Raw genomic sequence first — 143,782 nt, 5'->3', positions numbered from 1 at the left:
GACATCCCGGGGCAAGTTCTGGATTTTATTCTGTCAATGCATTGGCACCAGTCTTCACCACTCGAGGGCAGAGGCCCCAGGGTTTCCTAGCAGGGTTTTTAATTACCTTAATACATTCTCAGCTGATGACAGGCAACTGCAGCACACAACATATTGCTCTTCTATAGCTCCTCTGGCATTTTCTGGTGGTATTGTGTGGTTGGAGCTGGTGGAAATGATTCAATTGCAAAACAAAATGTGCAAATACATTGAATATTTAAAAAAAAAAAAATCCAGACTTCCATGAAAATGTAGCTATCTCTTTATTTATTTGTTTTAAATAGCTCTTTCATGTGTTGGGACAAAGGGACATTGTATTAATCGTGAAGTGTGAAATGTTTTTCTTGTTTGCTTGGGACAACAACTGGGAATACATGGATTTGCCTATTCACGCTTTATTGTTATGACAACATTTTTTTCACAAAGTATTTGAAAGCCAGTGCTATGAAAGGAATAAAGTTGGCTATAAAGCTGGAGGAGTTTCATGCTTTTGTTTTAAGCTTGTGTGTGTGAGCTTTGTCAAAACTGTGAGTCTTTCATCTGTGGTGTCTGCCTGATTCAAGGGTTCTTTTCTTGTTCAAATATCCTTTAGTAAAACCCATTTGACTGAAAGGCTGTGCAAACACGAGCTGGCCATGATAAGAGTTCTACATGAAATCTTTAACATGCTTTGTCAGCATGAGGTTTTTTCAGCTGTGGTGCCCTAGTAAATATTCCTCCTCCTGCCTAAAATAAGTTCATTTTCTCGAAGTGCATTTCTCATTTATAATTGCTATAATTTTGTGATGGATTTATGACAATAAGCCTTTATGCCTTAGGTGAAATGTTAATCCACTCTGAATTAGAAAAATAGTGCCTTATTTCAGTAGTTACTTGAAAAACAGTGCCCTAGTCCAAGCTGTGCTACTAAAACAAGCAGCACCAGAACAGTCAGATCCCAGCCATGCCTAAGTTTGCACTGGATCTATTTTCTGTGTTTCTCTTTCCTAAATGAGCTGCCTGTCAAGCTGTCTTTAGCACCACTAAAAGGCATTGTAAGGAGCCTCACCTTGTGGCTTTGCTAGAGGAGGACACATAAATGGCATTATCAAAGTCAAAATGTATGATTTTTCTTTCAAATGGGATTGTCACATCATGGCCTGGGCAGGAGCTGAGGACAGGAGGATTCATCTAAACCCTGTCCCACCTCTCTAACATCCAAGAGAATTTGTGAATAAAGAGCTGTTTGTTCTGTAAGAAACTGTTCATATCATGTACCACACAACCTGTTTTCTCTATCTGGTTTGGTTCTGAAATGGGTTTATAGGAGGAACAAGGAGCAAAACTTGTCCTTGAAATGCTCTTTGTTTCAGTGCTGTTCATTCCTCTGTTGCTGTTTTAAAGTCTGAGCTTTTCCAGCTCCTATTCATCCCCACTCACCTTTGCTTTTCTTGGTAAAAGTCTACATTGGCACTCAGCTCTCAGACAGGAAAATGGAGACATTTTACCACATGCCTCTGCTGAACACAACTAATAACACGCTGGATATTTTCCACTCCACCCAAGCTGCATAATTGCACCCCGTATGAAATGAAGTTGAATCTGTGTAATGATTTGATGAGTAATTTTAATCAGGGCTGTGAAGAAACTGCTCTCAGGTCTGGAAATGTAAGTGCTTCCTGTAGTAAACAAATCTTGTGGTTTTAGCATTTCACTTCATTTGGTTTTTCAGATGACAGAACATGTTCCTTCTCTTTCCCTATGGTCTCCAAGGCTTAAAAACAATTTTGTAGCCCAAGTTAATTTGTTCCACCCTTAAACCAGTTAAAGGGGAGGGAGAAAATGTCATTCTCACCTTTTCCTTTGACAAGGACAGTCTTGACCTTGACTTCTTTGCTTTCACCTGTCCTTCAGACAGCAAGAGTGTGACTCTGCTGTGGTGGCCCCTGACAATGAGCAGCTTCTTTGCAGGGTGACCACTGGACCAGTGTCCTGTTGGAAGAGCACACGGGAGATGGGCAAGTATGAGTGGATTTGACACATTTCAGCACATAGCAGTGGCTGCAGGTACCTGGAGCCAAATGGATCCACCAAGGAAATCTCCTCACTTGTGGCAGGAGCTGCCAGGATTAATTTGGTCTATGGGTCTTGAACAATCTTTATTGCATGTCCTAAGCTCCTGGGGGCTTTCAAGGCTCCTAAATACACAAGGTTTGCTCCAGTCTAACCTTTGAAAGCAGAAAGAAGCTGCAAAAGGAGTGGTAAAAATAATTTATTTTTGTATTGTAGCGCACAAAGAATTGTCTGTCCTTGGGATGGAAGAGGCTGATCTGATTCCTGGGTTGTCCCAAACAATCCGTGGCTACAAAGGCCAAGGTACTTAGTTGTCCAGAGCAAGTACAAAGCAGAAATGAAAAACTGAACTTTTCAGTTGCTATGTATGCTATCCACAGGCAAATTAAATATATCATAACCTTTGCAAGAATATGTAAAGGAAGATAAATCCCTAGATTGGCTGGCTGTTTATTTATTACAGCAATCTTACACTTCCCTGCAGGCTCCTGTCTGCTGCCAGGCAATGGATCACTGTGGATATATCGTGTATTTGTGTGAGCACCCAACACTGTCACAAAGGCAACTCCTGGGAGCAGATTTCCTGAGAAAGTGGGAATGCTTGTGAGCCAGGAATTCACAGTTAAAAATGCCCTCCGATATTTCCATGTGATTCCTCGGTTTTTATGAATTTTCCATTAATAATCTTGTTTCCCCAGAATGTTTCCAGCAAGAAAGCACAAACAGGGAAGCCGTGGTCATTTTAATATATATGTAAATAGGAGGACAGTGGTGTGATGCAGAGGATATTAACATTGAGCAGTACTCCACCATTTGCTATTGGTAAGCACCATTTCACACTGCAGTTGGAAGTTTAAACTAATGGTCCCATGAGCTATCCTGTCTCCCTCTTTTATTAAATTCTTTGTCATGGATTTGTCCTTTGCCAAACACATCACCTGCTCTTTCAAAACTGAGAATCTCCAGATGTTAATTTTTTACTAAAGCAGATTCAATGTTCCCCCTGAAAAATACCATGGCAAACAAAAGATGCATGCTGTTACAGAAATGATAGGCTTCTTTTTTTGGCAGGTGTTCAGCAGGCTGAGAGTGCAGGGAGTGCCTGCTGAAGTTCACGATTCCTGAAGTGCAAGAAATGTCTTTTAATTCCACTCTGCAGAGAACAGGGATGTGAAGCTCTGGCTGCTCTGCAGCATCTGTGGGGCAGGCTCTACCCTGATGAGGGCAATGGGTGAGAAACTGTCCTACCCTCTCTACAGACAGTTCTAGAAGGTATTGCATTAAATTTCCTCAAGTTTTAAGTGTATCTCAGCCTTCATCTGGTAAGAAAATTTTAAAGGACCACAACTTAAAGCACTTCTCTGTAGCAATCATTGTCCCCATTTGTGCAACATCTGCCACGTGGTGATGACCTGGCTGTTGCATCTCCATTTGGGAGAAAGAATCCCACTGCTCCTCCTTTACAAAGAAGACCTGAAAAGCAGAATTAAATGCCTTGTGCAGTGTCTCAATGGGGCAGAGATGAATTCTGAACTTTGGTCTTACCAGACCCTCACCAGCATCCCAATTCCTTTCCCTTGTTCCAAAGGTTTCAGTTAAATAAGCCCAAATGGGCAGCATCACCCTGAGAGTGTGCAGTTGCTTCTGCTTGGTGCAGGAAATGCTCCTGCCTGGTTGGGGAAGGTTTCCCAGCACTGCCCATGCAGTGCTGGGTAGGGATTTATGTCACATCCAAAGCACTTGTGAAATTCTCATCATGAGAACTTGGGATATGGAGATTTCAAAAGGAGTGATTGGTCTGAAAGGGAGCCCAAGGCAGGGATGCTGCCAAGGTGAGTTGTGTGATCAACTTGTATTTAACAGAAGAAAAAAGTATTGATTTTTTTGTGTCCTGCCTGATTTCAAAAATAATTTTGGCATTGTATTTTGTTCCCTAAGGTGTTTAAGGAGATACTGCACATCCATGTAAAAAAAACCTCGTAGCTCAGCCTCTCCTTGTCCTTCACTGCAGAAGCACACCTGAGCTGTATCCACCTCCTCTCAAAAGCATTGTCCAATATTGCCCTTCCCTGGGTGTTAACCTGATTTATTTGCTGCTCTTTGAAAGACTGGTTTCTTCATTCACCCTATGTCTTTTATCACCTTCTTCTTGGCTCTGTTGATAACACAGTTACAGCAAAACAGAGGATTTGATAATATTTTGATATATTGAGTTTTTAAACATTAAATACCTAAATTCCCTGCAGTCAGAGCAGATTTTGATTCCGGCTGCACGGAGGGGTTTTGGGTTTGGTGAAGATTCGGAATGGACACAAACTGAAACCTTTTAGCTTCTTTTCCTTTGTAAGTAACCTTCAGAGCCAGTCTGGCTGGAGGACGTAAGTCTGGCTGCTTCCTTTCTGTGCAGAGACACTGGATCCACACCTGTGACACACAGCTAGGGATGGATTCCGCATATTGCAGCACTCCCTCCCCTGCCGACGCAGGGACAGAGCAGATTGTCAGCTTCTGCTGCAGCCATCTAATAACCCACCATCTGTTTTCCATTTTTAGTTTAGACACAAGCAATAGACCTGAATCAAAACCGTGGTTCCAGACCCCGTGAGGATTGCTAGAAATTCTTCTGAGCTTAATAATTAAATAAATAACAACAACAACAACAAAAATAGTTTAATCTCGCAGCAGAATTGCACGGTGCTGTGCACGTGCCTGCAGACTCATTACCTCATTCACTCCAGCCCCCGTGCTGTCAGGGCTTGTTCCTTGTCACATCTCAAGTCTCTACCAAAATTTCTGCAGGGCAGGGACTGTGTGTGTTTGCCTGGTCATGTATCTATGGGAATAACATGAGGTACTAATGGTATTAACAGCAAGTGTGAAAGGCAATTTGGAAACCGGAGTTAATTTTGAAATTTGGCTCTTTAGTTCACCGTGAGTAACCAGGGAGAAAGCAGGGAGAAAGAAGAAGCCTGTCATTAACTGTAATTAAAATTAGGGATTTGAAATGAGAATTGTCATCCAAATCATAATGGCTATCGAGGAAATGGCCAGTGAAATCATCAGCCATGGGCCAGCCCAGTGCCACCCCAATGTGGCCACCGGGACACCCTTCCCTTTGGGCTACAAGCAAAGGTGATGTGACCACGTGGGCATGGCCCCGGGGTGTGGCACAGGGCTTGGGCACAGAAGGAGGGGCTGCAGCGTTGTCTTTGGAGCCAGGTTTGGGATAAATCCATCCTGCCAGGGGAAGCAGTGACTCAGAGGGACCCCTCCTCCTCCTGATTCCTGTCCTGACGTGGTTCTCTCCCCACAGCCTCAGTCATCGCCTTCTCCTCTCCAGCTCTGATGATGCATTCCCAGCCTGCTGGCAGGAGTCTACCTGGAAAACTGAAGGAGCATTGATATAAGAGAATAATATTATCAAAATGCAGGATTTGAGGGTGAGGCTTTCCAGGGACTGTCTCAAGCTCCTGAGGGTCATCAGGATTAAATTCTAAAAAGAAGTTAGTTCCCAAAAGACCTTGGCCTTTGTCTGAAGTGGTGATGTTAACAGGAGAAAGAGAAAAGGGAAAAGTCTCTTCTACTGGTGTTCATCACTTGGAGACAAAAATGACTGCCCATGGCAGGGGTCTGGAACTGTGTGGGAACTTTAATTTCCCTCCCAGTACAAACCACTCTGGTTCTATGAATACCTGAGAGCTTCATTTGTGATGTCAGAGGGTTGGAAAGCTTTTATGGAGTGAGCAGCTGAATCTCCACAGGGAGGGCAGTGACTCCCCAAACATTCGGCATTTCCTGCCTGTGCTGGGTCTGTGGCACCCAGATTTCATTGTTCTTTTTCAAATCTGGGGAGCCAAATGCTACCTTGGGATTTTCAGCAGCATCTTATTTCTTAATGGAGCAGACCTTGAAGAGGACTTTGTCCCCTCCATGGCTGCAGGGATCTCTGCCAGGTGCTCCCAATCTCCTTGGGAGAGCACACAGGGAGCAGCCCCATTCCCATGGAATTACAGGGCTGAGGCACAGCTGGATTTGCTGCACTGGAGGCTGCTGGTGGGAGAAGTCTGGTGGAGCTGCATGGCTGGCTGCTGGCAAAGGGATGAGAGATGTTTCCTCTCCTTTCGGCAGAATGAATAGTTTGATCTGGTTTGGTTTCCCCTGACATGGTAAACAAGCTGACAGCACTGGTGAGTGCCAGCAGAGGAGGGGAGAGGAGCAGCAGAGCTGCTGAGAGTCACAAAAATATTATGTGGGACTGGGGCAGGCTTCCCTCTAGGTCTTACTTATGTTTTAAAACCTGGATGTGGCCTTGGAGTTGGTTAGAGAGAGCTTCTACCTTCCTTCACCTCCAGCCCTGCCCATGAGACAATATCTGAGCTGCTGAGCTAAGGAACCACTGCCATTCCAGAGCCTCTGGTGTTATCCCCTCCCAAGAAAACAAGCCTGTGGCTCTCTGCAGGGTGAGAGAGGATTTGGGCACTGCACTCAGGCCTGGCCCTGTGAATGGAAAGACTGAGCTCTGCACAGCACTGAGCAAAGCTCCTCACAGCTTTCTGCCCAGAAGCTGTCTCTCCTCTGCCAACCTTCAGCTGTGCCCAGCCTTCCCAGAACGTTGTCCAAAGCCATCCTGATTTCTGCTCCCCACTGCAAGGAGCTCAGGATTAGGATAGGCAGTGTTGTCCTGGCCCAGTTTTGGAAAGGCTGGTTAACAGGAGTTCAGCACTGAAAATACCTGCTATGGACATGACCCTGCAGAGCTCATCCAATGTGAAGGGAACAGCTTTTGTCTGAGTCTCCCAAGCCAGGAAGAAAAAGTGACTTCATAATTCTTTTTTTAAAAAAATGTTTCAGCTTCTGCCTGACTGTTGCAACCTTCCTGTTATTTGCTGCATCATTGTTCATCCTCACTGGGGAGGGACAGGGAGGGCAGCCCTGCTGTTTAATCACTTGCCTTCATTGCTCACTTGTGGTTAATCCTTGCTCCTCTGCACAGCAAGTGGAATGCAGTAGTGCTGCTTTGCATTACCGCCCTGGAGCTGAGAACCAGGCCAATATCATCAAAATTCAAGGCATTCCTTTCCCAAACCCACTTTACATGGAAAAGTACCCTTAACTCTCTCTAGCCCCGAATACCAGGCTTGAGGGCCTCTTTACCTGCCAATGATGCTGGGCAAGCTTTCAGCCCAGATAAATCACAGGCAGCTGGGGAATGGGTGGAGGCTCTCGTTTCACCACTTGAAAGGCAACTTTTAAAAGTTGGTTGGAATTCAGCCTTTAATTTTGCACCCACAGATTTGAGCCTGTAATCAGATGTGAGCTGGGATCTGCAGATCCCATCTGCTGCAGCACCACCAGCACCTCTTGCTCACTGCCTGCCTAATCCAAGAGAACAGTTAGGTAATTAAAGGTCTGCATGTGTTTCGCTTTTCCCACCGTTGGTTATGGGCAGAGCATTAAAAGGCTTTGGGTCCTCTGCACAGATCCTGGGTGAGCAGATTCCTGTGCTCCTTATCTCCTGGTCATTCCTTTGGGATCTCTAAGTGCTCCCTGGAGTTCTCCCATTTATCACAGGCTGCTTTTCTAAATTAAGTGCTCTGATATGCTGCTCCAAATGAAATTATTCTCACTCTTATTGTTGTTATTATCACTACACAAAACCCCTATACCCACACACTTCCAAAAATGAAACTTCATGTATTGAGGATTCTTTAAAATATATTTATTTTATTTTCCAAATCCAAACTTCAGGGAAATTTTGTATGCAGCATCCATGGCTCAGGGCCTTGCCTGTGGGCAGCCAGAGCCTCAACATTGCTTCCAAGGGAATACTGCTCCACACAGCCCAGCAGAAAATTGTTATTTTTACTGGCATTTGTGCTGCAGCAGAATTTGGAAGAAGACATGGAGGAGCTTTATGGCATGGTCTGCTTGCTCTTGTTGTCACTGGTAAAAAAAAAAGATAAATTTTAAAACTGCAGCCCCTGTTCTCTGCATAATGATGGAGGAAATGGTGCTCTGGTCTGTTGCCTTACCTGAAATGTCTCTGCACATCTCAAAGAAAAAGTCAGGGAAGTAAAATGAAAAAAGATATGGGTGTTTTTTTCCTTTCTTTCTGAATTGTATGTAACAAATATGGAAGGAGAATATTTTTGCTGGGATACTCCTTGAAGAAATCACTGATGTTTGTGTTTACTGCTGGATCCCAACATATCAGACCTGCTTCATTCATAGAATGATGGATTTAACTCACAGGACGAAGTGCAATGGAGCAAAATAATTGGACTTACTTTGCAGTACATGACTCTCACAGGTGCTGTCTTATTTTATTAAGAAAAAATCAAGTCTCTGCACAGAAGCAACTGATGCTTCATCAGGCTTTGGATGTGCTCTCCCCTGTCCTGTGGGACTGTGATCTCGGTGATCTGACTGATTCCCAGCTGGAAGTGGATGTTGTCTGAGGGTGATCCTACTGCCCATACACACCAACCATGGCTGGGGGCAGGAGACTTCCCCAGAGAAGCCAACCCATGCCAGGAAAGCATCACTTGCAGTCAGGTGTGGGAGGGGAGATGCATTTTGCTCTGGGGCTGTGCTCTCAGCAGCAGTTCTCAGTCTAGATCATGATAATGCTGTGTCCAGTCTACAAATTTAGATTTTTTTTATATAACTGGCCATTGAGCTTGCTTTTGTTTGTTTGTTTGTTTGTTTGGGGTTTTTTGTTTGTTTTTGTTGGGTTTGTTTTTGGGGTTTTTTTTTGGTTTTTTTGTCTGATGTGTTCAAATGAGTGAGGAAACAGTCTTTTTCCTCTCCTGGGAAGACTCTGTAAATCTCTTCTCATGATTCCATCTTCGTACGCTTCTGGTTCTCCTCTCCATCTTCCCCTTTGGTTAGGAACCTGCATCATGTGTACATTTGATATGATCACATTTGTATTTCTATGTCTTGATATTAATTTTCTTCTTTCCATTCTTTTGCTTTCATTACCTTGCCTTGTTGCAATTTAGACTGTAAAACCTGTGGGGCAGAAATTTTCCTTCTACAAAAACACACCCAGGGTGATAAGCAAGCCACAGGGCAGAAAGCACATTGTGTGTTCTCATGGGCTGCTGGGGTGTTCACAGGGAAAAGCTCTTTATTGCAGATGAATGCAGAGCTTGGAAAGGGAGTGGAATTTGTATTTCACAGAATCATTTAGGTTGGAAAATGCCTTGTTAAACACCATGTAATATTTATTCCACATTTGCTGGCCTGAGCCACTAAGCAACGTTGCTGAGGGCTGTTACCTCTCCCAGCAGTGGCTGTGGTGGGGGGTTTGTGAGGCTGTGCCGGCTCCTTCAAGATCCAAGACCCTGTCTTAGGAATATCCTGTTTTATTATTTATTTAAAGGATGTTTTCATGACACTGCAATTTCTAACCCAGCATGGTGAGACCATAAAATAATAGCGGGTCTGTTTGGGAGGACGTGTTTTATTTGGCACATTTTGGGGAAGAGCAGTACAAAGGAAGAAAATAAAGTTGCAATGAGCTGGGCTCTCTGTCCATTGGTAACCACTCACCACAAATAACTGCTTGCTGCTGCCCACACATGATATTTTAAGGCCTGAGCTCTTAAAAAGAAGGTCTTAAACATCAGCAATATTTAGTGCTGTGCAGCCTCCTGGCCACACATAATGACTGCAGTGTTTTTTATGAAAATGAAACTCATCACATTCTGGGCTTTGCTTTAAGACCTCACATCAATCACTCAACCCCAAGCCGTGCCTCACACCTTTTCAATTCCCAGAGTCTTGCTCTTTCCGTTATGTTGCTCTTTATGTCTCTTTTTTCTGCCTTCTTCCTTGCTGCCTACTCCTTGAGGAAATATCCTCTTTCCAAAGCTGTTTGCTGAACAGTACTCCTACTGATCTGGAGGAGAGAGGAAAACCTGATCAGGTCCATGAGGCAAATGCAATTAGAGCACAGTTATTGACTCTTACAATAAAAACAAACATAAGTAGTACAAAGATCAAGCAGCACATAAGGCAAGTAAAGGAAAAAATAGTTTTGCCTGCCACAAAATTAATGGTGGGACTCACTTCCACAGGATATTGTGAAGGGCAGAATTAGAAATTATTTTTTTAAAACTAACAAAGAAAATGAATGAAGGCTAGATTCATCATCACTTGTTGTGAAATGCAATGACTCAGGTGAAAAAAGCTGCTGAGAAAGCTCCCAGGCAGTTGGTAGGAGCTGGGAGGACTCCAGTGCTGGTCCTGTGGGATGGATGTGACTCAGCCACTCTTACGTGCTTTTCAATCAAGCCACCTGTCAGGAATAAAACAATTACAAAACATAATTACAAACTGCTACAGACTGCATAAATGCACTTAATTCAAGGTATGGATTTGCCTTACTGATGAGACGACCCAGTTCTTCAACCTTTTCATCTCTCAGTTTCTTCCTTTCTGCCTAATACTGTCTTTCTCCTGCTCTGGTAATGGCAAGTTTTGTTTTGCTGCTCCTCAGGGCTGTGCCTGTGGCTTTCTGTCTGTAAAGTTGTCTCATACATCTAAAAGTAAAGCATTCATTAATTTGCTTTTGCTTTCTCCCATTCCTGACAACCCCAAACACTCTGGCTCTCCTTGACCCTTGGTCTCTTCCTCTCTACACAGTGGAGAATAAACACTGCAGAAAACCTTTCCACCAAGCAGGAAAGGTTGGTAGGACATTTCCAAAGTGCTTGGTCCCTTATCACAGACCCTCGTGGTGAAACTGGGGCTCAACCAGCACCAAGGCCACTGCTGAGTTTCTAAAAACTCTTCCCACCACTCTGTTTTCATTTGACCCCCCCAGCCTCTGGTTGTTTTGAATTAGGGTTTTGGCCTGGGATCACTGCATTACACAGTGTGATGTGAGAATATATATAATATATATTGCAAACAGAGCCCAGCACTGCTGGCTGGCTGAGCATCACTTTATCTCTTGTGGCTGGGGGAGTGCAGGATGCAGGCAGCTGAATTTCTTACACTGACACAGCTCCTTCCTCTCTAAGGTTATGGTATCATGAAGGAAATGCAAGATAAGGCAAGGCTTCAGCAACCTCCTTTCTCTTGTCCCTCCCCATCCGAGCTGCTGGTGCACACAGACACTGCTGAGCTTTGTTTGGTGCCCTGCTGGGCAGCAGGACAATGCCCAGTGCCACAAGCCACCAGCTGTCCCACAGCAAATGCACCCACGGTAAACAACCAGGGACAATGGGGACTCTGGAGAGGGGGAGTGGGGTTGTACCAGGGCTGGTGACTGTACCTGAGGTGACAAAGGGACAATTCAGCCCTTTGGGACAGCGGCACAGCGCAGAGAGAATGAGTGAGGAGAGATTAGCAAGGCTTGGCTTGTGCAAGCTGGCACATGATAACATTATTGGTTCTGTCATTTGATGCCGGGTGAAGAATGCAGGAAAAAAGTGCTTTTAGCCAGCCAAGTCAGCATATGGTTGGTAAGGTTATTTTATGGCATTTTCTGCTCCCTTTTTCTGTCCCCTGCAGTCTGGTGGAAGACCACTCAACTCCTTTCATCTGCTGATATTTCTGGTTATCAGGCAGCCCCAGGATGGTGGAATTCCTGCCACATCAGCACCAGTGCTGGCCCAGTTGACAACTGCCCAGGGATCAATACACCCAGAATTTTTCAGGGTGACTCATCTCGGGCAGGCTTTGAAGGTATCAAAAACTGAATGCCTGGCTTAAAGCATGCAGAATGGAGGAAAGGTAACTCACACCTGTATCAAAAATGGTCTGATGAGGATTTATACTCTGAGGAACTGGATAGTTCTGCCCAGCACACAACGAGAAACCCAGCAGCAGGCACCTGGGCTCGAAGGTGTTGGTTTGTGCTCTCCATGACTTTGTAAAACCAAAATCTGAGTGTAAATAGCAGATAAAGAATTTTTTTTTAATGGCCCGTTGCCATGAAGGAATGGAGCTGGGCAAGCAAACAAGCAAAGGCAGCTGAGAGAATGAAGGTCCCATAACTCACAGTGCGCTTGTTTACTTTCTTTGGCATGAGATGCAGGTGTGAGCTGGGTCTTTGTTTCTTGCTGCAGGCTGGAAGGAAGCCTGCCTGCTCCTTGCCATGCAGGTAGCATAACTCCAGTACCAAAGAATATTCTTTAGCCACCTTTTTAATGTAGGCACAAATGCCTTTTGGAAAAAAAAAGAAGTCCAAGGACGAGCTAAAGTTGAATAAATAAAACCTGCAAATAGTTTCATGTAAGGCTCTAAGGATGGTTTTAATTTATTCACCTCACCTCCCCCTGAAATAACCTAAACTGAATGTTCATGGATTACTCTCCCCAGTTTTGCTTCCTGGCCTAGATCTTTGCACATTTTCACCTCTCAGGTGTTGCAAATCCCCACGGACTCCTCCTGAGCGCAGACTCTGTACATGCTCTCTTCTTAGTTCTGTTAGTCTTTTGTGTTTTAAACTTTGTAAGGATTTTTTTTATAAGCACTTTTTGGTTTAGACCCTTTTAGTGCAAGTTTAATGGAATCACAGAGAATTTGGGGGAGGGCAAAGTGTAAGGGCAGTAGTGAGGATGACTGAGTGAGCCTAGGTCAGAGCTGCTGGATACAGTGCAACAGTTTTTGAGGAATAGTGGCCACATCCAACCTTAGGAACTGGAGTTCAGTTTTCAGAACTAAATAAGCTGTGAGGAAGCCCCTCCTGGAGCTCCAGGTGGAGGAGGTGTATGTGCAGGAGCAGGAGGCAGACACCCAGGCCAGCTGTGTAACCTGAACACCTTTCCTGTGGGATGGAGAACAGGCAGGAAAGCAGCACCTGGAGAAAGCAACCTGGGTGGACTGGCAGCATTATCTCGTGTGTGAGGATGCAGAGGCTGCAGAGCAGGGAGAGGAAGAGAGGGAGAAAGAGGAAGAGCGGGCAGCTGCTCTGTGGATGCTCCGTGTATTTGGCTAATGATGGTAATAAAACAGGATTAGCTGCCAGCCCTGGATTGATGGCCGTGGCAATTGCCAGACACTCTGCTTCCCTTCTAGGAGCAAAGGAAGGTGGCTGCATGTGGGAATTACTTTTAAAAGCTCATTAGCTGGGTGTTAAGTCTCGTCAAACAGTTAACATTTCAAACAAGTACAACCTGGGTATAATTGCAGCCTCTCTAAATTTGTTTGCCCCAATTAATACCTGCCACTATCAATTATTTAATTCCTCCTCAGCTGTTTGAATGCTCCTTTCAAACTGAGCCTTACATGGATTTATTTGGTTTTTTCTGACCAGAAAATAGCAGTTTTTTTAACCCAAAGATGTGTTTTCTGCTCCATGAGCCCTGTAATCTGAAGGTAAGAGATTAAGTGGGAGACAATGAGGATGGTGAGCTTTGGTTTCATGCTGTAAAATCCATGGGAAATTTCTAGGCAGAGGGTAAGCCCGGGTTTGAGAAGATTGGGGTTTGGAGGACCTGGTTTGGGTCTCCCAGATGTGCCAAGGAGTTCCCACCTAAGCAAATGGAGCCTGAGTCATGCAGGAGACTTCAGCTTGTGTTTATTCCAGCAACGGGAGAACCATAGCAGCAGGAAAACAAACTTTGGGACAGAGGACAGATAAATGAGACATTTCTGGGCAGTGAGTTCCACAGGGATGCCAGAGGGGAGAGAGGGTCCCCTGCCCTGGAGCACTGGGAGAGTGTAAGAGGGGTGAATTGTTCCTGCCAGACTGATAAGGAAAATAATAACCAGAAAAAATCTTTATTAGTGCTGACCCAAACATTTTTGCCATTTCTTACCTAGGAATGTTTGTTTTTATTGCTGTTGATTCTCTTTTTGTCTGGCTGCTGTGTCTCTGCTGAAAGTTTTGTGGCACAGATGGCTCCCTGGTAATTTCTGTGTATGTCCTCCAGGACAGCTATTTAAATTTTATATTTTTTTAAGGTGACACCTGTTGTATGTGGGTATTAACTGGAGAGGGCAACAAAGTGGGCTGGCAGGTGAAAGCCCTCCTCTTGATCTCCCTGTGCTTATCTTTAATGCTTTTAAGCACAGAGAATCAAAATAATTAATTAGAGCAGCATTTCTGCGGTCAAAGGGAGAGCTTTGCTTTGGCTCCCAGCTCCCCACAGCTGCTCAGCTGCCACGTGAGCAGGCATTTCTGTGCAGTGCATATGTGGCACTCTGTGCTCCTGGTGACTGAGAAAAGGGGTTTATTTTGGAAACTGCTAATGGCTTTGTTTGCACGTTTATTCCCTTTGCTGAGAGAGGCTGCAGACTTGTTACTGTGATCTTTTGTGTTGCTGTGATGAGAAGCTGTTTTGGAGGAAAGCAGGTCTGATGCTTTGGGCATCCAGGGGCCTTTGGAAAGGCCTCCAAACCATCCAGGCAGAGGGAGGCAGGATGCTGATTGCAGCTGGAGTCCATAGGCTGGGCAATGTTTGCTAGGGTAAATATTTGGAATGTAGGCGTAGGAATTTAGAAGGAAAGAGGTTAATGTATATACTTCTTCAAGGCACTGGGTTGCTGGTTTTGAGACAGAAGTTCTGGATGCATCTCCAGCCATGCCAGGGCTGCTTCCAGTTTATTTCCTCTACAGCAGAGGGATGCACATGGAGGGGAATGTGCCTTCCTCTCATCTTCAGTCAGAAACCCTGCAAAGCTGTCAAGCACCAGCTGAAAAGGGGCTTTTGCTTCCTGAAAAGAGAAATTGCAAACCCTGAAGACTGAACAGCAGCATTCTCAGTGTTGTCACATCTCCAGACCATCTCTTAAATATAGCAGTAAAATAATTCAAGTTTGAATGTTAATTTTTATTTAAGAAGCAAACTATAAATTGTTCTTGCTCTTTATTTTGACACTAGAGCTGCAAACGACAAGGCATGTCCTATTGCCTTTATAAATTAACCCCCCAAAAGTGGCTCTAATTGACTTTCAAGTTTTGATAATATTGGTTTCCATACACGCTCCCAGTTTCTAGTAGTAAAAAAAGTCTACTTACATGAATCATAATTTATGAGAGAGAAAACTGAATTATGAAGACATCCATGCTGAAAGTACAACATGATTTTTTAAAAAATTATTATTCTTAGTTAGATAAGTAGCTTGGAACTGGTCATTTAAAGAAGAAAAACAATGCTGGTTGCTTTTTCAGTGGCCTTTTCAGCTCGTGCATGCAATAATATATAAAATGAGGCATATTTCCATAGCTGCCATTCTGGAGAGAACAAAGCTTGTTATTAGCTTGTCTAGCCTGGTTTGTTTGATTTGAACTTCAGTCAGGGGATGAGTGCATGCTTGACATTTCTTCTGTACTAAAATGTCTAAAGCAATGCCAGCCTGGGCTCCATTATGGGAAACAAGTAAAATCCATTCAGTATGTTCATGAGCAACTATTCTGACTTTTAATATACTTACAAAGTATATAACCACTCTTGGCTGCTTATGCAGCCAAATGTTTTTGATGTTTAAAAGAAACAAAAAAAAAACCAAGTGTAGGTTTTCTTAGATATGGGAAAAGTACCAGCAAAATCCATATTTGTTTTATGTGGCTGAACCTGTTTATATTGCCCATGCTGAGGATCATATGCCCTTAAACAGGAGAGGAATTTTGTCTACAGCTGTTGTGGGTAGCCTTTATTATAAAAGATGACACAGAAAGAGTGAAGAATTTTCTTAATGAGTGCATTAATCATGAGAATAAAAGATAGATCTGGGATTTTAGCTCATTTCATCGAACTCTGGAAATGTTTCAAGTACATCCCTGATCCCTGTTGAACAAATATATTGAGTATATCTTTGAGGTTATTGGTTTCAATGGGGCTTACACATGTGTTCAATAACTATGTACAATAAAAGCTCTGCTGAGTTCAGGCTCCAGGTTTGCTTTTTAGGTCAAGAACAATGGCATTTGTCCTAAGAGCTACAGATAAAACCATTGTGGGTGTTCAAAGTACTGTTCTCCAGGCTTAAAAATGTCAAAGAAGTAGACAGAGTGTGTTTCTTCATCTCAGATTCCCTGGAGATGTCTGATTTGGCTGATGGCTTGCCATCAATATCATCATCAGATAATCCCAGAATGAAAACATCATTAAGGCTGGAAAAAGCCTCCAGTGAGCCCCCTATTAACTGAGCACGGCCAAGGCCACCACTAACCCATGTCCCCAAGTGCCACATCCAGGTGTTAAAATCTCCCAGGGATGATGACTCCACCACTGCCCTGGGCAGCCTGTGCCAGTGCTTGACCACCCTTTAGAGAAGAAACTTTTCCTGATATCCAAACTTCTCTGGCACAACTTGAGATCATTTCTTCTTGTCCTGTTGTTTGTTACTTGGGAGAAGAGACTGATCCCCAGTGATGTTCATCACTTTAGATATTGCTGTGCAAGCTCCAGGCATCTCTTTTAATTAATGGCTGTCTTTATACCTCTCTGAGTATGCCAAACTTTTTTTTTTCCTTTTGCCACAGCAGTTAATTAACCTAAAGGCTGATCTAAATGGCAGTGAGTATGACCAGAAATCAGTGTGCAGAAGCAACCTCTCCCACCCACCTTCATGCTGGCTCTGCTGGAACCCTGCTAGGGCTCCTTCCCACAAGATGTGTCTGAGCAGGCATCCAGGCTCTGCCCTTTTCCAGCAGTAGCAGCAGGAAGTGGTTTCAGAGTTCCTCCTTTGGGTTCAGGCCACCCAAACATGGATAATTTTTTGGTAAATACAGCGTGCATGCAGCCTGCTTGACCTCAGCAAATACTGAGTGAGCTTGTGTGTAAACTTGAGGCCAGCACACCGTTGGTGATTTGGAGAGGCTGCTCTGGCAGCAGGGACCTGCCATCAATCACAACCTGCTTTTAGGGTCAGCCCTTGCAAGAAGAGCTGGCTCTGTCAGTCAGTAAAAACTCCAGATGAGGAGGAGCTGAGTGGTGACAAAGTAGCACTGCTGTGTGAGGAAACTCAGCTGCGGCACTGCAATGTGTGCACAGTAACAGCAAATCCATATCTTTCCCCAAATTAGTCACTGTCAGGTTTTTTCCTGGTTGCTAGCAGGTGTCACTTGAATCTTCCTAACCAGACTGAGTCCCACACAGTTCCAAACTGCCCCCTGGTCAACATGTTATAGAAAAAAGAGTGAATTCTTCATTCACAAACTCTGTAAATTTGTGTTTCCTCCATGAAATCCCTGCTTTGGGATGTCCATGATGTCTTTAAACTCTGTCTTCAAGTCTTCATATAAAGGTCAAGGTTGGCACCTGGTAGTCACTGTTTTTCTTGGCACTTCACATCAGACAGTGTAACTGACGTCCTACTATCTATTGTTTTGCTCTCTAGGGAATACTCGATTTTTTTTCTTTTTTCTGAAGATTAACCCAGTCGCCCAAACCAGATGTTTTTGTGTTGGTTCCTGTCAGAACATTTTCAGTAGTGGCCCAGTAGTGTTAAAAATGGAGATGAAGCAGGACAATATGGCTCCAACAAAGCTAATAGGAAAAACTCCCATGAACTTCAGCAGAATCAGGATTTAATCCCTGCTATTGTAGAGTTAAGAAAAGTTCCATGAGAGAGAAGTCTAAAAAAATTATTAGAGAACAGTTATGATCTCGCATGTCAAATGTATTTAATTAGAAGAATTTTTCCAGTACCTCTAGAGATTTAGGGACATGCAGTGGGACCTTTTCTGTTTGGAAAATACTTTGCCCATTGTGGGCACTAGGAGAGGAAAAAAATTGAAATAATCTGTATCCAATTGCAGTTAGAAATGTAATACAATGGGATAGGGCTGAGACCCACAGGGAAGCAGTGGCAGCACTCCCACTGACCTTAATGGGAGCTGGACCACATCCCACACGGCCTCAGAGACGTTTGTGGGGGAAAAAAAGTCTACTCCAAAGCTGAAAGATGAGAACGAAGAAACGCATGGATTTCAAAACTCTGTGGCTCAACTGGGGCCAGAGCCAGAACCTGCTGAAGCAAGCACAGAGTCAACGGTCAGGCAGGCTTGGTTTGACTCGTTCTGTTGGCTCTTTTGTTTTGCAGAAAGTTTTGTGAGTTTGTTTGTTCCCACTCAGAAAATACCTGTTCATCAGCAGATAATGCACATTAGTAACTCCCCTGTGCAACTGATACACTGGGTTTTCTCCAAAATCATGGGTTTTATCCAAAACCACAGTGTGTTTTCACTAATGAATCCAGCAGGAGCTGGTGACCTCCACTCTCATCAGTTCCACTCCCAGAGGGGGATGTCTCCCATGGGATCACCTGTGAGCAAGAGCTGGGAAAAGGCTGGCAAAAAGGGGTCTCACAGTGGTGGGGTTTTTGTTGCTGCAAGTTGAGGCAGATTATGGTGGTTAAAATGCTGCTGTCTCACTAGCTTTGAAGACAGCAGAAAAAATGATGACGGGGTAAAATTTTCTAGAGGTAAAATATTTTCTGGGTTTGAAATGCAGCTGAGAAAAGGCTTAATGGTGAAAAGGCATTTCCTTCAAGTAGAAGAAAAGGAAAATCCAAAGAAAGAGAATTAAAATACCCTGAACCTTAACAGGGCCAGCAAAGGCCAGAGTGCTCCCAAGCTGCTGTTGCTGCCTCACCATTTTGTGAACATAAGGAAAGAGGTCTCCACCATGGTTCAGTTCACAGAGACTGGGTTTCTGATGTCCAAATGTGAGGAGCTAAAGACAGGACAAACACAAAGCCTTTTCTGGATACCAGGATGAGCTTTGCCTTGTGTCTCTCCAAGTGCATCAGTTCTCCAAACTACATGGAAAAGTTTCCAGAACTTTCAGCAAAGCAGGGCTCACCAACACCAGCTTCATAGTAAATTAGGAGGGTCTTCACCCCCAAAGAGCTCTCAGAGAGACAACACAGGAGCAGCCCAGCTCCTAAACAAGAGCTGCCTGTGCTTCCAGAAGAACTTGCTAGAAGCCACAATGCATCTTGGAAGGAGCGGGGATCATATTTCAGCCCTGGATTTTAGGCACACGTTGTGACAGCCGGCGGCAGACATGCCAGGAACTTCATTCCATAAATCACATTTCTTGCAAAGGAGGCCTCTGTGCTCAGTAGTAGTAGCGTTTGTTTCTTCTTTTTCTTGGCTGCTTTGCTTGGAAGTAGTGTAAAGACTTAACCCTGGTGAGAAGGACCTGCAGAGAAATAATGGAGTATGTGAGAGCTCCGGCTTTTGCCTTGTTAAATGAAACTTTGTCTATATAAACACCCTTGAAAAAACCTACTGGTAATGCTGCAAACATGGGATTCAGCAGTGGGCTGTTTTCATTTAGCCTCTTGGCAGCATTTTTAACAAGAATATGTTTTTTTGCAACTTTCAAACCAGACACATCATCTTGGATGAACTATAATGGTAATAAAAGCATTGCAAATATCTCTATTTCTAACCCAGGTTTTGCTGGAAACATCTCACTGCTCAGAGGAGAAATAGAGCCTTCATGTACTGAGTGCAAATTGCTGAGAATTGAATATATTCCTGTCTTTACCTACACCCCAGCTCTACTCTTAGTGTTCTTTGGTTGGCTCAGTATCACCCCCTTGCTAAGGGTGGTTCTTACTTTCATCCAGCTGCGCTGCAGAAACTTCAGAAGCTGCTGACCTGATGTACTTTGCCTTTTCCCTCTGAAGTGTGTGATGTGTTTAATGCAGCAGTGTTTTGTATACACAAAGGCTATCATCACCCCAAATTACCTGTTTGTAGACAAATGTTTCCTCAGTCAGTTGCTGAGGGTGAGGAAGATCTCTGCTGTCAAGTAAGAAAAGGCCTCAGTCTGGAGCCAGGCATGCTTTGAACATTTCTGAATGAATATTTTGCAAAGAAATGTATATATGGGGACATGGTGTTCAGCTTGATTATAGTGGTGACCCTAAAAAATGTAAATGGAAGTGGAGATAGTAATCACAAAAAGGGTTTAATTAGCAAAGCACCCACTGATTTGTAGAGCAGACAGGAACAGCTTCAATTTGAAGTTCCTGCTCCTACCTGGGTTGCTGAACCCCATCATCAGCTCATCATCAGCTTGTGTAGTCCTCTGTGTATCACAGCCTAAGGTTAGGCAGGAATTTGCCCTCACTACTCTCTAGAAAGTTACTCCAGAATCTCTCTCAATAGCTCAAAACTTTCTAACTTCCATGTGTTCTACATTTTCTTGTCATTGCCAGCTGGTAAAGTTTGGCATAACTGTCACTGTTAATCCTGAGCAGCACAACTCTATTGATTGTACCAGTGAATTCAGACTTTCTTTTTATTCTTGTCTGATCTGATCCCATTCTCCCTGAATAGACATTCCCATCTTCCTGTGTTTGACAGTCCTTGCCAGTCTGGTGCTATCAACAAAATTCAACGTGATCCTATTTCCTGTGCCAAGAATATGAATGAAAATATCTAATATTGATCTAATACCTAATATTATTATTAAGCTAATTATCTAATAACCCAACACTCAGTGTCTGGGAACTCTCCTGTTCAACTCTCTTTAGGTTGATGTCCTGTCAGTTTGAGATGACACTTCCAGCTTCCCTAAGAATTCCTTTCTGGCTCTCTGCTGAAAGAGTTGCTGGAAATGCTGGGCTCTGCCCATTCCTCTGCTCAAAAGTTGGATGAAGACCAAAAAGCACACTTCTTTAAAATGTACTGGTCATAGAATCACAGAATGCTTTGGGTTGGACAGGATCTTAAAGCTCATCCCTGGGCAGGGACACCTGCCACTGTCCCAGGTTGCTCCAAGCCCTGTGCAGCCTGGCCTGGAACTCACCGGGATGGGACAGCCACAGCTTCTCTGGGCACCCTGTGCCAGGGCCTCACCAACCTCATAGTAAATAATTTCTTCCTAATATCTCATCTAAACCTGCCCTCTGTCAATTTGAAGCCATTCCCTCTTGTCTTGTCACTACGTGCTTTTGTAAAATGAAAAAAAAGCCCAAAACCAGCAGAACTCTTGAAGCTGGGGCCAAAACACATCTTAATAGTAAAAAGTTAAGTGAGAAAATGAATTGTGTCTTCTGCAAAATCACTGGGTTTATACCAATCATAGGTAATGGGATGTTTATCACCAAGAGCCCCCAGTACCTCACTGACTGAACCATCCATGAAGGTTTAGGTTGGGTGTGTTGTCCCACAGCTGCTGTTTGCTGGCGCAGTTTAATTCCTTGAAGACGTGGCCTCAGCACTGAGGAGGACCTGCTTTGGAGCAGAGCTTCCTCTGGGGACACCAATGGCAGCTGCAGCACCACCACCACTGACCAGAGCAGAAATCATCACCTCCAAACACATTCACGTGGAACAAACACCATGTGGAAACCCAGAGCTCTCGCTTTTCTCTTTCACCTGCGTCCTCCCTCACGCAGCGAAGCGGCCATCAGCGCACCGCAGCCCTCTGAGGCCTGTTGAGCCTCACCGGGGGAAGCAGCGAGGCGGCAGCACCATTGTGGTGCAGGTCATCCTTCCAGCCCGTGTGGTGCTCAGGGAGGCAGGCATGGAGTTAACTTTGTGCTCTGCCATGGCTTGGAGCTGCCAGCCAGCTCTGAGGAGGAGCGGGGCCCACGCGCCGGAGCCGTCAAGCCGCGACACGCCGCGGCCATGGCGGCGCTCCCGGCACGGCTGGGCCTCGCCCCGCTGCTCCTTCTGCAGCCTCCCAAAGGCCAGTGGAAAATAACAATCGGCTGCTGCATTGTTTGCCTTCAAATCTCCCGTGCCAAACACAACAGAAATTCCCTGAGCTGTGAGGTGCAGACAGGCGCAGGAGCGGCCCCTTGGCGGTGCGTGCTCCTGCTGGTTTGTGACTCTGAAACTCGGGGCTTTTTGTGCTTTGGGGTGTGGGGACAGCGCAGCCGTGGTGCTTCAGGTTTGGGTTGGTATTGTCATTTCATGGAAGGGATCCACCAGGACCATCAAATCCAGCTCCTGACCCTTTGTAGGACATGCCAGCTATCCCATCCTGCGCTCAACAGTATTGTCCAAACACTTCCTGAGCTCTGTCAGGCTTGGTGCTCTGATCACTGCTCCTCTTCCAGTGCTCAGCCATCCTCTGGGTGAAAAATATTTCACCTAAACCTTTCCATAAATATCTAATTTTAATGATGTTTGATGCAGTGCTGTCCCTGCTGTTGGTGCATGCTTTATTTTTTTTTTTCCAAATGTTTAATTGGCCTAAATAAAAGACTGGATAACTGGCATTGATTTAGGTTACTCAGGAAATTCCTGTAAATGTAGCAAATGTGCACAGTTTACTGGCTATTGCGTGCAGTCTCTCCCTGACAGTATGTGCATCACCCCATGCTTCTCTGTGTGACAAACCATTAGTGCCAAAGGGTTCTGGTGTGGGGAAAGGGCTCTTTAATGAAGCAAAATTATAATGAGGTTTTGTGGCTGAAAGCTGAAGCTGAAGAATTCAGACCAGTAATAAGGTGTGCATTCTTGGCCACTGGAGAATTTAATATCTGAAACAATTTGCCTAGGGATATGACAAATTCTCTCTTTGAAAACTTAAATTAAGATGGGGTTATTTTTTTTTTCTAAACAATCTGGTTCAACCAGAAGTTATGGTCTTAATGCTGGATGTTCTGGTAGCAAGTGCCTGACCCAGGCAATGCAGGAGTTCAGACGAGACGCTGCAAGTCTCCACTTGGGTGAAATAAATGTTTTAAATACTGTACTAAAGCATTGCTTACCTTCATGCTTTAAGTCTTAACTCAATCTTTCCTGCATGGAGAAGTGGAGGAAAAGTGAGAACAAATGGCATTTTCTGAATTTTTCTGTGATGTGCTTTTACTTCTGTATCTATTCCTCCAATAACTTCTCCCTGACATTAAATATGACTTGGCTGAAAGGGAATTGTCTCACCTCTAGAGAGCCTCCTGATCCCTTTTGTTGTCCTGGGGAATGGGTTACTGCTTGCCTGATGAAACACCAGTGCTAAGGGATAATTCACCAGGAAATACCCCAGGCCAAGCAATGAACTGCACAGCAGCCCTCTTTCTACTCATTTTCCTGCAAAAACAATCCTTGTGTGCTTAGATATTTAAGGAATGCAAAATACAGTGGTGGTAGTCACTTTTGGAGTTGCTAAGTATATTTTTCTTCTCTTCTCTTAGCATAGAAGGGAATTTTACAAAAGCCCCTATGGTGGGCAGGGTACAGACCTCCCTGGCTGAAGCAGGATTTCTCCTCCTCTTCCTCTTGGGCTCTTGTGGAGGAGCTGTGGCTGAACTGCAGTGACACCCAAAGCACTGCTACCTGCCCAAGGGGCTCCTGAGCCTCTGCAGATGAGCTGGGGAGGGTATGGGCATGGAGAATTTCTACATCACTGGGAATACCTGGGCTGGCAGGAGTTGCCAGGGCTGTCACCACAGCAGGGCTGAACATCAGCAACAGGCTTGTGATGAGAAGGGGAAAAGAAGGCAAGCAAGAAGCTTGAAACAATCCCAGAGAAACCACCCCTACAACCCAAGAGTACCCTACAAACTCTTCCAGCATTGTATAAATCTATTAAGTTAATCCAGTGCTCATGATCTAGATGAACCCTTGTACTGGTTTCAGCTGTTTCTGTACAAGGACCTTGAAGGAAAATGAAGATAAAGGCCTGTATGTGAGGTCTACTTGACTTTTCTCTGTCTCTATGATAGTGGTGAATGAATGTCTACAGGGAATGCCAAACTTAATTATGTTGTCTGTGAATAATGAGTCTTAATACTCTGGAATTAGTAGGTAAACAAGAAAGTGTTTTTTTGGGATATAGACGTAGTGACTCCAGTATTTGCCATGATTTTACACTTAGATTTATTCAGTTAGTGGGTCTGATGAAGCCTCAGACCATGTCCCCAAAATGACATCAGTCAGACTCCCTCTCTTGTGCTTTAGGAGCTCATTCTAATAATTTTTTTTTTTTTAACCTGTGAGCAAAGCAGGGTTGGAGGAGAACTGAAATACCAATTTGCCTCATGTGAAAAGCCAGCAATATCCAAGGGATAAAATACTGGAAAATTATTCTTTCATTTGTCAGCATGCTAAAGCCAGGATCCATCCTTTTGCCAGTGCTAAATTATTCTTCATTGTGTACAACACAGCTTCACAAATTATTGCTTTTTCAACCTTACTGCCCAGTAGTTTTTGAAATGAACAGAAAAATTCACACTTTCATTTAGAAAGCTGCTCACTTTGGAGAAACAAATTTATTTACCAGCAAGAATTTTACTTTTTGAAGCAAAACCAGTACTTTGCTGGAGAGTGTTTTGGTGAAAACTGCATATGTTTATCTCTCTGTGTTTACTGAAAATAGACAGAAAAATCTTCCTTACAGAGGTTCTCTTTACTGCTGGTGAGGCACAGACCTGAAAAGCTCTGGTGAGTTGTGAGCTGGCGGCTGTGAAAGTTCCTGTGTTCCTCTGCCTTTGTGGCTCTCATCAGCAGAGATGCACAGGGTGGCATTTGAAGATTGTAGCTCACCAGGAGAGTGGGAATAAAACCCTCTGGACAGGCAAGGAGATGAGATTTATACAAGGAATTTCAAAGCCTGCAATTGAGGACTACATGCAGGTAAATTTTGCTGGGCAGATGTTTCTTTATTGGCCTGAGACACACACACTTTACACTGCTTTGGGTTTGGCCAGTAAATTATTTAATGGAACAAACAGTTAATCTTCAGTCCCAGCCTTGACTCTGGCTCTGCTCTTCAAGCTCATACTCACTCCAGAGCAAATGTTCCTGCTGACAAATTCACAGTGATTTTTCATGTTGTTGGCATGGTCTGGCACATTTCTTCAAGGAAAATAAATCTTGATATCAAATAGGGAATATTCACCTAAGGAGGAGCTGAGTAAAGGTTGGCTATTGGTTATTTGGGTGTACCTTCCTTCAGGGGAAGAAACTCATCCTACTGTTTAACTCTTGAAAGATATTATTGACTTTAAATAGAAAGAAAAAACATTGAGAGCAGACCACAATCTCCTGACAAATATGTAAAATCCTGTCTATGTGTATTCATAGAGCAGAGCTGGAACCAAACAATGAATAAATACCATCAGAAAACTTGCAGTAGATGAGGCAATGTGCAATGGCCCAGAATGGTTGGGATGAGTTTTTTAGCAGGGCTGGCTGTGATCAGATAAGAGGGGGTGGTTTCAAACTAAAAGAAGGTTGATATAAGGAATTTATTTTTTTTAATGAGTGTGTGAAACACTGGCCCAGGTAGCCCAGAGAAGCTGCCCCATCCCTGTTCAAGGCCAGGTTGGTTGGAGTTGGGGCAATCTGGTCAAGTGGAAGCTGTCCCTGCCCATGGCTGGGGGTTGGAATGAAATTATCTTTAATATCCTTTCCAACCCAAATATTTTAGGACTCTGTAATTCTAGAAAGAATAAAAGAAGATGTGGCCCTGGGGTACTCTATAGCAATAATAAATTCAGTTATAACTTCCTAGGACTGGACAGGTGTATAACTGAGCCTTACCCAGCACAATGACACCCTGGATGGAAAACTGCTCTAAGAGAGATTTGTCATATGGAAGTGGTACCCAGTCCTCACAAGGAAATAATTTCTCCTGCTTATCTACAAGCTCTTCTGCAGTGTTGGGTGAACTGAAGTCAAATATTCCACTCTAAAAGACAATTACGTGTCTTTCACTTCCTCAAGTCCCTCGAAAGCCAAATAGTGCTATCTAATCTAAACCACCCCAGCTCTTCTCCATCCCCTCAGACACATGCTGTGCATTACATTTCTGCAGAAATCCACTGCAGTCTGCTTCAGCAATCCCTTTGAAGTCCTTGAAAGCTTATCTGTACTCCAGCAAGCAAGGGTGTGTCTCCAGGCCAGCTTGCGGGCGACCATAAAGCAGAAATTTATCCCAGAGGCCACAGGTGGCTCCCTGGGGATTTTTTTTTTTCTCTGAGTATAAAGAGATCTCCAGAAGTTACCCCAGAATAAAGGGTTTCTGAGGCTGTCAGTGCTGCTGAGTGTGAGTGGGAATGTAGTGTGGGCATGGCCCACCAGGACTTAAACAAAAACCTTCAAGAAAGCAGTGAAAATGCTCACAGCTGCCTTGTGACAAAACTCAGCAGGCAAAAACAAAGAGGGGTTGGCAGGAGGCATCTGCCTGTCTCCCCTCCAAACCCCAGCAAATCCCCCAGGTGCACCCACCAGCACCAGACTTCACCTGCCCAGCTCCATTCCCACTCTCCAGAGGAGGTACAGACCCCACTGCCCCTGCCTCATCACCTTTCTCATCCCCCTTTCCAAGGAACCACAAATACTTTGCCAAAAAAGTAAAGCTGGAAAATGGTTTTAATGTCATGAGAGAAAAGAACAACAACAACAAAAAAATCTGACATTAATGCTGAGATGAAAATGGTTGAGCAAGTATTTATGTTGATTTAGGGCTGTTCTTGTTAAATTCTTGAAACTACTGAGGTTATCTTGTAATCCATCTGAATTGCAGCTTGAGGCATTTTGAGCTAATTTTCAATTGTGCTGCATTTAACTATTCTTTACCTCCTTTTGCCTCCCAGTATTTGTGGAAAAACATTCAACAGACTTAGGAAACCTAAGCCTAGAGCCTCTGAGGTGTCTCTGCATCAGAAAATGGAGACAGAGCATTTCTTAAAAAGACAAATTTCAGTGTTTGAAGAGATTTTGTATTCTGTTGAGAGATGACACTTTTGCAGGGCTGGCTTTTGAGCAGCTCCCTTTCTGTTTATTTTCTGAATGTTTGGAGTGAATGCATGTCTCTATAGATGTTTAGAAAGCAGCAGCACTGGAGATGAGGTTTATTTATTCCCAAGTTATGTATCATGCAAACAGCTGTGCACTGCTTCTCCTCACTGCTCTGGTGATGAGATTCAGCTCCCAGCCCACAGATCCCATGGGGAGAGGCAGCACAATCCCCCAGGAGTGGGATCTGCAGTGCCTGGAGGCTCCTGCCTCTCCTCCAGCATCAGGCCAGTGGGCTTATTCCTTCCTGCAGCTGGAGCTCCAGGAAAACTGGACATGACCCAGCACTCACAGGGCACCCAGAGAATCTGGCTGCCCTGTCCCTGAAGTGTCCAAGGCCAGGCTGGACAGGCTTTGGAGCAACATGGGACAGTGGAAGGTGCCCATGGCAGGGGAAGTTGGACTAGCTGACCTTTAAAGGTTCTTCCAACACAAACCATTCCATGATTATAACATGGATATGAGGATTTTGGAGGAGTTTTTCCCTCTGGTGAGGTTGATTCCCTTCTCCCACTATTCTCTCTGTTAACAGAAGAGCTCCAAATGGGTGGCAAATTTGCCAGAGTTTTGGATGCAAGGGCATTAAGAGGTTTTTTCTGCTGGGCCAGTTTGGTGATTTTCTCAGCATCCAAGAAAAGGAAGTCTCAGTAGTAAACCCAGCATTTAACATATCCAATGACCAGCCAGATTTTCCTGGAGTACAAGCAGCTGTCTGTCTCTAAGCACACGGGATCATAGCATGATTTTCCTCTGGGATCTTTTGCAAGCTGCTCCCTAAGGAAAGTGGGGGTTAACCCCATTTTTCACAAGCCTCTGGAAAACACTCCTGGTCTGCTCCTTACCCCTTAAGCAATCAGAAACCTGGTTATTCAAGGCTGCAATGAAGAAAGAAAAGAAACCCTGTATTCCCCAAAGAAACTTTGTATTTCCCCATCGTGTCCTGGCGCCATGACAGTTTTAGTGAGAGCACATACGAGCACCCTCCTTTCCTCCTTCAGCTTCTTTTCCCTTTCGTCCCTTCTCTTGACCCCTGGCCAGCCCTGTGGCATGGAAAGAGACCCATTGCCAAAAAGGGTTTGTTTGTTTGCAGAGGCAGGGTTAAACCTGCACTATTTCTTATCTGCAAATGATGTTTTTCTTGTTGAACACAAATACAAATGCAGCTCCCTTGCTTTTAGCTCAATTTTTCACTGCTTGTTCCTCCCCCCCTACCCCCCTTGGTTGTACTCTGGCGATCACAGAAGTTTCTGTTTAAAATGTTTCAGTTTCTCTGTTTTCTAGAATTAACCAGGAGCTTGTTGCTACATGTGGAGCAGGGTGGGACTGCTGATATCTATTTTTTCTTTTTTTTTTTCCCTCAGAAAGTAGATTGCTGAATGTAAGGCTGCAGGGAATAAAATTTACAGGAGAGAAATTGCCTTGCATGTTTTTAAGGCAGAGCTACATTGCTGGCCAACACAGGATTTCACCCTTTGCATGCCATGAGAAACTCTCTTTAGAGCTAATGCTTTCTATAAATCTGGGATCAGTGTTCCTCCAGTTCCTCACTCCTTACTACCCTTTTCTTGTCCTCTGTGGCCAAAATTGAATTTGTTGCTTTCAGATACATTGCTGCTCTGATTTGCATGTAAGGAGGCTGAATATTCCAGTAAAAAATTGAAGTCCTGTTTAAAATCTCTTTTTAAAAGATATTTTTGAGATTTATCATTTGTCACCCATCAACATTATGGCCCTTTTCAAGGGACCTGCAAAATTTTGGGACCCATCCAGCTTGGGAAGGTAGGGAGAGGCTATTTGTCATAAAACCCCCGTGGAGGACACCCATGGGACAGGGCTGGGTCTAAAAAGGTCTCCTTGGGAAATTAAAGGAGCACCAGGATTAAAAACCAGCAAAAGCATTGCTGCTCATCCTCACCGACCTGCTGTATTCCTCCCACTAGAGGACAGCAGCTGGGCTCGGGCGCCACCAGGAGCATTTCACAGCAGAAGCAAGAATAAAGCAGCCCTACAAAGCAGCCCTACCCTTCCTGTAGAAACTTGTTCCTTTCTAGTGGTTTTCACATAATGAATCCCAGTGAATATTTAACTAAGTCTCCCCTGTAATCAAGTTTCTGGCCTCTTTACTTGTACCCACAGTGCAAAACATTTCCTGACCCATTGAGTTCAGCAGCCCTGGGAGTCTCCAGCAGGATCTCTGCTCAGCTGGCATCAGGAGAGCAGCATGAGGGTTTTTGGGTTTTTTCTCATCCAGCAATCACCAACACGACCTTTGCTGTCCTTTAAGAAATGGATTCTGACCTCAGCTTGGCTATCTAAATCAAAAGCAGGCCTTCTCTTCAAGCCCTGAAAAATGGCTGTGTGTTTATACATATATGAATATTCATTCATATGCATATGAATATTCAGTAATACAAGTCTGGATTTCATGCAAAGCAAGCTTCCCTGCAATTCTTTATTTAAAACAGAAAAGAATGAAGGAGAAAAGGGTGTTTCTGGGTCTGTGGGAGCAGGGAAAAAGGACACTTTGGGTCTGTGTGTAGGAAACCTTTCTGTGACTTCACTTTAAGAAACTCCCCATGCCTGTATCAAATTGTCTTTGGACTTTATCTGCTTGACCATCACCTTGCCACCCCATTCTTGGGGACTGCAGTTTGTGAAAGTGGTTACAGAGTTAACAAACGAGGGCTGTTAAACCTCGATGCATCTCTGTTTATGTGGAGACTTTCTTGGGCAGATCACTGGCTGCTCTCCAAGGCAATCCAGTGAAATTTCGGGTACCACAATCACCTGGCAAAGTGGAGGAGGAGGCCATCTTCCAGTGGGGACTGGAGCTGATAAAAGGCATGGCTTTCACTGAGAGACACACATAAAGGAAGAAGCAAATTCCTGCCCAAACTATGGTAGGAGATAGGGAAAGGAAATGATGTGCAAAGGATGGGGAGAGGAGAAAGAATATTAACTGCCTGGAGAATGCTGACTTGAAAGATGTTTGAGGGTTAGGAAGAATGAGGCAGGGAAGTAGTTGGAGGCATTTAGTGCTTTATTACCCAAGGTGGGAAGTAGAAGAATTACTTTTATTTCATATTTTTAACTGCTACAGAGTGACTGTGCCTGCTGGTGTCTACATCTGGGCCTGTGGGAGAGTAAACTGGGAATGCAGAGCTTGGCACTGCAGCAGAGGATTTGGGAAGCAGGAGGGATCTGTTGGGGTTTGGTGCTGTGAGACAGCTGGGTCACAGCACCCTGCCCAGAAAGAACAGAGTGCCCACCCTGTGGTTCCTGCCTTCCAGTTTCCTGCTCCTTCCAGGGTTGAACTGTAACAGGAGCCCTGGTGTAAGGCTGACTTCACACCTCCTGCTCCCGGGCTGTGCCTGGAAGTTGGAGCACCTCTGCTGAACCCTGCGGTGTCACCAGAGAGGAATCTGATCTGATGTAACACTGCAGGGGAAGCTGCCACAACCACCAGCTGGTTCGGTGAGACACAGGGCTCCAGTAAAACAAACCAGTGGGTATTGATCAGCTGGGAACAGAAATGAGAAGTGCTTGGGCCAACAAGCAAAATATACCCAAGTTCTGTAACAGAGGGAGAAATTTTCTTTGCAGCCTTTGTCTTCTCGTTTTTACAAGTCTGGCTCTGTCTTGCTGTGCCCTGCTCAGCACACAGAAGTTTATTCACAGGTTTTCTCTGCAGTCTGCTTTAAAGGAGCTCACTGCTAAAAGATCTCCAATGGATGCTGCTTTCCACTGTTTAGAAATGATACTGTTCCCTGAGAGCCAGGGTTGCTCTACCAGGACAGTGTGTGACAAATTCTTTATGAGGGAATACATAATAAATTGAGGATTTTCTTTTATTTTGATTATTTAGTATTCAATATTTGCATTATGGAAGCGCCTGGAGGTTCCAGCTGAGATCAGTGCTCTATTGTTCTAAGCCATGCATAAAAACATGGTCAGAGATGAGGAGCTTACCATCTAAATAGATGAACTGGATAAAGGGTGGGAGACAGGAAGCATCTATTATTCTCATTTCATAGCTGGAGAGCTTGGACACAGACAAATTAAGTGCCTTTCCCAGGAAAACCAATGGAGAAGGGCAGTAATCATTGAATGTCCAGGATCCCACTGTAAAACCCTGCTCAAAACACACCACATTTCCTGTTTAAATATATCTTGCAACACTGTAATGAAAACAACAAATATTTGTTTGAAATATTTTCCTTAAGACACACAAAATGAGAGGAGCAGCAGAAAGGTTACATGGCTACAAGGCATAACAATCCAAGGGGAGTGTAGATACTCAAATGCCATTACAAGACATTGACACAGCAGCAGTCAAAATAAGATTTTTTTCTCAACTGCTTGGCCTTACTGCCTGAAGAAGTATTTCCTAGAATATTCAACTGTTCATAATGTAGAGGAAGATCAAAAATTGGTAGACAAAAGCAATTAATTTGCCCCCTTCTCTAGCTTAACCAAAATGAGGTTTTGTTATTTGATAAACACCCAGTAAAACTATCCTTTGATGGGCCAGGAACTTCAGCCCCCCTTCCTACACACATTTTCCTGCAAAAGAACTTGGTAGCCCATTTGCTTCACACTTTCATGGATAATTATTGGATCTATTTGCATTAAAATAATTAATTCTTATCTCAATTTTTCAGTTTAGCAACCTCTTCAAGTAATACCTGGTGAGAGCTACTATGGAACCCTCTCTTTTAGTAGTAGCTTTTATTTTAGAACAGGATTGGTCTTTTATGAAATTCCTTTTCCCTAAGAGACTGAAAAATCTATAAAGCAATTTTGCCTGTCTTTGAAAAAAAAAATATTTTCAGAAGTGGGTTCCTCTGATTTGCTCTTTGGTACCCTAAAAAAAAGTTTGAAGATGCCTGGAAAGAGAACCATAAGCACTTTGGAAACCAGGTAAACAGTTTAGCTGCCAAAGTTTGGGTTTAGACACTTAGCTTTGGAAGAACTTCAAAGAAAAGAAAATTAAAAAAAAAAAAAAGAAATCTTAGACAAGCATTTAATCACATCTAGCATGGGCAGGAGAAATTTTCTGGATGGGACAGTTGGAATAACAGGGAAGAATAGTTGATTCCCATTGTCTTTCATGGAGAAAACCCTTGGTGATAAGTGTGGTTGAATTTGGATCTAGAGAATTTCTCCCCTTAGACTTCTAAGACTTGAATGTGTGGGCTTTCATTTTCTTTCATTTTTTTCCTAATTTAACTCCCTGTATTTTATTCCTGTTTTCATCAGATGGAACTGTGGCATGTTAGCAAGTCCTGCACCTGGAGGATGGATGAGTGCTGCAGAACTTCCTTCCCCGGGGTACCCATGGCCTCCCCTGCCATCTGTCTGCGCCGTGCCAGGAGCCGGGGCTGCTTCCTCGCTGCAATTCCACGGAGGAGCCGGGTCCCGTGGAGCCCTGGCTGCCCTGGTATCTCCAGCACTTGAAAGAAATGTCAGAGAGTCTGCGAGGAGTAGAACTGAGAGCTCTCAGCAGCTCTGCGCTGTGCTTTTTTCCGAGGTGACTTTTTCCACTTTACTCGGAGGGGCTGGTTGCCCATCTCACCCCATCTCTCGAGCTGTTTGTCACCTGCTGAACCTTCTGCCTTCATCCCTTCCAGCTGGGCTTTTATGGATGAGCTGGGCTCTGCTGGCTCCAGCCCAGGAGCAGCCTGAGGATGAAGCACATCTTCACCTTACCCCGCCAGGTAAAAGAGCTGTTGGGCAGCAATGAATCCCTCTCCTCCCCTCTGCGTGCCCCTCGCTGGGGATTTGGCCGAGTCCAGCTGTGCCCTCGCTGCAGCTGGAGCAGGGCTCGGACCCTGCCCCTGTTGAACATTAACTGTATCCCTGCCTGCGTGCAAAGGGAGGACCGGAGCTGGGCTGACAGCAGCGACAAAGAGCTGGCAGGGCTGAAAGATTCAATTTAACTTTCTTTCTCCTCCCCCGCTTCCATATGCGAGGGCACACAGCGCTGTTCCTGCTTTTGAAACTTGCGGGGCAAAGGAGCATTGGTGTCCTCATTTTCCTTCCTCCCTATTGATGTATCATTGCCAGGATGAAAAAGGACGTCTCAAGAGCTTTTGAAAAAATGGGTGACTACTCAAGACATTTTATAAAGGAGGAAGAATGGGAGAGAAAATAGGACTCGGTAGGGGGTAGAAGGAGCCTGAATGTGTGCCTTGTCTGTCTATTCTTTCGCTTGAAACCTGGAGCTGTTGTTCCTATTTCAGTTCAAACTGTCACCTTTAGTTCATGATGGCTTTACTGCCCTTGCTCCTGAACCTCAACAGATTGGGGCTTATTTACCTATTCACACTCTGCTGTGGAACCTCATTAATAGGCTTATTAGCCACACCATTCACGTGCAGGAGGGCTCACAGAAAGGATCCCAGCCACTTTGAGAGGAGGAGGAAAAAACTGTAAAGAGATTATGCTCTCATTCAGCAGCCTAACTGCTATGAAAGGCTCCCTGGGCCCACTGAGATCTCTTGAAGCCTAAATATGATGACAGAATTGATCTCCCCCCCCACCCCTTTAATTCCAAACATGCTTCTGCTTTTCTCAGATTGAGGAGCTGGGCTGTTGTGGGCCACTTTAGGAGAATGTGGCTCATTTAAGAGAAAAGGCTGCTATTGATAGACTGCTATCTTTTCATCCTCCAAAAGAATAAATTCTGACAAGTGCTTCCAGACCTTGGAAATAGGTGTTCTGATTTGTCATTTTTAGTGGAATGCTTCCTTTTCTTTCTGAGTATGCAAAGATATCGATGAATAGGGAAAGGTATTGCAGCTTCCTGTGCCAGACAATAATTTATGTGAGAATGTGTTAACAATGTTTTCAATGGGCGATGGACATGCCCGGTGCTGGGAAAATTGGATCTTGACTGTGACATCTCAGCTTCTCAATTAGAACATTCAGATGTCTGTTGCTTTAGGAACAACAAAAAAACCCCCACAAAACCAAAAAAACTAAACCTGTGTTTCCAATCAATTACAAATTTGTCTGCCATCTCTCATAAAGACTGCAGTAGTGGTGGGGAAATACATGCTGGGAGGTAGAGTACATACTCTACAGAAAACTTCTTTTCAAGTTTTTGGTGTCTAGGTGTGTGTAAATAGTCTTACACTGCGATGTGTGGCCTCAGTCCTTGAAAATCCCCTTGATCAATGCCACACACAACATATAAAATGTACAGTAGAGCTTAAATAAAGTAACATTAAATTGATCAACACTGATTAAATTTGAGGCAACCACCACTTATTGATTTTGTTGTCAAGCTGACTCTACACAAGCAAGCATTAAACAGACTCCATATTCAAAACCTTTTAGTTGATGGTATCTAAAGCAAATGTTTTATTAAGCAAGGATCAGGCTAAGCTATATTGAATTCTGAATACCCATATTATGCAGTTTTAAATCTGTGTGTCCAAACAAATGATGTTTGCATAACTTTTTGACAACTTTCCCCATTTGGGCACCACACAGGTATTAAAAGTGCGCTGTCAGACCAATTCACGGGGCAGCGGCAATCAAGCTTTGGACTGAGAATCCCATGAGAGTGATTTTTGGAGCGGGTGTTATCCGACCACCCTCTCTAGATGGAACTGGCCACAGGCCAGCCATGGCTTCTGAGCCAGAAACACTTCAGGAGAGGTTTCGGGGACCGCTGCTGAGCCGGTACCATTTTCGTGTGAGGATGCGGATGCTGCCGAGTGCCGGGGTGCCGGTGCCAAAGCTCAGGCTCATGCTCAGCGGTGGCGCTTTCTGCGCTCCCCACCTTTCCTTTCCTTTCCAACCCGCTGGAAAACTTTCAGCGGAGCAACCGTCCGGGAGCTGCGCGGGGTTCCTCCCCTGCAGCCCTGCGGTCGCACCGGGATGAGCTGTCCCGCTCCCGCGGGCAGGCAGCGGCCGGAGCGGGGTTCTCCCGCTCCCCTCCTGCCCCTCTCCGGTGCCGCCGAGCGTTCCAGGTCCGCGCCGCGGGGGCATCCGCGACCCTCGGGCGGGGTGGGGGCTCCCGGCTCCGCACCTCCGAGGGCCGGGCGGGGGAAGGGGCTCGGCGGCGATTGGCAGAGCCCGGCAGCGCCGTCCAGGAAACGGCTCGGGTTGCAGCGGGGGGAGTGACCGGGGGAGGAGGAAGGAGCTGGAGGAGTGCGCCGAGAGGGGGAAAGGGGGGAGAGAAAACCCACCTCCCACCCGAGGGGGCTGTCGGCGTGACAAAGCTGCGGCGGCTCGGGGCGGGCGGCTGGATGGAGCGGAGCGGGACCCGCGGCGCGCTGCTCGGCGATGCCCGCGCGGGGGAGGAGGCAGCTGGCGCCGGGCACGGCGGGCTCGCCCCTCTGAGTCGGTAGCCGCTGCGGCCGAGCCAGGGCACGGCACGGGACGGGGCGCCGGGCCGGCTCCTGCCTCGCCTCGCCGCCCTCCTGCCTGCCCCGGGCGCGTCCCGCGGGGGATGCGCGGCGCTGCGCCGCTGCGGGCTCGCCAGCCGGGGCCGCCCGCGCAGTGACCGCGGCCGCAGTGACGGGAGTTTCGCCCCGTCCCGGGAGCCGCCGCTCGGCACCGCGCCCCAGCCCGGGAGCCGCCGCGGAGCGGAGCCCGCCCGGCGCTCTCGCCGCAGGTAAAGGCAGCGGGCGGGCCGGGGAAGGGGCGGCCCCGGGGCTGGGCTGGGGGTCCCGCCGCGCTCTCGGCGCCGTGTGCGCGCTCCAGCGCTCCGCGGGGCTCGGGGATCCCCCGGTGCGGGGCTCGGGCGGGACGTGCCCGTGCGGGGCTCCTTTCTCCCCGGTGGAGCTGCGGGTCGGATTGTGGTCACTCGGTCGCCGCTGCGGTGCGGGGGGAAGCCCGAGCATCAGCGCTGTTCCCCTGCCTTCCCCGCATCCCCGCGGGTGTCTCTGGGGACGGTTCCAGCGGTGACAGCAGGACAGGCAGCACGGGCTGAGGACGGGAGTCTCGGCCCCGGAGGAGCAGCCCCGCCTCGGTACCGACCCCGGCTCGGATCCCGGTGCTGCACCGCCGTGCTGCGGGAGCGGGGCCGCGGGGCACAACCGCCCCGTCTGAGATAAGGGGGGAGAGAAATCGTCAATGAAATATATATTTAAATGCAAAACGGCCCCTTCTAACTGGGACCCATTATGCGTTTGGTGTGAAACGCTATCAACATTTAAAACTTTATTGTCTCCTTTGTACCAAATCCCTGTAAATCTTCCACTAGCCTTTTCTCATTTTCATCTGAAAAGCCTGTTTGGGCTGAATAGACAGCAATCAGCAGCCTCTGGACTTCTCCCGCTCTCTGGAATGTCAATTAAAATGCAGATTTTTTTCGCCCCCCTCCCCGATCTCTTGGTGGCAAAAGACTTGAGAAAAACAGGATAGTCCTGGAAAGCAAATGAAAGAAGTTTAAACAATGCAAAAGTACTGAAGCTGCCAGCCGGTTCCCATTAGTCCTTCAGAATTAATGTTTAATAGCTGTGATGCTCAGATTTGCTTGGAGATTGAACTCTGCTGAAGAGTCTTGTTAGATATATATGTGTATATATATTTTTATTGACGGTTGTATATTTCTGCATTTTCTGTCCATACACAATTCCTCTGTCAGTGGAATTGTGTTTATAAAGCTGTTAACTTCAAAGCTTCATCTACCTGGATTTTTCCGACGAAGCTACTGAGCTTTTAGAGCACTTGAGGTTTCTTTGTGGAGGGAAGATCCATATTTCACTCAGATTTTGCTATTCCCCGCCTAATTGAGAAAGATGCTGAAAAGTTATACACTGAACAATGTATTGATTTGGTTAACATACTCTACAAATCGTACTGTCCCTGGGGAGTGATAAACATCTTATAAACAACAATGCAAGTAGATTAAAAAGAACACTGAGCATTGAATTTAATTAATGCCACTGCTGAACAAGTACTACTTGTTTGTGTGTGCGAGTGTGTTTAAACTGAAGTACAGCTTGGAGGAATTTGGTTGGGCTCCCAAACCAGTCTGCTTTCCCATGCTTGTCAGTTTGGCAAAGAAAATTTGGGCAGGTATGTGACGAGGTGAAAATTGACTTGATGAGCGAGTGGCAAGGAGAGCCATCAATCATTGGGGGCTGACAACTCCTCCCCAAAGTGTAGGCTGAGAAGAGAGACAGAGTTCCCTTTCAAGGGGAAAAATAAACACTACGTGTGGCTTTCACTGAGTCTGAGACTCCAGGAGGGATTATGGTATTGTAGTCAGGAAGCCAGAATTGTGGAGGCCAAAAAGCATGCTGGGGCTGTGTTCCAAACATTGAGATAGAGGTACATAATTATCCAGCACAGGAGGTCTTTCCAGGGACTCGTCCCCCAGCAACTGTGGCAATTAAACTATGAAAAGAATTTGGTTTCGTTTCATCTTCGCTGGACTCCACTTCTTTTGGGAGAGGGCAACCCTTGAAGCCTGTTTGCTGTCCTGGTGGTGGAGTGCTTTGGCTCCATGGATGGGTGCAGAGCTCTGATTTGTGCGTTGTTGCGCCTTCACAAGCCAGGATTTTGGGTTTACTGCTGCCCTGTGGGTGAAGAATAAGAATCTCTTCTTTCTGCCGGCAGATGTTGAGGTGCAGGAGGCAACAAAAATGTTCAGGTGAGGAGACGCGTGGCCAGGTAGCCTTATGCTGCACTTCAGGATTTAGGATGAGGATAAGAACCACAAATGTGCTTTCAGTGGGGTTTAGTGTAGTCTGAAAATCTGAAACTGCAGGAATGTCAGCGGAATTAATGCTCTTGGAGTCTGAAACACATGCTGGCGTTCTGGTATGTTTTCTTTCTGCAAAACCATGATGGGATTTTGCATTTATCAACATAGACTTTAATCGGAGTCTACAGGATGATTTATGGAAATTAAATCAGCATTACACCCAGGCTGTTAATTAGGGGTTTCTACTCACTTTACAGCTGGATAAACTGAGCTGCGGGGCTGTGGCTGCCAAGAGAGCGAGGTGGGCAGTGGACCTGGGTGGTGGCATCCAGGGGGGTTTGCTCCACACACAAAGAGGTCCCAAAGACAGAGCTCTCTTCAGCTCTACACCTGCTCTGTGCTTATTTATAGAAGGGCTGGGCAAGCTCTTGGCAAATGTTTGTGCAGTGGTCTGGTGGTGTTTTCACTGGAAATTTAATGGTAGTTGCTAGCTTGTGGTCTGGGGTGCTGGAGCCAGGCTGAAATCTTTACAGGAGGGACAGGGCTTTGAGGTGATACCAATGGAGTTGGAAAAAGCTTGCCCTGAAGTAGCAGGGATTCACCTTGTATTGTTTTCCTCAACTGACTTATTTATGCCATCCAAAACCTGCTTCTACTGACTCCAGAAGTTACTGTGTATAGTACCCAAGATAAAAGATACCTCAACAGCATTTGTGAACTTTGTGGCAGCTAGCACAAGGCTAATAAAAATCAGAATCAACTTTTTAAATGGTTGGCTTTATAAAGGGAGAATCTGTGTCCCTGTTTCAGCTTGCTGAGGTACCACACCAAATCCCAATGACAAGGAGTTTGGAGAACGTTTACTTTATCTCCGTATTCCCTTACCTTTTTTTGTGTTTTTTTTTTAATTTTCAAGTGTTGAGGGCAGAAGGGAAAAAGAGGTTTTGTGTTATTTTTTCCCCTTCCAGACAAGCACTCTCCAAATTTCAGTTGAGTTTCATCACATTTAAGATGAATCATTGACCAGATTAGAACAATTGCTGCAGTTACTTGTTTTATCCATTTACTGAGGTTTTACTTTTATTTCTGAAGCGGAAAATCAGGTCTAATTTTCTGCTTGAGCTGTTAAATCACCCTGTGAGGAGGATGCTCTTCTGACCCTCACCTGGCATCTGTGTGGAGGCAACAGGGTCCCCTGAAGGGAGTGCCAGTTCCTTTGCTGCCACTTCTCTGTCAGCCTATGGCTGGATTGCCACTTAACTCCATCCATTTAAATTCGTTTAATTGTGAATAAGATAGACTTTTTTTCCCCCCCATCTCTGAAAAATATATCTCAATAAGCATCATTGAGAGACTGAGCAAAGAAAGTTTTGTGCACATAGTTTGGCATGTATGGATGGAAAGTGGTGCTGGGCAGGTCTCCTGTGAAACAGCAATCTATACCATGTTTTATCCAGATTTTAATTAATGCAGTGGAGCAAACCAATATCACTGCAAAGACTTGAGCCTTTCACCTGACCACGACTCAGGGGCTTCCAAAAGACACGAAACTGAGTCAGAAGAAGGTACATCCATGGGGAGCTGGAAGTCCTGAGTTGAAATAGTCTTACAGATTTTTCCAAGTCTAAGCAGTATATTTTTTCAACTGTTTTTCTTGTGGAAAATTACTGAATTCCTGCAAATTCGTCTGGCTGCAGAACTGCCTAGGTGAAGGAATGAAAAACAAGGCAAACTTACATAAACCTTCAAACAATAACAAGAATATAATTTGTATAATTGTGGTAATTTTGTAGCATTACAGGTTATGTGCCTGCACATGTGTGTGCCTCTCATTTTTGAAAACCTGTATGTTTTTCTGTCAGTAAAATAGCTCTCAATATGTGCTGAGAAGTGATTTTGTGAAAACAAGGAGGACTTGGTTACGCCTCAGGTGATGATGGAAACTGCTAACAGAAGATGAAAAGTCACTCACTTTTCACATATTCTTGAAGCTGGAAAACTATTTTTCCCATCCTCATGCTCCCCTCCCTCTCACCTCAGCTCTGTTTGAGGCTTTATGAAGGTTTTTGGTTTGTGTTTGGAGATGTTTTTGCTGACAGTGTTCAATCTCTCTCCTCCCCGCAGCAGCAGCCGTCGTTCCAAGGGAGGAGGCAGTACCCTGGCCGAAGGCACAGCTTTCTCTCCATGCTTCTCTAGAGGTGCTCAGATGGGATTAAAGTCCACATGGAGATATGGAAATGGACCAGGAATTTACTCTAAAAAGATGGTCAGCTGGGATTCGGGTTGCCTTATCTGCCTGGTGGTGGTCACCATGGCTGGACTTTCCCTGGCTCGACCTTCGTTTAATTTAGTTGTTGAAGACACCACGGTGGAACCAGAAGGTAAATCACTCTCAAATACTTAATTCCTTAAAAGAAGTTAATTTTAAATGCTTAGACATCTGAAATAGAAGTCAAGATCTTTCCATGTGCTCTGGTAAATCTAAGGCAAGTAACAGAGCAGCCCTGGAGAGTTACGGTTTCTGACTTTCCCTGCTCTCGCCCGGGCTGTGTTTGTACAAGCGTGCGTTTGTTTATTCTTGTGCAAGCCAGTGGTGTCAGTGATTTCACTTGGGACTGTCATCACGTTGTATAATCAAAGTGCACAGATGAAAGTTTTCAGGAATGGGTCTTTAAGGAAACCAGTCCGTGGCACTTTTGTGTGTTGCTGTCTCAAGGAACGAAGCGGATGAGTGGCTGCTGCTCTTTAGGATTGTCTTAACCTGAGGAGCCCAGAGAAAAATGAATCTCAGTAGTTTTCATTTGTTAATGTTTAGTTTTGCCAGGCACTCTGCAAAGATGGTATTGCAGCTTTGTTGGTGTTTGTACTTGGGACAAACTTCCCTGCTGTTGTTAATATCCAGGCACCATTGGTGGTGCAGTGTCTGGATCACAAGTTCTGAAGGTGTGAATGCTGAGATCTCAATAGAAGGGCTGGAGTTTGTTGCTGTGAGAGCAAAGGCCAATCTAGACCCTCGTGCTGAAAGAGATGTTTTGATAAAATCTCCTATTTTAAGCCTGCCCTTGTTGGTATGTTCTTCTAGGTTTGCCTGTTCCTCAAGCTTTGCAAAGTGCTTTTCTTCTCTGGAGAGCTCAGGAGGGGCTGTTTTTTTATTGTTGTGGGCTGATTGCATTGAAGAATGGTTTTACTGTGTTGTGCTGGATCATTCCTGCTCTTTGAGCATCTGGGGGAGGAAGTGAGGCTTCTTTCATAAGGTTGTATCTGTCTTTTGGAGGAGTGATCACAGTTCCAATAACTCAGCTGTCAAGCTGATCTAATAGTCCACAGAGCATTTCTGACCTGGCAAGCTTGCTGCAGAGAGTTTGGCCTTTATACATTCTACTACTCATGTCCATGGACACAGCTTCGTTTTTATTTAATAATTCTTCATGCAAAACCTATTTGTTTCTATCCACTGCCTCTAAAAATAGACGTCAGCAGCTAACACATTTTTAGAATCCACTCCAAGTACATTTTTATTGATGGCAGGGGATGAGCTATTTAGAGATGATGAGCCCTCTTCCCTAGCAAACATTCCTGAAAAAAATTCTCAAAGAATAGCAATATTGTCATCTGTCAGCCACAGAGATTGTTGATAGCAAGAATGCTTGTTTTTTTTTTTACTTTTGAAGGTAACCTGAGATTAAAAAAAAAAAAGCGCCCAACTCTTGTTGCCACTTACTGTATGATTTGTTAATTGAACATCTGGTGCCTTTTTGGCTTTTCAGGAGAATGACAAAATCATGAATAATTCTGGTTTTAGATTTGTAGTGAGGTCCACTAATTTTTAGGGTTAAGTCAGAAATAAGGTAATTGAAGACTGGTGAAGTGTTTTACAGGAAGAAGAGTAATATTTTTTGAATGATGACTGATAATTTTGCAACTTTTCAGGGAAAGAATAGCTTTTATTATTTTGGAAAGCACAGTTTGAGAATATGTGTCTCTTACACACTGAATACGTTGGGGGTGGAATCTGGGTTTTATCAAAGAGTAAATTGTTACAAAAGATTTAAAACTTCTTTCCTGGGCAGGAATGTTACTGATGTGAAACAATTTTAGCTGTGAGAACCCAAATCATTACCAGAAACAAGAAAAAAAAAATCAGAAAACGCTTCTAAGTTAATAGCATAATAAGAGCTTTTATGCTGCAGAATACAGGGAATTGTGTGGGATTTATATCTGAGATTTGGGAAATAAAACCTCCTTTATGTATTTTATTAAACCCTTTGATAAGAAACAACAAACCAAAACACAACCAAGTTTTTACACAATCACCTTCTCTGGGTTCTGCCACTGCCACCCACGAGCTCTCCAAGTCCAAACCAAAAAAAACCCTTCAAAAGATCTCTTCAAAGACCGAGCAGACTTCTTTTTTAATTTAGTAAATGCCAAAATGTTTTGGACGCAGCTAATTTGGGGGGTCAGGTGCTCTAATAATGTAAATTTTCAGTGGGGGTGCTGACTGCAGTCATTAGAGCTATGACATTTCATGCCAGCTGAGGAGGTCGGCAGGGCCATGACCTTTGGTGACATTTGCTGATCTGCTCCTGAGTCTTCCTTCATGGGCATGCCCTGAATTGTCTTCATTGATTTATTTATTTTAAATACAAGGTGCTTGGATTGTTATTGTTTATTGTCTTAGTGACTCAGACTATTGGAAAAGCTGTACACAACATTAACAGGAATTGAGATTTCGTCCTTTGGGTGTAACAGAGTAAAATACCTTCTCTCAGCTATGAGTAACTTCAGGGGCATTTGAAATAATTTTCTTCAGGGTGTCTGGCTATGTATAAAAAATACTAAAGTATGTGCTTTAGTTCAAGCAGTATTTATCTAGCAGGGTAATCAGCTGATGGATATGTGCAAGATGTCATGCAGTAAGGGGGTGCTGTGCTTTTTGGCTCTTCTCAGTCAGTCTTGAATAAATAAATATCCCTCTGTGACCATTGGGTGTTACTCTGCTCCGTATGAAAATGTTTACACTGAAAATGGCATCTTGATCCATTGTGAGTGGTAATGTTGGTGCTGATGTTGTGGGATCCTGAGTGTGGTGGGTCACAGCTGTGGTGCTTTATTCCCAAGCAGGGATGGCAAAACCTGGGGCTGTTGAGCTGTGTGAGCAGAAACAGGACCTGTAGGACTTCTGTGGGGACGGCCAGCTCTCAGATTATATCTCACATCGAGTGTTTACGTACATGTTTTTTGTCCTAGGGGAGCAGAGAGACTTTTTCAGCTTTTAAATATTTAGAAACAAGCCTCCCCCAGTGTGTACAAAGACACCATTCTCTCAGCCTGTGTGTGCCCAGGCCTTTGATGATAGCCAGCGTTTCACAAGGGCTCTGACCGCACACATGGGTTGAAGGCTTACTTTGTGAACTGAATAATTAGTTTAGACATATATTTGATAAATAGTGAGCTCTCCCTTGACCTCCCCTTGCCCAGGCTGTGTGTTATCATCCTGCTGGGGAGCTAATTTGGTCTCTTACCCTCATGCAATGCCTTGACACCGTCCTTGGAGCACCCACTCGGAGCCCCCGCCCGGTGTGGTGACAACGCGTTTCAATTCTTTTAATTTAGGTCAAATTTCAAAGGATTAATTTAAGCTTTCCACAAGGGACAGCCTATTTCTGTGTCCTGTGGAAAACACAGTAGTTCAGAATGGTCCTAAATTTGGGAGGTTCCCAGGAGCAGCAGGGAAGGGGAGAGATCCCCTTTAAGAGGTGATGTGTGCTTATGGTGGAAGTGAATATAGAGTTTTTCTATGGGATTTAATCAGTCATAGCCACTTGCTGACACTAAACAACATCCAAAAATAAGTATGTTCAGCACAGCACCTTCCTTTCTGCAAAAAATGTTGAGTCATATGAGCAGTGTACCTTCATTTTTGTCAAAATGTTGGCAGTGCTTGGAGATTGACGTCACCTGTGGTCACAGTGGTCAGCGCTGTCCGCTTGGAGATCCTTCTTTAGCTGCTGTGACCTGCCTGGGTCAGGGTGGGGGATTTTGTGAGGTGCTCCAGTGTGTGGAGGAGGGATGCTGAGGTGGTGGGATGTCCCCTGTCCCACTCCCCTTTCTGGGGTGTCCCCATGGGTCGTCTCCAGCCAGTGCCACCGTGCTGAGAGGTCACAGGGCTGGGGGGACCCTGCACATCCATCATTTTCCTGGGACAGAGGTGGTGGAGAAGCACCAGAATGCTGCTTCTAGTTTGGTAGGAAAAAAATAAAGCAAATGGTTCACCCAGGGTTCTCTTTTGGCTGTTTTATTTTGGCTTTTTCTTTTTTAAACGAGAACAGTGGCTTTGATATCTGTGAGTTAAATTAAGAATTCAAACTGATTAGTTAAATCAGAGTCGGTTTTATCTTTTTAATTTCTTTTCCTTTTAATTTTATTTCATGGAAGGGCAATTATTAAAGCCCATTATGGAGGAATGTGACATCCCCACAGCTTCGGGTGAGGGCTGGCTGCCCTTTCAGGGATCTGGTTCAGTAAGTTATTTGGCCCAGTACAGGATTTGCTAGCTGAGATTCTGGGGAATTGTACAAGCAGCCAGATTAAATCAGTCTTAATGTGTCCATTCTGTGTTTAAAATCTGCAGCCCTTTAGCAGGGACATGGTCTTGAGCTTCAAACTAATTGGATATGGTTAGGGTTGTTATTTACAGTCGGTGTTGATGAGACACTGGGAGTTGGTAGTCTCTCAGTGTGGCTACTATTTTGCAAAGCAGCAGAAATAATTGCATGTTTTAGGCTTATCTGCCATACAGCTGAAGCTTTTTGAAGGAGTATAACAGTTATTAACTTTTGGGAATTTGATTCCTTTAGTGAGGGTTTGTTTTTTTGGGGTTTTTTTTTTGAGCCAGAAGATTTTCAAAGATGCTGAGTTGTGAGGTTTTTTTATCTTTTTATTATTTTATTTTTTTTAAACCACTTGTATAGATAAAACCCCAAACCAGTGGCCTAGTCCAATGAATGCATATTTTCCTAATATTAAAATAGTTCTTCCTTGGCAGGGAAATAGCAACAAATTTCAGGCCATAGCAACTTTTTTACAGGCAAGCTTGAAACCTCTGAAAGCAGAATTTACAATGAAAATGCTGACATCTCCAGTTATGCAAGGTTGTGTATGCATGAGAAGATGGACTATTGTGGTGTTTTAATAATAACCATAGCGTAGCCCTTAATGAGCTTATTTCTATATCCAGCTTCACAAGAAATGATCTCTAAATGGCTTTAAACAAAAACATTCAGAGATTAGTGTTTTCTTAAAGTGAGTATTTAGTTTTGGATCGGATTGGAATGCTAGAAAAATACTAAACTATGTCTTTTTCTGTCATTTATAAAGAAAAATTCCTTATTGGAAGTGTCAGATTTGCAAGTGTTTAACATTTTGAGACTCTTCAAAATTGAAGCTTTAGAGTGGAAGAGACTTTCTTCGAAGCAGTGCTCCTGAGCAGCTTAAATCTTGTGTTTTTAAAAGAACCATCACCCACTTCGGCAAGTTATATCTTGTCTGTGTGCAGTAGCACACCTGGTTTGGCTAGAGGAGAAAATTTATTTCAATGTAGTTAAAGAAGTGCAAAATTCAGGCTGAAAAGGGACCACGAATCCCAGCTGGACAAGCGGGAGCATCTTCTGCAGAGGACGCTGATTTGTGTTGGTGGTGGGAAACGGGGCAGGATTTGGTTTGGCACGGAGCCTTCCAGTGTAAAACCATCCTCTGAGCAATTTGGGGACGGATTTGGAACAGAGACCTTTGAGCTGAGGTTCAGCACATTGCAGGGTGTGTTTGCAGTGGGTTTTTTTGGGAGATTTGGCACAGCATGCTCCCCAAATCACAGACGCCGTCTTGCAGTACCAGGGACTAAACTGACTTTTAAGCTGATTGAAAGAGAAGTTGGAGGAACTGAGCAACTTTGGAGTGACTTTGTAAGAGTTAGATCTTAAATAAGGACCAGATTTGCAGGAGTTCAGCAGCCAACAGCTCCTGTTATAATTACGAAACGTGCACTGGGAGTGCCAGAGCTGTTCTGGAAGTTTGGCCCTTCGGGTTTCAGTCGGGGCTGGGAGCGTCAGCAGAACTGCCTTGGCATTTGCTCCTTGGGGACTGTGCTTCCCAACCAGGACAGTTGCAAAACAAGAGATTCTGTAAGAGGAGTGGATTTTTTTTTTAATGTGGATTTTTTTTTTTAAACTTTCAAAACCACCTTATAATTCATAAACCGATTATGTATGTCTCCAGATTGTCCTTTCCCGTCTCTTAATAATCACTGGTGGTTTCTTTGGTGGTTTTTTTTCCCAAAGAACCCTTTTTTAATGGTTTTGTTTTTCCTGGACTTCTGAATATCAGAGCACCTGATACTGGGATGTGTCTTGTGGGCTTCATTTTCTGCTGGTTCAGGTTTTTGTGCCTCTTGTCACCACATAAATGCAATTATCCATATCAAAGAAAGGGACAGAAAGCTGAATTCTACAGTGCTGCTTTGTTCACTTGCTGTGCTATTATTATTTTAATTGTATTTTTAAAGTGACTGTAAGTGAAAGCATTTGGTGAACCCCAGTGAAGCTGAGGAGTTGAGACCTGACCTACTTTCATTCCCCTCCTCACACGTTGCAGGTTTTGTGTAATTATTGCTTTTCCTCCCCCACAAAAGAACTGGCTCATCAGTTTTGGGACATTGACCCTGTCAAGCAAAGCCACAAGAACTGGGAAGAGGGGAAAATCCCTTTGTGCCAAAGAAATGGCTTGCATTTGTGAGGGTTTACTGGAAAGGGAAATGTGTTGGAGGACGGGAAGGGAGAAAAATGAGCATGAGAGGCTGGTTGAGGACAAGAAAATCATAGTTTGGTTGTATTTGAGATTTTTTTCCCCTCTTAGCTGTTCTATTTTGAATTGAATTTTGTTACATGGAAGGAAAAGGTTGGAGAAGAGTTTTGTGACACCTCAGGTTTCTCCCATGGGACTTGTGTCTGGTTCTGAGTGGGGTTGGAGTGGAATGCTGTGGCTGGGGATGCCTTGGTGGGCTGCACCCACCAGAACAATGCTGGAGGAGGTTCCATTGTGGTTGGACAGCCAGAAATTGATCAGAATGCCACGCAACAACTTAGTTTTTAAACTGTAATAAAAAGTTGTGGGGTAGAAAAAGTCATGCTACGCTTCCTTCAGGATGGGCTGTGTGGAGAGGTGAGCTGCTGGCAGGACCTGCTGCTGGGAAGGAGCAGAACCTGCTCTGGGAGACTGGCTTTGCAAGTTTGGAAAGCGCCCTGCTCAGTGGCTCAGTGTTGCAATATTTAATTTGTTTCAAGGAAAGTAATATGACATCGAATCCTGAATGCCACCCGACCGTTCTTGAAAATAATTTTAAACACCCAGTTCAAAATTTGAGTGCTTCTTGAGCATGGTTCTGTTAAACATTGTTTATTTATGAAAATGAGTGCTGTTGAGATAGTACAGTATTTATATACAGTACCCAGATTTCCCTGATATGTTTACTCAGCAGGGTAGCACAGGTATTTCAGCTGTGCAGCCTTAACATGGAGACTCTCTAACAAATCTGCAGTGAACCACAGCTCAGTAATAGCTCTTCTGGCAATTCAGGAGGTTTGAGCACTCTTCCATTAGTGTGGCAAAGTGCCCAGGAGCCACTGGTACCATCAGGAGTGATGGAGGTGTCTGGAATTTCAGGTGAAGCATTGTGTGAGAGCTTGTGTGCCGCCTGGAAGGGCAGGTAGCCAGCCTGGCTTTTCACTTCTGGGCTTGTGCTGCTCTTTCTTTGTCCCCACTGGAGGCTGTCCTCTGTGTGGAGCTGGAATTAAACCAGCTATGATGCCTCTTGCCTAAATATTGCTCTGGGTTGAAAGGGAGCCTGGTATGCCTTGAGGCTTTGAAGTGTTTGGAGAATATCCCATGGTTTATACCCGTGTGTGTTGTGGATGGGACTCACAAAAATGCTGAGAGGATGTTTTGGGGATATTGTTTCCAGTGCCTATTTTCAAATCCTGCTTTAGGAAGTGGGGGGAGATGAATTTCAGGGGAACAGGCAAGATGAGACTTCCAGACGAGCTGCTAAAATTAAGAGGATTTGTATAGTCAAGTAAAAATGGGACCGTGTACAAAAGAAACAACTGCTGACTTGCTTGTAGGGAATCTGAATAGATGTTCTCTGCATCCAGAACTAACACTGCAGCATTGAATTGTGCAATTTTTAACCTCCCAGTTGTAATTTATTTCTTTTGCACATTGAGCAGTAATAGTCTTGAGCATGGACTTTGGCAAACCTGGAAGAAAAAGGTTCTGTTTTTATGTTTGGATCTATGCTATGATTTGTTCAGATTTTATGTTGCTCTTGAAATGCAAATAAAGAACCCAAAAAAGAGCTACAGATTGGAATAGAAGGAAGAAAATACTAAGCCCAAGAAAAACCTTTTGCAACCAAATATACGTGCTCGTACGCTTTCCCAAGGCTGTATATCTTATTATGGAGCCTTTCCCAAGCAGACTTTAAGGCTGGGTTGAACAACAGGAGCTGGTTTAATTGCTCTGCCACTTGGTTACGTGCAGAGCTCAGTCAGGGAGATTTGAAGTTCTGCTCTTGCTGAAAGAAGAAACAATTAGAAAATGCTCCTCGTTTCAAATTCTGCTTTTTTAGAAAGAGAAGGTTAATTTTTTTTTTCAGCTTTTCATTTGAGGTTCTGGAAAAACGTGATTCATTTCCCCTTTGTATTGTATAATAGATTACATGAGAAGACTCTTCTGTAATGAGTTTGAAGAGCAGTTAATTATTTTTGAGATTGTGTTACATGTGTCTTAGGTTTGTTGTACTCCTCAGTTCACTTAGCAGAGAGACTCCCACTCTGTTACTTTAGACAGATGGTGAAGTTTATGACTTGAAAAGAATTGGTCAAGATTTAGTGCCTGGAACCAAGCATTCACATCCCAAAGATGGCCTTTAGTTTCTCATCAAACTGATGAAATTATAGAAGGCAGCACAGTAATTTTAGGGGGTTTGATGTGGCTTCTCAGGTTTGGGAGCGCTCTTTCCCTCCGTGCTTGCCAAGTCTTTGCAGAAGCCATCCTGGTGCTTTCCTGTTTCTTGCCCTATCTGGAGACCAGTCCTATGGTGCTGCCTATAGAGAACTCTTCACCCTGCACGGAGCAGGCCGTGCGGAATGGGGACAAACAGGAAGAAGCGGTGGGGCAGTTCCCAGCAGCAGGAGGTGGCCTCGCTGGTCTCTCTGCTGTTTACTTTGAACTTGGCATGCTCTGAGTCTTCCCTGGCCTGGCTTCCAGCAGCACAGAGCACAGGGCCAAGCCCAGGAGCATGTGATACTTGGCGTTTTTGGCGCAGGTTGCGCGGTTGTGCAGCCGTAACTCAACAACCACGTCTATAAAGACAGGTAGGAGCAAGCAGGCTACAAGTTGTAGGAATTTTTCATCTCTGCACGAAGCCTAGACAAGTATAATTTCTTTCTCTTTGGAAATGAATCTTTCCTTAACCACGGGGTGAGTGAGACACATCCACCCAACTGCTTGGCTTGGTCAAAGCCCTGATGAAACTTTTCACGTCCCTCGCCTTGTGTCAGCCAACATCCTCGTGAGGTTTGGTCCCACTGCCCTCCTCTGCTGGGTGTGATGGGGCCTGGGTGGCTGTAGCCAGGGCCAAATGCTGCTTGGGGACTGTTACCTGCTGCCAAGGAGTATGACTCAAGACAGATGGGATGTAATCCCATGGGGATAATTTTTGGGTGCCTATGCAGAGGTTTTTTTTCTCATCCAAGGAGTCCGCAAATGGCAAAACGCTTTGTTGCTCACCAGAATTTTTTATTTTTCTAAGCCTTCAAAGCTTAGGAAAACAAGATATAGTGCAGTGTAATATTTTCCCTTACCCATGATGACATTGGCAAGTTATTGCAATTGGAGGAGATTCACTTTTATTTTTTAGATGGTTTTAGTATATGTAGCACTCAGTAGGAGTTGACATGGTCCAGGTCAGTGTGGCTGGAAGCTCAACACTTGCTGGAGCACCAGCCACGTATGATGTGGCAACTTTATTTTATAAATGTTCATTTCCAGGGCAAGAGATTATTCCTGTTCCTTATGTAATATTTTTTGGTATTGTTTAATCTCTTTACCCATCAGATGATTATGTCCTTATTCTATAAGGATAACAATACTGATGAACATGCCAGGAAAAAGTTATTTTGGAGAATCTGGCCTTTTGTTTTGTGAAAGTCTGTCAAATAGAGCAGCCCAGGAGTTTCTGTTAAAGGAACAAGTAAAGGTTTAGAACCTGCTACATATTTATGTTTGTAACTATCATGGATAGCTCTTTTAAGTTTTGTGTTTGAAGCTTTTTTACAAGGCCCAGATCTTTTTCTTCAGATTTGAGCAGCTAATGGTTTTATGCATTAGATGGGGGGAAATGATTCGTGCTCTTTAGAGTCTTGTTCAGGGACAAGGGATTTAAAAAATAATAAACTGTTAGTGTTTTAAAATTATGGGAGGAACTGTAGCAATTTGGAAAGGAAAGTGTTTTATCAGAACAGAGACTTCCTGATGGTGCCTGGCAGAGGCAGAGCTGGCAGCTGGCTGATAGTAACAGTACAAATGGGACAGCAGGAATCCAGTGGCTTTGGAGCAGCTGATGGATGAATTGCAAACACTGTTTTGTGCCCCTTTGTCTAAGGAGCCTTTGTTTTGCTGTTGGCTAATGGGAGATAGTCACCATGGCCAGGAATGACTCTCTGCATTCTTAAATCGGTGGCCGAGTCTTTTGCAGGCTGATTTTATCATCCATTGTCAGAAGAGGGCATGGAGATCCCCTTGATATTGGTCTGCCAGCTTAAATTAAGGGAGAGTCACATCACCTTGTCCCCGGGAGGTGGGAGGGAAGGCTGCACACCTGACTGGTGGTACCTGTGCTGCCTCCTGCAGAGAGCCTAAAGCCTTGTGCTTGACTTGTGAAGTCATGAGACCTATTTGACATCCCCATTCCATGTTGTTCATCCAGTGAGGTCTTGCTGGACTTCCCTCAATGACAGGAGAACCATGAGGAGGGGCAGGAGAAGCAGCAGCAGTGGTGGTGCTGGTGGTTGGCAGCCTGGTGTTCCCTGTGGGGACATTCAATTATGCAATGAACCTCTTGGATTCTTGACAGGTCAGGTCTGTTGACCCTTCTGGGCACACTGTGGTGAGTGTTTAGTAATTTACTAAAGCCTTTTGAAGTGAAAGTGGCTTGATGGGGTCTGAGGCTTTTGTGTTCTGGAGAGTTGTGTGAGAATCTTTGCTGGGGTTAGCTATTAGCTGATCGTTTCATTATTTGGCTCTGTAACTAAGTAACTAAATGACTTGAGACTTAAGATAAGCAGTTCTTTGTTAACATTTTATTAAATGGAGACTAATAATAATGATAATAATAATTTAAAACCTAAGGAAGTATAAACTCTCAGTGACCAAATTTGGAACAGAAACGTGATTTGGAATACAATTGCATATCTTAATAATCTGAAATAGAGCAGTCAGAGTGTCCCCAGTCCTCTATTGCGGTCATGGCTTTTATACAAACAGTCTTTACTCCACTTGATGGCTGGATGGCATAAACCATGCTGTGAGGCTGTATGAGCAGGCAGAGAAAAAGTTCACAGCTGTTTATTTAACAGCAGCTTGGTTTTACATGGCAGTATTGTTCAACAGCTCCACCTATAAAGTTTAAATACATTGTGTGCACCACTGTTGCAAATAAGGATGTGGCTGAGAGCAGAAAATAGCAGAAGCAGTGTCCCCTGTCCTGCAGTGTTTAAGAACACTCAGAGTCATTTCTGCATGTGCCTTTGTTGCTTGTTTGGTGTTCTGAGGGGTGACAGACAGGTGTAATTCATGTCAGGTAGTGCACCTCTGCAGGAGGAGCCAATGCCACGGTTACAGGATTTGCAGGATTTGCTTCAAAAGGAATCCTGTGCCTCCTTAGATGGTTTGGACCTCCCTGCAATGAGCTGGGACATCTTTAGCCAGAGCAGTCTGCTCAGAGCCCTGTCCAGCCTGGCTTTAAATGTTTCCAGGGATGGAGCATCCACAGCCTCTCTGGGCCACTTGTGCCAGTGCCACCCTCATTGTAGAAACTTCTTTATATCTAACCTGACAAACTCAGCAAAAGGCTGGTTCACAGGCCTCTGGTGATGGCTGAGGGTCCAGTTCCAAGGCAGTGCTTCTAAGAGGGCTGGAGGAGCTGGATGTGATGGCAGGTCATCAAGCCTTGCCTGTGGAACAGGGACAGAATCCTGCTGTCAGCCACAGGGAAGCCACTGGTTCGATGGTACAGCGTGGACATGAGCTCAAAATTTGTCCCTAAATTTCAGAGCAGTGCAAAAATCCTTGTGTGGTATCCCAGGGAGAGTTAACTTTGCAACATAGGTTGTTTATGTGCTGCTGGGAATTTCTGAACTGTTTGAACTGGTTGATTTTCACAGTGAAGCTTTTGGGTGGATTCATGCCTCAGAATCCCACCTGTTCTCTGTTTGCTTTTGGGCACCATTTCAAACCCACACTGGAAAAAAGTTTATAGGCAAACATTATAAAAAGTGACAGTCTTAAGTGCTGCTACATTCTAGTTTGGCAACACAAAGGCTTACCTGAAATAACTCACAATTTCCAAACATGACTTCATTATATCATGACAACACTTTGCTGCATCTTCCCTGATACTCTAAAGAGAAAGAAAAGGAGGAGGATAATGTATACCAAATGCTAATGCCTGTTTGAAACTTCTTTTTCTTTAGTGTACCAGTGATCTTCTTTGTAAAAGGAATTTTTTAAAAATTGTAATTTTGAAATAAATTACTGTTCTCAAGTTTGGATTTGGATTTGTGTTGAAAGACAGTGCAAATTTGGAGTTAGTGGTTTAAAAAGAGATGAAATCAGGGTTATGATGTTAAAAAATTATTTTCATTTAAATTTCCTTTTAATTGTGTGTGGGCTCATCCTGTGAGTTACCTGGCACTGTTCAGCAGAAGGCTCTAATGCACTTAAAGGAGGTTTGAGGTATCATCACCCAAGGTAGCTTTTAGAGAAGTTTAACAGACATTTTTAGACTCCAGTACATTGCTGGCACAGTGTAAACTCTGTAAAAGAAATTCTTTGCAGGTAGAGCATTACAAAGAGTTCTTACTAGCTTCAAAGTAAATTAGGTAACTGGCATCAGGTACCTTTTTTATTTGACAATAAAATCCAATTAAAAAAAATTTCTCAAATAGATTCAAACACACTCATTACTGGGATGAACTATATGTAGAAAGGAGTCCATGCTCCTTCTGGAAATTCAATTTCTAAGAGCATAATGTAGCACTCAGTGAAACACCTGCATTGCAGACCTGTGGGTTCGTGACTGTATCAGCAAGACTGAATTAGTTTATAAGAGGTATAAATCTGGACTGGAGCCTGTCCTAGACTCTTGAGATGGAACTCTGCATGCTAGGAAGTTTAGAGACCTTGTTATAAAATCTAAATCCAAGAAGTTTACAGTCTCTGTAACTGGTTGTGTTGGGATGGGTTTCATGTGCCACCTTGGTGTGATGTGTGTGTCAAATCTGCTCTTTGAGAAAACCGATTTGTTTGCCCTAATGAAAAAGGCAGGAGAAGCTTTGATAGGGCAGATTCCTGTAATGACAGGATTGCAGCAGGATGAGTGGGAGAGAAACTGGGTCTCCAAGTCCATCAGTAGAACCTGATAACCTAAATGCATGAGTCCCCCACTGTGCTGGACCATGACCATCCTTCTGGTGCTCATGGAATCATATTTTGAGTTGGAAGGGACCCATGGGGACCATCAAGTCCAACTCTCTGTTCCTTTCAGGGCTGCACAAACCTCAGCTACTGACACAACTTCAGGATTTCCAGACTTCCATCTTCAGGCCTGCTAGGACGTGGGGCTTGTTTCAGGCTTGCCTGCTGAAAGTGCAATACAAAAAAATGACAACCCAAGGAGGAGGAACACTGGTTTCAGGGTTTTGGCATTCTTAGAAGGAAGTGTGGACATCAAAGAGTCACCTTTCAGTGCTCCCCCAGAGTCCCAAGCAGACAGAGAGGTGTTTTATTTATTCCTAGGCACACAGTTTGTGCCTGTGCAGGGCAGGACGTGTCCGGGGTGCGCGGGGAGCAGCTGTCTGTGTGCTCTAACCCTCCCCATGAGCAAACAGAAGATGCCTCTGTGCTTCTTTCCTTCATTTACCATTCCTGCCACCCTTGGTGAAGCTCTTGGGAGAGGGATAGTGTGGTGGCAGTTCCAGAAGCAGTGCCTCTCTGTGGGACAGCCTGAGCTCATCGTAGGTGTGCCGAGCCTTCCCACTGCACTGCGGAGACAGTCTGGAGTGCCCGGGGCTGCTGGTTCTTTCCCCCTGCTGAGAGCTGGCCCTGCAAGGGGGGGTGAAGCTCTAGTAACTATAGGCAGATGTAGTTTTCCAAGGATGTTTTTTTGGAAAAAGACTGTGGTTTGACATTCTTGTTACCAAAGGGAGCAGACGGATGAGCCATTGCGTTCGGAACTTCTGCGCGTACTTCGACTTTGAAAGCTTTGCTTGTGCTCCTGGGTTTCTGCTGTATTCACTTGGGAGAGGTTGTGAAATAAGTAATGAAGCAAAAAAGAATTTAAAGGGAAAAGTTACTGCCATGGAGAGAAGTGCTGGTAGTGCAGAAGGCAAACGTGGAGACTTAGTGATGGGCACAGGGAGAAACATAAAAGGCATCATATGTACTGTGTACAGGAACCCATGTTTATTAGCTCAGTAAGTGAAGGGGCTTTTGGGCATCCTTTTCTTTCAAAACAGCACTTCCCAGGTTTTAAAAATCAAAAAGCAACCTAAAATAAAAAAGATAATTATTCATTTGAATTGTGGACCCAAATGCTAAGACAGAAAATGGTATTTGCCTTTTGAACCCCTCCTGCTCCTACAAGTCCTTTGAAGCCTCCAGGTTCTGCAAACGTCATTGTCCCTTGCTCTCTGTGACTGATGAGAGGAGTAATGTGTTGGTGTGGCACTGAGGACAAGGGACATGCCAAGACACTGATCAAAAGTGCCTGAGCTTTACTCATGGTGAACTTCTTGAAAATAACTTCCTGAAAATAACATCATTTTAATAGCACAGAGCACTGGGCTAATCTGGATGAAACTTTTTTTTTTTTAATTTAACGTAACTTGATTTCCGTGGATGAAAAGGGCCTTCACTGACCTGTGTTGGAAATTCTCTCCTTTCCCTTCTCTTTCTTCTATTTTTTCCTCCTTTCCTTCCACCTTCGCAGAGCCGCCAACCAAATACCAAATCTCTCAGCCAGATGTTTACTCAGCACTTCCAGGAGAGACGCTTGAGTTGCGCTGTCAATTGAGAGACGCCGTCATGATCAGTTGGACTAAGGATGGGCTCCCTTTGGGGCCTGACAATAGGACAGTGATTATTGGGGAGTACTTACAAATTAAGGATGCCACAGCCAGAGATTCGGGCCTCTATGCTTGCACTGCTGTTAGGACCCTAGACAGTGATACTCTGTACTTCATTGTAAATGTTACAGGTGAGTGAGTCCAACGCAGGTTTTTGCATGCAGAAGCTGTAAGATGTGATGTTAAGACAAATAATGACCTAACATGAAACAGTCCACTAGGGCACAGTGAGTTGAGTTCTGTAGCTGTAAATTTTATCCCCAAAATTTAAATTGTATCCCCAAATTTTTGGGGATTTTTCTCCTTCTGACCCTGAAATGGGCTCAGTTTGTATCTACTCCTTTTTGGCCCATGGGCTCTACATTGATTACCACTGCTGTAGAGCTCTTTGTTTTATGCCACTCTGACAGGATTAAATCAGACAGAGTTGCTGTGATGATGATAAAACCAGTAGAATGAATACAGATTTCCCCCCCCTGCATCAGAAGAGGAAAATGTGTGTTCTGCATCCTTCAAGTTTAGAGATAAGTTGTTCTGGAGATACTCAGTTCTGTTCAACTGCCTTTCTGTAACAGAAGTTAAATTATTAGCAGAAAGAGATTTTTGCAATTAGCAAACTCCCTTGGGAAACTCTGTAGCACTTCAGGACTATTAGCTAGTTTTGTTACAATTTTACATGGAAATAGCACATTTTATGGCTGGATTTTCTTTTTCTCTAGCTTCTGCACAGCTAACAGAAACACTTGTTCTTCTTAATATGCAGTCTAAGATGTAGCTTATCAATTTGTTTTTCTGTAAAATAAAAAATAAATAGCTGGTTTAAAGACTTGGTTGTTTTTAATGTGCAGATGCTCTTTCCTCTGGGGATGATGAAGATGACAATGATGGGTCCGAGGACTTTGTGAATGACAGCAACCAGATGAGTAAGTAACAGCAAACTGCCAGAAGTCACTAGCAAGATCCACGTGGAAAATTATGTCCCATCTCTTGCACTCCTGTCTTCAGAGCTTTTTGATTGTTAACTGCATGTACTGTCAAATCTTTGTCCTCCTCTGTTTTCTGTTTCATGTAGCTCATAACTTGGAAAAGAAAAATAAAAATAAACTAATATTCTTTTGAACGTGCTTTTCTGGTCTGTACTTTCTTTTTTTCCCTTCTTCCTGGCATTTCTGCAGTTTCCTTTCTTTCTGAATCGAAGTTTGGTCTTTGTCTGGTTTAGACTCTGACAGATGAACTAACTTTTCCTGAACCTGAGCAGAAATTCAACAGAAGAAACAAAGATCCAGCTCATTTTGTTAAAAGGTGGTATGAAAACTTAAAAAAAAAATTAAGTTGTGATGAGGAAAATCCTTCAATCCCTAATCTCAGCAGAAATCTCGTCAAGGAGAATGAATTTGGAGACAATGAGGTTCTTTTGTCTGCAAAGGACCTTAAGGTTTGTTGCAAAGAAGGCGATTCAGTGCTAAACCCACATTTCATGTTACTTACGTGCGATGAAAATGGGCTAAAAGATTCTTAGACCTATCTGAATGTGTTAAACTTGGTCCCCTTTAGAGAATTCATAAAGCTATTAATAAGCTCTAAATAGAGCACTCTCTAAGAGGGAAAAAAAAAAGGTATGTAAAATTCATATTGGTTCCTGATGCCACTGTGCAGTGTTGCAAAACCCCCTCGGTGACTGGTGGTTTGCTGTCACTGGTGCCTGGTAAAGTCACTAACAGAGAGAGCACAGAAATCCCTTGGGGGAGATGTCAGTGAGCAGCACCCACAGTGGGCAGGGAGTGTATTTGCTGCTCATCCTGGCCAGGAGCTGGCAGCTGCACCTGCAGCTTGGAGCACTTGTTCAGGTGAGAAAGCACCAGCCTGATTTTGGCCAGCCCATTCAGTGCCTTTTGTGTGCGGCTGCCCCCGGCCTGAAGCTGTGAAACTTTAGATGCTATTTAAAGTGATATAAGTTCCTAGCTGCCTGTTTGGCCTCTGCCATCTGTTAGTGTGATTAACCCCGGGCTGATGCACAGGTGCCTCTGGAAGGGGCTGAGATCAGGCAGCTGGAGGCTGCCCTGACAGAGGAATGCCGTGGCCAAGAGAATGGGAGAGCTTGGAAAAGGGATGCTGCTTTTAGAAGAGGTTGTCCAGGCAAAACCCACCAATCCAGGCAGTGTTAGCTCAGCCCTGAAACGGAGCCGTGGTTAGAAATTCCTGTTAGGAAGCATTTCCGATGTTTGCTGCTCCTTAAAGCTTTACTGCTGTTGGTCAGAAAAGGGCTTGTGATATTGTCGGTGACAATTGTGCTTCTGATCTGCAGTGGTGGCTTTGGTGATCCATTGTGAGCATAAATGGCTTTTGGGAGGAGTGAAGGACCTGCTTTCGAGGCAGCTGTGCTCTGTACTGGCCTCAGAAGGATTCCTGCCCTTCCAGCCACAGGGAGCAGTGCCCAGCGGTTGCGCTAATGATGTTCTTGTAAAACGAGCTATCATTTTAAGCTACTGTTAATCAATCTTGATTGGGGAGCTGGTGAAAGGCCCATGACAGTGTCCATCTGCTGGGACAGGGCTGTGTGCTGCAGCAGGGGCCAGCACGCTTTCCCTGCTCTGAGTGAAAGATTCCTCTCAGGCGGGAACGTTCAACCATCGCGGATGGCGGGGAAAGCGCAGCCGTGGAGATGGAAGGGAGGAAACTGCAACAGACAGATTTGGGCCTGAGCAGAGCATTGCACAAGCAGCTCCTTGTTGGATTGCTCTTTAAAAGGTGCCCACTGTCTGCTGAGGAAGCAGCACAGCCTCCCAGGCTCTGAGCTGAAAGCAGGAGGATGGCTGAATGGTCGCGGCGCCGTGTCCCTCCAAGCGTTCTGTGAAAAGTTGCATCAGAGTGACTGCCTTGGATTAATACAGGGCTGCTGAAGGAGGGTTGTGAGTTGGCAAGTTATATGTGAAAGTCAGGGGTGGCACTTGGTGTGGTGTGCCTTGTAAGCCTTCTTTTCCTCTTCCAAATTTCCTATCCCATCCAAGAGGCCACATGTAATTGAAGGTACTGTGTTGGAAGGCAGATGGAGGAGTGAACCAGGAGCTGTCTTCCCTGGGTGTGCTGTGGGGCAGGCAGTGCACACAATGGCCAAATGCCCTTTACTTCCCTGCCTGTGGGATGTTGAGCCTGGCAAAGTCCACGACCTCACAATAGTCCCTGGTTGCTGCTCTTCTACAGAAGTCTCTTAAGTGTTTCCTCAGTCATGGTTTGAGCTTTGCAGATCTCAAATGATTTAACTGATAATTTACATACAAATTATAGCTGTGATCATTAAGGATAAGCAATGGAAATTGGCCTGGTTATGTCTTTACTGATGGAAACAAAAGGCCATAGTCTTCAAAGGTTGTTGCTTTTTGATGAAACAATTCTGATAAAGTCCAGCTGTCTTGGCATGTTAATTATGATGAGATGAGGCAGGAAATGGCTGTAGTGCCTTCAACAGGAAGCTGAACCTTGGCATTCTCATTCCTGCATACTTAAAACTAAAACAAACCTTTTAGAGCTGTTTTATTTACACTGCTAAGTATTCTTTTAAGCTGTTATATTTTCATTGCCTCTGTTACAAATAGACATTTCAGAGGCCAAGGTTTCCGAATGCAGGTGGAGAGGCTGTTGAGGAAATCTAGTGTACTTTTCAAGGCTGCCCAGAAAATACAATTGCTCTTGAAGTCAGTGGAGGCTGTAGGTGTAGATGTGAGGAGCAGCTCCTCCTTGGGAGAGGAGGGCTCTGGTGTGTACCCACATGCATTTGACCACTGGCCCTGCGTGTATTTTTCAGTAAGAGGCACACAGAGCAGATTTCACTCTGTGTTTGCTGTCCCTTCAGCTTGACAGATACTTTAACTGTCTGAAAAAACTGTGGTAGATTTGTTCCAGACTGCATCCTGAATAGCTTTTTATTACTTCCAGCTTTTGTTGAAGGGATTAGTGCTCATGGGGAAGGTGCAGGATTGGTTCCACTGCAAAACAGTCCCCTTTCTCCACAAAATGGCTTTGTTGGCAACTTGAGTTTTCCCCTTTGTTACCCTAAAGATGGGCCTTAGCTTGGTTCTTGGAGGGTCATCTCCAAGGACTTTCTTTTACAAGCTTAAGTGCTGATCATCATTCTGGCAGCAGTGGAAAAGACACTTACTGCCTTGTCCTTGTTGTGATTTTGAGAGGCAGCCCTAATTTGAAGGATTTCTATAATCCTGATCTGATGCTGCAAGGCAGCAGCTGTCGTGGTGGTTGCAATCAAGTCCACCAACCAATTTATTCTGTAGACCTCTGGGTAGCCCTGAAGATGCTGCTGCTCTGCCTTGAATTCTGGTCAGGCAACTGGAGGCTTTATGACTTTTTTTTTTCTTATCTCCCTTTAAACAATTTCTTCTGGGCCAAGCCATGGTAAATTGGCACCAAGAACAAAAACTACCTAAATGTAATCCACATGCTGTTCCTTTCATGCCTTGAAGAGTTTCAGAAAGGATGAAACAAGGTTCAAATTCATCAAATCCTGTAGAGTGGAAACCCACTCAGGGGAGCAGCAAAAATTGAATGTTGCCTAGAAGTGTTTTTTAATTAAAGGTCAAATACAATAGTGCTGAAAACCTTGGAGGGGTTTGATGTGGTCACTTATGGCGCTCTATTGCCTGCTTGAGGTGCTTGTCAGGCAGGCTTGGAGTTGACTGCTTTTGTGTTTCTTTGTATTAGATAAGTCCAAATAAAAACTGAAGAGTCCTGAAGTGAAGTGGTCCCCTGGGCTTTCTAATTTCAATTTCACATGCAGATTTGGCTGATTAGATGTAATGTCTGTGCAGTGTGGGTCAGCAGGATATTTTCTTCATTAATGAGAGCTCTACGAGCACTCAGGAATTCCCACCCATTCCCCTGCTGCTCCTGTGGAGTCTGCCCTGTGGTTACTGTGAACTTTTAGCAGTGGTGCCACCGTGTTCACCTGTCCTGGTGGCAGTGATGGGATGTGATGGACGTGGCCCATGAGAGCAGGCAGCACCTGCTGGTGTCTGCTCATTAACTGTGTTCATTATTAGTTTTAGTGAAGCTCGGTGTTTTTCCTCTCAAGACAAATAGAAGCACTAAAAGGTGTTTTAGGTTATGATGATTTAATCTGTAAGGAAGAATGTTGTGTGTTAATCAGATCAATCAATGGATGAAAGCACGATTTGAGGGCGAGTGTGACGGTTTGTGGATGTTGCTGCCTTTTCCTCTTTTCCTTGAACATGCTGAGGAGCTGCCAAATGTAGGATGTCTTGAAGCATTTTCAGATGGTGCTTTCCATATGTGATGTCTGCACGTTTTTTCTCCAAGCTGACCTGTAATTTAGGAGCATTGCAGGTTATGCTGAGGGTTGTGTGAGGGAAAGCTTTCCAAACAGACCTTTCTCCCATTCTGGGGTGTTTCCTTTCCCCTCCTGTGGGACAAAATGGAGCTGCTTCTCTTCAATCCTGCCTGGCCTCATTTCTGCACCATCTCTGTCAGAGATTTCCCTCTGTTCATTTCTTGTATCAGAGCATTTCCAGCAGCAGGTTGTTGGTGGAGAGGATAGTTATTTTCAAGAAAACCAGAGGATGGGCTGGACCGTAACAGTGTGAACCTGGCTGTGTGAAGCAGCTTTGTTTGGGGAGCTGCTGGTGGCTGCATCCTGACTGATGGGAGCTTCCCAGAGCTTGGTCCTTCCAGCTTTGCCATGGGTGAGCTGTGGAGCTCGTGGCTCAGAGGCTGTGCTGGCCAGTGGCTGCACGTGAGCTCTTGGTGCTCTGTACTTGGGAGAGGATGGTGTGATGGATGTGGTGAGAAGTCGCCCTGCTGGCTGCAGAGTGGCTGGGGTGGCAGTACCCACCTGGGGCTAAAGCAAGCCCTCTGCTCTGGCTGGGGTGCTGATACCACTTGGTTTGGATGGGTGATTGTCTTTGACCTGCCCCAGTTTGCTTTGACTTTGTGGGAGCTGCAGGTAGGGCCCAGCAGTGGTCGCCTTGTGGAGGACTTTGGAGCAGTCCAGGGAAAACTGCTTTTTAATCCCTCAGTACCAGTATGAAATTCTGCCTTTGCCTGGTGTTCTTGTAATGTAATTTGGCCTTTGCGTGTAGCAGTTAATTCCTCTGGCTGGCTTAGTTTGAAGTCTTCTGTTGTTTTAATGTGATCCTGCTTTTAGCAAATAATGTTAACAGTGATTTTCCTTGCATCCCTAATTCACTTTAGTCTGTGTAACAATTTCTTAGTGTTGCAGTTAAATTTTCAATAGTTACTTGATTTTCTATTTTGATTACATGCATAAATTTGCTTTGCTTTTCTACTTCATTAATTTTAACACTAATTGCCACTTCAGGCAAAAAAAAAAAAAAACCCAAACACTTATCGTTCATAGCATCATTATAGGACTTGCTTTTAGAATGTTTTCTTTATACTGAGAGGGACTTTGTTAAAGGATTTATTCCTGTATTTTCTGTCCAGCTGTATTTTTATTTAGAGAGGGGGGGTAGCAGGATTTCAGAGTTTTCACTGATTGTAAGAACTGCTATAAATATTTGAGGAACGGAAGAATTTATTTATAGTGGAGTGTTGGCCTGCTAATGAAGGAAATGAAACAGGGCTGAGAGAAATTGAGTGATTTTTCTGGACCCCTCTAGTCCTAAAAATTCCACGCTAATCTGATTTGCTTCAGGAAAACTCCATTGTAAAAGAAATTAATGTTTCCTACTATTAAATAGATCTTGAATCTTTAACTTAAAAAAAACAACTGTTATGGTGAGATGACTGAAGCAGTGCCATGAAGTTGTTGAGAAACATAGAGGAAGTGGTGCAAGGATCCAGAGCATGGGATAACTTTGTCTTTGGGTCTGTGTATCCAGGTTTACTTCTGTGAGGGTAAAAACATATGGGCAGCTGTAAATTTTGTTCTGCTGTGTTTCCTCTGGTGGTACATGACAAATGTGCTTCTCATGATGTTCATGTGGGCACAGGCTGGGCCAGGACATGGCAAGGAGTGAGAGAGAGCCAGGAGAGCCATGTCAGGGTCTGGGAAAATGATCACCTCAGAAAATGTGTGTGGAGAAAGAGGCACTCTCATTTTATGCCATGTTTTTGGATGTCACTGACCCTTTGCACTTCAGGAGGCTCATTAGTGTGGGAAACCCTTCCAAAATGATAAATGTTTTTTGCTGATCCACATTTACTCATCTGGTTTCCTCCAAGAGAGGAGGTTAAGATTTCAGAAATATGTTCCATTTGTAAATTTCTGTGGTTTCTATGGCAGTAGCAGCACAGTTCACCTTGGCATCACACACTGCAGGCTTTAGCTGCTGTCACACTGGTGGGCGTTTTTATCCCCCTTTCCACACAAGTGGAAGGAGCTGATGCTTCCAAGCATCTTCTGTCTTGGTCTGTCTCACTTCACAGCCGAGGGCCAAAAATTCTGAGTTTGAACCATTGCAGTCACTCAGCTCGAGGTCCGAAGTGTCTGATGACAACCCGGTCCCTGTGTCTTACTTGGCGTACGCCAAACAAAAGTTGTCTGTGGTTAATGACTGGAATTTTGTCACAAATTAATTGGTTAATTATTGGAATTTTGACACCCAGAGCAGCAGACTGAGTTTGCAAAATCCTGGCTGACACTTGCAGCAGCTGATCTCCACTCCTGTGCTCTTCTCAAACCGTGCTTAACGCGGGATCCTGCGGCTCTCTACGCCGGTGGAAGGGGCTGGAGGGGGAGCTCAGTTTCCAAGTGCTGACGTTTCTGGATGTGTCCCTTTGGAACAGGGGCACCTTACTGGACACACACGGACAAGATGGAGAAGAGGCTCCACGCCGTGCCGGCTGCCAACACCGTCAAGTTCCGCTGCCCGGCCATGGGCAACCCAACGCCGACCATGCGCTGGCTGAAGAACGGCAAGGAGTTCAAGCAGGAGCATCGCATCGGTGGCTACAAGGTAAGGGCTCACCAGGGCATTTTGTGATTTCTCTTCTTGACCAAAGCTGTTAAAAAAAAAAACCCAACCAAGCGACCCAAAGCCAGCCCTCCTCCCTCTCAAAAAATCCAAAGACCTACCGATGACTTGCTGAAGTCAACAGAAAATATTTTAATGGCCTTGGATCAAACGTGGAAGCAAACAGAGGTGGTTGTTTTCTTCTGGGGAAAGGTGGGTGGTTTCTTTGGCGGTTACTGAGCACTAATTATTTATTTTTTTTTCTGAAATTTAAGCATCTAGCCTAGCAGGGCAGCTAAGGATTATTTATAGAGACCTATTTGGAAAACTAAAGACTGACTTAGCAAAGCAGATTAAGACTGTTTTGTTCTGTTCATTTTTGGCTGCATTGTTAAAAACATGGCCATCCACTTTGGTGAGCGTAAGGCAGTTTAATAAAGGAAGCCTTGGAAGTTAAAAGTTATTATTTTCTATAGAGTTTATGGCCTGTGAAACTGAAATGGGAAGAAGAATTTGAGGGGAAAGTAACAGCAATTACTTGGAAGGGTTTGTTTGAATTTTAAATAGCTTCAGATTAGATGTCTTATTCTGAGTTGGTGGTTACTGATTAAGAGAGAGTTTTAGGGAGGCCAGCTTGCTCTGTGTGTTAGTGCACAGACCTTTAACCTCCTGGTATCTGCCTAGGTCAGGTCAGAAGTCAGGATTCGGTCATCTGATCCCTCTCCTCCAAGGAGCTGGGAATGCGTGACTTCGGTGGCAAATTGCTGTTCAAGCATGGCCATCTCTGGCTCCCCTTCACCTCCTGTCTGGGTCTTCTCTCAGCAGTTTCCTCATGTCCCCGACACCTCAGCAGCTCCTCCCCCAGGAGGAGAAGTTTCTGAGGCAGTTCCCTTGTGTCAGGGTTGGAATTCCCATTCTGGAGCTCATGCTGAGCTGCTCCTAGCAGTTTGCAAGGGCTGTTAGGCACAGGTTAGCTGTGTTTGCGAGACAGAGCTCAGTTCTGAGTTCTGAGGCTGCCCCCCAGTCCTGCACCACTGCCTTGCCCCCATGGGTGCAGGGTTTTTGGGGGCTGCCTTGGTTGAGCCACTGCTTTCTGAGCTGTTGATTCAGGTCCTGCCCGGTGCAAAAAAATCTGTTTTCCAGTGCAGAGGAGGACAAGCCTCAGTCTCCTTTCCTCTCTAGCTGGATTTACTGTAGAAAGTGTCAATTTTTCCAACATTTGTGTTAGCAGAGAGCAGAGCCCAGAAAGTCTCCCTGCATGAGCACTAATTATCTAAGTAGACTTTTCCATCTATGTTTGCTTACACCATAAATTTCTGTTGCTCATGAGTGTACACCTGGCAACACCTTCTGCCTTTCATAACGCTGTGGAGTGTTAACGAATTGGCTCCCATTCAGTGATTTTTGCCCTTCTCAGTGCTTTTTTAAAAACAAAAATAGCACCAATTAAGGGGAAAAATAAATCCCTAACCAAACTAATCCTGTCTTGGAAAATAATAGTAACTGTTCTGGTAGTAACCAGGCTGTTATTTTGAACACTTTGCATCTGATGGAGGGGAAATGAAGATATCACTCTTGAAGACCATGAAGGAAAATGTGAGTCTAGAGAGGCAGGATGGAGATACCTGGTGCCTGCTTTGGGAGGGGGATCTTTGGTGGGGTAAATCAGCTCGTGTGGGGCTCTGTGCTGGCACTGCTAGTGTTAGGGAGCTGGGTGAGATCATTTAGAGTTGTGCTCATTAAGTGGCACAAATTAAACTTTTGGTCATGTGTATCAAATCTGTGCAGTTTCCTAGGTATGTGTGTACTCTGGGAAGGAAGCAGAGATGTCTGCTCCTAAAGCCAGCAAGATACATGAAGTCTGTACCTCTAATTCTAAATCATAACTTCTTCTATCTCTTTAGTCCAAAGGAAAAGAAGAGGGCACACAGCTGAGGATTTCAGACTTTCTTGTTGCTCATAAAGAGATTAAGTTTTAAATTATCTTGTAGGATTTACTTACCATTGTCAAATCAACCAAATCCATGTATATTCTATATTCTGTCATTTTGAATAATCATCTTTGAAGATGGAAGCTTGTTCCCAGTGAATGGGTGTTAAAGAGTGAGGACTCCAGAGCTTTTTTTTTTGAGCTGTCCCCTCATCTGTTCGAGGGGCAGGATGAAGTCACATGCACAATTATACTAGAAGTGTATTTCTTGAAACCACTATGCCAATGAACTTTTAATGAAGGAGTCCTCAGGAAGGACTGAGTCTATCAGTGTTGGTCTGTGTTTACCCAGGTATCACAGCAGCTCATGCTAAATCTTGCACATTAGCTTGTCTTGGATCAGGGTGTTGCTTTCTGCAAGGCATTTTTGCTGGAGATATTCACAATATTTGGGATAGAATAGCTGGATCTAAACCTGGCCATATCTGACAGAAGAGACAATCATCCCTTGAAGCCCTAAGGGACAAAGGGAAGGGAAAGAAAATGTGAAGCTTCCCAGTAATCCTTCAGCCACCTCTTTCCTGCTAAGAAATGGCTTGGTGTATTGTTTTTATCAAAATCAGATAGTGGCCTGTAGCACTTTGTCCCTGGGACTGGGGAATGTCTTGAGTCAATTTGCACTCAGGCAGGCTAGCAGGAGGGTGTATGTTCTGGCCAAGCTTCCAGGGTGGAATTCCTGCTCTGTGACTAATTCTGGGTGGTGAATTTCAAAATTGATCCTTTTATGATCTTTCAAGATATACCCAACTTCCTTAAAATAAAGAGAACAGGATCAGTGAATATCTTAAATCCTTTTTACTCTGATTTTTTGAAGTGATGATAACTCTTGTTTGTGCCTTTAGAGGCATTTTATATTTTCTTTGAGTTGATAATCTAAATCCTCTCTGAGACCACAGGAGCCTTTTCTTTCCTGTACACCACCCAGAAAGCAAATGCACTTCTATCAGCTGGTACTGTTTAAGCATTAACACGTGTGTGTTTGCACCTATGCTTTTGGATAAGCTTCATCACTGCAGTTGTCTTAAACACATTTAAATTCAGCCAGGTAAATACAGAGTAAGAAAATTTATCATTACAGGAACGACTGCACAGGCCTATGGGCTTTGCCAGAGGTCTTCTGTACTGGCTGTCTTTGTCTGAGCAGTGTCTCTACAGTCTGAACTGTGCTGCTTTTGTGGAGAGTTGTATTTTCATTTCTAATCCTTCTTTCCTTTGAAATGAGTTTAAAATTGATCCATTTTTAGCCAAGTGACAACTTTTCATGACATTATCTCTCCAGTGAAGACACACATTTTAAGGCTGAACAGAACTGTCCACTGTTCTTTCTGGGATGCTCCAAAAGCAAAAAGTTTATGAAAAATTCCTTGCCCTTTCCCAGTTCTCTGACCAATATTTCTTGGCATTTTGATTCCAGTTTGTTTCCCACCTCCAAGCTGTAACTTAAGGGTGCAGTTTGTATGCATTTGATACTGATAATTCAGTTTAAAAATTGAATCTTTTGGAGAGGTTGTTTGGAAGAATAGTTAAAACCTTGATGAAGAAGATCTTCCCCCCCAAAAAAAAGCTGTCAGTAATTTGCTGGAAGTGTCCATAACTAGTCAGGAAAACACCTGGACTGAGGTATGTGGCATTTCACATAAAAAGCTACGTTACCAAAGCCTGTGTTTAAGGCTGTGTGGGTGCAGGGATGTGGCTGGACTGTTGCATGTCTGAGAATGAAATGCTGAATTTGGAAATCTTCAGTGAGAGAAGAGGCTGCTCATCCCCAGCAAAGGGGGATTTTCCTGGGCTTTGCAATGCTGCACTTGTAGCCACAAAGCACTAAGCCAACAATCTCGTTGGATCCAGGTCCCTGACATAAATCCAGTTGTCTGACAATGTGTCATAACTGCTTTGGACCTCTGCAGAAGTTGTTTAGCTTAACCCAAAGTGGCTTAAGCTGTTGTTTTGTTATAAAGATATTATCTCTGTCCATGGAGTTACAAGAAGGGAAATTGCACAAATACTTTTTAATATTCCCATCCAGTATATCCATTGTGGTTGTAAGTTATGTTTTCTTATTGAACATAAACAATTTCTTGTGTTTTCCTGTCAAATTAATTACCTGCAGCTTGTTTGCAATTTTTATTTGTTTTAACTTTTGTGGAACTGTGATCTGTTCTTCCTGTTTTTACAGTCAGATTAGTTAAAAACTCCTGCTCTGATTGCAAGAAGTGTGTTTTAACTTGTAATGGCTGAAAGTTCAGGTCACTTTGACCAAGTGTCCTCCAAAAGAAATCACAAAGAAGTAAAATACTCAAAATATGTAGCTGTTGTATTTGTTATTTACCAACAATTTATGACAGCAGCTCTTCCTGACCCAAACTTTGACTTTCAGAGTTGCTTAGCAGAGCAATGAGATATTAAAATAACACTGATAAACTCTTTCTAGTTCTATAAAAATCAAGATATCATTTTGGTGAAACCAATGTAATTGTTTGAGCATCAACACGAGAGGCTGAGGAGAGAAGCCTGAAGTTTGGGCTGGAGATTTTGAGGCTGTGTCACACATTTCTCTGACATTAGCTTAGCACCTTCTCCTGCTGGAGTCTTGCCCACACTTTCTTTGCTTTTCAAAGCCCACATGGCCAGTCATTAGCTAATATTATTAGTCCACAACTGAGCAATAAGAGACATATCCAGCTATTGAGATAATTACTAGCTGGGGAAACTAGAAAAGCCAGGAGTGCCTAGAGAGAGCTTCTCTTCCAAGCTTTGAACTGAAGGCATTTTTACCTCCAGCGAGTGCTCTTGGCACTGGGATGTGGCCCTGTGCAGCTTTTTCTGCTGGATAAGGACCTACAAAATAGTCAGACTGATGCAGGATTTCATAGCTATAGTTGTAATGGTGTTTTAAGAATGTATGGTTACTGGAAGTGTCACTGAATGGTCCATAAATTTTTCTGGTGTACAGCACTGAATTACTGCTTTCCATTTGGCTGATTAAAATGACTGTAGCAGATTGTGTTTTATTCCATTTGCTGAAATATGTACTTTGCTGTTGAAGAATTGTACATTGCAGCCACGGAGAATGTTAAGCTTTCTGAGCACTTTGTTAAAAAATGTAATGCTAAAACAAGGAATTAGTGCATAGCCAGCAAAAGGTCATTTTGGGAGCCAACTTCTGATGCAGGAAATATATGTATGTACAGGATGGCTCTGTATCCTTCCAGTACTGGGCTGGATCCTATTTTCTGTGAGACCAAAGCCAGTGCTCCTTTGGAGTTCAAATGGGAACAGAATCAGTACCTTTAATAAATTCAGTCTGAGAGGGATTCTGTGAGATAAATGTATATCCTTATACTCTGTTTCCATGAGGATTTTTTTTCAGGCATTTTCCATGAGGCAGCATGATTCTAGGATTCATTTTTTTCTTGGGGTACCCCAGAGCAGCAGGAGGTATTTGGGAGGAATCCCAAACATCACCCCTCAGTTTCTCTGAAATGTGAGCTCTGCCACTGAGCTTTTAGGAAGGATGAAGAGCTGGATGTTTAGGGGATCATATCCAGCCTGCCTTGCTGATGGGCTGTTATTACCAGGTGGCTCTTTGGAGGCAGATGGGGAATAGCCTGAGGGCGTGCATTCACTTTGGAGTGGATTGAAAGGCAAAGCCCAGTAAGAAAACTGCTGCTAGTTGGTGCCATCCTGCTCAGCCTGGGAGGACTGAGTGTGCCCTGACATCTGCACTGCTTGGAGCAGGGGCCAGGTAGATTTATAGCAGAGGGTGTGAAGGCTTTCACTCTGCAGCCATGCTGTCCTGGATCAAGCATAAATCATTTCAGCATCCAGAACTGTCAGACGAGCAGAGAATTACAGAAGGATAATTATTCAGGGAGCAGTTCTTTTGGAAGGGGAGAGGCTAAAACTCTGCTTGAGAAGATCCCAACCTGTCTGGTTGCATCCCCCAGGTCCGTAACCAGCACTGGAGCCTGATCATGGAGAGCGTGGTGCCGTCGGACAAGGGGAACTACACGTGCATAGTGGAGAACCAGTACGGCTCCATCAACCACACCTACCACCTGGACGTGGTTGGTAAGTGAAGCTCTCAGGGGCAGGACCCTGCTTTTCACTAATGACTTTCTCTGTGAGAGGATTTGGAGCTGAGCTGATTCGTTCTGCGTTTATTGGAACGGAGCTGATACGTTCTGCGTTTATTCTGGAGGTGATTTCGCGGTACTCTGAAGATAAGATTTCACTGCACAGCCAATTGCTTCATAACTTTATATATTCATCTGTCTCACTCGTGCCTGTAGGATTAATCTACCCCTGTGTAATATCCATGTGCAATATCCACCCACAAGTTTGCCATGACGACCAAATAATACATGCTGATGCAACTTTAATCATTAGCATTACAATTTAATTATTACTTGTACAATTGTACTAACACAGACTTTAATAACTGCAGTTATGAAAACTGTCAAGCAATCCTTTAGAGTCCTGTTATTATAGTATTATAGCTGAAATGATTTTTTTTTTTTAATGAAAAGCCAGATATTGACTTTGCAGCTAGAGCAGATCTGGAGCTTCAGTAAAGGCAGTTTGCATTCACAGCAGTTGAACAGAAATCTGACTGGAGCCTTTTGGGTGGGCTCTGAGCAGTCCCCAAAACACAGATGATAAAAATTCAGAAGTGTTTTACCTGAGGACAAATTCTAAACAGCTGTGTGAATTTTTAAGTAGTAGCAAAGCTGTGATTACGCAGGACTATTAAACACAGGCTTAATAATATTACTTTATTAATACCTAAATCCTGTTGACTTTAATAAGGCTTACAGATATTTATTTAAGTGGTTAGCTAAATTAGAGCTTAGAAATCTCAGGGATAATTTCTGTTCACCTCTAGTCTTGCTGATTAGCCTGGATGGGTGTGAGCAATTTTATTGACTCTGAAGGCATTGCTGTCCAAAATAACCAGTGTGGCTTTTCTTATAGGACCTTTAGGGATCTGAGCCATGGTTTCTGAAGTATGTCTTGAATGGGCTTGCTCTCTCCACCTTTGTGAGATGATCTGAGCATTACAACCTCTGTGAATAGGACTTTTGATCAATCACTACTGAAAGCAAAAATTAATTTGATTATTGTATGCTATTTTGGCTGGTGACAGACCAACTCCATAGAGTCTTTGTGGAATAACTTACTGTAAGTGTTATATCTTACTGTAAGGGCTTATAGGGTTTAAGTGTGACAAAATGTTAATTTCCCTAGTTCTTGATTGGGTTTACATGAGTAAAAATATATCCCTTGCATTGTTTTGGATGGTCTTTAAAAGTAGCATCTTGTTTCATCTGAGACCACCTAAATCTGCACAAACACCCAAATCCAAGAGAAAACAAAGTGCCAGCTTCTCGGGTGGCACAAAAGGAAGACATTTCCTGTGAAAATGCCAAGGAGAGCTAGCCTTTGTGGAGCAGAGGAGGAGGAGAAAGATCACTTTGGGACGAGGATGCCATCAGAGCAGAGCCCCACCACCAGCCCTCGTCCTTCAGAGCCCAGCTCACCTGCCCCTGAGTGTGGGCACTCAGCACTGAAAGCAGTGAGGATTTTCATGGCCTGGGCAATATTTTGTCACAGGGTGAGCTCTGGGTATGGCTGAGGTGAGCTGGCAGAGCCATTTTTGTTTGAACACTTGTTTAAACAGAATTTATGGAGGGTGCAGCAGCAACGGCTGCCGGGGATGGGTGTCAGTTGTTGTAGTGAGCTGTGTTCTGCATGGTGTGGTCCTCTGCTGGCCACCTCACCCAGGGCTCAGGCTGCCTGCAGGCTCTAAAAACCTTTCCTTGCTGAAATGAAACTGGTTAAAAATTCCCCTTCTCGACCCCCTCTTCGTTTTCCTGTCCCAGCCTGGCGTGTTTCATGCTCACCATAAATTTCTTCACCCATTTTTTTTTTTTTTCCTAGCCAATGTGTTCATGGATGATGCAGTCACTTGAGCAAATATTTGTTAGAAGCCCTCTCACCTCCTCTCCTGCTTTGAGCCTTTTGAATGTCTTGCATTGAGGAATATTTTGCAGAAGTTTATTTTTCCTGGCAGTAAATTACAGTGACCTGCATGAATGAATGGAATGGTAGTAAGGATTATGTCATTTATTTAAATGTCTAGTCCTTTCCTATAGAGAGGCAGGAAAGTAAATAATGAGGTTTTCAAAAGTGATGAGAGGTTTGGGGTGCTGGGTACCCAGCTGATGGCACCCAGAGGACCCTGCTTGTGTCCTGTAAGAAATAAAACCAGAAGTCCAAAAATTATTTTTGCAAGTCAGAACCTGCATTTTGGAGTCCTGCATACTTAGTAATTTCACCTTATTTTTTAAAAATTTCATTTGATGAGTTCAAGGGTATAACTGTGAGTCTGTTTGAAAACCTGTGCATGGGAATGTGCACCTTGGGTTGAGTTTAGTGTGAATCTCTCAAGAGATTGGGATTTTAACCTAAAGGGGGGTTGATGTTGGAGTGCTCAGCCATTCCTCTGTGGCTGGAGGTTTGCAGTAATTGTGGAGCATAAAATTGCTGAAGCAGTAAATTAAGGCTGGCCAGAAGGGGAAACTCTGACAGTTTTTCTAGTTGAGACATTTCTACAGAGTTAACTTTATGCCCTTTTTTCTGTTTTCATATGAATTTTCAGTTCCATTTTTCTGTTTTCCTATGAATTTTCAGTTCCCACAGGGTTGTGGAGAACTATGAATGTTTGTTTAGAGGCAATTGCCTACGTAGACTGCATCTTACCAACTTCAGGTCGTAATTTTAGCTCAAGTTCTGTGCAGAAAACTGTCAGTTGAAAGCCTCTGAAATTACTTTTCCTATATGGTTTAACTGGTTCCAGAGCTGATTAAGTGTAAGTAATAGCAAATGGTATTAAACATGGTAACATATTACACTAACATGAGCATCTGACTATATGGTGTAATGTAGAGAACCCTCTGATTATGTCACAGAGTTGGGAGGCATCCCAGCAAAAATTGTGCCAAATGGTGACACAATGCTAGTTAGGAATATGCCAATAACTTTCCAAACCTTGAACTCTTTTGACAATTAAAAGCCTGGAGCCAGCAGGGCTGAGAAGTTTTCAGTCAGAATGTAGGTGTGAAGTATTCTCATTTTTACCTTGTAATTACTTGCAAGAACTCTTAAGAGTCAGCTCAGATGGTCTTGTTCAAATTTACAGACCTGGCAAAACCCTTGCACTGATTTTTTTTTTTTTTTACAGTGAGAGTAGAAAATAAAGAAGAAAAAAAAAGCAGCAAGTCATTGGCAGCCTCTCTGCTGCACAGGATACTTGTGCACAGTGACTGTGTAAGCAGGGAATGGCCCATTCAAGTTGGCCAGGATGTTCTGTGCTGGACAAAGTTATTCTTTGAATGTTTGGGATACCCCAATCAATGGCTTTTTCCTTCCTTCTCCATTTCCAAGTGGGAATTGAAGCAGGGCTTTGCTCAGGGACTCGGATGTGTTTGCAGTAGTGGCAAATGGTGGTGCTACAAAACTCCACCAGGATGCTGTGAAAGGGAGATTAGTCGATTTTAGCTTTTTATTAGAGTAGCACACAGAGGCTTCAATTAATATTGGAAACTTATTGTCCAGGGCAACATGCCAGCACACAGGAATTGCTTACAACAGAAACACAGCAAGGCCAGTAGAAGGAAATGTCACTGTCCATTTTAGAGATGAAAACCCGAGCTGTGGAGTGATGAAATTTCTTGCCCTGGGTCACACAGGAAGCCGGTGACAGAGCCAAGAAGCAAAGCTGGTCTTTGAATCCTAATCCAGTACCTTAATTAAAAGAACTTTCTTTCCCTTGTATAGCTTAGCCCATTAGCTGGTTTTTTACATGCAGCTGAAGTGCCTTTTCTCCTCCTTTGTATTTAACAGTAGGTAGAAACTTGGGTTTTTATGGCAAGCTTACTAATAGACTAGCTCCATTCTCAGTGCACGTATGTAAAGCCGTGCAGTCTGGGGGGAGAAGGGCTGAAAACGACGTGGTTTTCACTCATGAGTTGCATTGTAGTGAATCCGGGTTGTAGGAAGCAACGTGGGAATGCAGCCACTGAGACTTGTGTATAATTAGATCACTCTTGGATGGCAATTATTGCTGGAGTACAATTTCAGCAGCAGCAGTTCTGTTTGAGCATGGAGGAGCTAATTGAATTTGGGTTTCAACGGCAGAGGAAAAAGAAGGTTACTCTTTGAGCAGTCCTGCTCCAGGTAGCCATTTCTGCCCTATTTAATGCTGTCATCCATGGAGACAAAAGATGGTTTGATTTCAGGTGAAGTTTGCCACCTTACCTAATTTAGTGGGATTTATAAGCAGCTGCTCTAGAACAATACCTCTACAAAGAATATATGCTGACCCTGCTATTTGCTATGAAAATGAATATGTTGCAAATATTTTTTATTTCCAAAAGAAGCCCTTTTTCATCCAGGCTTGCAGTACTTTAAACAGTTCCTAATTTGCCTAATAGCCATGCCTTTGGCTCTCCTTGCTGAGGAGTGAGCTCCAGGGGTGGCAGAGCACCACACAGCTGTCCCTTAACAGTAATTCATATTTTCATATAAAACCAGTGTGAGAGTAACTTCTCACCCAGAAAGCATTTTAAATGACTCTCAGTTTATAGCTTGTGCCTCAGAAATCTCATGTATGAGTGATTTTACTGATGGCTGTGCAGAAAAACACTTTTATTCTGAACTCTTGGTGGTTTTAGAGGATATATTTTAGGAAATTATAAGATATCCTATTTGCTATAGGATAAATTTTGTTCTTGTTTTTTCACGGCACGCCATTAAAAATCTTGCTAAAATGGAATCGACATTTTGCTGTTGGTTCTTCACTGTTTATGTTTCCCTTCGTTTAGACAGAAGGAAAAACTTCTGCTTTTGCTTCTAGTCAAGTTTTATTTTTGGATTTTCATGTGCTCTCCCAGTCTCTAGCTGCGAACATGGCACGAGCACATTTTTTTTTTGTTTTAAAGACATGTTTCCATTTTGTCATTCCCAAATTCATAGAAACATATGGATTGTTGTTTGCCTTTTGCTGAAGCTTGTTGAAATAAAGTTCAGAATTAGTTTGACTCAAGTACAGTTCTCCCCTTAATTTCCAAAGAATTGTTTTTAGGATTCGGGTTACATACGAAAAAAGGAACTGACACCAACTCAATAACATGCCTGGGGTGTTGCATCATTAGTGTCTGGCAGGAGTTAAGGGCAGGTATTACAACCAAGCCTAAACTTGCATTTTTGGCAGATGTTCTTGTAGTTGTTGACTGGCTCTTTACAAGGACAAGCTTTGGCTTGACGTCTTCACCGCGGCGCTCGCGGCGCGGGGCAAGACGAGGCAGGGAGAGAAAGCACGAAGGAATCCAGGCTGATGCCTGCCCTCGGGTATCTGGTTAGGCTGAGAGGGAAGATGCTTTTATTTTAATGTGCTGATAAGCCCAGAGTGTGGACTTTACACCTGGCACCAGGCTTTTGGCAAGGTGTGCGCTTCTCGGGAGGAATTACGCAAATTGTTTAGCGCTGGGGGCTGTGTGCTTTGCTCCTGAAAACAAAGCCCACACTGTGATGGTTCAGCTCAGGCAAAATGAAAGCTTATGGCTTCCCCCCTCCACTTCCTTAATAAGGTAAAAATATTCCAACCCTGTAGTTTTATAGCATTAAAGCTTCTGATTTCATTGGAGTAGTCTGGCTAAATTACATTTTATGGACAAATACTGGTGTCATTACTTCATCTGCTGGGTGAACAGTGAATTTGTCATGTTTGGAATGCTTCCTGCAGAGTCTGCTGGGGAGGACTGGTCTCCCTGTCCCACTTTCTGTCTTATTACAGCCCCAAGGCAGTTATTTCTCTTTCTTTTGATGAGTGATGAACAGGATATTGTTTCAGCTCTGTTATTATAATTTTTAATCATGCCTTCTAATTTGTGTTGTATCCTACTTGTGGAAGTGCAAGTAGGAATTTGCAGGAGTTGTCTGAAGATGCAAGCACAGGACCGTTGCCTTGTTAATGTGCAGTTGGCACGTGTCAAAAGCCATATCTGTGCCTAATAGGAGGGGCTTTCTGACCTGATCCAAGCTTTTCTCATCAGTGAAAAAATGGAAGTGTAATTGGCAGTAGATTGGTAAAGCTATGTCTTAAAAATACAGAAAAAACCACGAGCTAAAAAAATTATTACAAATATAGAAAAGTTGTAAACGAACTGTGATACAGGTTGGATGATGACATATTTGAGACAAATACAAGGTTTACAATCCAGGAGAAAAAAAAAAAAATAAGGGTTGTTACCAAGGTGAGAAAGGTGAGAGAGTGAGGAGTCAGGCAGTAGAAAAGCATGGACAAATCAGTAAAATGTAAAATTAATGTAAAATTCTGTGTCTAATGAAGAAAAAGGTCTCACTTAGAATGTTAGTGTTGGTCTCCTCTCCTCTCTTTGCTCTGCAGACCACTGTGTGACCTGACATCCAGAGGTGGCTGTGATTTACAGCTTTTGAGGGTTTTAAGCCATTATGTCATCTTTGGATTGCTACCGTTCCTGTGGTGCAGCTTCCACAGCTGTTGTTCCATTTAAACATAAAAAGGCACATTAAAAACCAGAGTTTGGTAAACACGTTTGAATGTTGAGCTGCTCTGTAAATTTATGATACTGAGCTTATTTTTTTCAGATTGCTCTTCGAAAGGTAGCATGAGTATGTTGAAATTTTTGACTTTTCATTTAAGTAAAACACTGATGCTGTCAGAACTTCAGCAAAGGCAAGAACCCAACATGACAGTGTATTAGTTGGCATAAAGTCATTTATAATTTTTACAAGATGCTTATTAAAGTCTAAAATTACATATACTTTTAGGAGGTTCTTAATCACCATCACAAATAAGGTGATCAAAGCATCAATTGTTTTGTATTCTGCATTTATGAGTGAATCACCGTGCATTCCTTAGTGTTCATACCTGTAGCAGTTTCTGCTATTCAGTTGGATTATGTGCCTTACCAAGCAACATAATTTCATTGCAGCAGTTGCTTTCCTTTGATATTTGTGCACCTAGGGTATTTATGAGCATACCTGTGTCTACATTTGAGTGAATATTCCAGCAAATGGGTTTTACTGCCCCAACTGCTCTTCAGTGACATTTTCTCAGAAAGCATTTCTGGCACCTGCTGCTCAGCCAGAGGCTGTTGGTGGTGCTCCTGTCTCTGCTTCCTAGGAAACTGTCAATTTTTGCTGAAAGGCAGGAAAATGGGGGTGCAGGAATGGTGTGGATTATCCCCAACAGGCAGCCAAGCCTCACACAACTCTTGCCATGGAATGGGGGAGAGAAGCAGAAGGGCAGAACTGAGGACTCGTGGGTTGAGATAAGAGCAGTTTAATAATCTAAATTTAATGGTAATAATGAAAAAGAAAATAAGGAAAAGAGAAAGAAATAAAACTCAAGAAAGTCAAGTGATGCAAATGAAAAGCAGTTGCTCACCTCTGACTGACCAGTGCTCAGCCAGTTCCTGGGTGGCTCCTGGCCTGCTTTCCCCACAATTTATGCATTGAGTATTTGGTCTAGAATATTTTTTTGTGTCCCCTCCCCAGCTCCTTGTGTCCCCCAGTTATTTATCCCCCCTGGCAGGGCAGCAGGAGGAGCTGACAGGTCCTTGACTGAGTGTGAGAGTGCTCAGCAACCACCAAACCATCAGTGCATTCTCAACATGATTCTCATCCTTAACCCAGACAGGGCACTGGACCAGTGCTGGGAAGAAAATTTCCTGCCCCAGCCAGGACCAGGACAAGAGCTGTGGAAAGTTAATAAATCAGCTTTGTAGTTCTGGAGCACCAAGTTATTGTCCAAGCGTGGCCAGCCTGTGAACGCTGCTGCATCTTGTGAAATTTACTTGGATTTACCCAAATTACTGGAAATAAAATGACAAATAAGTATAATCAGGGTCTTCAGCATGTGGCCCAGCTTTCAGAGCAGTGGATGTGTGTTGCAGAAGGGAATGTGCTGCTGATGGAGGGATGCCTCCAAACTTCACCACCAGGGAAGGGAAGCCCAAAGAACTCGGTGAGGGCTGACCCAGACATGTCATGAGGCTGAGCCAGGACTGTCCAGCACTGAAATTCTGGCTGCTAGAGCTTCTTTTCTGCCCTGAGACCTGCACAGTCAGCTGCTGGTTGGCTGTGTCTGGCAGGGAGCTGGGGAAGGGTGAATTCCACAGTGCTTCCAATAATTTCACACCTGCATTGCTCAATAGAGCAAGTGTGCTGTGTAAGAAAAGGGGGGGAGAAGTGTAGAAATGCAAGGAGTGCTTTTAAAGCTTTACATAATCTTTTCCATTTTACTTTAAAGGCAGAGCTGTTTTCAGGCAAGGAAATTTGGCAGATGAGAAATCTGTAGCTGGGTCACAATACCAGCAGAAATAATAACTCCCCCTGTGTGCTTTATGGCATCACTGGGTGCACTGGTGAGCTGAAGCCACTGCAGCTGGGAGAGGACATCATCCCAGTGGGAGGGATGCTGGTTGCCAGGCATGCAGCAAACCTTTGGCAGAGCCTACTGGAGAGCCCATTCCAGTGATGCTGGACCCAGCATTGTCTCTGGTTATTATACAGCAGCTGAGTGCTGGGAGCTGTGCACAGTACAAAGGATGATATCTCTGGGTGTAAAAATTAATGCAGTCTCTGGGAACAGCCAGAACAATAAAATTTTACCACTTGTCTGTGAGAAGTCACAAGCTGTTTTTCATATTCTCTTGTAGCCTTTTTCTTTTAGGGTACCCTGAAAAGAATATCAATGAAAATTGTAGCCTCTCATTGTTCTGTTTGCCATAATTTTTTCACACTAAAATGAGGCCTCTCCACCCTTTGTTCAGACATGTATGAAGCATTTGCTTATGCATGCACTGTGTGAGGGACACTGCAAGGGAGCTCCAAGATTAGTGTTGTACAACTCTTGCTGCTCTGATTTTTTCTGCTCCTTGGGGCTGATGAAGCCCACGCTGTCAGCCTGACAATAGGGCTTTGCTTTTAAGGGCAAACTGGTCTTAAAACCCTGTTGATAATTTCATGTTTTAAAACAAGAGCATTCATGTTTCCTGCTGTAGCCTCAGGCTTGCTGGATGTCCTTGTCTCTTTTAACCCTCAGATATATGTGTGATTTGAAAGGACAGCTTTTAACTAGTTCTGATTCTGATTTTTATTTTTGGTACTGTTTTCATTGACATCGGTGGGCTTTGTATCAAGCGAAATAGGTCAGTCTTGCTTGCTGTCTCTTCCTCATCTTGCTTCCCTGTGAGGAAGAGGTGTAAATGTGTGCAGAGATGGATTTTTAGCTAAAATGCAGCTAGGACAGAGAGCTGAAGCTCTGCTGTAGAGCTATCCAAGGAGACAGATGGGTAACATCAGTGGGAGCTTTGCCTGCTTGGGAAACAGTGCCATTACTTAAAATTAGAGGTGAAGGTGGTGAAGCCAAGGACAAAGAGTTTGAACACACCTGCTTAACTTCTGTAAAGATTTTTAAAAGGCACTGCCTTTAACTTGGCTGGCCTTGGTGAGTAGAAGGGCTTGAGTGTCTCAGGGAGGTTGGGTGGAGTGGCAGAGGCTTTGCTATGGGCTCTGCTTTGAAATATGTGACAGAACTTTAATCTTTAGCATTAAAATTCTTTTAAAATGTTCAAATGTTTAACTTCTTGTGAAAGTATTCAGTGACAGCAGGGATATGTGGAGTCTGGGTCCCTGCTGTCTCTCTCTGTGCTGACTGCTGCTGCTGCCCAAAAACCAGAGCAGAGCTGGGTGGTGGGGCCCAGAGTGAGAGACACAAAGCAGCAAGAAGTGCCTCAAATTTGTGTAAAGGGCTTCTAAATGAAAGGGCAAAGGGAGCTCAGATAATGGCGATGGAGGTTGGCCCCAGGTCACTGCGCCAGGCTCGCTGGACCTCCAGTTGCAATGATCCCTTTGAGCTTTGGCCACCAAAAGGATTTCTTTAGGTAGTGTTGGGCCAGCAGGAAATGCTGCACATGGAGACCCCTGCTCTACTGGAACATGGAGTGGCATGAGCCATTTGTTGGCTAATACCTGCTGGTTAGAAGATGCCAAAATTTGTAAGGTGTGATATCATGAGTACTGTAGTGCTGTCTGATCCATAAGCTCTTCTGCAGGTCTGCCTGAGATGGAGCAGTTTTGGAAATCCCATGGGTATGGTTGGATGAGGGCATGAGGAGAGGGCTCTGGGTGACCCAGAGATGGGTGACACTGCTGCAGAGGGCTCTGGGTGTCCCAGAGATGGGTGACACTGTGGAGAGGGCTCTGGGTGACCCAGAGAGGGGTGACACTGCTGCAGAGGGCTCTGGGTGTCCCAGAGATGGGTGACACTGCTGGAGAGGGCTCTGGGTGTCCCACAGATGGGTGACACTGCTGGACAGGGCTCTGGGTGTCCCACAGATGGGTGACACTGCTGGAGAGGGCTCTGGGTGTCCCAGAGAGGGGTGGCACTGCTGGACAGGGCTCTGGGTGTCCCAAAGATGGGTGACACTGTGGACAGGGCTCTGGGTGTCCCACAGATGGGTGACACTGCTGGACAGGGCTCTGGGTGTCCCAGAGATGGGTGACACTGCTGGAGAGGACTCTGGGTGTCCCAGAGAGGGGTGACACTGTGGACAGGGCTCTGGGTGTCCCACAGATGCTGTTTGCTAGGCGTGCAGTAAACCTTTGGCCGAGCCCAAGGTTGGCACTCCAGTGGGAATGGTGGGAAGGTTCTGCTCCTTGGTGAAGGTGAAACACAGGGGAGGAATGTTTCAGTCCAAGCCTGCAATGAAAAAGCTGTGGTTAATTTATTTAAGGCTTGCAACTCAATCTTGTGAGTTCACAATGTGAAGCCAAAGCCAGTGCAAGAGGCTGTGATTACAGTCTGGCCTGAAATGCTGGAGGATGCTTTTGAGGCCCATAATTTACAGCATAATTAGCATCTTCCAAAGCAACAGATGGTGCAGCTCCTGATGGAAGGTGGCTGGGAGTGGACAGTGTTTTCTCCAAACAGGGTCCAGGCTGCTGCTGAATGTTTCCCAAGCTTGGAGTCAGGTAAAATAAGCAACTGGAGCTGAGGGTGCTGTGCTGACCAGGGCAAGAAGAGGGTATGGCAGGTCTGTGCTTTCAGTGACAGCTGGAGCTACTTCATTTCTCATTGAGTGATGACTGAATGCACAGAACCTCTCCCAGGGGCTATTGATCCAGAGCTGGTGCTCAGAGGCATCATTTGAGGGATCCCTCTGTAGTTGCTCAGTGGCAGCCATCAAGATGAGTCCTTAGAAGTCAGTAACATCTCAAAACTGTGATTGAAGGCTCTGATAAATGTGCCTAGCTAAAAATTAGGTAATTTTCTTCTCCCTCATTTCCCCCCTTAATTGAGGATCTCGCCAGTGTCCCCAGAACTCATGCTTGGTCTTGCATTTGCTATTAAGCTTCTATTTTTCTAGCCCACACTTGAATCACACATTTGCAAGGAGAGGAAACAAGCACATTCAAAGGCAGAAAATAAGAGTAGTTTTCATTTTCCTTTTCTCAATGAGTCGGATGCCTTATGCAAAGCCCATTGAGCTCCCTGTGAGTTTTCCCCCTGACTTCAATGGGCTTTGGTTCTGGCTTTTAGCTCCTGTGAAAGGTCCTGAACTATCTGTGCTGGGGTGACAAGGAGGCTTGGAGAGACAATTCCCAGAGCTCTTCCCAGCCCCTGGCACAGCCAAGTTGCTAAGGAGACTTGGCCTGGCCAAGTCCTGGAGCTCCCCCCTTCCGGGGTTATTGTCTGCTGTCCCTGCCAAGGCTCTCTGGTGGCAGCAGTGCCACTGTCCCAGCCACAATCCCTCTCCAGTGGCCTCTGACAGCAGCAATTCCTGCCCTGCAGCTCCCCTCTGCCTCGTGCTTGGCGAGCAGCCTCCCTTCCCAGGGCTGCTCCATCCTGCTCCAGGGCTGCAGCGAGGGATGGGCTGGTGTCTGCTCCACCTCCACACCCCAGCATCATCTTCACCTCCTACAGCTGCATCACTCTCCTCTTTCTCTCCTCCCTCCTTTCTCCCAGCCAGCAAAAAAAAAAAAAAAAAAAAAAAAAAAAAAAAAAAAAAAAAGGGAAATAAAACCGAGATGGGGAAGAGACGAGAGATTCCCCTTCTGTAGGAATCCTCTGTTCAGGGGCTTAAATTCCCTAAGGAGCAGTTCTCAGGAGTCCTTGTGAAGTGTGTAGGCTCCAACAGCCATTTCCAGTGGCAGGACAGGGCTCCCACCATCTCTAGGGGTTCCTGCAGTGCTTGGAACTTCCTGGGGAGCTCCTTCCTTTGTGCCAGCTTTTTTAATTTTTTTATTTTTTTAACTAGGAATTTTCCAGCTTTCCTGGATTCTTTGTGGTTTTATCTCTTGGAGGGAGGTATTTTGAAGTTTTAACATTAACAGGCTAAATGACAGCTTCCTCTGAGCCTTTTGGGCAAGGTCTCTTTGGCAGTCAACCCTTCAGATAGCAACTCTGTTTGTCTACAGATAAGTGAGCAGAAATGCTCAAGCCCTGGGCACTTTTATGGTGGTGTAAAATTTAGGTGCTTGTGGCCTTGAATCTGATATATCTCATGTGAGCCATCATTTTGACTCTGTGTTTTGTAGATAACTAATTCCTCAGATGGGGATGATGTTGGATTTGTATGTAAACTGCAAGCTGGTGTCTGTCCCTCATGGTGGGAATCAGCATGGAGCATGTTGGGGGTGATTTTCTGTATTCTAGCATATGTCTTTGGCTTGATTTTACAGCAAATTGTGTCATCAGTGAGGTTGTAACACTGAAATGTCAGTGTTCAGGCAGAATATATTTATTTCTCAAGGTGTTTCTTCAATATTAATGAACAAGAGGAAGAGTGAAATCAGGCTCCAGATCTATGAGATTTGTTGCCAGCTTGTTTTGTATGAAAACATTGTTTAAATAACTAGAGATGTATATGGTCACAATGTTTTAGTGATGATCCTGATGATAATTATTAGGTAATGATAATATCACTTTCAGCAGCCTTTAAGATTTTTTAAAGGCAACTTTGACTCCTTTGCTGGTGCTCAGTAAAAAGGAACACACTGTTTCCATCTAATATTAGTGCAGCTAGCTGTTTGAGTGATGATATCTGCTTACAAATGTACAGCTTGTATTTTAAATGCTGAATAGTGATGTGAGATTTATGGATATGACTTTGACAGTACCTGTGCTTAACAGAGTCCCTAGATGTGTGTGGGTTTGCAGAGAAGTAGGATCACTCCAGGATGTGTTTGGATAGCATCCTGAAATGAGTATCTCCAGGAAAAGATGCTGTACAAAATTAAGCTTGGTCATTGGTAATGAGTGGAAGTTTCTTTGTAGCTCTTTTCCCCAATCCTGAGTGTATTTTGTGGGCTCTTTGGACCCCAGGTTTGCCACGGAGCCCTGCTGGATGTGCATGGTGATGGTTTTGTTCTCCTGTGCTGTTTGCCTGTGTGGGCACAGGACTGCTCCCCCCTGCTGAAGTGGAGGAGTTGGTGAACACTGATCCATGTGGGGGAGGGCAGCAAAAGTTTATTTTGAACACATTTGCTTTTAAAGAAGAAATTTCACAAATGGCCATACATATATATTCATCCTTATGCACACACTTTAATTTTTTCAAATGAAATTGGGGGCCAAGAGTGTGAGAACTCTGCTTTTACTCCTTTGCTTTGCCTCCTCTTTTTTGGTAGAGGAAATGCTTGACAGTCATCAATAAAAGATTAAATCATTGATGGCTATCAGGACAAACTAAACACATCTCGTGTGTGGATGCTGGCATAGTAGGAACTTTTCCAAGATGTTTCAGGCCTCATTCTCTGGTTTGTTAAAGGGCAGAGAATAAGGTCACAAAGGAAATCAAACCCTGATGTGGAGAAATGAAACATGAGGCCTACTGACTTCTAAAAAACATTTTAAATAACATTCTCTAAGGTTTCATTTTATACCAAAGGCAGCTGTAATAAGTTTTGGAAGATGGTGTAAGGTTTCTATTAAAGAGAGATTTTTGCTTGCTGGTTTTGTACCCAAATGAAGGAATGAGGGAGATGGAATTAGAGCTTATTTAGTATAAGGTGAGAAACTAAAAGTTCTCTCCAGAACTGTAAAATAATAATTTATATGTTCTACTGCAATTTACAAATTAAAAAATATGAAACTGTTCCTAGATCTCTGAAAATGACACACATAGCCATGGAATAATTTAGTAACTGCAATGCAAATGCACTTTTGCCACAAGTAAAATAAGACTGCTGCTTTGTAGTGTGCTGCCAGCATAGCCTCAGTGAATAAATTCCCAGTAGATGTTTGCTGCATGCCAAATATATTGGACTGTATAAAAGATCTCATTGTTCAATGGCATCATTATTTGCTATTATACTCACAATGTTTGCTTGTGAAACAATTTATTGGAGACAAGTATGTTTAAGAAGGAACGCTTGGTTTGAAATTCAGCTGATTTGGCTTGTAATGTCAGAGCTTTTACAGTATATAGCCTCTAAAAATAAATATTTAGGTCTGCTGTTTTTTACTTATCTTTGAAAGAATGCCTGGAGCAGGGGAGAACGGGGAGCTGAGGCTGGGGATGGCCAGTGAGCATTTCACTTCTGATTCATGGAATCGTTTAGGTTGGAAAAGCCCTCTGAAATCATTGAGGCCAGCCTTTAACCCAGCACTGCCAAGGCCACCACTGAACCACATCCCCAGGTGTCACCTCTACACACATGGCTTTTAGATGGCCTCCCTGGGCAGTCTGTTCCAAAGCTGGGCAACCCTTTTGGTGAGGGAATTTTCCCTGATATCCTATCCAAACCTCCCCTGGCACGACCTGAGGCCATTTCCTCTCCTCCTGCCGCTCGTCACCTGTCACCTGTGAGAAGAGCCTGACTCCCACCTGGCTAAAACCTCCTGTCAGGGAGCTGTAGAGAGTGAGAAGGTCCCTCCTGAACCTCCTTTTCTCCAGGCTAAGAACCCCAATTCCCTCAGCTGCTCCCCGTGAGAGGTCGCCTGAAAATGTGTGAGAAATGCTTATGCATGGGCATCGATTAGAAGCTGAATTGGCTCACATTAAATACACTTCAGTTTTCCAGAGAGCTCTGTATTTGCCTGTGTCTTGGTGAGAATAAGAATGAAGCAGTGTTTCTGCTGCTGTGTCTGGGTGAAGCAGAGAGCAGTGGTGCTGGTGCCATTGATTAGAGAATTTTAGGAAGTTGAGGTGCCTCCTATGTGAATCCTGCACAATGAGGCTTCTGCTGCTATTTTGGAGAAATTCCTTTTGGTTTATTTTAACATGTTTTAAATCAATAATTATCCAAAATGAATCAATAATATTTCTTCTTAATGTGTGTCAATAATACTTCTTCTTAATCAATAATCAATTAATTAATCAAAATCAATCAACAATATTTCTGCTTAATGTGTGGTGGTCTAGTCGAGTCAAGACGTTTTAGAACTCAGAGGTGCCTTAATTACGGTAGCTTAAAAAAACCCAAAAGGAGATATTTTACCTAATTAAGGCTGAGTTAAACCATGGAAAATGAGCAAAGTGTTTAAGCACGGTTTTTCCCCCCCCCTCCCCACAAATGGCTATTCTTTAAATTACAAGTGTAGCGCTCAAGCCATCTCCTTTGAACTGCAGGTTTTGTTACAGGCTTTGGCTGCGGTGTTATTTCGGAGGAGTCAGCCAACAGGCTTACAGGGCTTTTTGGCTGGGGTTCACTTACAGTTTTCTTGGCAGCCCTGCTTATTTATGCATCTTTATTTCTCTCTCTCCCTCCCTCTCTCTCTCTGCTGGAGCAGAGCGCTCCCCGCACCGGCCCATCCTGCAGGCGGGGCTCCCCGCCAACGCCTCCGCCGTGGTCGGGGGGGATGTGGAGTTTGTCTGCAAGGTCTACAGCGATGCCCAGCCCCACATCCAGTGGATAAAGCACGTGGAGAGGAACGGCAGTAAATACGGGCCAGATGGGCTGCCTTATCTCCAGGTTTTAAAGGTGAGGCTTCGCAGATGCCGGCAGCAGTGATGCCTTCTTTAGAGCGTGGTGTAAATGCAAGGATTTCGAGTTCTGAGCTTCTTTTGAAAGTGGAGATGTTTGTGTTAGAAGTGAAATGATGAGTTAGATAAATATTTGCTTGTCTGAATGCTAGCTGTGCAGCTTGTAGACACTGTTTTGCTCCTTTTTACTTCCATGAAAGTCCTTTATACCTGAATGTTACAGGCATGAATTGCTCAGAAAAAAATGAAAATCCTTCTAAAGAACATAATTGGCATGTTTGTATGGGTAGAAAGCATCCAAAACATACCTGGGACAATCTGCTCCATTTCTTTCATGCTTCTTCAGCCTCTTGATTTCAAAGTAACGTGGCAGCTGCTGCCAAAAGCTTGCTGGAGGACTGGGCTGTCTGGATGCTGAGCCTGCAGAGATGTCTGGTTTGGAGCAGTGTATTGGTACTGTCATTCCTGCCAGTTTGGAACCAGCCTGACCAGTGAAACTGAAGCTTTCCAAGATGGGTGGCATTGCCAAAACTCTGACAGGCAGGACAGCCAGCTCTGTACCTGCTTGTCCCACGCAGTACCTGCCCAGGTGGATTCCTTTTCCCCCCACGCTGCTGTTTTCTAACTCCTCGTGTGATGCTGCGGATGTGAGAAAACCGAACAACAACAACCAAAAGGAGAAAAAGCAAAACACAATAACAAAACCCCAAACCCTTCAATGTTTAGAGGCTGATTTGGAATGTTCTGGTGACGTGTTGGTGGTGGGACCATAGACAGATTGGTGTCCATTCTGGGCAGCAGTGACGTTGTTCTCCTGTGTTATTGGTCTGTTCTAGCACTCGGGGATAAATAGTTCCAATGCTGAGGTGCTGACACTGTACAATGTGACAGAGGCGGACGCTGGAGAATATATTTGTAAGGTCTCCAATTATATAGGGGAGGCCAACCAGTCTGCCTGGCTCTCTGTTCTGCCAAGTGTACAAGGTAACAATGTTTTTTAAAGCAAGCTGGAAAAAAATGGTGCTTTGGGAGACTGCAGGCAGCTTGTAGGATTCTCTCTGGCCTTGGTGGTATATGTGTAATCCTCCTTTGGTGATGCAGCTGGTGTTGCACCAGCAGCCATGGAAAAATTCCCACAATATTCTCTGTACCAGAAGCACTGCTTTGGTTTCTGTTTGCTGATCTTTATTCTCTCTTTGGTGTCTTTGTGTCTGTGTGTGTTGGACAGTTTTGTTGCTAATCCTGCATACTCTGCAGTTCACACAGAGGGTACTCCTAGAATAATGTAATTATAGCCTAGCAGTGTGTATTTATATATACACACATAGGTGTGTATATATATGACCTGTTCACATAAAAACCCCCTGGAGCACAAGTCAAGTCAGTTTAGTCACTGTGACTGTGCAGGTGGGAGGATTTTTCCAGGTCTTACTCACCCATTACTAACTGGGTTTTACTCAGCAGTAACAATAAAGACAGGCAACCCTGTGACTGCAGCCCACAACTAAATTTACCTCCAAATTGTCCAATAAAAAGGTATTTATTGCCTGATTGTGTACTTCAAAGTAATATTTTTGAATGGAACAGAGATCAAAAGTAGCAAGCATTAATTTCTCTAAACCTTCATCACTGAGATCTTGATGCTGATGCCCTGATGTGCCCATCTTGGGGCAGCTGGGAAGTTCCAGACCTAAGATTTGTATGAGTTTGGATAATCACTGCTACTTGAATTGGTGTACATGTCAGGCAAGTCTGGAAGATGACCAGTGAAAACCACAAAATGTGCACAGTTTTTTCCCCCCCTCAATCTTTAAGATGTAGAAAAATATGTTTTGTTTTCATCTCCTGGTTCTCAAGCCTTTGAAATATTTTCTGTCCTATCTGCGAGAGCCACAACTAGACAAGATCTCTGATTTTTGAGCAAGAATTGGGATACTATCCACTGTGTTTCTAGGCAAACCATCAAATATTTCCAGATTTGAGATTTAAACAATGTACAGTAGTAATTACTACTCAAAAGTGCAGTGCAGTGAGTGACACATGGATCATACAACCTAAGACAGCCACTAAGTTGTGTTTTGGAGCAGAATTCACCCCTTTTCTATCATTTTAGACTATGCTTTTATGGTAAATTCTTTCCTCTGAAGCAGGTCTCTACACGTGAAGGATCCCACATTCTGTCCTACTTTGTTTTCTCTTTGTTTTTCTTTCAACTTTCTCTTGTCATAAAAGAAGAAGGAAAAAAAAAAAAAAGATTTGTGGGTGAATTTTTCCATGTCTTTCGATTGCATGCATGTTTAGGTGGTGAGTTTAGGTCTGGTGAAGGGTGTTGATTACTTTCTGAGGTGAGCTGGGACCTGTTGGTAAACGCCTTTTGGATGAGGGATTGTGGATGGGGAAGGAGCTTTGCATCTCTCCACCTCTGCCTTTACCGAGTGCAAAGCCCTGTGGCTCCATCTCCCTATCCACAAAAATTCTCTCAGTGTCTAGCTTTTTCTCTTGCTTCCCTCTTGTTTTTTTTTAGGCTGCCGGTGTTAACACCACGGACAAAGAGATTGAGGTTCTCTATATACGGAATGTAACTTTTGAGGATGCTGGGGAGTATACATGCTTGGCGGGTAATTCTATTGGGATATCCTTTCACACTGCATGGTTGACAGTTCTGCCAGGTATACACTGCTCTCTTTCTGTGGTTTTTCCTCTTTTTTTCCCCCCCCTCCCCTTGTTGGTTGCTGCAGAATTAGCACGGCTTCTGTCTCAAAAATAAAAGGACTTTTACAATGATTTTGGTTTTTTTGAATGCAGTTGTCTCAAGCCAGTGAGTTGTTCTGTCATGTGTTTGCAACTCCAAAAACCAAACAGCAACAACAACAAAAAACGTTGTGGGGTGTGTGGCTATTGCACTTCAATTGAAATGTTTTTACATCATCAGAAATGCTAAGGAACTGCATTTCCTTAGCACTTCAATGAGACAACTGAAAATCAGCCTGTAAATCATTGTAAACTTTGTCAAGAGGATGAAATTCAGTTCGTTACAAAGTTTGGAACTAATTTGGCCATAGTTATGTACTGGCTCATTAAAATGCCTGAGCTGTTCAGTGTACTTCAATTCACATTTACCTATCATGCAAATCTTTCATGGAAATTCCAGTTTCAATGCCAGGGGATCATGAACAGAAGCAGTGTCTTCCATATCTTGGGAATCGGCTCCGTGCATCTTTAAGCATTGCATGCTCTAAGGGAACAAGTAGTCATTTGCTTTTACTGCAAAGCATGTCTTGCTGTTCTGGGGTTGATGATGTTTCTGTCCTTAGAAGAAACAAACATCAATGTGCTTTATTGCCTGAAAATTATTATCAGCTGTTAGAAGATGTAACTGTAGTTGGTTTTGACATTAGTCAAATTTTCTCATTTATAATTGTTGGCAGCTGCCTCAGGAGTTCCTTTGGAAAAAAAACATGAACCACCTGAGGTTTGCTGGGTCATCTTGTGCTTAACATGTATTAATTGTTAATCCTAAGTAAGAAGTACAAAACCTGCATGTGCACACTGCTGAGGCTGACAGTGTGGGAGTTAAACGTGCCCACTGTCTGCAGATAATTTCTTACCTTTTATTGGAATATGTTGAACAAGGCAGCTTTATTCCATCTCACTCTGAACTGAACCCCAAGCCTGTGAGGTGTCACCGAGCAGGCAGAGCAGTGCTTGTGTAGATCTTGCTTCTGCTGGCAATGTCTGCATTTTGCAAGTGCTTGAACAGCATTTTTTTTTTTAAACCAATTTTCTTGAACAAAGTATTTTTCTAAGCCTGGAAAGGCACAAGAAAATTTCAGCTTGAAACGTGCATTGCTTGCGGAGTGACCGCTGATGGCTGTGGAATGCTGTTTATCCGGGGGTTGAATCCCAGATAAGGGATTAGGGACACTGTTTGCACATATAACTGTCTTGAAGATAGCTTCAAAATGGTTTCAATCAGAGTAACAGCTCTGGAGAACCACTCCCTCCCAAATCTAATCTCATAGGCCAGTAACCGCTGATGAGGTTACTTGAAAGACCGCAGTCCTCGCAGAAGAGGGCTCGTTAATTAACGTCTTGCTGCCAATTCGTTTTTCACCTCAATTATGCTTTTTAATCCAGCACTGGGCTCCTCAAAGGACCTCAGGGGAGTTGGGCACCCAGCATGGAGCACAGCTGGTTGAGCAGCTGGACAGCCAGCTCCTTGAAACCCTTTTGAAACCCCCTAAGCTGAGTTTATAGACATGATGGGGGACTGATTCATCCCCCCTTCCCTCTGTATTTTGAGATCCTACTGCAAATTTTGAATAAACAGGCAGACTCAAGCTGGCTCAATCCCAAACATTTATTTTCAAATTTAGACACTTTTCATTCAGGCGGGCTAATTCGCAGTTTTATCTTTGGATGTGCTTTTGTGTGGTTCACAAGAATTGCAGTGCTTTTGCATTTTGACTCGAGTAACAAAATGAATCTGAGCCTAGTTTGAACAGTTTTGTCTTCCCTCCAAAATTATCCTTTATCATGCAATATTTCAGTGTATATGTACATACCTACCTAGGCAGACATGTGTGTATCTTTGTGTATGCATACATAGATGCACAAGCTCACACCCAGTTCAAACTGAAAAATCAAAGCAGTAATCCAGAAAAAAGATGACAAGATGGCCTAAACATCCAGTGCTCTGAATATCACACAAGAATTGGTCATATTTTATATCTTACCATTATTGCTCCAAGTGCTGCCCTGTTTGCTAACCCTGTGGCCTGATTGTTCCCTCCCAAAACCTTCCCATCCAGCTCCTGAGAAAGAAAAGGAATACCCAACCTCTCCAGACTACCTGGAAATAGCAATTTACTGCATAGGGGTGTTCCTGATCGCCTGCATGGTGCTGACAGTGATCATGTGCCGCATGAAGAACACCACCAAGAAGCCGGATTTCAGCAGCCAGCCCGCCGTCCACAAGCTGACCAAGCGAATCCCCCTGCGCAGACAGGTAACAGAAAGTAGATAAAGAGTTTCAAAAAACTTTTTTTTTCCAACAACTAAGCCAGCACATCCTCCTGCTGAGGAAAGGGGTGGGGAAGGGAGTTAATAAATTGTAGCAGGTTGCGGGTGGGATGGAGAGAAGGTCTTTGTGCAGGGATGGGTGTCTCAAGGAAGTCAGGGCAGGGCTGGTAGGGAGGGGAGAAATGTAAAAACTGGAATAGGTTCTGTATTAGCAGTCTGGAGATGGGGGACAAAAAAATGTATTTCAAGTATTTTGGGGCCGGATCCCACAGCTTGCTGGAGTCAATGGAAAAAATGTTACTGCCTTAATGGGCTTTGGAACAGAATCCTATTTAATTGTATATTTATGATGTTTCTAAGGTGATTATTATTATTATGGTAACTAGGTACCAGATACAGAGAGGTATTTTTCAGGAAGACTTTTGAAAATTGAAGGGAGGGAATTCCATAGCCAGGCATCCAGAAAACACCCCAAAATAGAAAAAAGACTGTAATAAAGTAAAAATAGAGGAGATACTATATCAGATCTTGGACAGCTTAAGATAATGATGCTTTTGAGCAAGAAACAAAAGCAAGTGCCAGATTTAAAATGCCCACAACAGCATCACATGAAATACATTTTACAATTGTTTGTGGCTGGCAATGAGCAATTCTGGAGAGGACGATGCCACGAGCAACAAACCAGTTGAACAAGTAACAGGACTTTGGCTTTATCACAGGCCACCAATTGCCAAAACAGCCTCCATTCCCACACACTGTCCTCTCCTGAAGGATTTGTGGTGTTTTTAGAAGCTGGAGTTTGATAGGTTTTGATTTTCTTGCAATAGATCTTGAGGCCAGACCTCTGCACCCCCAGGTTTCAGCCCTGCAGGATGGGGCATGTTGGAATCTGAGGCTGTGGGTCACCTCAGCAGCCAAAAAAACTCTCTCTGGGGGTTTGGATCCAGGCTCTGGCCAAGGAATTGGGATGGGAGGGTTCACTTTGTGTCCATCTGCACCGTGAGGAAGTGGTGCAGGATTTCTGCAGATTTGTTTTTGCAGCCTGTCCAGAATATTGTCACTGTCAGAGTAACACATGTACCTTAAAAAGGGTTCTTCAGCCTGGGTAAGTGTTTGAAATGAGATGCATGGGCACACAGAGTGGGAGATTCTGAACAGCATTACATTTTGCTGGACCCTTGTTTCATGGTGTCTGAATTTCCTTGGTTAAAAATACCAGGGAGTGGAATGCTTTAGCAATCTTCCTCTGAATTCTGTATTTTACAGAAACTTGAGATGGGGCACCTGAATGTTTTTCAATCTGAAAGATATTTGGTTTGTCTTATGAGCAAAAAATGTTAATTCTTTTTTTTTTCCTGACTTTCTTTGCCACTTCAGGTTGGTTTTCTGGTGTATTTTTTATGGGGTTTTTTTGGGGTTTTTTTTGGTAATTTTATGATTTTACTCATTTGCTTGAGTATCACTGGGATAAAGAGGGACTTTTCACTCTGAGTGTGTCAGAAAGAGTGATGAGAAGCCCTCAGCTCAAAATTCACACATCTCTCTGGCTAGAAATCTGTGTAGCTTTCTGGACAAAGGAGGCCTTTCAGATGTTGTGTGCTTAGCCAGAGAGAGAGAGATACATATCAACTGCTTAGATAGGAGACATTTATTAGATTTCTGCCTGAATATAAAAGCCTAATGACTCAGAGACAAGTTGATGGTATAAAAAATACCTAGGGTTTGGTGTGAGCTCAGTTGTGTCAGCTGGAAATGGTTCCTCGGGGAGCAGAGTGTTATTTCATTTCATGTGACAGCAGTGCCAACCACTGCCCTCAGTTTAGCTATTTATCCTTAAATGATGCAATATGGACCTTCTCCAAAGCTATTGTTTTCACAGGGGAAAGAAACTGCCTTACAACATGTTTGTCACGTTGGGGTTTATCAATTTATTTCAACGTTTTTACATTTTTTTAGCCGAAGTGGCATTTTGCTTTTAAAACTGGGAATACTTTTTTTTCAAAAAAAGATTTATATTTGAAAGTGCAAATGCTATTTAAACCCTTAAGCAAAAATCCCACTGCTCCCAGTTGTTCCTGGTACTGTTTGTTTGCAGCAGTTGCTCATTGAAGGTCTCTCTGCTTTTGTGTCTGCATGGAAGAAAACGTAACTACTGTAAGCATTGTCTGCAATCTGTATTTCTGGTTTGATGATTTCACTGGTCAGTTTGCAAAGGCAGGATGAGACAAGCAGTCCCTGAAGATTTGCTTGTGAATATTCCTTCATTTCTCCTTGGTGCTGCAGCAGCTCTTCAGTTTCTGCATCTTTTAAATCTGGTTTTGGATTTCAGGGCTGTTGTCACAAGTGAAGAACTGAAAAATAATCCAGATGTTTTATTTAAAGGGTGTGTGTTTCTGGATCATTCAGCCCCGTTTTATTATGCCACCAAGCTCACTTTGTTCCAGTTTATTTGCATTTCAGAGGGTTGTATTTAAACTTGGTGGGGTTTTGTCACTAAACCTTTATTTCTCTGTGGATCACAGAAGGTTTCCCTTTGTGCTGTGTGTGGGAGGGATGAGGTGGGAGGGTGGAAGGGAGCGAGATGCTCGTGGCAGGTAGGCTGTGAGAATGGGGCAGGCATCCAGGGCTGGGTGATGGGATTTGTTGGAATTCCAGAGAAATGAGGCCACAGATTGGGAAATTCTTGATATTGTTTTCAAAGCTCTTCTGCTGCTGGGTCAGGGTCCCCAAGGATCTGGGCTGGAAAATAATCCTGGTTCACAGAGAGACGTTTGCAGGGCTCTGATGCCATCTTGTCTGAGCAGGAGAAGAGTCTTGCTGAGTAACATATGGTTTGGTTTGGATCCTCCTGCACTGTTTAGCCTGAGCTACCGCAGGATTTTATCATTCCCCACAGGCAGGCGTTTTTTCCCTGCCAGAATACAGTTCTTTTCGCCTTCCTAGGAAGGGTCAGGATGAAGTCAGGAATTAGCAGCTCCCATCCCCTTCAGTCCTCATCCTCACCAGGATCTGGTCCTCAACTTTCAGCTTTTTCCAGGGAAACCCAGCAGGCAGCTCCTCTTTTCAGCTCAAGTGTTACCCATGGTCTGGGTGGAGGGAGCAGTTTGAGAGGGAGGGGTTGAAGAATTTGTGGGATTGAGCCCCACAAGGTGATTTGCAGGACAGGCTTTAAGTGACAGGGCCACTGAACCAAAAGAGTACAGAGTAGCCTTCAGTAGGATGTGCATCTGTTCTGTAGAACCTTTGTTTTAACAGATAATTTGTAATTGAAGCAGACAAAAAGACAATCCCATCTCTTGTGACTTGCTCAAGGTCAAGTACAAATGTTTGTCGTCACTAAAGGTTTTTGTTTGGGCTGTCACAGTCAATCTGTCAAATTTGGACCCCCTCAACATGCATGTATCTTAAACAGGAAACAGTGATCTTTTTAATGCTTTGTATTTAAAACACAATCCCATTAATTTATGCCTGTTGTTGTTGTTGTGGAGTCTAATCCTTCACAGAGATAAAATGGGTGCATTTGTGATAAACAAAGACTGATCAGTTTCAAGCAAGGCTTGAGCTCACCCAGCAGAATAGTTCAAAGTGGTACTTCAATAATTCAAAATGATGATGGCAGCAGAAATGAAAAAAAAAGAAAAGTGATCAGGAAAAAGGAAAATAATATAGTATTTCATGTAATATTGAGCAGTAAAATTATAATTTTTTGGAGGAATAGACTATGAAGTACAAAGATTAATACACAACTGTCAGTAAGATATTGTTGAATGGAATTTGCCTTAAATATTTATTTCATTTTTTTCTTTATGCTTGGATTTTTTCATGGAAACCACTGTCTTGTCTGGTGGTGCTTATTGGATATGATTTTGTGTATAAGTGTTTCCAAATGAGTGCTTTTCATGGAGGGGTGGTGCATGTGTTTTAAATGTCAGTACTTAACATTAGGATTACTCAATTTTGTGTAGTGCATTTAACCTTGTATTTTCCTCTATCTGCTCACTCAGGTGGGCTGTTCCTTCCAGCAGCTAACAGCATTATTTACTAATTATAATGTACAAATATGCATATGATTTCAAATTAACTTTTACTGCAGAGCCTTCAAAAAGGCTGACAGTTATAGGAAATCACTGCAGGCCTGCTAAAACGTCCCAGCATGAGTGCCAGAACTGACAGATCCAGGCTCCAGGACATGGTATGAATTATCAGTGGAGGAAAACACCCTTCATAATCAATTACAGACAATTACACACTGCTCTGCAGCTGATTTTGCCACATGGCATTTAAAGATTCCAGCAAAGATTTGTTTGTTTTAAATGCTCTGCTGCTTAGAAATGCCTGTAGAGCATTAACTGAGAGCTGATTAACCACAGTGTGCTGGTCAGGGGAAGAAGATGTAGTTAAAGTGGGGATATAATCAGGCATTGATGGGGAGGTTTGGGTGCAGTGGACTTTTCTCCTTCTCCAGTGCAGCTTTGGAGCTGGAGGTCTGTCTGAGGCTGGTGCTGTTCTCACTCCTGGCCTGCTAAAAGCACAAAGGAAGCACACAAGGAATATTTTCTGCTGGAGCTCTGCCTTCCTGTTGAGGTTAACATCTACCATAATGGTTCTTTCAGTGCTCTGCTCAACTCAAGCTGACTTTCACCTTTCTTTCTTTAATTAAGAAATGAAATCAGAGCAGTGTCATCACACACATCAGGGTGTCAGCCCCCACAATGTTTAATTCACCTGTGTCAGGTGAACCTGCGTGGTGAGGGGTTGGAGAGCAGAGCTGCACGTGGCAAGCTGGAAAAAAGAGAAAAAGCAAATAGAAAACTGCCACTTAAGTGTAGATTAAAGCTGACCATGTCTACTGACCTTGGAATTGGTAGGATTTTCCTCAGTCTTTTATAGTGTGCTCTAAGGCAGTGAAAAAAAAAAATGCTCGAGGGAGGAGATCAAAGGTTAATTCTTTCTTATTGCAGGAAAGGTGAGAGGCCATTTCAAACCAGAAAATCTCCCCCAACCCCAGGCCAGGCTGGGTTGGCTTCATCTTTTCTGGAGCAGATTTTTATAGCCCTTGAGCTGCTGTAACTCCTTGTACTGCTCCAGTTAGTCAATCAGGAGAATATTCCCTGGGAGTGCAGTCCATTTGTCTTCTCCTCTGGATTTCTCATCATTAATGCACTTTGGTTACCTCCAGTATCTCTGGCCATCACACTGTTCTGCTGTGAACTAAACATATGGAGTAGTGTTAAAAGGGAAACTGGCAGAGCCTTTAATCTGCTTTTTTCTATACATTATTGCTATTTAAGCTCTGTGTTTAAAATGTATCACCAGAGTATTTCAGTTTATTGCAAGTTTATATTTCTAGGCTTTAACCAGGCTAAGACTGCTGAATGGTGAGTGTGAAAACTAGTGAAGAGATGAGACTCTGGAAGAGATCCAGGCAGTGTCTAGTGCAATGATAGTATTCATGAAAAAAAAAAACCTAAAACCAAAAAACAAGATCCCAGAACCCAGAATTCTGGACTGTTTCTGATACCATAAGGTATCTAAATTTTGTAGCTTCATTTCTGTCCCTTGAAAACAATGGCTGTACTGGCAAAGACAGGTGCAGAAGAAAAGAGAATGTTAACTAATAAAGAATATAAGAACCAAAACTTGAATAAAGATCATGGTAGAATGACTGGAGAATAGTAAGTAGATTTTGGAAATATGGAGGAAGTGGTCATAGAGTATTGATAGGTTTGTGGTGAGAGATGAAAAAGTGGAAGCCAGAAATAGCAAAGTGGAATTCAGGAATGTAGGGTTGGAGGCAGAGGAGCTGCCACAGTGGAGATTTGCACATTTCTTGGTGCTGAGCTGCTTCATTTCATGAAGCATCATTTTCAAACTGCAGTGAAATAATGAAAATGAGAAGGAAAGGCAAAAAAAAAAGGCAGATCAGATTCCAGCCTGGTTCTCCTGCTGACTGGTCCAGCAGGTGAGTTCCCTTCTGCAGGCTGGGCATGGCAGCATCTCTCTCTCAGGACTCCATTCAGTATTCACTCTCTGATTTATTTACACCTCCATAGTCTGCCTTAATAGTGCTTTTCTCTTTGTGTCCCAAGTGGTCGCTGGATTTATTTTCCTAGAGGAATGTGCCAGGTACTTATATTTGCTGGAAGTAAATATTAACATTCATGATGGTGGGATGAATGGGGCAGAAGCAGTCCACCTTTCTTTATTGAATGGTGGCCTTGTGTTTGTGCAGTTTCACTCTCTCATTCCACAGCCACATCTTGTGTGCAGGAGCTGTTTCTGATATCAGGAAAGGTCTGTCAGCTGCAAATCTGGTTACCAGGATTAATTTTTTGATAGCAACCCTTAACATTTTCTTCCTTATGAAACCTCTTTCCACTCTTAACCTCTGGTTTTAGAAAGATGCCTTTTAAAATCTAATTTTGTGGAACAAAGCTGTAGCCTGGTGACATTTTACATAAGCAAACCTGGTGGCCAAGTTGATTCTCATCCAGGTGATGAGGGTGTGGGTACTCTGGTGCTCCAGGCTTCCAGCTGGGTCCAAGAGAAGAACCTCCTGCTGCCTGGTGTGAGGATGGGTGCCAGTGATGGCTTTGTGACATCTTCATCCCAGCCTGGCTGCCAGATTTGGGCTTGGCCAAGACGTGACTGTGGCGTGAAGAGAGAAGGAGGATTCACACTGGGAAGGGGAAGACTGACAATACAGGCATTTCTATTTTGTGTTAGTATTCACTTGAAGCTCTGAGGGCAGCAGATGTCAGGCTGCTGCTTGCAGGCTTGAGGAAAGAACCTTACAGAAGATTCACAACTAAACAAATTACGTGGATGGAGCAGCAGCCTCTTTTTTCAGAACATTTATCAATGAGTACCTTTGGTACTCTAAGGAAGATATCGGAGCTGATGAGAAATCACACTCCAGAGTTTCAAAACTGAGTTATTTTTAGGCCCTCCTCCCCACATTTCCTGTAGAGTCTTTAGTTAAGAATGTAGTTAATTGAAAACTGAAGTGTTGTGATAGCTTTTTGATGCTTTCAGTATTGAGTACTTGGAAAATAGAAAGTAATGGAATCATATAGGCTGGAAAAGACCTTTCAGATTGTTGAGTCCAAATGTAAGCCCTGCCAAGACCACCACTAAACCATGTCCCACGTGCCACATCTACACATATTTTAAATCCCTCTAAGGGTGGTGACTCCACTACTGCCCTGGGCAGCCTGACAGTCCATCCATTGAGGAGCTGTTCTTAACATCCAGTCCAAACCTCCTCTGGAGGCCATTGACTCTTGTGCTATTGCTTTTCCTTGGGAGAAGAGCTGGACCCCACCTGGGTTTGCTGATTTGGGAAAAGATGTGGTGACATGGACAACTAGGAGTGGAAAAAGAGAATTTATTGGTCATCTGCTCATGGTATAAGCTGCTCGCTTGGATATCTGAGGGTAGTGATGTAAATACTGCCAGTTTATTTAAAAATGAATTAATATGATAAACAAAAATAAGGGAATAGAAGGGAATAAATTTAAAACTTATGTGGTTTTTGAGTTGTGGGACAGAGTGACAGCATTGGCAGCCATTAGAGCCACTATTGTGCTTACAGGGGAGGCTAAATGTGAGAACAGAGCACTAGAATCAAGATTCAGCCACTTCCTGACACCATGGTTCTGAGCTGGCTTGGTGTCTGGTGCTGGTGATTTTCAGATTTTGGGCCAAGATTACATCTCCATATTTTTTTTCCCCCTTGTTGCATCTCGCATCGCAACCGCAGGTGTCGGCCGACTCGAGCTCCTCCATGAACTCCAACACGCCCCTGGTGAGGATCACCACCCGCCTCTCCTCCACGGCTGATGCCCCCATGCTGGCAGGAGTCTCGGAGTATGAGCTGCCCGAAGACCCCAAGTGGGAGTTCCCGAGAGATAAGTACGTGGCTGCTGTGTCTGAGCCACCCTGAGCAGCGTGGCAGGAGGAAGCATCTCTCCTCGCGCCTCCTGTGACTTAAAGAAAAATCTCAGTGACCTCGAGCTGCTCTGAAGATCAAGATTCAATTCAGTTGTCTGAAATCAGTTTGGTTAAATAGAAACTAAATTTCTTCTGCCTGCAGCCCCGATTGTATTTTCAGATTTATTGCAGGTTTTCAGATGCTCTGCTGAAATGTAGCTCCTCTGTTAGGAAATAAGTTTGGAAAAATATCCACATGCCAGCACTGTTGAAGGGCAGTGGTGATTTCCCTGTGTTTCTTAGTTAACTACTTAATTGGCTAATATTTAAAAAAAACCAAGCTAATATAATATGTAGGAAATAGAGAAAGTCTAAATTATGCTATTGGACAAACTTTTCTTTCTGTCCCATCTCTTGTTAGGATTTGGTGTTGAGTTTGTATTGATATGTGTTAATAGAGATGATTATTTTTAATTTAGGGGAACATTTTGCACGTTGGGTGCACGTATGTGCAATTCCTATGGCTTAAAGGTGTTGGGTTTCAAGCAGAGCATACTAAATTTTGAATTATTCAAATTCACTTGGCTACATAATATTTTCTTCAAGGTCTGTTGACTAACATGCAAAATGAGCTTTTGGATAATCTAATTAAAACTGTAATCGTATTGCTTAATATAGAAAAAGACATGCAAAAGACAGATAATGTTAACAAAGGAGGACCCTTTATGAACATGATTATTTATCAGAATTGGTGCTAGCTTTAAGAGGTCTTTAGGGTACTTTGAGAAAATAACACCTTTTATCATGGACAGTTCTCTTTGGAAGTTCAGGGTTGTACCTTTCAAATAGATGAACTGTAATTTTGAGCTTTCTGATAACTCTTCTGGAAATTATTTGATTGGTTTAGCTGAAAACAAGAGTAAAAGGCAGTAATTGCCACCTGCAGCCTTCTGGCCAACAGTGGGGTCTGTATATGTGCTCCTGTCAGCCCGTGCCCTGGGGGGATCCGCTAAATGCGGAAAATTTTAGAGTTGCTAAACATTTAAACCCAGTGCTCGGCACAAATGTAGGTGGAGCAGATCTGCAATGAAAGGAGGCTATTTAGAGGCAGTTTATTAGGCTGGGGGGCAGCAGGCACACAATGAGGGGTTTGTAACTTTGGTCCTAGCAGGGCAATAGCACATAAATTAACCAGTTTCCAATGCAAATGTTTGTTCTCTGCCAAGACCCTGAGTTCAGCTTTAGCTCTGGAGAAAAGGCAGGGTGACCTCAGCATAGCATATGCTGCCCTTCAGTCTTTGCACCTTTTTAAAGCTTGCATTTGCTTTAGAAACCAGCCCAGAACAGCTCGAGGAATTCTCACCAAGCCAGAGCCCACATGTGACAGAGTGAGCTGGCTGCCCTTGGGAGGAGCCACCTCACTTCTGTCCTGTGCCCAAGCAGATAAGCAGGGTTTCAAATCACTTATCCCTCATCTAACTTTGCTGCTGATGGCATGACAGCCTCTCCCTGTACTTCATGGTGGAAGACAGGTGCCCATGCGTTTAAGAATGAGTCCCTACATCTGTGATATCTGTGAAATCCTCCTGTTGACCATGGAAAGTCAAGTCCTTAAGAATTTGTTTACAAAAATGCTTGAATCTGGCCCCTATGTTGGATAACATTATCAGTAGCACTCTCACTGAGCATCCTCCCTGATTCCACAGCGCTGCTGCTGGATGTCACAAGGTATTCTCTGCAAGTAGAGGAGCCTGGCTCTAGCCCTTAAGCACTTAGGCTGGAATCAAAATGATTTTGCCCAGAGGCTTTCAAGTTTCTTTTTTATTTCATCTCTTTCTCTTCATGGAGCTGAGATCAACATCTCTATGTCTGTCTGTTGGACCTAAGCAGGTTTTGCAACCAGGAATGTGCTCCACAAAATGCATTCTGCAGAGCCCACTGAGTGACTGCTCCTTTTAGGAGGGATTGGTGTTGGTGCTGTGATTAGAACTGAATTTTCCAGTCTCTGCCTCCCCTCTCTGAGCAGAGCCTGGGCTCTGCAGGCAGGAGGCACCTAATGATCCCTTCAACCTATTGTGGCTGCAAAGAGCCTGCAGCCAAGAAGGAGCTGGAACTGTGGTTGGAACTTGACTCCCACCTCCTTGCAGTCAGTGTGGACACAAAGGTGACCAGCCCTGTCACGGTGACAGGAGATGTGACCTGCTGCTGGCTGCTCCCCAACTCCAGCCACGCTCTGATGTTCTTCCAGAGCTCTGCCCCATCTCCCCACAAGCCATCCTCCCTGAGGAGAGCTCAGAAGCTGGGTTTAGTGAGTGCTGTGCCTTTCTGAGCTGCTCACTCCACCACCCCATAGCAAACACCCCCGGCCCTTATTGCTTCCATATGATCAACGCCTGGCGCTGCAGCAAGTTGTTGAAAGGTTTTTAGTTGAAAGGTTTTTATATTTAGCCCTGGAATTTCACTGGCTGCACCCCTGCAGCAGATGCTGTGTGTTAATCTGCTGTTTGCACCTCCAGGCTGACGCTGGGCAAACCCCTGGGAGAAGGATGCTTTGGCCAAGTGGTCATGGCCGAAGCGGTGGGGATTGACAAAGACAGGCCAAAAGAAGCAGTGACCGTGGCAGTGAAGATGTTGAAAGGTAAGAAAATTGGGTGATTAGGGATCAGAACGGGCAGTGTGGCGGCTCTCAGCCCGAGAATTTCCTTTTGTGGCATCTGAACTCTGTCATCGTTGCGGGGTGGGTCAGAGAGCACATAGCTGACCTCAGCCTTCAGCGGTTTGGGGTGTAAATCTGCACCCTTGACAGCCTGTTTATCTTGAGCAGTGAGTATTTGGGAGCCAGGAGATGTATTAGCATCGTGTGGGTCTCTCTGCTTTCAGTTTATTTCATGTCAGAGGCTATCCTTGTGTAGATCTGAGCCCACTCAGTCCAGGTGGTTGGTGCCAATTTATTTTGAATTTAATTGTAAGGTTAGTGTGCAGGAAAGGCAGTGTTATTGGGGGTTTGATAACTAAGGACAGCTTTTTTATGTCTGGTCTTGCTGTGCTGCCACTTTGCATAATAACACTAAAGAGTTGGTCAGTCCACCAAAGAGGCTGAGACTATTTTTTGGCAGGCCATAATATGTGATGTGCAGTGTAAACTGGAGAACAAATCCCATATTTTGCCTTTTGAGCCACACATTTTATACCAGCTGATGAGCCTTACTGAAGCTGAGGCTGGCACACTAAAATTTATGAACTGAACCTGTGTCTTCTACAGATGATGCCACAGAAAAAGACCTGTCTGACCTGGTGTCAGAGATGGAGATGATGAAGATGATTGGGAAGCATAAAAATATCATCAATCTTCTTGGAGCCTGTACCCAGGATGGTGAGTAGAGAAAAGAAAAAGTAAACCAGGACTTTCCAACAGGTCTGTGAAAGTCTCATTAATCATAATTTTTCAAGAGGTTTTAAGGAAGCAGTCATGCCGTGATAGGATTTTGAGGTATTTCTTTAGCTTAACAGCAATATTTTAACTTCTGTTTCTCATTATAGCTGCAGCCTTAATATGAGAAAGGGTCCTGTATCATATGAAAACTCTCTAATCCCTTGCTGTAAGGAACAAATGACCTTTTGCAGGGCCTTTACCCATGTCTGCTGTTCTGAATTGTCAGTCCTGCTTTAGGAGAACTTGCACCCCACAAATTTGAAACGAGTACTTTTACTCCTGGAAAAGCTAATTATGCTACATAAAGTGATGCAGAATGGCAATAACACTCTGGAAATAATAAAAAAAAACATTAAGAAGTTCTTTCCCTTTGTTGGAGATCTCAGGCTGTTTTTTTATTGAAAATATTTGTTTTTCAGTACATGGCATAGTCTGAAAGGAGCAGGCACTGGGCACTAATTGTGTCTCTGCCACTCCTGCTGTGGAGCTTTGGGCAATCACTTGGGGAAGCGATATCCAAACCTTCTATTTTTTTAAAGCAGTGCTTGCCGTTTTCCCCTTTCACCGATTCATTTAATTAATTATAGCACACTAAAAGCTTTTTTTACATGAAAACCATTTCACCCTGGTACCTGACCCTGCTTTTGCCATGGTTCTTTTCATGCCAAGGTCCTTTGTATGTGATAGTGGAATATGCTTCCAAGGGGAACCTGCGGGAGTACCTGCGTGCGCGCCGCCCGCCCGGCATGGAATACTCCTTCGACATCAACAGGGTGCCCGAGGAGCAGATGACATTCAAGGACCTGGTGTCCTGCACCTACCAGCTGGCACGAGGCATGGAGTACCTGGCTTCCCAAAAAGTAGGTGGAAATCAGCAAATACAGAGCTTTTCTTCTCGGTTTGGTTTTGTGCCCGTCTCGTTGGCGTTCAGGAGTTTGCTGGGAGAAGGAGCTGCCTCAGGGAGGCTGTGGAATCCACAGCCCTGCAGATCAGTGGGGGAATTCATGCACTTAAAGGATTTTCATCCTTGTTTAGCAGTGTGGCTGAAATGAGGCTTGGAGTGGATCATTTGAAGTAAATACCGTGGGTGTACCTGCAGTTTGCATCCAGGAGCGCAGGGGTTACACAAGTCACATCACTCCACCCACGAGGCAGCAGCCTCTGTTTGCCTTCTCTTTCCAGTCAAACCAACCAAATCCTTTCACACTGTGGTGTAAAACAAATTATTTCAGTGGCTGAAAGGACTTCCAGAATAACCAACAGGCAGGGTTGAGGAGACCCAAGACAGCAGGGCAAAAAGAGTGGGCAGAAGAGGCAAAAATAAGTGGAGGGCATTGGTCACTTGAATTATACACTTTACTGTAAACTGGTGTTTCAGGAAAGTGAGCTGATTGAAAGAATCTATTTATCCTGTCATGTCCCCAGACACTTATTTCTAAAACATGTCTTCTAGCATTTCTTTTTAACCAGCACTTTGATTAAATCATAGTTATAAAACCTTAAATAGCCCTGTGTAACTAACTCTGTAAACACACTGTGGCTTAGTGGACGAGCCATCCTGGATACCCTGGCTGATGTTTGGACCCAAAGGCTGAACCAGAGCAGCAGATAGCAATGATAAGGACTTCCTGCAGGGTGTGGGGTGGTTAGTGGGATTTATACTGGTTTCCAGTCATGTCTGCTCCCAAGTATGGATCTGTTTTTAAGCAGAGACCAGGGCTGAGTGTAGCCTTCCATTCCTGTTGTGTGGAGTCATGATTTTGTTATTGTTTTTTCTGTGCTTGTAGAGGTTGGGGAAGAGAGGGAATCCAGGTTTAATTTTGCTTTTGTTCTTTTTGTTTTGAAGCAGTAAATCTTAGCTCATCAGGTGACGTGTGTGACAGCAAGGCACAACTCTTCTAAAGCTGTGGAGTAAAGCAGGGGTATTGATTAGGTGACACACCTCAGAATATCTCCTCCTGAAATTATTGCAGCTCCTGCCTGGCAGTGAGCCAGGTCCCAAGAAAACAGAGCTGATGTGAAAGGAAAACATAAATCTTTTCATCAGCCATCTTGAGAGCAAGTGTCCTCCCGAGGAGCTCTGAAGTGCTGCTGTAGGACACTCCAGGAGCCACTGCAGCCTTTTCTGATTGCAAAAGCACTTGTGTGGTGCTGTGCTGGGCTGGAAGACTGAGAGGCACTGCCCAAGGCAGAGGGAGAGCAGGGGCAGCGTGGAGTAGAGCTGTGCATTGCTGTGCTCCAGATATCCCACCACTTCTGTTTGTGTTTCAGCCTTTCCTCTCCCCTTAGGGATCCATTTACTGAGCTGCAAGAATAAGAGAGCTGCTCTTCTCATGGTATTGCCATCATGCAAGAGCTGTGAGAAGGGCAGGGTTCTTGTTATTTCAGCCCAATCAAGGGGCTCCCTGAGACTTCAGTAAAGAAAATAGTGAAGGTGATGTTTGTTCACCTACCCTTTGCCTCACAAGAAGTTTTTGCCTTACAAGCAGTTGTACTTTGAACCAGTATCCCGTTTCCAAGGTTGGAGGGATGATTTTAAAAGTAGGAAGCTTGGCCCATGTTGTTTCTGCCACCACAGCATTGCTGATGCTGAGTTAGAGGACTGATGGGATGCTGAAATCGTGCACTGCTGGCTGGTCCTGTGCTCCTGAAGGCATTGCTGGAGCAGCTTTTTCCTGGCAGTTCCCCATGGCTAACCCAGTGAGGAGCAGACACTTCATTTTACCCATGTGGGATAAGAGATCTCAGCAGTTTGCTGGGGCAAGAAAAGAGCCAGAAAAAATACTGGTTGTTATATAGCTTTTTGTAGTGTTTCTATGCACATACTGAAATAAAGCATAAAATGTCAGGAGTTATCCAAAACTGAGGAGGGGAAAATATATTTAAGCTGAAAATAAATGAAATATCCTGCTGGGATTCAAAGTGCAGTGTTTCTTACCTTGCCCTCACTGCTACCTTGTATCAACCCTAATAAATGACCACAGGAATAATTCCCAGAGCAGTCACAGAGTCCCCTCAGTGCCAGAATAATGCTGACATGAAGGAAACATCTCTCAGGAGGTAATAGGTTTAGTTTCAGTATCAAAACTATCTTAAAAACAAACAGTCAAACCCTGATTGTTTTGGGGTTTTTTTCTTTTCCTTTTCATGATTGCATTTTTATAGTCTTGTGGTCGAAATAATTGTACACACCCTAGACATCCTGCTGACTATTACATTAATATCTTTAATATTAAAAACAGTTGCACTGATTCAGACTGGATGCCAGCTTTTATCTCTGGTGAGATAATATAATTTAAGAGAAGCCACGCAATAAAAATGTTCATTAGCAGTATTTCTGATGAAACTGCTATACCTGTACCTGGGCACATGTAAAGGAGGGTACATCACAAAATGCTTGGCACAACCTGGGTCACCAGCCAGCTTTCAGCCTTAGCAAAAATATAAGATTTAAGCAGACCAGGACTTTCTAAGACATTTCTTAGGGCCATTGTTCACCTTGGAAACACCAGCTGAGGGGATGGATTGCAATAATTAAGAAAAATCATATTTCACAGGCTTGTAGTGAATGTGTGGCTTTCCCACCTGGTCATTTAGGTTAAAATCTATAAAGGAGATTTAGTTGTGGTGTTGAGGCACTTCCACTTTTGCTGCAGTTTATTTCAGTGGGCTGTTTTTTTTTCTCTTCTTTTTTGTTTCCAGTGCATCCATCGAGACTTGGCTGCAAGAAATGTTTTGGTAACAGAAAGCAATGTCATGAAAATAGCAGACTTTGGTTTAGCCAGAGACATCAACAATATAGATTATTATAAAAAGACTACTAATGTAAGTGGATGGTTTTCTAATCTCTGGAAACAAGTGTTTCTTTCAGTGATTCATTTCAGAGCTGTGGTTGTAAAGTTAATGGGCTTCTTGTACAGCAGACTCGCTTTTCATCCCAGACAAAAAAGCAGGGATCAAGGACATGAGCATTTCTGTCTCCTCTTACAGGGATAGTTGTTTCAAAAGATAAGCAAAGAGGCTGCATTTTGGAGGATTAGAAATGCTAAAATACAATAACTTTGTTTTTTTATTGCGTCCCTGACTCCAGTCAGTTGCAATAATTGGAAATATTGCTGCTGATCCCAGCTGGTGTAGCACCCAGCCTAGGATCTTGCAATGCAAACAATGCCAGCAACAACCACAATAAAAATCCTGTTTGCTTGTGCTGATGTCACCTTCAGCCTTCTGCCTGAGCCTGTGCTCAGCTCGTTAGGGGCAGGTTTGGTGGTGATCTCAGAGTGGGGCTAGAGAGAGAGAAAATTTATTTTACTGCCCACACTGTCACTGTTTTGCTGCTTAGCCTGTACCAAATCAGGAAGATCAAACATTTGGGATGTAGCATTGATACCTGTTTGAGCTCCTGACACCTCCTCAGGGGATCTCTTAAGGTCCTGCTGAGCTGCACTTAGGTTTTGATGAGAACTCTGCAGAACTCATTGAGTTCATTGATTTTATTTGTATAAATACAACTTCTTATTAACAATCATGTTAAGTGGCTTATTTATGAAAATCACCAAGTGATTAGTGGCAATTTAACATCTGCCTACTTCCAGAAGCCAGAACCACCATCTACAGCAGCATTGCAGAGGATTGAACCTTCTTCATTTCAGACCCAGTGCAATTCCCAGTTCTGTGTGTGCAAAGCTCTGACTGTGAGCTTTGGGTCACTGCAAAAGGGACAGGAAAAAAAAATTCTTGGGTTTAGTAATCAATTTATTTTTGCAGGCAGGCTTGTTTTTCAGAAGTTTATTAATTGTGGGGTTTTTTAGTCTTTAAAGAGCCACAGCAGAATGATACTTGTGATTTTGATCTGCTTATCCTATCATTCTCCTAGCAAGCAGTCTGGGAAATTTTTGGGAATTCTCATTGCTTTTAATTTTATCTTCAATGCTTCTATCCATTTTTATAACAGTCTCTGTATTTTAGCCCACCTTACCTTTCTCTCAGTGAAAATCTGCAAGGTAAATTGTGTGCTGGTTTGCTTTAGCAGACAGCTCTTAGAGAAATCATCCTGTAAATTGCTGCCATTTTAATTCCTCTTCCTCTCCAAACTCACAGGGACGGCTTCCAGTAAAGTGGATGGCTCCAGAAGCTCTGTTTGACAGAGTTTACACACATCAAAGTGATGTGTAAGTGGCCTGACTCCAATGGGGTTTTGGGGATGGGAAGTGGGGGGGCTTGTTTTGCTTTGTGTTTGTTAAAATTTGGGGTATTTCATACGTGTTTTTGCTGTTGTCCTTTACCTTTAAGAGTTTTCATTCTGTTTCACATATTAATAGATGGAACAGGACTTGCCCTTAGAAAGTGAGGATTTTATGGTAGACTGCTAACCAGTGCTCTGTTACTAATCTGCCCAGCTTCAAAGCACATGAAAGGTGGAAAATGCTAACCTCCTTCTGTCACTGCGGAAGTTTCCCCCCTTGAACTTATTTACGGATGTGCAGCTACAAAGAGTCTATCTAATTTGCTTGCCTTTTGACATGCTCTGGACTTCCTTCAGGTTTAAAAAAATAAAAGGAGAGAGAGAAAAGAACAACAAAAAAAGAAAGTTCCTGAAAACTTCTTATAAAAATCTGTGCTGAGATTCGCTGCAATAAAACGTAGGCTGGGTACGCTGGAAAAGTTTTCTCTGATTTTCAGAAGTGGTGTTCCTTCCCAGCAGTACTTCACATGTAATAGGAAATCATTGGACTCTGACACTTCAAAACTCTTTTAATGTGTGCACAGAGCCACTGGCTGATGCAACTGCTCAGGGTTTATTCTGCTTCCTATTACAGTTCTATGTGCTTGAAGTAGACATTTATTTCTTATGCAATACAGATGAAGATTCTGTTTTTTATTTCTCCAAGAAAAGCTATTAACTGTAAAGGGCTGGATGCTTCCCAGCAGAGGAGCAAAAGGTTATGCAAGTCAGTGCAGGGTTAAAAAGGAAAAAGGCAGGATGGAGAAATAAGAAGTATCTCCTCTTTCTTTATCCTGGGTGCAGTTTCCAAGCTGCTCTCTCCTTAAGAAAATCATTTGCTGAGGCGTTTCCTGCAATCTCTACATCATTTACAAAGGAAACTATACACACAGGTTAAGGGTGGATCAAACCTGTGTTTTAAAATAACATCTTGGCAAAATATTTAAGTGAACGTGAAGTAAACCACTTCACTGGCTCGGGACTGAGTCAGCCTGAGCTCCTCAGCAGCCAGGGAGCACGAGGATTTCAGTGCTGGGGCTTGGAGACTCTTGGCCCCATGGTGGCTTTGAAGATGGCTAAAGATAATATTATTGTAAGTTTGTGCAAACAGTTTACTGAAATGCGGAGCTGGGGGAGCTGCAGAGGAGCTGGGGAGCCAGAGCAGGCTCTGTGCTGGTGCTCACCTGGCAGAGCTGCCTGCCACAGAGCCCCAGCTTGCCAGCCAGGCAGGAAAACTGGCTTAAAAATTATCCCCCTTCATTTCCTAGCAGAAGTTAGCAACAAAAGAGGGGGGGAAAAAAAATAAATAAAAGGCAGACAGGGCGACGCAAAATATTTTTGTTTTGAACAGTCTGCTTTTTCCAAAATATCCTGCCACATAATTGCACCCCAGCTGAGCTGTGAGGGCTCTGTAAGTCATTAAGCTGTGAAGATGCAGTGCTGGGCAGTAGCCCCTGGGTGCTCAGAGCACACCAGGCAGAGGAAAAGAGGGTATTTGGGAACAGTCCCCATCCCAAATGCTGTCCATGCATCTGATGCACTTCCCAGATTCCTGTCCTACTCTGGGCAGGCAGAGCCTGGTTTAAAAATCTCTAGGAGGGATGGGATTCCCTGTTTCCAGGCAGGCCTACTAATGCAGTTTTCTCTTTGATTTGCAGTTGGTCATTTGGTGTGCTAATGTGGGAGATCTTCACCTTAGGAGGGTCACCCTACCCAGGAATCCCAGTGGAGGAACTTTTTAAGCTGCTTAAAGAAGGGCACCGGATGGACAAACCTGCCAACTGCACCAACGAGCTGTAAGGACCCTGGTTTGCTGTGCCAGGGCCAAAGGGCACAGCTGTGCTGAGTTCGTGTGTTTAGTGCTGCCCCCAGAAGAATCAAACACTTTCAGAACTACTTGACTCTAAAATTCAGGATGTTTGTGTGGGTATAGATGTGTAAGGAAAAGGTATGGCAAGGATTTCAGGAAAGGTTTGGCAGAGGATGCTTCTTTGCACACCCTGCTGTGATCCTATTGCAGGAAGAAGAAATCATCTAGAAGCCAGTCAGTGTTTTTACGCCCATATTTGTTTGATTTTAATGTTAACAACATGGAAATTCATAAATGTTGCACATACCACTAATCAAGCGTGAGGTACATCAGGCTGCTTTTATACATAACAAAATCCATCTGGGAACCCCTGTGTTAGCACAGCATTATCTCCTGGTTGTGTGGGGAGTGTGATTTCAGGTATTCCAATACAGACCTTAACTACATTTAATTTTTTTTTTTTGCATTTTAATTTCTTCACAAAGACTGCAATCCCTGACATGTAAAAAAGATTGCAGTTTGATACCTTTGAAGTTGCTGGGCCACAGAATTGGGCCCACAAAAAGGTAATTTAGACACTGAGCAAGGGAGAGACAGGAGTAGGAAGCCCCTCTGAGGCAGGGAGGGTTGGCCAGGTTTGGGGATTTTCAGTGGTCCATGAGCAGAGCTGTGTGTGCTCTCTGCTTGCCTTGTGAAGGGCAGCACTGACTGTGCATGGAAAGGTTTGTGAGGAGGATGTGTGATTTTAATTAAGCCAAGCAAATGTGTGTTTCTTCCAGCTATATGATGATGAGAGATTGCTGGCATGCTGTGCCTTCTCACAGACCCACTTTCAAACAGTTGGTGGAGGACTTGGATCGGATTCTCACTCTCACAACTAATGAGGTAGGTAAATTGTGTGCCCCCCATGAGCTGCTGATCAGGAAAAATGGTTCAGGGGACAGATGGAATTTATTCAATTATGAAATCCTGCTCAAGTTCACTTCTTAATTCTGTTTGTCATTGTCCTCTGAGGTTACACGCAGCTAAGCTATGTATCCTACGAAATCCTGGGTCTCCTGCCATTGTGCCTGGAATTATGTAACTAAAAAGAAACACATCTTTGAGGAGTTGTTGTTTATTTCTCGCTGCATCTCTGGATGTTTTTAGTGTCGAGGGACGGCACGTGGCAGCTTGAGGGGCAGTGTTTGTGTTTCAGCAGGAATTGCACGTGAGGGAGGTGTGTGGAGTTCCTGGTGGTTCTCATTTGCTGGCTCAGTTTGATTCCCAGCCATGCTATGTAGGTCAGGAGAGGAGAAACCGTCAATGGCAGATTTCAGATGATGTGTCTGAGAGTGAATTAGGTTCACTGCAATAGCTCTCTGTGGAGGGAGTGAGGACCCACGGGGGATGTGCAAACAGCCATCCAATTATCCAAAGGTCCTGCCTAGCGCTGCTTCAGGTTGGGCTGTGTGAATGCAGGAAGGCTTTATTTGAAGAGCTTTCTTTCAGAGGTCTGAGATATTATTAGTTTTAGCAAGGAACTCACTGATTAGGGTATTCACACAGGAATCAGTCCTCTTATCGCTGAACCACGTGCACCTTTGAGGAAAATCACAAGTGATGGAAGTGTTGATTCTTTTGGTGGAAATTTCTTTTGAGAGACAATGCTTGGTGTCCCAGAAATATTCTACAAACTCCTGTTACTTCTGAGAAATGAAATATTTAACAGGAGCAAAAAAAGAACAAAGCAGTTACACAGGAAAGTTGCAAGAACTGGATTTGACCATTTCAAAACAAGATTTTGGCATTTGTTATTGCTTCTTTGTAGAAAAAAAAAGAGATTTGAATCACTCTATGTGGCTCCTCAACATTATGTTCTAATTTTTTTGAATTGTCAGAGAAATAAAAAATGGATTGTGGAGCAGCTTTGGGAAAGCCATGTCACAATGGAGATGACAGAAGAACCTGAGTAAAGAGGTGGCGTTTTTTATGATCATCATTTGCCCAGTAGCTGTAATTGAAAAGATTCTTTGGTATTAGTAGCAGCTGTAAATTTATCTGGGCTCTGTTTTTAAGGCTTACTCTAAAAAGTGGTACCTTCAGGGCTGGCTGAGAGATATGGAAGGAAGGAATATGCTCTCTCTCTCTGGAGCCATGGATGTAGCCCTGTGTCCTGTTACCATTTTCACCTCATCCAGTGCTGCCTGCATCTTTTCCTGCCTAATTCGTACGTGATTTCACAAGACCAGTTGGAGGTGGGCTGGCTGCCACCGCAGAGTGCTGGGTGGCTTGGACTGGATACGTGTTTGCAAATTCAAGAGGGAGGTTCTGGGCTGCAATTCCAAGCCTGGGAAAGGATATTGCTTTCTTTCTTGCGTGTCCCAACATGCTGCTCATAGACCTGGAATGATCTCAAAGTTAACCTGAAAAGGCCTTTAGGGTTATGTAAATTACTTTAGACTAGAATCATAGGAAAGTGTCTGGAAAAAGCTTAGGAACACATCCAGTCCATCTGATGGGCCTATGGCAGGGCCCACTATACGTTTGTCATTCCTGACAGATGTTTATGTAACTTGTCCTCACAGATCTCCACTGCTGTATTTCGGCATCGCCTCTCGACAGCCTGTTGCTTTGTTTTCCTAATCTCTAATCTTTCAACATCAGATATTGCTTTTGTCCTATTTACCCTGGACATGGAAAGCAAATTGTTCCACTTGTCCTCGCAGCGCGTTTCGTGTTCCCGAGCGCTTGTCGTCATCTCGGTGCCTCCTGAGAACTCCAACGTGTCCCGTTTTCCTCCCCAGCTTTGGAGATCTCAGATTCTGTGTAATCTGCGTGGTCTTCCTGAAGTGCAGATCCTCACTTCTGCTTATCCTCTCCCCACTCTCCCTTGCCCCCCAGAATAACCCTGGCTCAGTCTGGTTTACCCAAAATCTTGTTTTGCTGGGGCAGCCAATAATTTCTTCTGCTTTTGTGCAAGTAATGATTTCTGCCTAAATAGTAACACCTTGCTCTTTTCCATGTTGAACCATCGCTTGTTGGGTTTTTAATGTGTTTTCTGGCTGGGTTTTTTCCCCCAAAAGACTCTCATTCCCATGTTTCTGTCACCCACGTGAGCAGAAGTCACCAGGAGTTGTGGCTGTGGTGCTTTGTGAGCACCAGAAACCAACCTGGTGCTGGTTCTTGTGCCTCTTGGTGTGACTCTGGCTATTGACACTGGATAAGGATCCTACCTTCAATACTGAATTCATATCTGAGTTACATCAAATCTTCTGATATGATGAGCCATGTCTGATAGCCCCTGGGAAAGTCCTGTTTCTTCAAAGACTGGGATCCTTTCTTCTTCTATCTATTTAAAAAATGTCTGATTATTTCTGTTCACGTAGGGCTGATTGCTAATCCACAAATATGTAACAGGATTGCCCTTGTAGATTTTTCAAGACCCATGGCAGCCACATAGTCAGTAATCAATAGATCCAAACTCCCTCCTTTTGGTCCCTATTAAATTTTCCAGCATTTTAAAACATACCACGCCCGCCTTTTAAAATGGTGACCATTTTTAAACTCCAAGATGGTAATGACTGAATCTCTGACTTAAAAAAAGGAATGTTAGCCAAAGGACTAAATTATCCCAAACCTAAGCACAGCAGCATAAAATACTGACTGAGGTGGAAGACTCGACTCGTCAGTACGATCATGACTTGTGGTTTAGCAAATGAAGAGATTGCATTTAAATGAATGCAGCTGCCTTTAGAAGTTGAAAGAGAAGGAACATTTCAAGGGGAAAAATAACTTTATTCTCTTGCCAAAACTGTTGTTTCTAGCAAAAGAGCCTTAACCCAAAACTTGGATTCAGCAGATGATATTTCCTTTTTTAATGACTGCTTTGGTCATGGCTACTCTGGGACGCACAAGACACAAATATGTGGTGTCAAAAACCCAAATCGTGTGAATTTGATTTTGTTTTTCCTTCAGATCTTTTTTGCACGTATGCCACTGCATGTTGAAACACAAATTTAATATCACAGAATATAAAACAGAGATTCAAAGTGACCAAAGGCATACAAAGTTGGAAGCGTCTTTCCCTCTCCAAATCACTACCATGTGCTAAAGAAAAATGGTTCTATTTAGGATGAAATTTCATTTTTATCATTGCGAGTGAAAAGCCCTCTTTTGATGTGGTTGCCATGTTTATTCCCACTGACACAGCTAATGCTGGTGATGTTGGACTTCAGAAAATACCGTGTTATTGGCTTGTTTTTTCTTTCCCCAGTCGAGCTCCTTGTTTTATGAGGTATTTAGGCAACAAGGCAGTTTTGAACGCAGCTGATTCACAGCGAGCGAGCGTCATCCTCCAACCGCTCTCTTCCAAAATCCGCGCGGCGGTGACATTTTATTGTCAGCTCTCTCCACTGACTAAAAACTGGTTTTATTCCTCTTGCCACAGGAGTATCTGGACCTCAGTGGACCTCTGGAACAGTATTCACCCAGCTACCCCGACACGAGGAGCTCGTGTTCCTCGGGGGACGACTCCGTGTTCTCCCCCGACCCGATGCCTTACGAACCTTGTCTCCCCAAGTACCAGCACATGAACGGGAGCGTGAAAACATGAAAAGAGGAACAAAGAGGCAAGAGCATCAAGCTACCTACCGTATGCAGAGCAAAAGCTTTCCTCCAGGACCTTCGTGTTTCTGCTTGTACATAGGAAATGCAGAAAAAAAAAAAAGAGAGAGACTAAAAGCTAAAAAAGGAATAAAAACAATTTGGAGGAAAGCGGTCTGAACCTACATAAAGATTCTCATCACTTGCAGCTTTCAGATGTTCCCAAGAAAGAAGAATGTTTATGAGCTGTGTCTAGATACCCATTGCTATCAATTTTCTGGCTTCCTGTGAGCTGCAACAGACTTTGTTTGTACAATGGACCAGTTGGACTTGAGGCAAACTCTGGGTCTGCCTTTCTTGTTTATTTTGTAATATTTGGAGAAAATATATGTTGGCACACACTTACAGAGCACAAATGCAGTATATAGGTGCTGGATGTATGTAAATATATTCAAAAATATGTATAAATATATATTATATATATTTACAATGAATTATTTTTTGTATTGATTTAAAAAATGGATGTCCCAATCCACCTAGCAAATTAGTCTCTTTTTTAACAGCTATTTGCTAAATGCTGTTCTTACACAGAATTTCTTAATTTTCACCATCCAAAGGTGGAAAATACTTTGCTTTCAGGGAAAATGGTATATCATTAATTTATTAACTAATTGGTAATGTACAAAACAGTTAATCGTTTATAGGGTTGTTGTGTTTTTGTAATTTAAATGGCATTTCTATGCAGGCAGCACAGAGGACTAGTAGATATATTGCTCAGACTTTACTAGTTTTCAGATCTTTAAGAAAATAAATATTTACAGTATATAACTAATTTGGGGAAATTAAACTTTTGATTTATTTGTGTTTAAAAACTGCAGTGTCAGATGATTATTCTTATCACAACCAAATCCTTTAACAAGAAAGTCTTTTTCTTATGAGGTCCAAAAAGCAGAGTCGTTCCACTCCCCAAAAAAAAGAAAATAAAGAACATTTTGAAGAAGGTTCTTAAAGTAAGGAGAGACATGAGTTGATCTATAACCACAGCAGAGCAGACTGCTCTAAAAGGAGCTGAGCTTCTACCCTGAGTTGCACATGCATCAAATTATCTACAATTCTCTTGCCTCAGATGGATAATGGGTTCCAGACCTTTTGGCCTGGATCTTTTGCCTTTATCCCTCTATTGTAACTTAAGTTAAAAAGAGAGAAGTTGTTTATAATGACAGCTTGCCATAGGAATATCAGCATCTTTTTAGGGGATTAATTCATGCTGACTCCAGTATTTCCTTCTGAACCATTCCATAACAGTAGGTGTAGCACTGGCCTCTGCTAGAATATCACTGTTGTTTGCATCTTTTTTACAGAATCTTGTATTTTTACTTTCAGAACATTCACATTGATATGGCCATGGAATATGAATACAAATTTCACTGTTTTATGTGGTGGTGTGTTTGTTTTGGTTTTGTTTTTTTTTTTTTTTTTTTTTAATAATTTTTTAATTGGGTAAAATAAGTATTAAAATCTGTTAACTTTTGTACTGACAATAAAATGTTTCTACAGATATTAATGTTAAAATTACAAAATAAATGTCATGCAGCTTATTTTTCCTAATCCTTTGTGTCATACAAAATGGTTTCCTGAACATCAAGCGATGGAACACGTCCAGAAAATCTTCCTTTGGACCTTATCATAGATCCCATATTACAAAGCAATCCTTTCAGGAATAATGCTTTTGCCTCTGTCTTGGAAAATGTCTACCCATGACTAGCATGGGTTATTTGAGTAAACATATGTACAGTCTTTGGTGGAAAATGGCTTGTAGTGTTCATAATGTAGACCCAAAGATGTTCTCCTTTTATTTAGGCTGTATCCTTTAATTAGTGAGGTTTCTGACTCATTCTGGGGAGGCTGGAGGACCATTTGCATGGGAGATTTTTAAAAAAAATCATAACAGATGGAAAGAGGGAAAGTTTGGCATCATGGCAAGAGTTAAAAAGTTTTCTGCTGTATTTTTTCCTTTTTTTTTCTTTTTTAAACTTGGAAGCAGAAGGAAGACACCCCAAAACCTCCTGCACTTGGGGCAGAACTTTCTGGTGACATTGCTGCAGGTTAGCCTGGAGAGGGATGTTGGATGTGCTCTTCACCACGTGCTCTGGAAGTGCTCCAGACACCAAACTCTTCTTTGCTTCCTTTCTGTCTCTTTCTGCTCTGACTGAAAACCCCATGCCAACCCTAAGAAACCTCCTAAAAAGTTCCTCTTAAAAACTGGTGGTTTTCAATTAAGAATTATCTGATTGGAAGGTTCCCACTGACTTCACTGGAAAGCAGAATTCCCTTTCCCCACAACCTCTATTCCCATCAGCAGCAGCAGTGGCTACTGTGACAGAAACCACAATGGTTGTAATGACACATGTCTGCTTTTAAGATTTTTTTTTAAGGCTCTCAGAAGATCTTCAATCTTGCTCTGCTTGTATTGAAGTGGATTTAAGTGCATCTCTTCTACGTTGGTACCTTTATAAAATAACAGGATGAAAATGTGCAGAAATGTGGTGGACAGGTGCTGTTAATTAATCTAAATTTATTTGTCGCCCTGATTTTGTTTTAAACAGGTGATTTGGTTTTTCTTTGTTGATATTTTAGCTCCCAGAGAGTCAGATTTGCACCTTGGAGGTATTCCACCGTTCCACAAATGTTATCTGAAGTCTGTTGTGCCATTTTCCTAATTTTATAGTGTAATCCATAGATTAAATTTTTATTCTTTCCTGCTAGCTGAAGACTTTCTTCTCCTCTGCCTGCTGACTGATTTCCTTCTGAGGAAACCCTGGCTCTAGGGCAGGGCACAGAAGCCTCAGTTTTGGGGCAGGAGAAGCAGAATATCCTCTGTGGAGTTACAAGAGGAAAGTAAGCACCAGAAAATAAAATCTGGCACTGAAATTTGTTCAGAGGGGAAATCCTGCCTTTGGATGGTTCATGAGTAGAAGGCTTGAGGATTTGGGATTGCTGTCTCATCTGAAGGTAAAGTTGCCATTAATGGGGGCAGTGATGGAGAGTGCATTTTGTCAGGAAGTGGATGTGCAGTGATGTGGATAATGAGAGGCGTGCTCTGGGTGTAATCAGTTCCTTCAGCATCTCCTTGGTTTTTGTCCCTCCTTTAGGTATTGATTTGAATCAACTCTCTTTAATATATGGGAAAATAATGTAGCAATGAGGTTTCTTACAGCTCAAATCCATAAACAAGTTGATATTGCCTGTTTTGGAGGGTTTCCACTTTTTTACTGTAATTTAGCAAGTAGCAGGGGTGATATGTATCAGACAAGACTGCAATTTTTGGCTATAATATACCAAGTAGCACAGGCTGTATGCATCAGATAAGAATATAGCTTGTTCTTTTTTCTGCTGATGTTAAAACATCCAATATCTGGTTCATTTTGCCTTTACAAAAGTAAGAGTTCAGCTGTGTTATGAGTTTCAAATTTGTCTAAAGGCAAATAAATGGGCTGTTTTATTTCTGGAAGTGAGATGAGCAAAGCTGTGTGCACAGTGTAGCAATTTTCATGAGAAAAAAGCACCACAGAACCCTGAGGTTTAGAGAGCATCATTTTAGGGAAAGGTTCAATGATCTCAAAGTGATAAATTAAACCTAGAGAAGGTTAATACCAGTGATGAGTTTTAGTGATTTTTCTGTAGTCCAGGAAATTTTAAATGTGTGTCTGTTTAGGAAAAGCAAAATATTGTTAGGAGACAAGTCCTAGGAACTTTAATAGGTTTTAGTTTTATTGTTTTATTTATATTTTTTTATTTGGCCAAACATACTTGAGGGGGAAAAAAAAAATAAACAGTTGCTATTCATAAAAAATCCCCCAAGCCATAGAAAGGGGAAAAAAAATCCAACCAACACCTGTTTTTGAAAGGTCATCTGTCCATTCCATAATCAGGAAGTTCTGTACTTGCATAATTTGATCTAATAATTAAAAAAAAATCATTGATTTTTCCACAGTAAATGTAATAAGGTGGTTGGGATGAAGCATAAGGTGCCTCCAACAGTTTGTTCTTGGAAAGGCTGCCTGTGAAAATGTCTGTACTCCTGAGCTGTTGTTGCCACGAGTCCTGAATGTTACAAGCAGCTTAAATGCAACAGATTCTGTGGAGCAAGTCTTCTTTTTTATCCCCTTTGATTAGATTTACCTGCTAACCTTTTCTGTAGGGCTCCTAGAGGAGAGAGAAGATGGAGACGGCGCTGAGAGAACAAGGGGAAGAGGTACCAGTTCCTCCAGGGTATTTCTATCTGAATTTTAGGAGCAATTTCTTCACTTTGGGACCACTTGGGATGAACTGCCTGGAGAAGCAGTGGAATCTCCCTGGCCGTGGATATTCAGGAGCTTGGCTTGCCAGGGCCGTGGATAACCTCATCTAGGGCCCTGCTTTCAACACAAGGTTGGCCAAGATGATCTCCAGGGTCCTTTCCAGCTGAAACTTTGTGATTTTGCAAATCTGTGCTGTTGGCCAAAGGTAACCCAGATCTGCAGCAGAGTCCTGGAAAGCTGTGCTGGCACGTGTGGAGGCTGTCAGTGGGATGTATTGTTCAGTAAATTCAATTTAGTGATGCGTTTAACAAGAGAGATCCCCCTCTATTAAGGATGTTAAATGTCAGGTCCTGGCTTGTTTGTGATTATCACAGCTGGCCAAAAATGTTGAGATTGGATTCCTGTGCAGTGTTTTGTCAGAAGGTTTCTAGAGCAAGAGTGCCCTGCAGGAGATGGAGTGGTTTGACTTTATCAGAATGATAAAGAGCCAGAAGGAAATGAAGCCATTTTATGTTGCAGCTATTTAATAACAGACAATGGCACATAAAGTCAAAGTAGGAAATGGAGTATTTAGATTTTGTCAAACCAGAACACACTAGCTCTAAGTGACATCCAGTTACCACAAATAATTTTGCTTTTCAAAAGTTTTATTTCCAGTTCAGGCTGAAGATGAGGTATCCTTGAAGAATACGCTTTGAAAGAGCAAAGATTTCCATATTGCTCTGACTATCAACCAATATTTTGATGGGCTTTTCCTGATTCTCCAGCATTTGTCCCCTGGAACCAGAGGCTGTGAGGGAGGCCAGGGGCCAGGATGGTTTTTGGGATGGTTTGTGAGGAACCTGGTCCCATTTCCCTTGCCCAGCCCTGGCTGCTGGGACCAGGTTGTTTTCCTTGAAATAGTGAACAACTGGGAAAGCTTTTCCAGAGTCCTCATTTCCAGGGAGGACTAATAATTCTCTGTGGCAGGGGAGCAGCTCATGTCTGAATTGTCTGAGAGGGTGGAGAAAGAGGCCAGCAAACAGGAGCCCTGGTGTCCCTGCTGGAAATCCATTGTACTGGAACCAATGGGAAATACAATTCATGGGGGGAAAATAAATCCACAGAACTGTTTTAAAGACACCTGAGGGGAGGTGGCCAAGGTGCAATGTTTTCTCTAGATGTGTTTCCCTGGCACAACTATAATTTATTTTAGGGTTTCTCAGCAGCATGCAGGACTTGTTATTCCAAAAGTTTCTTGGCACAGAGATGCACAAATTGCCTGCTGAATACCAAATTCAGCAAGGGAGGGCTCTGCCATGGGAATGAGGATTTGGGTGTCCAGAGCAGGTGTGACACTGCTGGGGAAATTTGGGTTCACCTTCTTACATGGTCCCAGAATTTCAAGGGTCATGTGCCAAATCCTGGGTGCCAAAAGCACTTGAGAATGGTTTTCCACCACCACAAAGCCTCTTGGGGAAATCCTGGCCTGCAGTGACAAAGGTGAAGCTTTTTCTTTCATGAATACTCCCCATTCTTACCAATTTTCTTGAGTCTATTTCAGTTATTTCCAGTAAGTTTCTTTTTAAAAAGTATTTGCATTTTTCAGGTCAGAGAATTGAGAAAAACCCCCCAAACATTTGGGTTTCTGCTGGGAATTGTAAGTAGCAAAAATTTGCCTATATATTTTTTCAAAGGGATATTTTCTCTCTCCTTTAAAATTTCCAAGACTTGTTCCCTGACAGCTGCTATAACAAATGGTGAGGCTTCTTCAGCTGATGTAATCCAAGACTTCAGTCATGTCAGTGGAGTTGTAATATTTATTTATCAACTGGTCAATAAAACATAATCTTTTGATTTGTTCTTTGGAATTAAGTAGCTCTTTTGTCATATCTTTTTACTAAAAGTACTATATTTATTTCTAATTATGTATGCACACTAGGCCTGTACAAGAAATTCTGAAAAGAAATTAAAAAACCTGTTTGCAGGTTTTTAAATCAGGAGACTAATGCTATATAAATGATCACATAATGGACAGAATCATGACAGGGTTCTGAGAGGGTCAGTAAAAATGTTACTAACCAGATTAAAATGGTAAAATGGTAAAAAGAGGAAAAATGTTATTGTTGTGAGTTATAGAGAGGGTCAATAAAAATGTTACTAACAAGATTAAAATGGTAAAATGGTAAAAAGAGGAAAAATGTTATTGTTATGAGTTATAGAGAGGGTCAATAAAAATGTTACTAATAAGATTAAAATGGTAAAAAGAGGGAAAATGTTATTATTGTGAGTTATAAGTAGTGGAGGAATTGGGTTTTTTCCCTTAGTGTCTGGCAGTGCTTTGTTTGCCCCTCATTTGACTTTTTGCTTCACTTGTTGACAATTACTCTGGATCCTTATCTGGGATCCAGAGTTATATCAATATCTGGGAAACAACAGGTTCAGGATGGTCCCAGCAAGCTTTGAAATGCCCCCAGAATTTCATGCCTGGCCTCTTCTGCACAGCCCTAGACATGAGGGATGTCCCTGGGATGCAGCCTGGGATCCTGTCCCCTCCTTCTCTGCCTGTGTCAGCTGGCACCTCAGCCTGTGTGCTGAGCTCCCTTCCTTCTGGGGGCTGCAGTCAAAAAGGAGGAGAAATCTGCTGTGGTTTTCCTTTGGCTTTGTTTCACTCCCTGCAGGCAGATGAGGAGAGAGGAGGCAGCAGCCCCTCGCTTTTCCTGGTGCCACATTTTGCTGCCTGTGTTGCTGGAGCCCCCCCAGCACCCCCTGCCCTCATCAGGGTACCCACCACATCAGAATTTAAAACCCACACATCCTCAAACACTCATATTTTGTGTTTGAGATTGAGGTTTCTTGTAAAAAAAAAAAGAAAAAATTGCGTTTGTATTGAGATTTCTTTGTAACCTGACTAGACAGCCACTGCCCCATTAATCGACTCCCTCTGTTTGACACGCAGCAGATTTATGGCTCTGGGTTGGTGAAACCAAAAGGCAATTAAACACAATCAATCAGCTGGGCTGAAGCTTCCAGATTCTGCTCACAAAATCCTTTTCAGACATCATTAGAGCTGGGGCTTCGAGAGGCCTGGAGTGAAAACAAAGGGAAGATGCTTCTTTTTCCAGGTTTTTCCAGGTTTGTCCTGGGTGTTTTCAGCCTCTCAAAATATACCCCCAAAGGTTCTAAATGGATTTTTTTAAAAAAGAGAGCCAAGGGGAAGAGAAGCATGTAGGGGTTTACTTTTGGGGTAGAAGTGGGGGTAAAAGGAGCATCAGATGACAGAGTGGTAAGTCACTAAATCTGCGTGGTTTCTGCAGCCTCAGTGTCTGCTTTTGCTCTGAGAGGCACAGCAGACACGAACAGCATGCTCCTTTTCAGGGGGAACATTCCCACTTCATTAATTAACAACAAAGATACCATGCAAACATGACAGAGCTGCCTGCTGGATTTGTAAACCCTTTCTTAATCAGCTCTGGAGTTCTTGATTTCCACTGTGCTGCTCGGTACAGCCTCAGTCCACCAGCTGACTTCCAGGAAACTCCCATCAACCAGAAGCAGCTTAATTTCACTTATTCATTTATTTACTTGTTCTTTGTAGCTATCCTTTTTCTTCAAAGCAGCTGTGATATACAGGAAATGAAACAAAAAAAGGTAAATTTTTATTCTTCTGTCCATCACATGTCTTTTTAGGAGAAATGCTGGGTATTCCTTGAGCTTGCACACATTAACAAATGTCAATATTTTTGTTATGCCTGTTACCATTACACACATATGTAAATTACTATAAGCTCTTCATACAATATGAAAAGAGAAAGACACTCAAGTAATGGTGCCTGTGCTCCTATGCTGTTCACATATTGGGCTGATTCTTACAAAAAAGGAAAGAATATATATCTATACACATTTGGGAAGCTGCAATGTCTCAAGAACTTCTTTACCCCGTGGAGAAAATCCTGACAGTTTTCTGACAATGGGGGAAAAAAAGGGAATCAACTTCCACAGCAATAAGCAAATATTAAAAAAACCCAAAAAACCAAAAAAACACTTTCTCTGCTTCTTGTTGCAGAACCACTCAGCAGCAGCACCAGGGGAAGGAGCAGCTGATGGGGGAATATCTGCTCTCCCTCATTTGTTTTTTCCCCCAAATGGAACCCCATCCTGGCACCCCCAAGACAGCTGTGCCAGACCCACATCAGCACTACTGGCTTCAGCAGCAAGCAGCTCTCATCCTGGTGTTACTGGTTCCTACTTTACCTCCTAAAAAATTCATTTCACTTTTATTTTAGAACAAAAAAAATCTCACTTTTAAGTTTTCTCCAAGATGATCTCCTAATGACAGCTACTGCATTGACCATATAACCTGGACATTGCACACTCTCAGCTGGATCTTGGATTTGTTTTAAATTTTCCAATTGCTAATTTTATAATGTGTCCCTCAGGTCCCTTATTAATGGACAGCTTATGGAGGAGGTCTGGGTTACTGTTTACCACAGCCCTCAATACTTTGGCATCCCTTGAGTCAAATTGAGCTCTCAGGCCTCTGCTTGCCAAGTTAAATCCTTTTAGCATTTTTATAATCTCCAAAAACACGTTTCTTCATCTCTCAGACTCGGTCTCTGCAGTTCAGTAAGCATTTGTTGTTTGAAATCAGATCATGATGAAATCGTTTAATAGTCAGTCTATGAAAATATTTTGTTTAAAAAACACTCAGAACTTAATTGGAATGAAAATACCAGCAGCTGGATTGTAGTTTGAAGTCAAGAGTCTGAGAAGCAGCTGGAACAGCAGGAGTCAGAGAGACACTTCTAATTCTTCCCCTTCCTACAGGAACATTCCGAGGCTGCTCTGCTTTGGCAGGCAATGAAAAGAGCCCACTCATGTTCAGCCTTCTCTGACCAGCATCATCTGCTGCTGGCACATCTGCCCTGAGCTTTGCAGATAAAGCACAAAAACCTCCTGGTTTTCTTTTTTTCCAATTTTATGGAGGGTTTTGATGAGCTCCATGTACTACCACAGCATCCTTGTCCTTACTGGCATGTCTGAGCAATGACTTGCTCTAGAAGAGAAATTTGATTTCTTCTCAGATCCCCTAATTAGACTTAAAAGAATATGTGGTAAAGAAAGACTTTGGGTGACTTGTTTAATATGGAGCTACTCCTTCAATTGTACTGAGTCTGGCTCCGTGATTTGTGAACTTTGTGGGCAGTTTTTGTTGTGTTTTATTTATACTTGGCTGGAGGAGTTGCTAAGTTTTAAATAGTTGGAGACCTTGCATATGCACAGTAGTGTCCCTGCAATGAGTTCATTGGCAAAATGCTGGAAGTTTTCAGACCAAATCTCTGTCCAGTTTCCACTAGATAAAATTCCTTCCATCAAAGGAGTTAATTGATAAGGGTGGAATTGAGTGCCTGGAGTAATTGCCTTCTTGGGGTAGAAGTAATCTCCACACACAGCCCAGCAGCTTCTTGTTTGTATCAGAAAAGACTGGCTCCTCAATCTGTATTTTGTTTTAGATAAAAATGAAAATGGATGTATAAAAAATGAAGTTTTGACATTGTGGATCTAAGAGGTACGTGCAAAATAACCCTGAATTAATGCAAATTTTCTGGAGCTGCCTTTAGAGAAACTATTCTCATTGGATGTTCACTTCCAAATTGCACAAATGACCAGCAGGATATCTGGATGCCTAAACCCATTTTTTTAAAGGTACAGATATAGTAATACAAGCTTGGAACAGAATGCAGTGAGAATGTCAGCAACCTCAGAAGTCTAAAAGGATCCAGTGGATGAAGCACCCTCCTCTGCCAGCAGCAGTAAAGGAACCCCAGTGAGGACTTTTGGGGGTTTAAAGAGGCATCCAAAGTCATTTAGCCATGTCTGCAACCACCACAGTACTGACAAGCTTTTTGATATGGTTTTGGGGTTTTTTTTTTTTTTTGGTGGGATTTTTTATAACCTGGCATGCAAACTGGGATCAGAGGACATAAATAACAAAGTGTAGCTGCCAAACTCGCTGGTTGAGGATACAAACCAGACTCCCAACTGAAAGGTGTTGTCCTTAGTTTATCTCCTACTGAACAATCTGTTTATCCTAAGGTAATCAAAGCCATGAGGATGAGGAGAGGGAGCAAGCATGCTCTAGTGCAGAAGGGCCATTATTATCTCCTGCTAACTCTCAGTCACTCCTGATCATACTGTAAATCATTTGCTAGAGTTAAGTGTGCTCCATTTACATATTTTGCTTATTCTTTCTCAGCATTATTATTTCAGTGGCCATAGGCTTCATGAATTTAACACAAAACTAATATTACATCAGTAGGATGGGTCTGGGTTACCTGACTGGGGCCACCTTCATGCTGATGCAGACAGGGCTCAAGCCAAGCACGTCCCAAGGAGGAGAAAACAAATATAAACAAATCACTTCTAACCATTGGCAGCTAATTCTGGAGGGGTTTTTGTTTGTTTAATCCCCTTCCAAATTCTGCATTACAAAGATGTTGTCCTTTCTGGACAACGCTGCAGACAGCAGGATTGTCTCACTGGTTTGGCAATGAGAAATGGACACAGATTAAAAATGTGAGGCAGACTAGACCTGGTGAATGGTTGCCAAAATATTCCATGAGTATTTGCTTGGGTTTTGAAGTGAATTCACTTTTTCTTCCTACTTTGGATCTCACACACCAAGAGCATTGCAGTCTTGCCATCCCTGACCACGTATAAAAGCAACTTCTAAAATAATTTGCATCAGCAGAAATTGAATTTTGTATTTGCCACTTTTGTATTGCAGATATTTGCCCAACACTTCAAAAAGAAATGAGAAAAAAGTGAGTGCAGCATTTCTGTCAGATCACAACAGGGACAATGAGGAAGGGAATAATGCTGCCAGTTTTGCCTTGTAAGCATTGCAGGAGAATATTTCTGGGAAGAAAAAGAAAAAGCATAGAAAATGCATTTGTTCCTGCCTTTTGCTGAAGGTTGCATTTCATCCACAGAGTGGTCACACCAATCCTGAAGTCAGCACATGGTGCCAGAAGAGGGGCAGATCTCCAGAGATGGTATGGGAGTGGAAAAGGGCACTTGTGGCTCTCCAGCAGGATCTCTGCTGCCACTGGTGAAAGCCTCTGTCATTTTGGGGATGTTTCTGTGCTGCTGTGCAGGCTGTGATCAGGGTTTGTGCCCAGGCTGTCTCACACAGGGTGAGTGTGGGTGTGAGGAAATGGGGCACAACAACCTGGCAGCAGTGGCTGAAAAATAAATCTGGGGACACGGGGGGGGATCAGAGTCAGAGAAAATGGCTTTAGCACTGAGTTCAGCAGCTTCACGATGGAAGGAGGACAATCAAGAAACACAAGACAATATTCCTGCTGTGGTTTTCCTAAGGAGAGCATCCAAATCCAGGTTGTAATCTGTTCATGGAGGCTCTGCAGTCAAGGAAGTGGAACCTGTCAAACACTTTATTGTTTCAACATTCAATTGAGAAATCGAGTTGTTCATTCAACTCCTAAATAAGCACAAAACCCGACAGATAAACTTGGGTTTCTAGAATAACTGACTGTCATGAGGCAGAAAGCTGAGATTCCCAACTGCAGCCTGGTAAATCTGTTTTCCTTTATCCTTCTGGAGAAGCCAGAGTTGCCAGATTAGGTTTAGCTTTCAGAGGAGAGTGATTTAAACCAAAATATTTTATCACACATATCCCAGAGCTCAGCACAAGCCCTCAATTGTGCTCTGCTGAAATTCATGTGAATGCCATCATTGTATTGATCAGTTGACTGTCACTGCAGATGTTTGAGGGTTATGGATTCTTTCCTGAGATCATATTAAATCTTAAATTGGGTTTCTGAATTACCAAAGTAAATGAATAAAAGGGTATAAATGGATAAGCAAGGAAGTTGCATCAGTTTACACGGCCTGAGTTGAGAGCTGTACTTTATTTTGTGCCAGCTCTGTGTCCCAACATCATTAAGTTATTCTTGTGGTATCTGGTTGTGGCATTTGATTGCAAAATAATTCTGTCATAAAGAAAGAAGCTGTCTTCTAATATAAATCCATGTTTAGTGTTCAGGGTTTTCAAGTGCTGTGAGGATATCAAGTAAGAAGCAAACCTTTTCTTCACGATTTTGAACATGCTCTTGAGCATAATGGATTTAAAAATCCACTCTAACCTTTTGCTGTTGGCACACAGCATGTGCCTGACCTCCTGACCTCACAGCTGTATTCAGGGAATTGTATACCTCAATGATTTCTTTTTATACAGACCTGTGTTTGATTAATTTTAAAAATAATTATTCTGAGTTTTCATAGAAAGGAGAGTCAGAGACACAGCATGTTCCAGTCTACAAGGCACAGCTACTAAAGCACCGTGTTTAAAACCCTTATTTTTACCAGGATAGAAGGGTTATTTTTGACTGCCTCTCCTTACCAATGGGAGTATGGATAAATATTCCACTTTTAATTCCAGGGCTGCTCTGATGTTCTTTAAGAGTAATACCCCATGAAACAGAGCTGGAGTGGGTTTTTATACAGTGGTATGGAGTCTCAGATGCTGTGGGGCTGAGAGGGTCAATAATGAATGATTCTGAAATACAAGGAGCTGTTCCATGCCCTAGTGAGGAATCAGATCAGCTGGCAGAGAGTTCCCTCTGCAATGAGTGCTGTGAGATCACCCAGCCACAGCAAGGGCTCTTTGAGAATCCTGTTCTCAGTCAGAGGTCTGGACAATGGTCACACACACAGTTTTGCTTTCAGTTTTATAACTTTTATGACTTCACCAATACAATTTTTAGTGGACCTCTGCAAAATGCTGTACTGGTGCAAGTGGTGGGCAGTGAACAGTGATGTTGGGAGGATCATGTGTGGAGGGTGTGAAAGCAGAAACCTTTAAATTGGTTTGATTTTTCGAGGAAGGCTGATGTTCCTACATCCTGATAGCCAAACTTGACCTACAAATGAAAATGTGATTATTTCAGAACATTGAATAGAAAGATGCAGACATACATAAACAAGCCCAGATTTAATTGAAGTACTACTGGTGGACATCTGGAAATAGATACATTGGAATTTGATGTCTTAACAAGGCTTCTAACAAGAGCTTTAAACCTTGGAAAGTAGAGCAATACTCTGAGTTTCACTTTTACCTACATGTCAAAGCCAGTCATTTAATACTTAACATTGCTTTAAATTTGTTTCCACTGTCAGCCTTCTCGTTCCTTTCTGATTTACAGAATGAAAGTTGCTGTTTCCATCTGTCATCTCTCTTTCTCTCTCCTGAGGATGCAGAAGGACCTTGGCCTCAGCCTCCAGGCAGCATCCAAGCTGGTCCCTGCTCCATCCCACTGAGAGCAGTGCCCTTGATCTGCAGCATCCTCTGCCCACCTGACCTGCAAGGTGTGCTCTGTGATTTTCCAATTAGCAGGGTGCTCACAGGTTATTTTAGAGGGTGAAACAGTCCAGGAAAAAAAACCCAGCATCCCTATTCATCTTCAGCACTGCCACGTGCTTGACGTGGTACTTCATACAGCGCTGAGTAAAAGGAGCCTGTACAAATGGTATGGGTGCAAAAATTAGCATTACACAGTCGATAAATCATGCAAGGAATTTGGTATCTGTGTACTTAATCTAAATTTGTTAACACTGGCAAGATAAAGGTCATTTGGACTCCATGCCGACTCTTGAAACTGGGACGCTGTTCAGAAATTTGAGGTTTCTCCATCCAGCTGTGTACATGTGCCTTGTTATCTAATACTTTAATTGCTAACAAAACACTGGGTAGTGGAGAATATACTGGTCTGTGTCAATATTTAAGCAGGACTTTACTTATGGCTGAAGTTTATTCACCTTGGAGGCAGAAAATTTTTTTGCCTCACTTGAATAATTGGGCAAAGAAAAGGCAGAGTTTCAACTTGCTCCTGTGGCTTGTGCTTACTACAGGCAAAGAGAAAAGTATGTCAGCTATTTTTGAAACCTGCATTTTCAGGTCCTTTTTTTTTTTGTTTCTTTTTCTTTTTTTCTACATATTTTAGGAACTGTTGAGACCTCAGAAGTGCTTGGGACCTTTCTCCTCCCCTCTTCTAAGCGGTTGAGGTGAAATAAGATCTCTGGCTCGTTTCTGATGAAGATTTGCCTTAAATTCTTGAAATTCTTCCACAAAGGAGTTGTAATTGTCTCTCCTCTCCTGTCCTCATCACTCCTTGGAATGCTGAGCCTGGGGATGAGGATTTGTAGGGAAGGGCACCTGAGAAGAGACAGGAGAACCTGCTGAGGTTTAGGTACAGCCACCACCACCATTGTCTACCTACACCCCATTCCCCGAGGCTTTTCCCCAAAGTCACTTTCCTTTAAGCTTGTAAAGCCTAAAAACTTGCTGTTTTCCATGTCCAAAAGTCTTATTGTTGCTATGGAGGAAGTTAAAATAAGGGATGCCACCATACTCACACAAAGCCATGAAACTTTTGGAATGATGATGTTGGAGGGGGTTATAGAGATGAATATTATGCAAACTGGAGTTGTCCACAAGGGAGAAGCAGCAATGTGGAGCTGTGAGGTCTCTGCCATGTGCAGAGGCTCAGTCTGGGTGATTTTTCCTGGAATCTGTTCACATGGCTAAAGGATCTGTTTGTTTTTCATACCTCACGTTCACCAACCCGTAGTAACGTTAACAAACCAAGTCCTGAGGAAGTTCCATACTTTGATCACTCCTTTATGCTTCCTGAAAGTCCCTCTTGGGCTGATCCTGCTTCAAACCTCCCCTTCCACACTGAGAGTTTAATCCTCACTTCTGCTTTTCCCCATTTCTGTGCTGCACTGGGACTTGAAATAAATCCACAGCAAAATGACCCCCTTGTACCATGGCACAGAGGGTACATTCAGTCTTTGTCCTGTGCAATAATGCTGCACCCCAAATGTAGCACAGCTCATGGCTGCTCTGTACATCACAGGACACTAGAAAACAGGAATCCAGGTACCCAACTGCTGGTTTTAATACAAACCTCATTTTTAGTGAAAGGCCTGGCTTATGGCCATGAAAGTGGTGGTTTTGCTGGGTGTGGGAGTTTTTTTGGGGGGAGGTTAGTTTCTTTTTTCTCTAAGCAGAGGAAATGTGCAAAGAGCACACACACCATAAGTTAGAGCTGGGTGCAGATAATTGGAGAGAGGAAGAAGAGGCAGCGAGCTTTGAAGAAAGAATCTTTTCTGCACAGGAGATGTGCACATGGGCTGTGCTTCAAAAACTCAGCCAGCTCTGACCAGGCTGCTCAGGGTGATACTTTAGGTTTAAAGTTTTTCTGTTCTGTTTTGGTGTGCAGATATAGCTTTATCTGAAATGTTCCTGGGATCTTTTCACAGGGTGGTGAAGACAAAACAATCCTGTTCCAGCTGGAGACTCAAGGACAATCTCTTCAAACTTCAGGCCCAAAGCACAAACAGCTGAAAGGAGGAGGGCAGGCAGGCAAGCAAAGAGGGTGAAACTTCTTTATTTGGGCAGTTTATATATATATACGCAAAAGGAATAAAACTTTTAAAAATGTGACATCTTGTGACCAAGCCCTTTTGCTTCCATCTTGGAGCCATCTGGGCAGAGCCAGGACTGTGGCCTTTGAAGGCACTTAATTAAATATTCACTTTATTCCTCTAACTCCATCTAACCTCTGTTCCAGCTCCTTAAGGCATCAAGGGAACAGACTGGAACTTGTCCGTGTGTCCTGCAGTCCGTGGGGTCCTGACTGTCCCTCCAGGGGGAACTGGGCAGGCTCAGAGCAGGGATTGAGGAGTCAAGGCTGATGTTTGTCCTGCATGAATTTACAAAGAGTTGGAATGAGCTGCATTCAGCAAGCCAACCAACAGTTTTCACCTTGTTCTATGAGAGTCAGCCATCCATTGGCTTTCAAGGTAAATTCTGGACATTTTTCTGAGCTGGTTTCAAGTGTGGCTTGTGTTTGTCAAGCAGAATTTTCTTCCACATCCTCTCTCTAATCCAGATTTTTCAGCAAATTCTCAAAGAAATTCTTGTTAATGCAAATCCAACTCCTTAACAATCCCAGGACAGTAGATTTAAATATTTAAGTGCTTTATAATAACTTCAATTCTCATTCAGATATATAGTTTCAGTAGGAGTACTTATTGGAAGGACACCATTTAATTTGCAAAGTCACTACATTATGGCATGATGAGGATCTAAATTGTGAAGTGTTAAACTTAAAACTATCATTATCTGCTCTGACAATAAAAATCAATTCTGCAGCTCACTTTTGCTAAACCTGAATATATAAAACCTCTTGTCTGTCCTTCTCTAATATTTAGCAAGGTGCTAGAACAGCTAAAATCTGAGATATTTTAAAATAAAATTCTGGGGTTTGGCTCTTTTGAGTTCATCTTTACAAGACCTTTTTTTCTAATGAAGCCTCTAAGCTTCTAATGAACACTCTAAGCATTGATGCTTTAAGAAAAAGTACCACATAATTTTTAGAATATAGGAGGATGAAAAAATAAAAAAATGACAAAATTAGAAAGAACTAGTTATTTATGTCAAAGAAACCTCAAACCCAGCCATCTTTAAATGCTGAGGTGTATTTTCTTTAGAATTTCCTGCTAAGAATGATAGATCCAACATCTTTTATCACGTTGGTGGTTTTTGGCTTTCTAGGAGAGCTGGAGTGTGGTGGCAAGAAAGTCTTCCTAGATTGCCCATGATGAATGCTTGGACACAAACCAGGTTTTGTAGTTAGGAAAAAGTGGTTTCCTTCCACTCCCAGTACTTTCCTTCCTGTATTCTCTGTGGTACCTTGCTTCTCAAAGTCAGGTTTTGTCTCAGCCTAGCAGACCTTTGGGACAGGGGTTATTAGAAATGTTGTTCATTCTCATGCAGTTAAATGCATGTCATTTTAGATTTCCTAAGCCATTAATTTAAAATATGTATTTGTGGGTCTTTTCCCCACTTTGGGGTATTGGCAGGCTCTAAAGAGCCACATATTACACCATGCCAGTTGTTCTCAATCATCCTTGTGACAACGTTATCCCTGCAAAATGGCCAAAGCAGAGGCTGTGTGGATTATCTGATGCTTAATTATCTGAATTACGTAGATATCAAATGTCATATGTGCAATCATAAGGCATTTAACCAAATTATTTGACCACTTTTGTATTCTCCCCTACTTTGCTCCTTTTAGTGGTTTGCATTTGTGAGCTACCACTTAAAAAAATAGAAAAAACCAATACAGGATTGATGTTTCTACACTGGTTTGGATTATGGTAACACATGATGTAAATGTGAGAGTCCACTTGAAGGCTTCCACCCTTTTCCACATTCTGTTCAAACTCAGGGCAGCACAGTTGCTCTGGACCACATGATTGTTGATTTTTTATGTCTTGAGCCTGCTAATATATGTGATATTTTAAATAAAATCAATGGCCAGTGAATGACTTTTGTGACTTCCATGTAATTTCTTGTACCTGGTGTTAACTCATGGATCCAGAGACCCTAAAAACTCTGGAGGTATTACTGGTTTGATGATGCTCCAGGGGAAGTATTTCTGTAGTAATTCCAGAAATCTTTCCATCATTACTGTATTTACTGTTGTCACTAGGAAAACACTGCATCGTGTGCAGTGCCAGCACTGACTCAGGGGCAGCTTTGCTAGAATCTCTCCACAGGTTAATTCTGGTGTATTCTTGCCTAAAGCAGCCAGATTCTTCAGAGTGGCAAGCCTAGCACTGTCCAAATTTTATATTGGGGAAAAAAACCAATGTGGGGAACCCTTACCCTTCCTTTTAGGGCTGGGTTATTCACTATAATATTTACAAACACCCCTAAAAGCAAACTACCCTGATTTTCTGTGCTGTCTTAGACAGCAGTAATTCAGCAATTATTTGGCAAGTTATTCTACACAGCTTCAGTTCTAGAACTTCTCTATGGTACTTTCTTCTTCCTTTAAAAAAAGGGCAAGATTTGAATGCAGCCTTCATAGTTCTTTTCTAAGCCACTGCTCTTTATCTCTGTGTGTTACAAGCTGCTCTTAGGTAGTGCATTCCAGATAACAGAATGTAAAACAAATGGTTTCCCTTGCAGAGACTATCACTTAGAGCTAAAATCATTCCAAGCTCTGTGCTGCTTTGAGACTTTAATCAGCCACCTTTTTGCAGTTAATTGCTATTTTGGCAGGCTGGAGAAGGGAAATGGAGATTTTTAACAATTTCATATCAACACAAACCAAAAAGAATTTGATGAGACAAATGCAAGGTCTTTTTCCTGACTCAAAGAAGCTCAGCTTGCCAAGTGCCAGAAGCTTTTTGCAAGCATCAAAAGTGGGAGAGGATTTCTTGGAGAATACCTTGCTAGATCCCTCTGTGATGAAAGATTTTATGCAACACAGGTAAGTTCCATTTGGAGCACATCCTGCCTGGAGCACATCTCACCCAGGATGATGCCAGGCTCTTGGGAGGGTTTGTGGAGCTCTGATATTACTGAAAAGCAACAAACCTGGGTAAATTTATCTCTCTGTCCCTCTCTTAGGTGGTATTTGCACCACAGCATTTCTGACCTTCCCCTTGCTGACCAACACCACCAACTCAGCATTATCAGCAAGCTCCCTCCTCTCCTGATTCACCCAGTGCTGGCAATCAAGAAAATGTCTGTTTGTCCTTAACACCCACTTCACTCTAAACTTACTGAAGCGCTGGAAACCTCAGAAGCAGCTATTCCAGTCGCTCATAATGTGCTCTTTGTTTTGTGCTTGGCTTATCTCTGAGCACAATGCAATCTGAAGGAAGTACACCCACTCCCTGATGTTTTCCTTGGGAGCCAGAAATGCGTGTGCAGCGTTTTTTGGGGCAAAAGAGGAGTGTGTGTTGTGAAAGGTGCTGGGCTGCAGGAAATCGTGCTGGGCTTTAAAGGCTGCAGGTCCAGGCTAAAAGCAGAGTTCTGGCACTTTCTGGTTTCAAATTGTGCAGCCAGAGTCAGAAAGCTCCGGCAGCAGATGCAGAGCCATTCCAGCTTGATGGATGGTTTTCCAGGGCTGGTACACCTTGTGCTGGGAGCACACCCAGGCTGTGGAAAGTTCAGCAGCTAAACTGAAACTAGCCATTGTTCAGATACTTCTGAAATGAGAGAATCTTGTTTACTTTAACGTTTTCCCTTCCTAAGAGGCAGGCAGTGTTTTCCCAGCCTGAAATGTTTCTCCTCTCCTTAGCAATTCCAGCAGTGACAGGGTCCCTGGGTCTTGCATAACTAATTCTGATCTCTTTGCAAATTATTTTTCTTTTTAAAATAATAAGTCTATGTGAAAAGTCCTAGATTTTATTTTAGCTTTATTTTAGCTTTAGATTTATTTACACGTGGCTGGCTTGGGAGGCTACCTGGACACTCCAGATCTGGTCTGTATGTGTTTTATTTATATTTATATTTTTATGGGGAGTAGGGAGGACACAAGAGCACAATACAGTGTTTAAGGACTCTGAATTTGCAGAAAGCACCATAATCCATATTTGCTACCCACTCCTGTTTATGGTATTGCAGCTAAAATCCTGATGTGGGTGTGGATCTAATCTCACACGTGTGTCCATGTCCCCTCTAATGGCTCATCTAGAGTGGCCCACTGCTCTGTTACTTGTAGAGATGTTCTTTATTTGAGAGAGTGAAATTTTGTCTGAACATCTCCCTGTTCTCCAAAGCCCTGTGGGATTTTTGCCCCTGCACTCTCAGCCTCTACTGGGTTGAAAGTCATGAAAATGACTTTTCATTTTCCACTGCATTCTGAATATAGTTCCAAGGCATCAAAGAAAAGATGATAAAAAAAGACTGAATTCAAAATAAAATCATGTGTCCCCCTGCTGCATCTTTTTTTTTTTGTTTTCTAAAAACACTAAGACAAAACCATATACAGACACCAGGTATTGGCCTCATTTTAGAGTTCCTTTAAATTTCACAGGGACTCAGTCTGAAAAGTCATTTGGGATTTGGGCCAGAGTGATAGGTATATAAATATAAATATAAATATAAATATAAATATAAATATAAATATAAATATAAATATAAATATAAATATAAATATAAATATACCATTGGAGTCCTATTTGCAAGGTGCTGAAAACTCAGTTTAAAAGCTGATCTTGGAAAAGCTCAGAAAAATATTAAGGAATTTTTCTCTTTCTCGTAATAAGAATTTTATCTAAACCTTGGTTTAGATTTAAATTGTAGTTCTGAGGTTTTTATTATCAAATACAGTTTGTGGATCATTGCTGATATCTTGCTCTATCTTGAGCAAAGCAAGTTAGAGACCAGGCTGTTTTCCTTTTAAATAAATAAACATTGTTGTTTCATTGATGGCTCTTAACAGAAGAGGTCAGGCCCATTGTTTCTGAAACAGCAGCACATGAATCTGAAACATAAATTATTAGTATCAACAGCAAAACTCATGGTGTAGTCAAGCATTTGTCACAATGAATGAAAAAATAAACAAGTTATTCCCCCAAGACCTCGGTGCTATTTAGAGATGAATGAAAACTTCATTGAATAAAATAATCAGCTTGAATATTTTTGATTGTTCTGTGATTATTTGAGTGATTATAGCTTATTGAAAGATCTGCACATAAAATACTTAACTTTTAAAATTGCTCCAGATTAGAGGTTAAGCATTAAATCACGTTTCCTTGGGAAAACATCATTTCAATCATGTTTCAATCCCACTTTTACACCATCTTAATGTTTGAGATTTTTTCTAACTAAAAAATCTTAGTGAAATAAAAAAGCAGGACTTCCTTGCATTTCTAGTATCTCATACTGCTTCATCCTTTCTGGAGAGAGAAAGGAAGGACAGGAAGGAGAGGAAAAAACCTGAAACTGGAGAAAGGAGAATTTTTCAGTTTTCAGAACCAAGATGAAATATTTAGTGCCAAATTCGAAGCATTTTATTCAGTGAAATACCTGTTCCTATAAAAGTGATGGTTGCATTTCCTCTGATGTTGTCTTCTACTCAAGTTAGTACAAAAATAATTACATTTCATGCATTAATCTTCATGGACTAAGTGAAGGCTCTTGTAGTATTTCCATAATTAAATGTCAGACTGGTGAAGGCAATGGAGTTAAAATGGTATCTGCTCTGCAGTACCTCTGTGCACCAGGGCTTGGCCTGGAGCTTCATTTTTCAGGCTCTTTCCCAAGCACAACCCAGCTGGCCTGAAGTTTATAAACAGCTTTAAGTAGCAGCTCTGTGCTTTGCTGGAGCAGCATCCATCACAGGGATGCAGCAGGAGCTTTGTCTTATCTCCTCTCCCTCCCCAGTTGTGTGCTCTCATACCTCGACAGTTGGCTCTTTAAAACAAGTGTGCTGCTGCTGAGCACAAAAAAGACCAAAAAAAAAAATACCCAAACCCAAAAAAACCCTGTCAAAAGTCCCCCAAAACCACCAAAAAACAAAAGAAGAAGGGAAAAAAAAAAAAAGAGGCGCTGTATTTAAGACTTGGATTTACAGCTCCATGCTGTAATCAGACGTCACAGATTCTTTCACAAGAACTGTAAAACAAGTTTCCTCATGAGAAGGAAAATGAAAAAAACCAAAAAGAAGGTGGGTGTGCTGTCCCCCATTAAACAATTGTGAAGTTCCAGTTTAGTGCAGGCTGGAGGGGAAAAGGGGACGTGGCAGTAAATCATCCGTGCAGCTCTCAGCCATAAAGTTTCTCGAGCAGTCAAAACTGCCAGGGCTTGTTTGGATGACTTATTCCTAGGCATGGGGGATGGAAGAAAGTTTATAATCCAGCTGCAAACTTCTGCTGTCTCTGGTGTCACTGTTGTTTACATTGCATGGTAATGTGCTGCAGAAACCTCCTTCTCTTCTCTCTTCTCTTCTCTTCTCTTCTCTTCTCTTCTCTTCTCTTCTCTTCTCTTCTCTTCTCTTCTCTTCTCTTCTCTTCTCTTCTCTTCTCTTCTCTTCTCTTCTCTTCTCTTCTCTTCTCTTCTCTTCTCTTCTCTTCTCTTCTCTTCTCTTCTCTTCTCTTGGCTGGAGCTGAGTGGGTCTGGCTGGGTTTGGATCAGGCCCCTGAGTGCCCTTATCCAAGCTGGTGATGGATTCAGGGGTTGGGATGTGCTGAGGTTGGAAGGGAGATGAGTGCCCAGTGCCTTGGGTGGATGCTGGCTCTCAGATAATCCAGCTGTGCTCAGAGCTTGGGGTTAAATCACCAGATCCTCACCATTAGGCTCAGCTTAAATAAAATATTCACTGCCCATCTCTGTGGGAAAAGAATTTGTAGAAAGTTCTCCAAGCCTGACAGAAGGCTCACACAGTGTGTGCTCTGAATGCAAACCCTGAGATGAGAAATTCTGACTTAGAAATGCCATGGAATGGGACAGACATTGGAGAGAGAGAAATGGAGCTAGAAACAAGTTTCAAAGGGTGGCCTTGCGTAAAAGACTAGATAGTTTGGAGAAATAGAATTTTGGAGGATGCATTGTAGTGGGACCCATGAGGGGTAATTTTAGGTTATTGGCTTTAAGGCATCTACAGCACGGTGTGGCAAAAGCTGATAGGCTAAGAAATGCTTATAATGTATTGTAATTAAGAAATAATTAGCTTCTGATTGTGATGGCAAGAATTATAACATCTGTATTGTCTCCCCCTTCTCATGAGACTGAAAATGGAATAGGAGTTTTTAAAACATGTCTCGGTTGCCCCATCTCTGGGTCAGAAAAGGGCTTAGTCAGAATCATAAAATCATGGAGTGTTTTGGGTTGGAAGGGATCTTCAAATTCATCTTTTTGACACCCCCTGCCATGGGCAGGGACACCTTCCACTGTCCCAGGTGCTCCAAGCCCTGTCCAGCCTGGCCTTGGGCACTGCCAGGGATCCAGGGGCAGCCACAGCTGCTCTGGGAATCAGTGCCAGGGCCTGCCCACCCTCCCAGGGAAGAATTCCTTCCCAGTATCCCACCCAACCCTGCCCTCTGGCACCCTAAAGCCATCCCACCTTGTCCTGTCACTACACACCCCTGTCAAAAGTCCCTCTCCAGCTGAAAGAACTTCATGGCTGTACTTGTATTTCAGATTTTAGTAACTGCAAACTGTGCACAGCAGTTGGCAAGACCATCTTCAGTAGGAAGCAGTGCTTCTGTTTGACAGCACAGGGATTTATCTGATTTATCTGATTTATCTGATTTATCTGATTTATCTGATAGGAGCCTGTGCCTGGTGTCCCAGCAGTGAGTGGGCAGGGGTGCATTTTTCAGACAGTCACTGCCTGGGTGAGTGGTGCAAATGCTGAAGCACTGAGAGAAAATCATTCCTGCAGAGCAGCAGAACTTGCCCAGAAGGATGTTTCATATTGCAGCAAGTTAGGGGAGGATAAAGGTGTTTAAAATCTGTGTTTTAGACAAGCAACTTGAAAATTTGTGAGAATAATTCTAGAGCTGGCTCCTAAACTGTGTTTTTCTGGGGGAAAGGGAGGAAACTAGACCTGAATCAGGACAGTATTATTCTTTCTTCTCCTGGAATTCTTTCTGCCCACTTTTTCCTTGTGCACTGTAACAAGACAGACATCCAGTATCCCGAGACCTCTGACTAACGCTTGAGATGAGTATCTTTTAAATTAAACAGAACTCAGCCTGACCTGTCTCTGTCTTAAATTTCTTACTAGTATGAAATGTACCCTTCAAACAATCTTAGACCCGTGGTTCCCCCTTCTCCCCTTAATCTCAGGTATGATTAGTGCTTAATGGACCTTGAAAAGAACCTCTATTTATAATGGCCACAGGTTGCTCTTGCTCAGATACAATCTCCAATTTTCTGTTTTCTCTTGAAACAAAACCCAAAATGGTGGGACACATAACTTGGTTATTATGTTCATATATGCTACTTTTTTTTTTTTTCCCCCAGAAGCACAGTCTTTGGTGAATGATTTAATCCCTATAACTTCTTGTGAACCCAGAACAATGGTCTGCTTTGTTCTGAGCAGCACTGATAACGTGATATCTCTTACACAGATACACCAGGGTATCAGGTGCCAAGGGGCTCTTTCCATGGAGGAGGACATCTGAGTCCAGGACATTTATTCTGCAGTGAGAGCTAGAGATAGGACTCTCCTACCCACTGCATTTTGCTGCCCAAAAAACCTCAGAATCCCACAAAACTGATTATCAGCCCTGTGTTATTTGTTGAAAAACAGGGATAAAAGCACCCAGTGCTTTAAGAAAATCAACCCAAGCAGGCAAAGACCCAGGCTGTGATTCCAGCATCATTTCTTGTGTTGAGTAAAACCCTGTGGGTCAGACTTCAGCTGAAAACCATGTCAGTTATGCCTGAGCCTCTCCTCACTGAGCACGAGTTTCCAAGGAGCAATCTCCAAATCCCACAGCCTTTCCCAGACCTTCCTGACTCAGACTAGAAAATGAGAGAGGTGAAGCTTCAGAGCTGGTGGAAGGTCCTGAGGGATGAGATAAACAGTCATTACCTTTGCTAATGATGGTGAATCCCTGTGATGTGCTAATCACGGAGCAGCAGTGCCCACATCCAGCTGCCTAATTAAATTTCCTAGGAATAGATTACAGTGGGATTACTGGTTTTCTCCATAATGGCATCAGATCTAGTACAACCAGCCAAGGTTCAGGTGTATTTGCATTGCTAATGTGGCTGGGACTTCCTTCTCTTCTATTAACAATAATGTTGCAGTAATGGCTGGAAGTTCTGGTGGAGGCTGGGGCTGCACCACTCTCAGGAGTGGGAAAAGACTGGAAAAGTTCATCTCCAGTATCAAAACTACAGAGAGCAGTAACCACCTCCAGGGCCTCTGCCCAGTCACTCAACCAGAAGACAAGTGTATTGTTTATTATTTTGTATCATGCACAAGCTTTAGCATACAATCCCTGCTCACTTGGATTATGTCATTTTCAGCTATGCTAATTTTCTAGTAATTAGTATCCCCGGGGCTGGGTGCCATCTGTTTTCCACAGTTCCTATCACCTGAATATCTAAGGGCAGATTTAAAATATAAAAAGAGCTCCAATGGGACAGAAGTGCCTGTAAAACACAGATTTTCATGCTCATCTTCCTATCAGCACATTCAAAGTGGTTCCTTTGATTCCCCTTCTCTCCCCAGGGTCTTTCCAAACATAGCCAGTGCTCTCCTCTTCTCCCTGGCCAAATCCTGAAAGGTGACTTAATGTGTGGAGACTCCCCCTCAATCACTGAGTTTTAGGCTTCAGTACATGACTCAGAGGATAAATATTCAAAAACAGGGCAATTTCTCAGTGCTGTTTCACTAAGCAAGTTAAGGAGGGTGACAAGGCCAGGGAAGTTTTGATTTCAGATGATCAGCACGGAATGTGGCCGTGCAAAATGAAAGTGGTGAAAAATCACTGGCTGCACAGCATATCCAAATTTGCTTAAATGCATTTCCAAATTAGAATAATTTGGATTCTCCATAACTGAAAGCTGTTTCAAAAGCGTTCTCTATTTTTAGATCATTACTGCTATTTCAGAATGTTCTAATATTACATGATTTAAGTCCTTGCAGCAATTACACTCCTAGGCAAAAAATTGCCTGGAAAAATGAGGCAATTTAAAATGTGTCATTTGATAAAAATGAATGGAGAAAATAGAAAATATTCACCCACATATAGTATCTCGTCAAAGGACAGCTAGACAAGCAACCTGGAGAGATTAAAGGAATCTAAAAGTCAAATAATTAATGGTTGCAGCAGATTGAAAGGTGAAATACTGGTTAAGAAGTGTGAGAACTACAAACAGTAAGACAGAGAGAGAAAAACATGATGGAAAGCTGTGGAGAACAGGCTCCTTCACTCTCCTTCAATCCTAGATCCCCTAATACTTGATGGGGCGCTCTCTTATTCTCAATTTCCCTCATCTAAGAACTCCTTATAATGAGAGCTGTCAGGTTTAGGTTTTGTTAATTCTTGGGTAAAATATTTAGGAAGAATTCTACAGATCTCTCTGATGTTTGGTGATATTTTAAATAATAGTAGCTCAGTATCTGAAACCTCAGGTTTGAAATCTCACCAATGCTGTAAAGACTCAGTTTTGTATCGTAAATTTAGTGATAATTTTTAATAATCCATTGCCTGGGTTTTTCCATGTGTAAGTTTGTGTATAGATATTTACATTCTAATTTATATGGTGAGAAAAAAGTTCTTTTTTTAAAAATTGCTGACTGCTGATATTTGAGGTATGTGAAGTATTTTTTTGCAATGCTGTTTTTAAAATAATGCTGAAATTATTTACACATAAATTACTGATAAGGCCCAGGATTTTATTTTCACTGCTCACTGAAAAATGTAAAAAATGTGAGTCTGATTTTTAGGGCTACCCACATCATCCAGCAAGGGACTAAAAAAACCACAGCTCCTCTCCTTTCCTCCCCAAACCCACATGAGAAACAGGCCAAGGATGCTGTGGTACAGAGAAATGGACAGAGGGGTTTTTATCTGTGCTGTACATCCCAGCCCCTGAGTCCTGCTGCAGCTTAAATCACTTTTATTTCCATGTTTCATAAAAAATAAAAAGTTAAAACAATGAAATCAGCTTAAATAGAGGTTAAACTTGGATATTACTGAGCTATGTAAAAGGCCCCTCTGCAAGTAACTTAATTCTCCATATGGGACATAGCTGAGACAAGAATGAATCCTAAAAGCCTTGAGAAGAACAGGGCAGGGGTTTTTGGAGGGGATCTGCCCCTGAGCACAGGATGCTCTCTGCCTGGAGATGAGCTCTGAGCTGCAGGAGGTGTCTCTGAAAATCTCCCCCTGAGCTGCTTTTTCCCTTTAAGAAGAAAACCCTGAGTTCTGAGTGAATCCAAGCCCTGGTGCAGAGCACAGGCGTTGGAAAAGCTTCACTGCCGTCATTTTTGTTCCTATGCCCAAGGACTGTACCCAATAAATCAGACATTTCTTTGCCTGTTGCACTCTTAATGCTCTGGGCTGAGGCTCTCCAGCTCGGGTTGCAGACAGAAATGTTCACCATGGGGGTGCTCAGAACCCAAAATCCTGGCTTGTGTTTGTGCTGGGATGGTGGATCCTGAACCTGCTGGACGCAGAATTTCACTCACTCCCTGTTAACTACTGCAGTGAGTGGTTATAATATGAGTGTCTTGATTTCTGTATCTGGATTTCTTTATAGGTTTGTTACCCCCTGAGTATCCTTTATAGATTTGTCACTCCCATCTCAGTGCCTTCAGCAGGTAGAGTCAAGAGACAAAGTACTTTTTTTAAGGGTGTTTCAAGGACTGAGGCACTTCTTGTGTAAGGAACATGACTTGAAATGGTCAGTTGTTTGATCTTTATCATGGCAGGGACTGCAGTTACCACAGAAATAAATTCTCCTTTTCCACAAGTCTGTCAGTGACGAATAAACACAAATTACGAGCATCACACCTCACAGAGGGAGGTGAAATATATTTTAAATATTCTTAATATATTGAATATATATTTAATATAATAATATAGTAAATATGTTAATATAATATATTAAATAATCTATTAACTATATAAAATATATTAAATATACATTTTATATTTATTTTTATATTTTAATATATTAGATATATATCTCATATAATAATATATTAAATATATTAATATAATATATTAAATAATATAGTAACTATATAAAATATATTAAATATACATTTTATATTTATTTTTATATTTTAATATATAGAGAAATTTTATTTTACACTAATAATAAGCATGGTTTAAATTTTATTTTTAATATGAATAAATATTTTTAATATACATATTTTTGTGAAATACAGCTATGGGGAAAGAGCAGTTCTTTGGTGGAGTTGCACACTTTTGGGGTTTTTGTTTTTTATCTGGTGCTGGTTGCTTTCCCAAGTCATACCTCTAAAATAAGATGAGGTCTAATGCTGTCTAAGAGGTGGTGAGCACCTGATGGGGCAGTGGCTGTAGATTTTTGGAGATGGGTAACTCCTGACTTGCTCTTGTTGCAGATTTTCTGCTCCACACCTGTTCCTATAGGACACAAACTAACACGACACAGACACGCAGTTTTCTCAAGGTAAAAAGAGAATTTTTAATTTCTGACTTTAACATTTATAGATTTCCAAAAGTGACAGTGGATTGGAGGGTGACAGTGCCACCTCTCTAATGACACTGGACAAACCAACAGTCCATCCAATTTCTCTTCTTCCATAAAGGAATCAAAACAATGAGTTATTTACATAAAGTGTGTGAGAAAGTTTGTTATAAGAATATAAACATCAGAAGGCTTGGAAAACCTTAAAAAATCAGAGCAACACACACCCTCCTGTGGGTCTGAACAACTCCCCCAGGGTTTTTCTGCAGATTTGTGAATACCCCAGGGATCCTGGGCGAGCCCTTGCACCTTGCACGGCCGGGACTGCAGCATCACCAGCGCAGTGCCTCGCTGACAGCTCCTGCTCTGTGATGCCAGGAGGTCACACCAATTTCCAACTCCCACCTTGCCCAAGGAGACATTACTGAGGCTGAAAGCAACATTTGCTCAGTTTCTGCTTTTCTCAGATTGCTTTCTCTTCGAGGACAATTTCCTAAACAACCTTGCTGCTCTTAATGAGCAAAGCCCAGAGTGTTTATTGTAACCTGCTTTGAACTGCTGGCAGCTCCAGAGGAGGAACAGAGCCTGTCTTGTGCCAAAAAGTGAGTTCTGGGCAGAGCAGGGCCGAGGTACAGGAGCAGGGCAGCGTTAATAAAAACACTGCAAATGAAACGTTAGCGCGGGGTGCTGAAAGAGCTCAATTTTATTTTGTTTTCACACATTAGGTTTTGCTTAAAGCAGACAAGTACCAGGGAGAGCGTTCTGAAAAGAGGCTTTGTATAGGAGCTGGGGCTCTATCCATCAGATTTGTCATTTCAGGAATGCAGCCAGATGTATTGACTTACTAGCAATTGCATTGGTGCCATCTGGCCTGCTGCAGGCTGTATTAAAGATGGAAAAAGCTGAACAGAAAGAAATGAAACTTGTTCATCACGCCATTACCCGAGCTGCTTATTTAAAGAGGGAAAAAATGTAACTTCTTGGCAGGGGGTATGCTGTTTGAAAATAAAATAGGAGGTCTTAAGGACCACAAGTCTCAAAACTGAGCACTGATGTTTATATGCAGACTTGAAAGCTGGGCCTCGCTGCTGTCATTTTGGGTAATTTTTTTTTTTTTTTTATTTTTAATGGAAAAATGCTTTCAAATCCTACTGTTCTGAGTAATGGAGCAAAAAACTCCCAGAGACCCCTGCCTGGTCCACTGCAGCCTTTATCCTTGCTCTCTCTCAGTCTTCCCCGTACCATCTCAGCTCTCTGAGTGCCTCCTCCTCTCAGGAACTGAATTTGTAGGTGCTCTGCTTCCTCTTGCTGTTCCAGGCACGTCTGCAGAGATTTTGGATCATTTCTTTTCAGACTTATCAGCATCCCTCTCTGAGCAGAACTGCTGTTCCTAGTACAGCAATAGTAATAAGCCATTCCTTAGTACTGAAACTCCTAAATGTACTTAATTTAATTAATAAATCAAATAAATCCATGTTCAAAATGTTTCCTTGCATTTCATGGAGCAAAATATTTCTCTTAATATTTTTAGGATTAGGGCTGGTGTAAACATTTGTTGACACTATAGAACTTTTTCAGTATAGAAATGTATTATTGCTGCAGGGTAAGAAATGTCCATCAGCCTTACTGGGGTATAATTTTAAAGATGCCTTTATTCATATTTAATTCCAGAATTAGTCTTCCTGAATCAGTGCCATCTTCTTGGGAAATTATTCCATTCATTTCACAGAATAAAACTATGGGTAAAACTATGGGTAACTGAATATTATTCTGAACCACCTCTCACCAGAGCTAATGGAATTTGGACTGACTCCTGTAAGAGCCCAGGGAACAATTCCTAGGTATTTTCACCCTTCAACCTTTGCTGAAGGACAGAAGAAAGATTTAATTACTGAAAAGTAATTATGCATAGTTTTATATTTAGTTTTCAGTGCTCTCTCATAGACACACTAGTTCATTCAGTGTTGCAATAAAAGTTGTTTACAACTACTGACAAAAATGATGAAACAAAGGACCAGAGTCTTTTTTTAAAAAAGAAATATTTTTCTGTTCTGCTCTGTTCTCTTCCCTTCTTTTGTTTTTGCTGTTTAAGATAGAAAGCTCTCGAGGGCAGGGAAGTGGAACTTTGTAAAATGCTGAACTGCTTGTGGGTGAAGTCAGTGTTTTAGCACTCCCAAACATGTGTGTTAGAAGAATACATGATAGTTTTAGGATTTCTACAACCATGAAACCTCCACTATAGCACTGCCAGGGTCTTCACTGTGTTTTTTTTTTTTTTTTTCCAACAAGATGAGAAAAGCTGGCACCAATACTGGAAAAGTCAACAGTGACTAAATACCCTTAAAAGAAGATGTAATGTTCTTACTCATACCAAGTCATGGAGCTGTGTGAAAAAAGACCAAATTTAGCCTCCATTAAAGGTCAGGATAAAGATTTCTGTCCACTGCAGTGAAATCTGGTTTGTTCCTTCCAAGGGAACAGGGAGCAGCATCCCCTGGGCAGGAGCATGAGCTGGTGCCACACTGTGCTCTCCTGCCCACAGCCCCTCCAAGGGTGCTCCTAAGTGGGACTGGACTGAAAAACCCTCAGTGCTTGGGCCAGCTCA

General features: G+C 43.1%; 1 protein-coding gene across 2 annotated transcripts; it reads left to right on the top strand.

Annotated features, from left to right (window-relative positions):
* The first annotated feature begins 35,013 nt into the window (after positions 1-35,013).
* FGFR2 (fibroblast growth factor receptor 2) lies at positions 35,014-113,295 on the top strand. Of its 2 annotated transcripts, XM_084209903.1 has the most exons (18): positions 35,014-35,393; positions 39,558-39,814; positions 54,760-55,026; positions 55,744-55,818; positions 62,672-62,841; positions 68,776-68,899; positions 84,672-84,862; positions 85,701-85,848; positions 89,676-89,872; positions 97,649-97,800; positions 100,335-100,456; positions 101,081-101,191; positions 101,921-102,111; positions 104,954-105,076; positions 106,352-106,422; positions 108,134-108,271; positions 109,065-109,170; positions 112,715-113,295. In XM_084209903.1, the coding sequence occupies exons 2-18, from the start codon at positions 39,640-39,642 to the stop codon at positions 112,877-112,879; spliced, it is 2,526 nt and encodes an 841-aa protein (XP_084066029.1). In that variant the 5' UTR covers positions 35,014-35,393; positions 39,558-39,639; the 3' UTR covers positions 112,880-113,295. The 2 variants fall into 2 exon arrangements, with proteins under 2 accessions (XP_084066029.1, XP_084066030.1); XM_084209904.1 differs by lacking the exons at positions 54,760-55,026; positions 85,701-85,848 and adding an exon at positions 87,389-87,533.
* The last annotated feature ends 30,487 nt before the right edge of the window (positions 113,296-143,782 follow it).

This window comes from Fringilla coelebs (assembly GCF_963513975.1).
Source record: "Fringilla coelebs genome assembly, chromosome: 8".
NCBI lineage: Eukaryota > Metazoa > Chordata > Aves > Passeriformes > Fringillidae > Fringilla > Fringilla coelebs.
Note: the sequence above shows the minus strand (reverse complement) of the source record. Positions and strands in the feature narration are given on the sequence as shown.

Excerpts from the sequence above, each read along its gene's own strand:
- FGFR2 (XM_084209903.1), top strand. The coding sequence starts at position 39,640 with ATGGGATTAAAGTCCACATGGAGATATGGAAATGGACCAGGAATTTAC. Across the intron at positions 106,423-108,133 it reads TACACACATCAAAGTGATGT|TTGGTCATTTGGTGTGCTAA; the intron begins GTAAGTGGCCTG and ends TTTGATTTGCAG. Across the intron at positions 108,272-109,064 it reads GCCAACTGCACCAACGAGCT|CTATATGATGATGAGAGATT; the intron begins GTAAGGACCCTG and ends TGTTTCTTCCAG.